We start from the raw sequence: 144,179 nt of genomic DNA on the forward strand, positions 1-144,179 counted from the left end.
TAGCACACTCCCCTGGTCTCCACCTCCTGGATGTGCAAGAGGCAAGCAAGCTGCTTCTTTTTAAAGGGGAAAATGTTTCTGTGGACGACTAAAAACGCAGGGAAAAGAGGAAACAGAAGCAAACGCTTCTATGAGACAAATCTCCAGGGTAATCTTCATAAAGCCTTGGGTGTTTACAAACCAGCTGGGGCTTAAGGGTCCTTTCGACCTGGAGACTGTCTACTTAAACCAACTTATTGGGGAAGGCAGGAACAGGTCTTCACGGGACTGTTTCTGTTGCTATTGAGTGAAAAGTACCATCTAGCATTGCCCTTTGTAATGGTTAAAGTGCTTTTCCGTTTTCAAGTTCGCCTGAACATCCAAAGCTAGGCAGGAATTGTAATACAACTCTGTTGAGGAAAACGAAATTCCAAAGTAACAACTGATACTGGGACCCGAGCCCAGGTCTGCTGATTCACAGGCAAATGCTTTTGGACCTAAGGCTGCCTCTACCTAAAGAGAGACCCACTGTTTGAGCCTCAGCTCTGGGGTCCTGGGGGTGATCTTCCTCTGCAAATAGCACTTTTATCATTTCCCCCCTCTGCTGTGGGTTGTGTTGAGGGAGGCTGCGCGGTGCAGGCACTGTGCAGGGGTAGAAAGTGCAAGAGGCGCTAGGGATAAGAGGAGCTTCAAGGGGGGATTTACAGGACAGGGAAGAACAGAGAACACGTGTAGGAGCAGAGGAGGGGGGGCAGGTGACAACTATCTAAGACTGAGGAGTCGTTCAGGAGCAATAAAGAGCCATTCCAAAGTTCATCATCAACTTTTCTTGAAGGAAGGGATGATGTAGGCACGTGGTGATTTAGGAAGGTTTGGGTTACGTGTTGGATAGACTGGCGATGGGAGAGGTGGGAGGGATGCAGAGAGAACCACCGAGAAACCTAAGTGTATGCAATGCGTCTGAGGAAAAGAGGGAATAGACTAGGATAGTAAGAGTGAAAAAAATAAAGACCATCAAAAAGAGCACCTGGAACCAAGGAAGAATTATTTATAGCAAGAATAGGAAAGGTGGTAGGCCGCAATTCAACAAGACATCATCTACTTCTGGATCTGATGGCTATTTGTGTATAGAGTGAAGAACATTTTAAAAAAATTGTTTTAGACTCTACACCCAATGTGGGGCTTGAACTCACGACCAAGAGTCACTCTACTGACAGCCTGTCAGGCACCCCAGGTGAAGACTTAATTAGTGATCCCTAAATGGCTGAAGGACTAAATTAAATGTACATGAAGCTATATATTAATATGTAGTATAAAGTGCAAAATAAGGCAAAAAGGTGGTTGGTAGACTGTCCTGCTTATGTCTTGTTTTTCAGTTTTGTTGTGAAATAGTGGCTTCCATAAAGGGGAAGGAAAGCGAATCATGGTCTTGGGCAACATTAAGCAGAGAAGGATTGAGAATAAACTAGATGATATAATTATTAGTCAAATAGAGGCTAGGACAATAGTTAAAAATAGATAGACGTAAGTAAACTCACTTTAGGACCCAAAACTAGTAACAAAAGCACCAGGAGAGGCAAGTAGCTGCTATAAAATATGTGAGAAAAACACAGGACTGATTGACCGTGAGAGGCAGGATGGGAAAGGAGTGTTCTAGAGTCAGACAAACCATCCCCTGAATCCTGGTTCTGAGAAAAATGCAAAGGTCTAGAGCAAATGCAATGAAGAATGGCCCTGAAGAGCAGGAGAGACCAACTAAAGGTTGGTTTGGACAGCAGCGAGGAAAGTCAGGAAATCATGTGAAGCTTGGTCACCAGTAGGTTGTGAGCACACTCTGAAACAGAGGACAGGTAGGTCAAAGGTGATTCAGATTTAGGTCCCCAGGTAGTGAAACGTCAAGGAGGCCAAGCCATCAGCGACAGAGCAGACGTGAGGGAGCCAGCTCGAGTGCTTTGGGGAGGATGAAATCCTCCTGAAGGGTAGGAGGCCAAAGACTGGAGGGTGATGGAGGAAATCCGAGAGACTAGCAATCCTGCCTATTAATATGAAGAAGTTGGGAGGTGTAAAGAGCTTTTAAAAGAGCCAGCGATAATCCTGGAGACCGAACAGCTGAGAAATGGGCATCTTTTATCTGTGACCATGTTGCTGAGTGACAGAGCAAAAAGCAGAGGCGACTGTGATCCACGTGGGAAACTGCATAGAGCCTAAAGCAAATCAGAGTAGGCGGGTTCCTCAGGTTGACTATGGAAATGACGCTAGTCTTGTGTCATCTCAAAGAGCGGGACATACAAGCATAAAGCTAAATGGATGAAGTGGTCCGTGGGCTCCTTAGAAAAGGGCTACCAAAAAAAAAAAAAAAAAAAAAAAAAAGCAGAAAGAACTAAATTGGAACAAAATGAGTCTGAAAAGGTTAGCTTCCTAACTGGTTTCCTAACTACCAATCTCTCTCCCCCCGGAGCAGCCAATGATCCCTTCCGAGGTCAGATTATGTTGTTGCCCTGCTCAGGTCCTCCGGTGGCTTCCCGTTTCACTCAGCATAAAAGCCAGAATTGGGCAAGGTTTCCCAGGAGGTCTCTAAGCTGGTCTCCTTCCACTCTCCCGCGGGTTCACGGTCCTGCAGCTCGTGGCCTCCTCGAGTCCCTCAAACTTGCTAATAAGCAGGATTTACTGGAACCTCTCTCTGGAAGGCTCTTCCAGACAAGCAAGCAGCTGGTTCCTGCACTGCTTTCAGGTCTCTGCTGCCACGTCACCTTCTCTAACAGAATCTCCCTGACCACACGGACACAGCATCGTCCCCTATACCAGGTGGCCTTGGTCTTTATCCTACGAGAACATGAACTCCCTGAGACGAAGGACCTCGCTTGGTTCTCCCGAGTCCAGGACAGTATGAATTCCCCAGGCCGGGTTCCAAGTATTTGTTGACTGAAGAAATGGAGAACAGGAGATGGGAGATAAAAAGCAGGAAAGCAGCTGGCAGTTAGGTCATTTGGGGGGCAGATCAAAGGACCGGCAGTGGGGCAGCGTTCGAAGGAGCCCCCGAATCCAGAAATGTGGTGTGGCTGCACTTGTTCCCGTACCGCCTGCCTCCTCCCCATCACACTTGAGATGTCGAGAACTACACCAGCCTGAGTCTACAGCATCGAGAAAGCGAAAGATTAACAGACACATTCCCCCTCCTCAGAGGGTTTGAAGCTAAATGAAAAGAGCAGACTATGGTCAGAAGATTTCTAATACTAGATAAATTAGAAGCATCCTTATTTGAATTGCTAACCTCAGATACCACGGGTCTCCCTAAGGTCTCATTCTTACTTTTTTATGCTCATTCTCAAGCAATTCGTGAAGGTATGACTTAGACTAAATATTTATGATCTCAAAAGTGGCCTTACAGAAAGACTGCTTTAGTATCTCTTACCTTAAGATAAATGTTACCTTAGAGATTATACAAATCAGCGGGCATCTCCTTCTTAGACCATATAGGGGAGGCCAGCGGACTCTTCACAAACCATAAACATCGATGTGAAGTGGAACTAAAACAGTACTGAAATATCGGCTGCAGTTTTTACTTTAAACACTTGCACATTTCAAAAGGACCAGTTTTTCAAAAAGTGCAAAACAAGGTAGGTCTTATTCTTTCACAAATTTCAAGCAACACGCAGGCCATAGCCTCAATGTGATAAATTTATTTTCATTCCAAATTATTTAGGCAATAAAAGCAGTGACCCGTTAAATTCTTAGGTTATCGATGGAACTTAGAATAAACATACCTATCTTGGAAGTAATGAACCACAAAATTCTCTAGTCAGAGTACGCTAGGAAAAACCCCCTTCTGCTGCGTTTAACCTGGCCTCCTCAGTTACAGGCAGTCTAAGGAAAATGTGGGTTACCTAACTTAGTTGGGGACCCTGCATCTGTCTGAGCTCCTCCAGTAGATTCTTAAGATGATCTCTGAAGCATTTGATATGAGAAAAGTACAAAGGAAGACTGAAATTTAAGCACAGATTTTTAGGTATAGGGGCCTGACTCAGGTTAGCAAGGTGCTAGGACTGCAGAAAAGACCAGGAGCTCCCCGCCGGGGCTCGAGAGGCCTGCCTTAAGAGCGAATCCCCAGCTCGCCGTGTGACCCGGAGCAAGCTACTTCAACTCCGCAAGCCTGTTTCCCCGCATGTAAAATGGCAGCAGTAGTACACGGGGCTCTTCACATCATCTCGACTTAAATCAAGAGATTCTCGGGGTCCTTCCTGCATCGAACCCATACCCGGACTTGGGGTGCTGGTTCTGGAACCAGTCTTCCTAGGATATAGTGTCAAGAAAGCTGTGCCAAAGACCGATACTGTATAAGCCCATATGCAACATTTCTTACTTTAATTTCCAGTTTGGAATGTCCTGTAGTTCAATAAGGATACTCAGAATTCAGAGAATACAGATTACATATGCCTACATTTAGTATGACTTCTACAGGCTGAAGTGTTTTTCTAACAGAAAGTGAAAATGTTAAAGTAGTTAAGACAAAAAGCATAAAAGTAAACTCCCAATTGAGTTTAAGGGACAAAATTATCAGTCTGCTGAAAAGGAAATTACATTAGGAAGATAAAGACAATTTCCTTTTTGACATGTACTGATGAGAGAAGTACAGAAATACAGTGACAACTTCCCTTCCTGCATGAAACACTCTTTATTATTATGTTTATTCTTTAAACGATATTTTTTTCAAGAATGTTTCAAGGATTATTTTTAGTTTATAACTAATTATGGTAATAAAAGTATCCCCTTTTTCGGTCTATGAATGAGCACAACATCATAATTTGAAAACATGAAGGTTGATAAAGGATTCGGGCAACAGAGTCTGAGCAGGGGCAGAGGTTGGAAGGAAGAAGGCAGCTGCAATAGGACAATTCTCCAACACACAGGGAGGAAGACTCTCAATGAGCAAAGACGAACAGAAACTCTCCTTTCTTATTCAGCTGATTTTACAAAGGGAACGTAATTCAAAATTTAATCCTAATACATAATACATATATAAAATCTAACTTGATAAAATGGAAAACATCTCTCCTGCCATAAATGTGGTACTTACACAGACTCAATAATTTACTAATAATTTCTACTACTGGGAAAATATGGTATTCATAATCACTTAAAGTTCAGTCAGTATATCCACAAAGTTGCTAATTTATGTTAATAATTTATTACAAAAGCCAACTCAGGGTAATTTGATTAATTTTGTCACCACAGAGTTCAGATAATTGCTATTGACAAGTTTGGATCATTTAATGAAAAAAGAAGTTGTAACAGTTATTGTGAAAAACTCATCTTTTCTAAGACCGAAACATTACATGCTCGTTAAGACTGTAGTAGAAATGACCTAATATTGCTGTACAGATCAAAGAGTATGGGTAGGAGAGTAAGGACAAGATACCCACTTTTGGTCTAGGGGCAAGATCATGCGTGTTAGAACACTGATTCACTGTAACACAACCATAACATTTCAAGTACATTATAGAATTTTCATCAACCAGATTTTTAAAATTTCAAGTAGAAAAAAGTAATTCCAAAATATGATGTTCTGATCAATTTCAATATTCAAAAAGTTCAGTCCCCATTCAGAAACAGATAAACAGTATATTTATTAAATGAGTTAAGACAAATAAACTTTACAAATAGACAAATAATAAAAGGCTCAGTGGCTAAAATAGATGGTAAGCATCATTGAAAGAAATCAACACCGTCACGGTATCTCAGTTGGCTTACACGTGTAAAAAGAAATTTTCAAAGAGCAATTTCACAGAAATGAAGCCAGTTTTTTTTCTTATAAACAAATCACCATTTCTTGGTTCAAAACTGACATCTGTTATGAAAATTACCATATCACATATTTGTAAGATGACAAGGAGTAACTCATCTTCAAAGTGCAAGTAAGTCTATTTACAACCACAAAAAAGGCAATGATGAGGAGAAAAGGATTTTTAAAAAATATACAAAGATTAAAAACATTTGGGATGCAAAATTAAACAATTTTTTGGTTAGAGGATAAAAGAGAAAAAGTGATTGAATTACAGATGCTGATTTCAGCTATACATACTATATAATGGGATCCAAGATCTTTAACAGCTTGCTTGCATTTTTTTCTACTTACATAATGCTCTGGAAATTTCTGGTAGAAATTACAGTGTCTCAAAGAGAGAAATACACACTAAGCATGTCTTGCTACTACTTCATGGATGTCGTAAGACCCGTTTATGGATTAGAGTTGGTGTAAAAAGCCATTGCCTTGAGTTGAAAAATGAATACTGTAAAAGCTCAATACAAATCCTCCAAAGCACATGCACGTCTAAATCTTTTGGAAATTACATTCATATTTAAGCATAACCAAAATAAAAAAGAAAACTGAAAACATTTCCCTTTTCTCTATTCCCTATGCCTTGTAGGCTCTCCAGTTGCTAGGGTCAATTTTTAGAGTTGAAAGGGTTCTTCAAGATAGTCTAGTCCACCACCCTCATTTAGGGTAAATGATTTTCCCAAGGTCATGCAGCACGTTAATGGCAAAACCAAGACTAGAAACCAGTCGTGACTCCTAGCCTTGTATGCTTTCCAGCATATCATGCTACCTCTTTTTACAGTATGATTCGCTATAAATACCTGATGAATAAATGTACAATTACAAATGCTGACAGAGCCAATGTGTTTCTAAGACTTGCAGAGGATTACTGCAAAGGACTGATGGAGAGAAAAAGATTTTCCCCCACCCACCAAAAATATCAAGCACCATCGACTAAACGTTTCTTTGCTAGGTCAGCATGCTCAGATGTGGTAGTCCTCGTAAACTTAGTATCAGCCTGAGGATCGTATACCCGGTGAAATCTGGGCCCTAACACAATGCCAGTTCCTAAAAGGTAAAGACAGAGGCAAAAAGGGGGAGAAGTTCGACAAAAGAGAGAAACAAAGACTTCAATAACCCAATTGGCTTAGAGATGGGCATTCCAGCATATAGTTAATTATTTATATCTAAATATACACATTTTAGGACCTTTTCCACCTTTTCGTATAATCTCACTTTACCTAATTTATTTGGCCACTTACAAATGAAAATAAATGTACCAAAGATAATGGTGATCATTATTATTTTTTTTGAGACTGTGAGACAATTTTAGAAAAACCAAATTCTATGAAGAATATGTCAAATGGTGAAATTGCAATGATTTTCTTAACGTGATTCTATTAGATTTGCCACCGGGGGAATTAAAGCGGTATTTCATGGGGCTGTTACCATCTTGAAATTTATTCCAATTGTGGTTAAAGAGAACAGATTGATGCACGATATATGCAGAATTAAGTGAAGAAGCTGAAATTTCTTTTTTAAAAAAAACTTTGTCGTGTATTTATTTAATAAAAGGGCATATTTATGTTTACAAACAAGTTTCAAAAACAAAAGGAAAACATGTACGCTTCTACCTGTTAACCTTTTTCAAAATGCCAACAGCCCTCATGCTGTATGAAGATTTCTAAGGATTTATTAGAAAAATCAATACAGTTCACTCACAGTTCACCAAGACATCACTGAGCTAACATGTTTAGACAAAAACAAAAAGGACTAAGGTTCTCTTATAGTTGGATAGTTTGATTTAATTTGATTTGCCTGAAATAACAAAAGCATTTCAAGCATCTTTCATTATGTAGTTATGTCCCACATTAAACAGTCTACTAAATTCTGAACAAAGGTTATTAGCAAGTTTTCAAAAATTTTAAAAATTAAACAGTTGTTTCAAAACCATTAAGTAGTAAATGTATTTAAGAAACTAATTAGGACAGATGCCATAACTTCATTAAACACCACTGCTCATGTTTTTTTGTTTTGTTTTGTTTTTTTTTTTTGTTTTTTTTTTAAACAAAGCATTAGTGTTATCTATTTGGCTATTAGTATCAGCAATTTATCTACAATATTTAACAAGGTAAATTGTAGGCAAAAATTTAGTACAGTTTCAATAGAAACACCCCTTTTTGTTTTCCTGAAAATACAGCAGTATTTGAAGGACTAATTTTTCTCTGCATCAGTTATAAGGAAGCTTCCCATCTATGAACAGGAACAAAAAAAGTATCTACAAACCTTGTAAACAGATCTGTATCATTTATAAACATAAATAATCCAAATTATTAACAGCCAACAGCAGAAATTAAAGTATCAATTCAATGATCCAGGGCTCTTTGCTTGCTTGCCCAGCTGTACTCCTCCCCCTCTCCCATCAAGGATTGAGATAAACTAAAGCTCTGCTAATACACTGTTCAGGACCATTCTTAGGTACTACTGATGATCCACAGGTCAGCATATGCTGAGTTACTGTTTATCTGTCAGTTCATTTCTCCCACCCCCCAAAAAGCACCCTCAGTCTGGCAGAAAGCTTTGCTTTTTTTTTTTTTTAAAAAAATAAATCTACATTCGTACAAGTGTGTCTTCTGTTTGAAGTCCAAAGACAAGAATACGATCTTGTCCATCACAATATGTGAAAAGACCCAGTTTCAATTTGTTTCTTTACAATGCAGCTAGTGTGTTAACATTCAGCTTACAATCAGAGTGATGTTTCCAAACTATGTAGTGGGCTTCCTGGGGATGAAGAGGTAGCAGACTTGTTCATTTCTATTGTAAGGTGAATCCCGCTGTCAACAGCATTGTTATTTTTGTTGGGAGAGGGTGGAGGACTGGAGTTACGTTTTGTAGGAGCATCATCTTCAGCATCAGTGTCATCAATTAGGGGGATATGAGGCTCTGAATCTTCTATCCTAAACTCAGGATGTGTCATAAAGTTGTGAATCGAACTTCTTGATTCCGGTTTTTCTAACCCTTCATATAAAGAACTACGAAATGCATTCACCACTCGAATCTGTAAATATCAGAAAACACAGAAAGATGTCAGTATACTATTAGCTTAATTTAAAAAATGGTTCATTTATGAGTTTGAATCCACAAACAGCTAGGTATGAGTGAATCATATTTGCATGTAATGCAGTGGAACTTGCAATACACTGTAAAAAAAATGAATATTTTAGTAGGACACTACAGAACAACAAAACCACATACTCTAAGAATTGAGAGTTACAGAATTCAAAGTAATACTGAGAAAATCTCATTGTCACTGGCTAAAAATTTAATAGCCATTTTATAGGACTTTTTTTCCCTAAGAAAACAAAAACAAACAAACAAAGCAAAAACTTAATCATACACAAGCTTTAGCTGATTTTTAAAATAAAAAAATGTAATTTTTGAAAACAATTCAAGTAAGTTAAACAAAGTCAAGCACAGAGGGTTACTATTTATCATGCTAGGAATTAGGGTGTCACCAACTATGAAAAAAGCCAAGCAAATATAAGCTGAATGCCACAATGAACTCACATCTACCCCACTATTATTCCCGTAATTAAAAAAAATTAAAAAAAAGACAAAACCCAAATAAATATCTATAAAATGCCATTAAACAGCTATAAATATTTGAGTATATGCCATTTGTCTATAAAGCATTAGTGTTTTTCTCTATAACCATTAAAACTTAAATCACCTTATATACTACAGTTCACTGGGAAGAACAGATTTAAAACAGAGCAAAACCAAAACCCTCTGGGCTTCTTCTGTCAACAATTTTGCAAAAACACAAGGTTTTTTGGTATTTTTGCCCCCGTATAGCTCAACTAGCCCCCGTTCTTAGAAGTCTACTGTATACATACAAAGAGGTTAATTAATGGGTAATTAACTCAAAGACATGGCTGCACACATTTACTTTAGGTCTTATTAACCAGGTGTCATTACAGACTTTCAAAACAAAGAAGAGGGACAAAATCCAAATAGTTGAGCATCTACTCACTATCCCAACATAACGTTTGCTTTTGCATGGATTTTAATGAATCCTGTTTAGTAATGAAGACATCATTTACTCAGTGTTAAATCACTAATTATTTACGACATTCCAGGAAAAAAAAAAGTCACCAAAATCATCTCATAGAACAATAATGAAAACTTAATACATTTCTTCAAATGGACATTCGAATATATTTTTTTTTAAAAGGTAACATTTATTTATGCCCACTTTTTAAAGATCGTATACATCGAAGATGTACGGATTGATGACTGATATACCCCTATGCACTACGAGATAACCAGGACAGTCAAGCTAACTAACAGAATGCATCAGCACACATGGCCATCATTCGTGTGTGTGCGGAAAGAATGGTTAGGATTCCATCCTCTTAGCAAGTTTCAGGGACCAAAGTACTGTACTGTCACCTGAAGTCACCCTGCTTGCTACACATGGCGTCTCCAGAACTTACAGGTCTTGCATGAGCTAAAACCTCATGCCCAGGACGAATGCTCCCCCAGTTCTCCCCATCCTAACCATCAGTCCATGCTCCATTTCTAGGGGTTTGACTACTTCAGGCCCTCAAGTTCTGGGAATTTACCCAGAGGATTAAAATCAGGATCTTGATGCGGTACTTGCATTCCTTTATTCCTTGCAGCATTATAAACAGCCAAGATATAGAAACAACCTAAGTGTCCACTGACAGATGAACAGATAAAGAAAATGTGGTATATATACTGCAAGGAAATATCATTCAGCCTTAAGCAGGAGGCAGTTCTCCCATTTGCAACAACATATGCTCAGTTCTGATCAAAACATCGTCTCTCCTCAAAGCTGTCTTCCCGCATTTACCAAGCCCCGTCTGCTGTAGGCTGCTTTGCTTCTTGCTCACTTAGCTACAGCATGGTGAAGTGGGGAAGAGAGAGGTTAGAGGTCTGGGTGTGAATCCCAGCTCTGCCACCTGCTAGCTGAGGAATCGTAGACAAACAATTTCCTCAACTATAAAATGGGAAATAACAATAGCACCTTACAGGGTTGTTACGGGATATTCATTAGTTAGTTAATCCATGGACAAACTTAAAACAGTGTTAGTTTACAAGTAGCAATGTCATATCAGGGCTTGTCACACTTCAATGAGCATGCAAAGCACCTGGGGATCTTGTTAAACTGCAGATTCTGATTCAGGAGGGGCCATCAGTAGGTCTGATATTTAATGTAAAGTCTGGAACACAATTATACAGAAATATAGTAAAGATAGCATATCTAAGGTCATGTGACATCCTCCAAATGAACTCAATCATTCAAAATTTTGCTAAAATAATAAGAATGAATATATACCACCTATGAGATAAATTTGTCTAGAAAATTTAACACAAAGCTAATAATCCTAAGGAAACAAATAGATCCAGAATGTAGGATGAGACAATTGGCCTGGTTTCTTCAAATAAATAAATTAAATAAATAAACAGATAGATAGATAGATAGAAGATGGATCAAATATGCTATAATATAGGGACTGTATAGGACAGAACGATATCAATGTTAAATTTCTTGGATGTGATAACACAGTACGATTATATAGTTCTTTTTAGGAGGTATGTGCTTAAGTATTAAGAGGTCAAATGTCAGGGTATCTGTCACTTTTAAATGGCACAGAAAAAATGTATATACTAATATATGTGTATATATACACATACACACACAGATAAAGCAGGCATCATAAACTACTATGAAGTGGTAAATCCAGGTGAAGGGTATTCATGCATTCATCTTTCCACCTGGCTCTACTTTGAAATTTTTTAAATATAAAATTCTGAGGGAGTCTTTCAGGATGAAGTCTTGTTTTACCTCCCTCTTATGGGATATACAAGACACCTACGTACCCCACCTTCCACTTCAGTCTCCTCAACACCTGATACTACTTTTAGTACCTGTCACTGAGGCCTGCTTTCCTCAACTGGTAAGTTTCTATCAAAGATCAGCTCAGGAGTTCCTTCCTTCAGGTTACTTTTCCTGACTTCCCAGAGTCTTGGACTCTGTTATAATAGTCCATGCTTCATTACCATGTAGAAATTTGCAACTACTTGTTTGCTTCCTATACTAGACCCCAAAGTTTGGAGCTTCTAGCACAGCTTTGGCATCCGGCAGGTCTTCCACCAGTGTTTACAGATCACAACTAAAGAAACATTAATTAATAGCAGGGGATGAAAGGATGAGTGGTAATAAGCCCTCAAGAGCTAGGAATGACGTGAAATCCATAGATACAGGGAGGGAGGGACGGAGGGAACTGACATTAGCCGTCCTAGGCAGAATGCCAGGCAATTTACATACACCATTTCATTTAGGCAGGTGCAGAACCAGGGTGATTTTTAAGAGAAAGATTCCTATCTGTTCATGTATGTAAATTTAACATCCTGTCTAACCTAACAGAGTCGTTTTTGTCCTTAGAGGACTTGTCCACTCTTTTGCTCTACATCATGCTGCTTCTGCTTATTAGCCATGGGCAAGTCATTTCAACTTCAAGCCAGTTTTCGCACCTGCAAAATGGGATCATTCCTGTTCTGCCTGTTTTATAACACTGTCAAAAATGACAAATGGAAATTACTTAAGGAAACGGTAAACAGGCACTGAGTGAGCTGTCCTCCTTAATATAGGATTATTTTCTTCTTCAGTCCATTCTCTCCCCAATTTTCTCATGTTTCCTCATCCTTAAATTGGCAGGGGACCAAATGGCAAAGACAGGTCTCTGCCTAAATACAAGATTAAGCATAGCTATTTCAGCTAATTTGAGGGATGGGCTCAAGGATGGGGTGGGTTTAGATCTTTAGTGCCTCCAACATTCTGAGAACCCAGTTGAAGTAAAGACTATACTGCATAGTAAGGATGACAGAGTTGTTAAAAGGCTTTTGGGGAATGGCCATTTACCAAGAACCTGAAAGAAAATGTTATTATTCTAGTCAATTAACAGAAATGATGACATGTAATGGTTTAAGAATTAATCAATGGTACACTTTCCCTACTTCTTGGAAAACTTAACATTTCTTATGTAGGCTGCAATTTTTAAATTAAATTGATAATATAAATGAGAAAAACCCATAAACACCACAGAACTCTGAAGCTTACACAGGGACCCATTCTCAAAAATAAATAAGTAAATAAAATCTATAAATTCAAAGCAAGGCCACAAAGTCTAGGCTAAGAAGGCAAACAACTGGCTATATACTGAGATCTTTTCTTCACAGTACTAAGTTAACTTTTGCAAACGGAATAAGTCAAAATGTTAGATTCATTTTTAGCTTTAAAAATGTAATTTCTTGGTTCTGTTAAGTTTTTAAATCACATGCTTTTGGAAATCATGCAGTATGAACATGTTTAAAGGCATATACTCAAAAATTTATAGTAGTTTCACAAATTCTAAGCTACGATTCTACTCCCCATATTAACTGTCAGAGTTAGCATAGAGACAAGCTCACAGATTTCATATCTAATCTTTGGTTGCAATTGTTCCACCTGTTATCTAGCCCTCTAAGAAATAAAACAACAACAACGACAACACTTTGAGGTCTCAATCCACTTTACGAAAAGAAAGCTTTATGAAAAGCCTGAACAATGAATTTAAACATTAAGGAGAAAATGAGAAACGTTAGGTGTGTGAAGTAGGAAATGTTAATTTCATGCACTTAGGAACACACACTCACACCCCACAGTAGTAGAAGCAGTAGAAGAGGAAAACACTACATGTGTAGGGGTAGAAATATTTGTTACATCATGATGCTGGCTGGCGATGGAGGGTTGCCGCCTTAGAGCCCCCTGAATGGAACTTCCACTCTGGAAAGCATTCACTACATCCATCTGCAAGGAATCAGAGATTGTGACAGCTTGCTCAGCAAGAGAGAGAGAGAACAAGAGAAAGGACCATTCCATCTATCAACATATAAAAGTAAAGAAAAAGGCACTTTTTACAGAGCAGATAAATAGGCAAGAGTAGCATTTTGAGATGAAGGAGGGGGGAAAAAGCTAGGAAAAAAGGAGCTGAGGGGCATATAGACACATTCCTTCACCATCAGTTAAAACTTTCACTCATTCCAGGCACCAGTATTATTTCTCAAAAGAATAAGTTTTGTGGGTTGGGAAGGCTAGAAAGGAAGTTAAGGAGCGCATTCAAACCTCCTCCCCAGGTCCCAGAGCCTTTGCCCAACCCCCCCACCCCACCCCACCCCGACTCCCATCACCGCGCCTACCTCTCTACCAGACCCATACCTGAGTTTGGATTCTGTTCAGACCTCTAAACCATAAGATCTGGCCACGCCGCAGTTCCCTTTCAGCATGGTCAATCTCTTCCACATCCTCTGCGAGCTCCTCCTCTGGGATTTCTTCCTTTTGTGTTCCATGGCCAGCTTCTTTTAGGAATTTTAAACGGCTAGTTGGAATTGTTGAAATAAGCTACAACACAGGGGAAAGAACTTAGAAATAAATCAAAACCGAGCAAAATTAAACCAATCAACCGTAATACAAAAGGCATAAGAAGTTGCATGTGAGGCCAACTATCGTCACCGACAAAGCAATGAGATTCTGTCCGTCAGGCTTTCCTTCTTAGAACAAAAAATAGTATGTTCTTTTCTTAGCTACAGAAAAGATCTAAGCTGGAATGGTAAGAAGTTTTCCTGAGTGGAAATAACCTGATTACAACTTTCATATTTTAAGTAAAAATTTAAGACCGTAAAATATACAAACATGCTCTGAACTTAAACTCACATTAATTATACTGATTTCAAATAAAACAAAAATAGCAGGTGGTCTTACTGGATGCAAAACAAGTTCATTTTTCATTACTGCTGAAAGAGTTCAATGAGAAAAAAACATGCCAAAATCCAGAACATCTTATCTTCAAGGTTAAAATGAAAATAGTTTTTGCTTATTAAATGTATTTATTTTTATGAAATGAAACTCTTTAAAACTGGATTAATAGTGACCGCTAATGACACCAAACAGGAACAGGTGCCCCAGGAAACACAAAAGAGCACAAAAAGTAGTAATAATAAAGTAGTAATAAGTATGTATTAACTTTTAAGTGTTAACAGCCACTCCTTCAGGAAGTCAGGCTTCTTGGGAGGAAACAGGCACAGTCAGAATCAGATCTGCTTCAAGACCTTCTTTTTTTTTTTGCTTCAAGACCTTCTTGACCAACCACCTCATTTCAGAGGTGGAGCAGATTCAGACACACGAAACCTAAGGTTGCCTGACAATGAAAACCAGTGCTCCTTCTACTGTGGCACACATAAAATCAATAGACAATGTCAACCAAAGCCAGGAACTGATCCCCATTGGGTGTGCTGGCTGTACTCAATTTCTTCTCCCTGAAATTAGCCAGAGGTTTTTGGAGGTTGTGGGGTTCTGTTTTGCCTATGAGGGAATATTATGAAATAAACAGAATGGTCATCAATAAAGAAAGGCGGCCCAAGGATGGATCCTAATTCTTAAGAGAAGATCTCTACTAATGAGTAATGCAATAGAAATAAGAGAAACTTCAGAACTTAGAAACACCATTAAGAAAAAGGAGAGAAAGGCACGTAAAGATGAAGTTTCAGTAAAACCTGGATGTTTGCTTAGACTGACTTGCAAATGACAATACATCAGCTCACACCAGTTACACACTATAACATGTTAATTTTCATTTATGAAAATATCAGTACAGACTATCAGTTACTTTTACACTAATGGTAACAGACTTGAACGGTGCACATACCATCACCACTTATCTTTTTAAACTAATGACATGCCTTTGTAAGTCATTGGCCTTTACCAAACATGAAATACATCTCATTTTTCAGGCACTGTATTTTATACATCTATTGTCAAAGCCAATCAATCCAAAGAATTGAAAATGTCACTTTGTGGCTCATTTATCCAGATACCACAATTTTTATGGAAACATTCCTCTAAGTGAACTGAAACTCAAGCTTTTTCTCCTAGTTATATTTTGGATTAAATTACACAACAAAATGATGCAAAATCTTAAGTATATAATATTGTAATATTTTTGTAAAATTATTTACTTTGAGTACAAAAATAGGTCATAGAGCAAAAAAATACAGATACCAGCATCTTAACCAGTTATAAATGTATCCTCTTAATAACTGCTATAAAACTCGTTCAAAAAATCAAAATTAAAAACTATGTAGGAAATTTAAAGTGTTTTATTACATAGGTAGGCAGAACCATAACAAACAACAACATATGAAAACAAATATTACATTAAAAAAAACCTATATCCGTGAATGCCTTTTCTTGACTCAGAATGGCAACCACTTAAATTAAGTAACAGAATTAAGGAAAACACACACGGGAAACTTAAAAATAATTTTTAAAAAATCACTTTATAGGTTTGAACAAAAAATGATGAACTTTTTACCTGGCCCCAGAGTAACGTCCCCATTCCTAGGAATATTGACCATAGCCACTGTTCTATTGAAAGTTCTGAACAACTGAAAGGTTTTCCACCAAACTGCACAATTATTATCTGGAGGAATAATCAAGAGTAAATTTATTTAAATCTTTTAAACTTTACAACTCATACACTTCAAAAATTACCCAAATTTGTATCCTTTAAAACTCAAGCTGAATAACGATTATCCCGATGGTGACGTGTATTAACATATTCACAGCTGAAAATAAGACAAATGAAAAGAAATTGAAATCTCTGCTCAAAATTTTAAATGTACATTTGATGTTTAAATTAGGTTTATAAAAACTTAAAAAAATCTCCTGATCAGGAAGTTAATTTTATACTGTTTCCGATATGATCCAAGTAACTACATTCCCTTGTATTTAGTAGAATTCTTTGAATAATTTATGCCTTTCCCACAAGAGATTGCATACTTTTGTGGAAAAGACCATATATTATGAAAAGTGAACATAATATTCCATCTTCCTTGGTTTCCTCCTACACAGCTGTTCTTAGTTCACACTTAGATGTTAGGACAAATAGGAATCATTACAGAGGACAAGCAATTTGCAAAGTTCTATGAAATATGGTGCTTACTAAGGTGGTACACACCCTCAGAAATTTGCTCTCTCTTATAAATAGAAGTCCAATGATCTGCATAAATAAAATCATTAATATAGTGCTTACGTTTCTCTTATCTTCAAGGACCTAAAACCATATATAGGAATATTAAGAACTAAATATCAATATTCATCTTCTTGTGAGTCTGACAAGCTTCTCTTTGATATGGCAGTCAGTAGCTGCCTAATATTGAAGTTAAAGACAAGCAATTCGGTATTGACATCTAAAAATTCTTTGTTATGAACTCCATTCTGTGTAGCTGTACTAGATTTCAAATTCAAGTGGTATGTATTTGTCAATTCCACTGTTCTTCAAAGTCAAGATTGTATACTTGTTTAGGTAGATTCCCAACTGTTTTTTCAGTAGCCCAACTGGTCAATTATAACTAATTTGGCAGTCTTGCCCAGATTTTAAGATATTAACCTAAAATAATTTTCTTTGGTAAACCAAGAATATAAGCCTGAAATCTTTCACATTTATTTGTGTAAACATTTTCCTTTTCTTCTAATTTAATTTAAACTTTATCTTTTGGTAGAATAAGGATGTGAAAAGCCTATCAAGATGCTGGGCAAATAAACAATGATTAATATGACTGGACTGTTTCAGTTTTGTAAGAAATAATAATCTTTTCATTTTACAGTTGTAAGGAATAAAACTGTCTAATTACTTGTGGCATTTACTTCTGAGAACAAGAGACTAAGTTTCCACTTAGTTGTTAATATATACCTGACTCTTTAATATATACCTTAGATCAACAAGATACTACAGAATTGGATAACTGCACAGATGCATTTCTTAAATGTGTGCTGAGGGAGCCTTGAATTAGGTGCTATCTTCTAAACTTTAGAAGTAGCTGCATTAAACAGAGTTCAAAAAGTTTTCTAATTGCAGGATTGCCCAAAGCCTTTGAGTTGTAGAAAGAAAGAAAAGAAAAGAAAAGAAAAGAAAAGAAAAGAAAAGAAAAGAAAAGAAAGAAAGAAAGAAAGAAAAGAAAGAAAAGAAAGAAAAGAAAGAAAAGAAAGAAAAGAAAGAAAAGAAAGAAAGAAAGAAACAAACAAACAGAGAGAGAAGGGGGGTTGGGAAGCAGCTGGCATTTGAGTCTTTCCCTTCCACGGAGTAAGCTCAGAGCTTCATGTCCATGGTATGGTCTCTTTTAACGCTTCAGTAATTCTGCAATGTGACCTCATATTAGTATCCCCATTTCACAGATGAAGAAACTGCAGCCTGTCAAGGTCACAATTAATAAAAGACAATGATCTGACCCCAAGCTGACTGACTGACTCCTGAGCTTAAAGTTCTGTTATGTTATATTGCTTTAAGAAACCCCAAGTAGTGAAATAGGCAGTATCTCCTATACTTATCTGAGGATGTAAGAGCAACTGAAGGAATCAATGTTTCATGAAACACTATTTTGAAAAAACTTATTGTGTTAACTGCTACAAAGTAGAAGAGAGATAAAATATTTACAAAGAATGAAGGATTATTATGTACTTCGTGATCTGTCAAAAAAAAAAAAAAAGCTAAGAACAAAAATCAATCAGTAAATAAAAAGAAGCTAAATTTAATACAACTTATAAGGCAAAGCCCTTCAGGTACCTTTGTTCTACAATCAAGATTTTGGCTAGACAGTTCTAGAAACAAACAAAATGAGATATGTGTAAATCAAGGGCCATGTTTTCCTACCCAGCTGAAACTGTCTACAAAAGTGCTATTCAGAGTGTTGATCCATGATAAGAAGATAAGGAACAGGCACTAGAGTACAAATCGATGCACCATTTGCACAGCAGTACCACTGCTGCTACTACCACAGACAATCCCCCTGGCAACAATACAGAAAAACCCTCTGCTGAAATACTGTGTGATTAATGAAACAGCTGATTTATATTCTGACACATGCTCCTTATCTCACTGTGAACTGGTAATAAATGGACCAGTTGCTGGTCCACAGACCACACTTTGAGTAGTATTGGCTTATTTATAAGGCATTGAAGGATGATACTTCACATTAAACTGTTTGGGGTATATCAATCTTTGTTGGAAATCAAGTTACCAGATTTGCTTGATAGAGATAGGCAGTTAAATTTTCTGCAATCCTCATATATTAAAAAGATAAGATAAATCCAATTTTATAGCAAGTAAAAGCTAAAATTTTAGCTTGTCATGAACAATGATTTTTTATAAACCTGAATAAAATGCTTCCAGAAAATTCTTGTTACAAGTAAGCAACATTTCTCCTAAAGTTTATGGAAACTGAAAGCTAAAACAGGAACAATTATTACAGAACAATTAAGTCTAGGGTTTTGGCACCTAGAGTACACAAGCTGTGGCTGAATAAACTGTTTAAAATTCTTCAATCTTCATTTTGAAACAAGCTCCATCACTGTCTGATTCCTTCTTTGAAAAAGCTCACTGTTTAATTTTAAATCTTTTTTGTTTGGACGGTATAGGTGACCCGTGAACAATAGGGTTTTAATCCCACAGGTCCACTTATATAAATTTTTTTCAGTAAACACAGTACAGTACTGTAAATGTATTTTCTTCTTATGATTTCTCAGTAACATTTTTTTCTCTAGCTTACATTATTCTAAGAATACAATGTATATAACATATATAACATGCAAAATATGTGTTCACTATGTTATTGGTAAGGCTTCTGGTCAAGAGTAGGCTATTAGAGTTTTGGGGGAGTTCAAAAGTTATATTCAGATTTTCAATTATGTGGGTGGGCTGGGTAGGGAGAGGGGGTGTTTGGTGCCCCTATCCCGTGTTGTTCAAGAGTCAACTGTATAATAAAATCAAAAACTGGCACATACCAAATCAGGAAGCAGCATTCAGAATCATGTGAAATTCAGAATATTCATTTCAAGTACTATTAATTAATAAACTCAACCACAGACATACAATTACTATCAATTGCTAGAAGCAATTAAGTGATCACTCTAGCTAGACTAGAAACCAGGAAACAGTAAGATTTACCTTAAATAACATTAAAATTATAATAGTTTTGATAATGATATAGAATGATCAGTAATAGATTATGTGTAAAGTACCACAACCACAGAATCAGTAGTGCAGTTAACATAGTATTAGCTAATATGCTCTGCTCATGTGGAATTTCAGGATAGAGCATATTTCCACTTGAGGCAGGATATTTAAAACTATTTAGGCATCATTAAGACAATACAAAGAAGCCCCACACATACAGCAGTCAAGCAATTTCTGGAATAAGCTACCTGTTTATCTAATATTTCCTACATAATAATCAAATTTGAAACTATCTTTTCCAATTACCCACCTGTACCACAAAAGTGCCTAAAACAATTGTGCAGAAGATGGCATTATTAAAGATTCCTTCGAACACATTTCTTTCACCATGAATTTTCCGGGCATTTATTTCGTTGAAAAGTTGCATCAGCACAAAGGTATTAAAAACAATAGTATAATGTTCTGAAGGAGGAGCATGCAAAGGAGCATTTCTTCCACTATCAATATCGAAAAACTTTTCTCCTGAAAGAATGAAAAATTACTATTCTGTAGTTATCATACAAAATAATTTAACATTTTAAGAAAAGTATGCAATAATACAACCTGGCCAAACCTTTATTTGATCTCAAATGACAGCATAGGGAAAGTTGGAAGAAACCTGGGGTTATCTTGTACAACTCTCTTATTTTATAGATGTGGACACCAAAACCCCAAAATTATGATATCTAAGTTATGGCAGAGCCAGGACAAATAAAATAAAATAAAATCAGGCTCTCCTTATTTCCTCCCACTATTTATCATAGCTCTTCCCTAAGCATCATCCACTGACAAAGAGGATAAAGTAAAGATAAACGGGCAAACAGAACAACTTATGTTCCTGAAGAATTTGTAACATCAAAACATCTGGGATTATATTAGCTTGGAACAAAAACCACCGAAGCTTTATCAGGCATTGAATTCTTACCAGCAAATAAGAGTGTAAAGACTACTACAAGTTGATAGAATGCATGACCCAAAATATTCTTCATCATCGTGCGTGAGATGAGAGGCTTATTTCTACCATAAGGCTTCCGAAGCAAGAGAGATTCAGTGGGGGGTTCAGTTGCCAGAGCCAGGGAAGCGAGCGTATCCATTATGAGGTTTACCCACAGCATCTGCACAGCCTTAAGCGGTGAATCCTAGAAAAGATAGGTTTCCTAATAGACATTCACAACTATTCAGGGACTCAGCAATTCTCAGGAAGCCTTTTGTATTTAAAAACTAGAAGAACAGAACAGGATTACATTTTCATATTAATTAAACTACAATATTAATAAGCTTCAGGTTATTCAAATATTTAAGTACTTTAAAACAGAAGATTATACACACACTTTTGCTTTAAAAACAAGTATGTTTTAATAGAAAAACTGTGAACCTACTTGAGTAATACAGGCGCCCGTGAAAGCAACTATCACGGCTACCACGTTAACAGTGAGCTGGAACTGAAGAAATTTTGAGATGCTGTCATACACATTTCGTCCCCACATAACTGCCTTAACAATGCTTGTAAAGTTGTCGTCTGTGAGAATAATATCAGATGCTTCTTTAGCTACATCAGTTCCAGCAATACCCTATTAAAAAAAAATTCTGTGGATTAGAGTAAATATTTAAAACATAACTTTTAAACATCTGAAAGAGTGGTGTACAATAAACCAAAATTTACCCTTATACTTAACCAATGACTTATAATTTACTGTAAAAGAAGATAATATTCGAAGAGATCTCTAAGAAAAATATTTCATCTAAGCAAAAATCAAAGAATAAGGTACTGAAAATAAAGTTCAAACTGGGTTTAAAAAAGAAGGAATGAACACAGGCATCATCCCAAGTTCCTCCCAAATGTCACACAAGAAGTAAAAATTCAAAATCAGACTTAGTGGGAAAGGAGATACTGTAAGGAAATATTTTTTTAGGTTTTTTTAAAAAGATTATTTATTTATTTATTCATTTATTCATGAGAGACACACAGAGAGAGGCAGAGACATAGGCGGAGGGAGAAGCAGGCTCCGCATGAGGAGCCTGATGTGGGGACTCAATCCCAGGACCCCGGGATCACGCCCTGAGCGAAAGGCAGACACTCAACCGCTGAACCACCCAGGCGCACCCCTATCTTAAGAGGCTGGAAAGGAGATAACCAAATAGTAAGCAGGTTGCAGACCCCAGAGAGCTGAATCCTAAGCCAACAGTGGGGAAAGCAGAGAATTAACTTTTTTTTGTACAACAGAACTCTCCTGTGTAAGGCTCAGTACTTGGCAGCAGCACTGGAAGGAGGGTTGAAGGTGTGAATAAAAACAGAAGGATTTCTTTAAAGTCTACCAAAGACACTGAAAAAGAACCCCGAAGGTTCAAACTAAGAACTATGTCCACCTAGAATGGGATGCATTAATAAGTTGTGGATTGATAAAAAAACAAGTGAACTATGGCGACAGACAACACAGATGAACCTCATACGCATAATGATGAATAAAGGATGCTGAACTCAAACACGTAACACAAGATTTTTATGTTCACAGTTTGAGAAGAGACAAAAGTAATCTTCAGAACCCTAGTTATGTGTGCAGACAGACAGGGCAATGATTAGAAGACAGTGTGATCGAAGCATCTACGGGTACAGGTAATACTCTATTACTTGCCTTGCACTGAACAGGTCTGCTCACTTGTGATAATCCATTTAGCTGTGCATTTATGACTTAGTCACTTTTCTGTACATGTGTGATATGTTAATAACAAATTTAAAAGAAACGGCAAGTAGATCAAGGCCTCTTCCCAAGTCCATGCAACCAAGTGGCAATTTGCTATGCCCTCTGGCCTGTCAGAAGACTGCCTGCTAACCTATCTGAGAGGGTATGATATGACAAAGAAGGTCCGGGCAGGAGGTACCAAGCCCCGCTGAGTATAGGGGGTTGAGAGCAACTGTTTGAGTGTTGAGACCACCACCCTCTTTTCTCTACTTGTTCCTCAGAACATCGGTATTCAGGAGTGTCCTCCACGTAGCAGATTTGAAGATTCTTTTCTGGAAAATCTGATCATCCGAAGAGAAACAACCTAAAAATACTGCTACTCAAGGTACACTAAAGGAACTAAAACAGCCAAGCCAGATCACTTTACTGAGAAGCTTCTGGTTAACAAATCCTACCCACAGGCCCAAGGCTTTCCAGCTTCCTGCCGCTAAATAAGCATAGACAACCAAGAATCAATCACCTGACATCTGAAGAAAGGCTAACCTTAAAGACAGACTAAACCAAAAGGCAAATAGAAACATGGACTCTGCAGAGACAAAAACTTATTTAAAAAAGTCAAATCCTTAAAAGAGGTAAAAGATACATCAATGAAACATGAATAGGATGCTAAAACAAGAACAAAAAACAGATCCAAAAATAACTCTTGGAAATTTAAAACAATTTCACAAAGTTGAATATGAGTTTATTTCACAGTAGAAAGTTGTTCTGCAAGAAACCATCATTACATTTCAGAAGACTGGGGACTAAGGAGAGACGTATATATCTCCAAAAACAGAGAGGTTCAAAATTCAGAATGGTATGTGACAATAAGGGAGGAATGAATTCAAAATTCTGAGCGAAAAAATGATTTTCAAACTAGACTTTTATATCAAGTCAGATTAAGAATCAAGAGTGAGAAAAGGGGAGAGAGTTCAGTCATAAAAGTTATGAAAAAGTTTAACTCTCATGACTTTTTTTCTCAGGAAGCTACTGGAGAAAATAGTGTTACTCCATGAGGGAGTAAATCAAAACAGACGATGACATCGAGTCCAGGAAATACCAGGTCCGACATGAGAGAGAAAAAGGAAATCCTCAGGTACAGAGGAAAAAAACAAGACAGCTGGTAGCAGGCCTAGCAAAGAATCCACATTCAAACATGTTGGAAGATCTGGGAGAGGTATATCCAAGAAGGTAAAAATTTTAAAAGTGCCAGGTGATTCTAACATAAAGAATGGAGGATTTGGTGATGAGTCACAGGAGAACTAAGCACAAAAGTGAACGAATTTATTTTTATTTTTTTTAAAGTGAACAAATTTAAAAAAGCACAACGGATTTAAAACTAAAACAAAACAGATTTAAAACATGAATGAAAAAGAATTTATAGAGACTATTTCAAGGAAGTAAGAGTCATGGCAGACTATACGGTTCAGCTGAGAACAGCATCTACAGTCACAATAAGGACTGTATACTGGTCTATCCGAAAACACGATCGAATTCGGGTGGAGGAGGACAGGATAGGTGGTGTGCAAGTGCACATTAGGGAGGTGACAGTGGTGTGTGCCCAGTGTGCCCACAGAAGTGCTAAATCCTTATCTTCTTTAGTGAGAAGTCAATAGCAAGTGCTTTGTATTAAACAAATAAAAAAAAGCACCATCATGTCATGTCGATATATAGGGGCAAATAATTAAGGGAAACAAACAGCTAAAACAGTTGGTTTCCTTTTGTCAAAAAAATGAACCGAGAGAAATAATATGTGGTAGGGGACTTAAGCAGTAAATCTTATAAAATGATTTGACTCTTTAAATGCATTTACTGTTTTGATAAACACCAAAACAGAGTTCAAATCAAGCTTTTTTTCAAAAATATTCAATGGGGGAACAATCTTAATTTAAAATTGTAGCCTCTAGCTTCTAATCGGAATATTTTACTTTTAATGTGCAACGTACTTGACACATCTAAGCCTCACAGGTTTTCCTGTCTCTAATCATTCCCTGTCTTTTTCAAATGCAAATCTCATCACTTCCTTGTTCAAAATCCTTCAAAATTTAAAAAGTAATTTTGAGATGTTAATTGGTGTCCAAATAAAAATGAGTTCCATTGTCAAGTAAGTTTGGGGAACTTCCATCAGAAAAAGTTAAATAGCTTTTTTTATGAGCTTCCCTGAGCTATGTGCTGCCATGTGAGTCTCTAAACTTCTTTTATTCCACCGGAAGCCTGCTCGGGAAGGGCTGCTCTATGGATGAAAGAACAAAGTCCTTATCTCAGTATTCGAGGCCCTTTGCAGGTGCCACTTGTCAATCTTCCCTGCTTCGTAGTCCATTCCCCTCCAAGAGCACACCCTCTTCTGGACAAGTTCAACTTCTTATAGGTCCCAAGGGTCTCTGGGCTGTACTTCTGCATCTCCTCTTCCCCATCCCTCAACCCAAATGGCACTTCTCTCATAAAACCTTTCCCAGTCTCTCCAGGCAGTCTTCCTCCTTGCTGCACTGAGGGTCTTGTTTGGCAGCACTGGCCTGCCACTACACTCTGATTATTTATTTCTCTGCATGCTGAGCCTTCAGAAGACAACTACTCACTTTTTTTTTTAAATTTTTATTTATTTATTTATTTATTTATTTATTTTTAATTTTTTTAAAATTTTTATTTATTTATGATAGTCACACAGAGAGAGAGAGAGAGAGAGAGAGAGAGAGAGGCAGAGACATAGGCAGAGGGAGAAGCAGGCTCCATGCACCGGGAGCCCGACGTGGGATTCGATCCCAGGTCTCCAGGATCGCGCCCTGGGCCAAAGGCAGGCACCAAACCGCTGTGCCACCCAGGGATCCCAACAACTACTCACTTCTATGTCTCTGGACCAGAATACTGAAAACAGCTTCTTAGTGTTTGGAGAATAAACAAACAAACCCTTTATTGATCCAAAATTTAAAAAGATAGTATTTTAATTACCTCAGGGAAGAGTTTACTACCAAAGATGTATTTGGTTATAGAAATCCATCATGGCATTTAGGCTTTGAAGACAGAAATATCTGCATGTTATGGTTTACTGAATTTTGATAAGAATAATGAAATACAATAATATAATCATATTTTAAATGTACCATAGAGGCTTGCAATTGAAAGGAATTTATGGAGAGTGGCTATATAGAGATAAAGCCAGAGCTCTTTGCAAGCTAGTAATGTACTTAACATTAGAGTCTTTTTGTAAATCTTAATTTTGTCATTCAGTTTTAGAATATGAAATTGAAAAACTGAATAAATACAGAGTAAACTCAAGCTTGACTGAACAAAAGTACTTTGAAGTTCAATTATTCTTTCTGTCTTTTAAAACAGATTGAGATTTTTGATGTGCTTAAAAAAAAAGGTGGTAAAATGGACTAAAACCTTAGGACTTAAAAATGAAACAAAGCAGGGACAGGCCCAGTGGCCCAGCAGTTTAGCGCTGCCTTTGGCCCAGGGTGTGGTCCTGGAGACCCGGGATCGAGTCCCACGTCAGGCTCCCTGCATGGAGCCTGCTTCTCCCTCTGCCTGTGTCTCTGCCTCTCTCTCTGTCTTTCATGAATAAATAAAATCTTAAAAAAAAAACAAAGCAGCCACTGTACTCTATTTGTAATACTGTATTAACCTGTATGTACTGAAAGCCCTTAGCATATGCCTTAAACACTGAAATTTTGGGAAGAAAGCTTTTTATTTTTAAAAATGTACTGTATGTAAATGCCTTCCTGGTCAGCTGTCCTGATGAAAGGGAGAGTCCTGCTAAATGCTCAAGAACTGTAGAGAGTGATTTTGTGTTCCTAAAGTGAACAATGATCCTATTTGCCCACAGCCAAAGGAACAGGACTTAAATATTCCTTTCTCCCTTCAGCTACTTTTCACAAGTCTTCAGAAGTTCAGACAAATGTGCTGCCAACCATAATGAGCCTGGAATAGGGTAGGGTGGGGATCTCTGGGTTCACAGCTATTGGCTGAGGGCAGTTCACCCACATAATTTCCTCTTTCCATCTCTCTCATGCCTGTTGAAAGCTGCCACCATGGTGATGGTTCTCCTAAACTCCTATTTTAGCAGTCACAATATCAGGGGGACAAATCATACAGATAAACACTGGTACACATAAATATTCTGGTCTCTGAAATCTGTGGGGCAGGACTACATTTCAGAATTCAAGTTTCCTATATTTTACAAAGATAATGAGGCACTTATCTTCCATCACAAGTTTTCCCAGAGGGGGTTAGTATCCCATAAAAACATATTATCTATATAATGGCTATGAATGTTTGTTAAGTGGGACAAATAACTTCCTCATATCTGTTCAGAATAAGTTTTGGAGTCAAATGAGTCTATCGCAAATTTAGAAAGAAATTTCAGTTTTCAGATTTTTAGATTTGAAAATTGTGATTACGGACTTGTAGTTTCAAAAACTTGAAGAGAATACTTAAATTTCCTATGGCGCTGAAAGTACAAAGATTCATTCCAACACTGAAAAGCTTCAGGAAATCGATTCAGAGATATAAAACAACCTAATTTCAATCATTAAATATTTACGTAGCATATGTATTTCATGTTATAAATTTTAAATACTTCACCCATACTATGGTTAGAGTATAAAAATATAATAATGAAATGCTGAAATTTTCTAGCACTTTAAATAATCAAATATAAATTGAAGAATCTGGGGGGCGGGAAGCAGATTTTTTCCAATCCAAATAGGATTAGAGCTATTATATATGAAATAATGACATCCAGTTACTCTTAACAGATGTTTGCAGTTGAAGGGAAGATTCTCAATTATATTTTTAACTTACACACACATACACACACAAAGACAAATACTTTCTAATTGTTCAAAGCCTGTCTCCTGCTTAAGAAGACCACTGTGTAAGGTTCAGATCAGACGACAGATACTTAAATATTTTGCAGAGTACAAGGCAAATGATGATGCTATAGTTCTTTCAGAGTCATCTTCTAGCCAGATTTCACTGACAAAATGAACGTGGTTACAAGCTACTCAGACTTATAAGCCAGTTTAGGCGCAGATATTTTCACTCAAATCTTGAGGGACAGTGTATACAAGGGCGCCTGGGTGCCTCAGTCAGTTAAAGTGCCTCACTTTGGCCCTGGTCATGATCTCAGGGTCCTTGGATCAAGCCTCTGTGTCAGGCTCCACCCTCAGTGGGAGTCTGCTTTTCCCTCTCTCTCTCCCTTTGCCCCATCCCCACTCATGCTCTCTCCATCAAGCTCAAAAATAAATAAATAAATAAAAACTAAAAAAAAAAAAAAAAATCAATAGCAATCTAGCAACAAACAACTCAGCCAGAAAATTACAGCTGAATACTTAAAAATGTTAGTTAGGTTCCTACCATTGCAAATCCAACATCAGCTTTCTTTAGGGCTGGGCCATCATTTGTACCATCACCAGTTACAGCTACAACCTGGCGTTGTTCTGACACAGTGCTGTCAATTATACCTGAAACAAAAGTAAATATTTGTGCTGTAAAAAATATCACCTGTAATTAATAAGGTGATTCTGCAGAGTACCTTGACCAGCCAGTTTTACAGACTTGAGGTTAAAAACAAACAAACAAATATAGAGAAATGAAAACTGCTGAGATGTTGGACAAGGACCCAGTCCAGAAACTAAGGTTACATTAGGAGCAATATCCTGTTTTAATGAAGATAATCACAGTTCACTGAAGGTGTCAAAAGGAAATGTATTTCGGTTTTATTGGAAAAGATAATATCCAAGATTCAATCTATTATTCTCAATCTATTACCGCTTTAGGAAACAGAACACATTTCTGTATCAACAGATTGTGAGGTAACTGGAAAATCTACTCACCTTTAACCAGTGTATGTTTGTCAGTAGGAGATGATCTTGCAAGTACTCGAAGCTTTGGCCAAATCTTGTCTATCCGCTCTTGCTCAATCTATAAATGTTTGTGAAAGTTATAATGTACCCAAACCTAGTTTTATAATTCCCAAATTAGCTATCTGGCATATGTATCAGCAGTTCTCAACAGCGTGGTTAACAGACCAGCACCATCAGCAACTTGAGAGAACTTGTCAGAAATGCAAATTTTTTATAGCAAGGCCCCAAGCCTATCATCTTCTCAAATCCTTTGGGTTGGGGACCTAGCAATCAATGTTTCTAAAAGGCTCTCTAGGTTACTTTAATGCATACTCAAGGTTGAATACCACTACTGTATATACATATCATTATAAGATCAAATTTTAAAAATCTTACCACTGCCTATGAAAATAAAAACTCCTTAACATAGTATAAAAAGTGCAGCATTTGAGTGCCCTAAAATATGTTCTATCTATCAGCCTTTTCAAACTCTTCCTCTCATAGTTATTTGTATTATACTTCTGAAATTGACCTAGACTGGGGCGGGGGGGGGGGGGGGGGGAGGAGTGCTCACTCCCTTTAGGATAAATTTATCACTAGTCTCTTTCACTTCCTAAAACGTTAGTGTTTTTGCTTCTTAGATGCAGGCCACATTTCTCCACGTGTGATGCCTAACATAGTGCATATTTAATGCTATTTGTTGAGTGAAATTCCTAATACATGAAACATATAGCAACATAAAACCTAGAGAAACCCTTACCTCTCCTTTTTCATTTCGTATTCTTCGGTTGAAATCTTTACCTTCTAGGCATAGAAAATCTTCCCCGGGATGTAAAATACCACATTTGGTAGCAATCGCCCGTGCAGTATTAATATTATCACCGGTGACCATCCGCACAGTAATTCCAGCCCTCTGACATTTCTTTATTGCATCTGGTACCTGGTTTATAAAAAAAAAAAAAAAAAATCATATTATAAAGAAAATTAGTACTTCCAAAGGAAAGAAAAATCCCATTGAACAAGTAATGCATGACTTGCATAGTCCCACACATAATGACTATTTTAATTTCATCTCAAGATACTCAGTATTTCTTGAATTACTCCCAATAATCTCTTCTTTTCTTTTTTACTGCCACAGTCCTAGTCCAGGCTTCATTTTCAGTTGTGATCCCATTTAATTTGTTTGCATTATTTATTTGTAGAGGGCTTCTTAAAGTGTCCCCCTCCCCAAACATCATGCAATTCTTTTCTGGCTGGCTTTCTACCTTTCTGGTTTTACTGCCCAGACCACACCACAGTAAAATGTTGGTGTGTTCTTTAGGGTTGTGAGTGGCTCACTTAACCCTCCTCTCCCCTCTTCCACTGACGTCTTATCTTCTAAGGATGTCTTTTCTTATTCTTGTACCTTTAAATGTCATGTATGTGCTAATAATGTTCAAAACTACATTTTGTCCCACCTCACTGCGATGCTGCATTCCTAATTCCATCAGAGAAGTGGATAGTGGAATCTGGGTGTCCAAAAAGGACGATGTTTTTGAAAACCTAACAGAAACCTAAGGGTTACCTGACCTCATTCATCTCTCTTACCCTATTCATCTTTAAAGGACAAGGAGTCCCGTGGATTCTACCTCAAACCTACCCTGTGCCTTGTCTCCCCTGCTGGTTGTTTGTACAGAAATGTCTTTGTAAGTGGTATCCCTGTCCTAATGTGTGTTCCTCCTGTAAAACATCTGATGTATTTAATGACAGAATTATTTTTCTAATAGGTTTTCTTAAAAATACATGATTCCTCTACTGTTACACTATAAACTGCAAAGTTCTTAGTATAATAGAGTATCACACTTGAACCTCAGAATAGTTTTCTAGATTTATCTAAAAATTTTCTCTACTACACAATTGATGGATGAATCATCTATATACTGTTTGTGTCTCCGCTTCTCATGATTCCCTTTGCCTAGAAAATACTTCCGATTCTTCCCTAACCAGGAACTCCATACTGATTCCTTTTGAGCAGAAGATTCAAATGCAAATTCCTATAACATAAATGAGAGAAACACTGACAGTTACAAACCCAAGACTAATGCCTAATGAGAGCTATTTGGCTTTAGCCTTTATTTTATGGTAGAACAGACATCCAATGTTGACAGAACCTACCACTTGAAGAGAAAGCAGAAACCTACATTTGTGTACACTCTCTCAATATATAATGCTTTAAACACACATACACACACACACACACCCCCACATGGTCCAAGGAAAATCTGACTGAAGGCTAAATTTGGCTTTGCAGGTGGATGGTTTATGACTTCTACTGTAAATACAGTTTAACTGTAATGTCTCTGCAAGCAGCTTTCATGGCCTATCTAGACAAAACTGTGTTTTCACATAGCACATACTTCTATTACTTAAAAAGAAAAATCCGTATTCAATTTTGAAAACATCAGTTTGCTGTATAAATGTAATATATGCTCTGTTACCTCATGAGATAAAAAGTAACCCAAAATTGTTCACCCAAGCACTCACTGATTGGGTGGTATATCCTGAGATCATGTGGAAAAGGGGGACAATGAATAATTGGGAGAAACTGGTCTCAGGTTAAAACCATGTGACAAGTAATATTTAAGGGCAAATCAACATTTATTAATGGCTCACTAACCATACCAAATACCACACAAAGCTCACAAACCACTTCCATTTTTACAGATAAGAAATTGAAGAGAAGCCAATTATTTGTTCAAGTACCTATGCATATGCAATAAAGCTGGATTTACTCTAGATATCTAATTAATCAAAATCCTCTATATCAGAAATGCATAGTCCAGAATACCCACTCAGAGAAAGCTGCTTTATATTACACTGCCTACTTTAGTTTCAAAATACCCATCTCATTTTGTGATACTAAAAAAAAAATTAAGTGCCACTTTCATGTTTAAAAAAAGATGAAACTCTCCATCAACCTCAATGATAACAGCAATCTATTTTCCAAAGGACAAAGTTGTAGACACCCTGATTTAATACCACATTTAGGTAGGAGTTAAGCCATAAATCAATGTATAAAACTTTGGTTTCCCTTTGACCAAAAGTTGGTAAACATTACCCACCTGGATATTTCATCATTTCTAAATAGGCTTCTGATTCTTATTCCATTGGTAATGCCATCTACCACTCACCCAGTGATGCAAGGAGACTGACTGTGCCTCCTCTATAAGACATCTAATTGTGGAGCTCTACTTTCCTCAGGAAATCTCCCAGAAACCCTCATGTGACTATTCCAGCCTAGGCCACTTTCAGGCTACTAGGTCCAAATGCCTACATGACATACATTTGGATGTTTCAGACACCTCAACAATGTCAAAATAGTAAATTCCAACCCAACAGGTTCATTCCTATTGGTTCTACCTCCATTTATTTTGAAATTATCCCTTTCTTTTCATCTTCCCTGTCACACTAAGTGTAGTGATATGTCATGATCATCTCTTGCTTGGAATCACTGCAATAATCTCCTGGCTTCCCTGCTTTATTTCCTCTATTTCTTACACAGTATCCAAAAGAGTATTTTAACACAAATTATGTCACTTCCCAGTCTGAATTTTTTTAATTACTTCCCAGTGAGTTTTAGAATAAAATTCAGAACTTTCCTTGTCTTTTAAGACCAAAGGTAATCTTATCTGCCCCTTCTTGTCTAGGCTTATGGCCATACTGGCTTCCGTTCTATCTTTGAAATAGCTAATATTTCCTCATACTTGGCCCTTTCTCTGCATTTTCTTTTCCATTTGCCTGGAATATTCTTCTTGCAACTGTTAATATGGCGGGCTCCCTTTTAGCCATCAGATCTCAGTTCAAATGTCATATCCTCAGAGATTTCCTGATGTGGTCTCTCTCAAGTTAACTAATTTCACCCCCTTTAAGCACATCCTTTATAGCCTTTTCATGCTTGGAACTGTCATCTGATATTACCCTCCCAATCCCTTCATAGGCCAGCAACAATATAAAGCCCCTGAGGGCAGGGACCAAGTCTTATTCCTTACAGAATATATTTTCACTTGGCATATTATCCAAGTACTTATCATTTTGTCTGTTTGGTTGTCTTACTTCTCCAGAAGACAAACTTCATCAGTATTTTGTTCACTGCACTATTTCCAGTTCCTAAAAATATACCTGGTACTACACATTGGATGTTGAATCAACTAGCTGAGAGTCACTGAACAAAAAAGCTGTTATTGCCTTTGTGCTTTTACTCATGTTACTTCTTTGCTCAGAATGAACTTACAACTGTCCCTTGTGGTCCAGTTAACACTGCATCCATTAAGACTCAGATCAGGTAATTAACCTCTCAGAAGTCTTACATGACCCCTTGAGTGGGTAACAGAGCCAGCGGTCTTTTCAGTACACATGTTTTAGACAAAGACAGGATTTGAACAGACTAGTTTAGTTCTGTGGTCCAGAGCTAATGTCTACATACCTCAATTTTTTTTTTCATCTGTTAATTGAGTAGTAAGTCACAGAGGTGAACATTAAATGAAATAACACACGTAAAGCAGGTGGCATAGTATCTAGCACACAGTAAGAATTCAATAAAAAGATGCTATTGCTTTAAACAAAGTTGGGAACTCATGTTCTGTGCCTATATGACATGCTCTAAATAAATCTAACGATGTACTAACATCATGGGTTATATTTACATGTTTGTCCATTCTCACCCAAGTGTGACTTCTTTGAGGCCAGGGAATAGATTTCAAAAATCTTTATGTCTATGGTACCCTAGTATAATGCCTGGCACATAGCAGACATAGTTGCTCAATACATTTTAAAATAAATGATTTAACAAAGAAAAGAAAAGTCCAGAGATGCATACTGTCAAATACGACAACAGGATGTTTATATTTAAAATAATAAAATTCAAAAATTCCATTTTCCAGTTGTACTAGCCACAAAAACTCAGTATTCACATGTGGTGAGGAGCTACCATAGTAAACAACATATAGAAAACTTCTATCACTGTAAGAAAATTCTACTGAACAGGGCTGGTTAGAAACTGAAAACAAGTAAGTTATTGCATCTATTATTTAATATAAATATCAATTGAAAGGGAAGCCTGGGTGGCTCAGTGGTTGGGTATCTGCCTTTGGCTCAGGGCATGATCCTGGGGTCCTGGGATCGAGTCCCACATCGGGCTCCCCACAGGGAGCCTGCTTCTCCCTCTATGTTCCTGCCTCTGTGTGTCTCTCATGAATAAATAAATAAAATCTTTAAAAACAAAATAAAGATGTAAAGGACTTAAAAATAAAAAAATAAGTGAATAAATATCAACTGAAAAACCCACCCAGTTCAAGGCGTTGTGCTAGGTTATGGTACTATCAGTACATAAGATCCCAAAGAGAAGTGGTCTAATTAAAAACTGTCAATAAGTAGCATATACATCACTAGCACTATTTTTTCATCTGTTTTGGATTCACCCAGGAAAAGAGTAAAATCACAAACACCAAGAATGTACTAGAAAGCTGGTTCCAGTCAGTGCCTGGATCCCCTAGGGTTAAGAGATTCTGCACATGCAGAGCACAGAACGTTTCACCACCTCAGGTCTCACAGGGTCTTCAATCCCCACAACAGCAATGCACGTAAGGCCGGTGACAATATCATTTTCATTATCCCACTCTGGTTCAGGTTCTCCTGCTGGGAAATCTCTGAATGCAAGACATATGGTTCTCAAGCCTTCTGATGCCATCGGTTCAATCACTGTTTTTACAATATCATCACGGTCCCTTGGTCTGAATACTTTTGCCTCACCATTAGCACTCAAGATTTTGAAACACCTAAAAGGAAATGTTGAATCCAAACATCAATAATTAACAAAATTAATGGTTAATGCCATTTAAGTGAATTGGAAGGGCTAGAAATCATGGGATGTGACATCTGGAATTTAGAGAATTGTGTATGTTGCATTTCTACAGACTTAAATCACATTTGCTTTTTACCCTCCCCTTTACACAACAGTTCTAATCTTTATGGTTCTCATTTGACAGTTCTCCACTTTATCAGTTACTCTAGATATTCTCTAAACCTTTTCTTTTGGAAATGCTATGCTTTTAAATTTTCACAAATAATCTGGTTTCCTCTAGTGGCAGAGGAGAATAAACTACACACCTGCCCACCTTGGTACAGAATTCAGCATTAACTTTAACACAAAATTCACAAGTATTTTTCTTTTAAAGTAAAAAGTCAAGTTCAATCAACCCCTTACCTGAGATGTTGTTTCATCACCTATATTGTTTTATATAACCATGAAAGAAAAAAATAACTTATTGTTAAAATAAGCATTCTACTGGAATGAGAGAGATAATGACAAAAGTTTTATTTTCAGTGACACTAACTACAAACTTTTAATTATGTAGTAAATTGAAGTCACACTATGTACACTTCCCTATTTAAAGTTTATTTTTCATGACTCCTTTCTCTGAGGCTCTCCCTTGGTGATGCCACCTCCTCCTGCTTCTAGGTGGGGGACTGCCAAATCCAAATCTTCTGTTTTATTTTCCAAAGCTCTCCATCACTTTGAGGACCTCCATTTGGATGCTGTATCAACACCTTAAACCTACTGCATGCAAGACTAAACACTGCCTCAACATTAACATTCACATTAGCCCCAATAATTTCAACGTAAATCTAAATCTAAAGTGTTTACCTGAACACTTCCTTTTGCCACATCCACTATATAGCATCAGCTCCTAAGTCCCATTGTATTTGTTTTCTTAATGGTCTCCTAAACGTTGCCTCTCCTTTCTGTTTCCACTGCTACTGCATCCTTCTGGCTCTTACTTCAAGCTAGAGCCACTGTAATAGCTTCTTAATTAATATCTGTCTCCTGTCCATCCTTTCTTTCACCCCAACCCACCTTACTTCCTGATATAAGAATTGTCTTCAATCACAGATTTGATCCTTCAACTACCTGATAAAAATACTCCAGTTACATCCTCTGGCCCACTTAATTTGTCCTGCTTATTAGCCTAATGTGTAAGAGCCCCTACGACAAAATATAAGTATTACTGTGGGACTATTTTCTATCAGACTCCAAGCTAGATGTTTCAATATGCATTATTTTATTTCATTGTTGCAGTGTTGGTGGCCAAAAAGTTTGATTGGTTTTGATTCAGAATCTCTGTACCACCTATCTGCTGTTCAGCAAGACACGGATGAGACAGATTTCGAACCTTTCACACTGACATCAGATAACCAAGTGTACAGTAAAGGGAAGAAGGCTCTCTGTGGCCTGTGTGTCACAAAAGCCCATTACTACCCAGCTGAACTGTGCGACTAGCCACCTCCCCAATATGGCCTGTGTACTCTCACCTCCTTTCCCTTACGTGGCTTCCTTTACCCTGATGTTCCTACTTCATACCAAAACCTATCTAAAGTGCCACAGCTTTTATATGACAATGATCTCATCTTAAAACTCTGCAACCATCTGTCATATGCTGCCTTTTCAGTAATTTATTTATAGACCTGTTTCGTAAACCTGTTAGAATATAATCTGACAAGTGTTCATCAAGATAACACTGGATTATAATCTACACAGAAGCAAATTAAAAATAAAGATATTTTAAATGTTATAATTTCAAATGAGCTCTAATTCTCCAAGGCTGCTCTCAAACTGTGTTTTTAAATTCTCTACTTCTCCAGTGGATTTAAAGAAACCAAAATAATTTTAACACCTATAATAACATGCAAACATTAGGGAAATTACACATCAATATGTAATGTCAAAATTGAAACTACTCGTCTATAAAAGGACAGTAAAAGAGAAAGATGGTCATTCAAAATGACAGAAGATATTTAAATATGACAATGCAGCAGCATAAACATAAAACCTCACTCTGATATAAAAGAATTCTTAAGATCTAGTGTTCACGCTTTGCTATTCTAAACACTTATCTATAATTCATCACATATTTTGAGCTCACTATCTACAATGTGGTGTTGAAGATCTAGACTTGAGTTTTTCTTCCCAGGCAGCCTTTATTTTTCATGATCCTCTATAACAACGGAATCCACATGTCTCAAAACAAAGATCAAGGTTTACTTCATTACGTCTACCCAATTGAATGTAATGGAATATTTTCCCTACAGCAAAATACTATGAGATAAAAGGAACCTAAGTACCAAAATGGCAGAGTAGCATGGGCAAGTATCTAGATAGCATTAAAAAATACTGAAAAGCTCTGAAGTCCTATCAAATGCCTGATGTGCACAAAAAAGGAAATAGCAACAGTAATAACATGTAGGTAATTCCATAAAGCAACTACGAGCAATTTATTCATCTAAGCATTTTACTCTTACTTTTTCAGAATTATCTCAGATGCACCCTTGCTGAATATTCGATAACTTCCATCTGAATTTTTCAGGACAGTACTCATGGACTTCCTAACAGAATTGAAGGTGTAGACTTTGTACAGTGCTTCTTCTGGTATTTCATTTCTAACATCCTGATAATCTCGTTTTAAATCCAAAAGAAGTCCCAACAAGGCACATTCAGTTTTATTACCAACATGACGAGGTAATCCACCCTCTTTCTCTGGTGGCTATAAGAGAAAAAGGTTTAGAAGCTAGTATCATCTTGTTTCTCTATGACAGTTTAATTTATAATGTAAAATAGAATGAGACATTCTAAAACAAAACTATATAGGAAATTTCTAGTAATATCAGCATTTCAAAGAGGGACATAAAAAGGTACAGTAGGAAGGATCTCTGGGGCGAGAATGACATGGATTCCAATCTCAGCCATGCCAGTTACTAGCTACGTGAATTTTACCCCACTGCTGTGGTCCTTGGCTTCAGCATCTGGAAAACAGTTGCACTTATGACCCAAGAATTGTGTGAGATAAAGGCATGTAAAGTTTAAAGCTGGCTCCTAACACACAGAGAGATTTAATAAATTTTAATTCTTTTCCTTTTTCTCTTCCTGTTTTCATTGAACATTTATGTTGAATAATTCAAAATTAAGTCTACTATACAAGTTTTTAAACTTAAAAGAATATGCATTAAAATAAAGCACTGTTGCTTTAAATATATATAAAAGCTTTATTTCCTTCATAGAATCTTCACAAGTAATTGAATTATCACTACAGTTATAAGGCCAGATGTGATCATCTTTACTTAACAATTGAAGACAATAAAGCTCAGGCTTTCAGCTAGTAAAAGGCAAAGCTAGATCTAGAACCAGGATCTGGTAACTTTTCAATCTAATAATCCAATTCATGCATATTTTTGCTAGACAACTTGTATTAATTCTGTTCATGGTCTTCATCCATAAATCACTAGAACACATACCAAACTCCAGCAATTCCATACTTTATGTTGCAAATAAGACTTTTAACTTGCAAAGTTAAAAATATTTTATTCTAAGGCAGCACAAAGTCTAAAATTACTTTATTGAGTTAGTTTCAAAAGGTCTAAAGATGAGCCCATTGGTAAGATCTACTAAGAAACCAAACAGAGAATATAGCAAGCATATATAAAAACATATTCATTTAAGTTAAAGTCTGGCTTCAAAATTTTCTTGAGAAAATTGAGTTTACTTTCTATATAGTAAGATAGTCTGGTCTTTCACAAAATAAGCTAAGAATTTAAAATTAAGAACTTGTTCTAGTTATAAGGCTTGAGAGTTTCTGAACAGGGGAAATTCACAATAAAGGAGGAGGAAAACACAAGTAAACCAAGTTTAAGCTGATCAACAGGTTTTACTCGTAACATAAATGGTATAACTATATGACTTTTAAAACCTTAACACATTCAGCTCTCCAATTTATATATAATAAGGGTAGGTCTGAAGAGCTACATATAATCTATTATTACACATTTTAAAACTAATTTTCATACGTAAATTATTAAAGAAACCTTACCAATATTTTTGATGTATAAGCACAATTCACAGAAATTCCTGTTACAAGATAGGACAAAATATTTGGTGGAATAGCTTCTGGTTCAGGAATCTTTTTATAGTGTTTTTCATTTATGTAAGCTTGAACAACAGTCATTCTGTTCATTGTCAATGTCCCTGTTTTATCTGAGCAAATAGCTGTAGCATTTCCCATGGTTTCACAAGCGTCCAGATGCCTTACTAAGTTATTATCTTTCATCATTTTCTATGGCGACAAAAAAGAAAAATCACACACATACACACAACAACAACAAAAAAACACTAGTTAAGCTATATATAAAACCAATCATCTCATTACATAAAATTGTAAAGTCCTTTAAATTAAGAACTAAAACTCTCAGCTATATACAGGTATACAGTATAAAGCACCAATTTAATACTGGAAGAATTTTACTATATTTGACCTACTTAAATAAGCTAAAGAGCATACTGCCTTTCTGTAGTCTCAATTTTTTTTTTTTTTTTACCAGTGCCTAACCTAATCTAGTAAGTGAATACAGACACCTGCACTCATATGCAAATCATGTTGACTCTAAGCCTCCCACAGCCTCTGTGAAGTGTCTTCACATTATATAAGAGCAATGACAATCTGTCCTCCAAGTACAGTGGTACTTGAAGCATTGTAAAAGCATATGACATTTAAGGATTAAGTCTCCTTATAAAGTGGAAAACAAATCACCACGGAAAAAGTAGCTTTTATCAGTTAAAATACAGATTTGTGGGTATACGGCTGCCTGATTTTTTTTTTTTTTCACTCTAACAGACTGAGATAACATATCAAAACCAGAGTGGGTCATTTTTATCTTTTCCATATGCCAGTATACCTGGTATTCTCATCCTTATGATAATCTTTTCCTCTTATTTACAAGAACAAAATAGTTTCTAAAAAACCAAGAGTTTTCACAGTAGCCCCAAAAGGCATTTAAATGAAAATGCTTGATAATTCATTTTCAAAAATGTAGAATGGGTTAAAAACTACATAGAGCTATTTTACAAAGTATGTTCTGTGACTACTAATATGTAGGATACTGCAAAATAGGTTCCTTGAAGAAATAAATATAGGGAAGAAAGGTGTACCTCCCAAATTACTTGTGATTTGCATGAATGTTCAAGATTAAAAGAATGAAGTCCTACAGTGAAAAAAAGGTGCTCAAAAAAGAAAAAAAAGGTGCTCAATTTTGCACAGTACTAATAAAGGATGGAGAAAAAGAACAGTAATTAATAACATATGGGCTAAACATTTAATAAAAACTTAAAGAACAGTAGTTAAAATGCTCTTTATTCATTTTCTATTAAAGAAATATAAATTAATTCTGCCTATATCTTTTTGATCCACTGAAAAATTAATGTTATTAATGACTACTCAAAATGAACTGACAGAACTGATAAAATGAACAGTATCTAAAACTTGTCTACCCTAATTATTTCTAATTATTTCAAAACATCAAAAAAAGACAAATAGGTGATTACACTATATTTCATCACACTGAAACATTTACCATTTGAAAATGAAAGATATACTTAAAGAAAATAAACTCAAACAGTAAGCAAACCATATTCATATCATAATAGGTTTATTATAAAAATGTATTGGAATACTGAGGATCAGAGTGCTAAAGCAGAAACTAGGACTATTAATATTTCTCATCACCACAGCAATACTACTTAAGAATAGCAAATTTAACATCAGAAAATTAACAAGAGTAGCATTCTTCTTCCCCATTAAGTATAATTTTATCTGCAAAGCCATTTTAAGAGATCAAAATTGCCCTAGCTAAACCTTTTTAAAGATCTAATTCACCTTTTCCACATAAGATATAAAATTAATTGAAGTATTAGTAATCATCAACCAGATTACAACTTCAGGTAAACAGTAGTGAGCAAAGGAGTCAAAGCTCATTTTTAGCATTCTACTTGGAAAACAAGAGCTGAGCTACCACGGGTAACACTGGAAGAGACTTGAATAAAGAGCGGGTAATTCACAGGAAGGAACAAGTAGGCCCCAGATTCTGTGACACATGTCAGTGAGGCTGAAGAGTGTGACCAGAGGGAGACAGGTACAAGATGAAGCCCGAGAGGTCAGGAGGGCCACTCCGGGTAGGATTTTTTCTAAGTGTTTTATGCTTAGGAAATAATATAGCTGAATTATATTTTAGGAACCGGAGTCTGTCTACTGTGTGGAAGCTCAGCTGTGTTATGATGAGGACAGGAGAGCAGAAACAAGGAGGCTCATGAACTTTGGACTGGAGAGAAGCCTCTTCACTGTTTTCCCCACAGGTCAATGACAAGCATTCTTACTTTAACTATAGAGATGGGGGATAAGGAGGTGATGTGACTTGCAATGGAACTACCATACAGTGAAAATTAAACTAGAACTTTGCCTCGCAGTGTTGTGCTTGGTTTTGTGTCAAGAATGCCCTGTGAGGAAGTGTATACATCTTGATGTATATAGACTTTCAACTTGGGGGCAGGGGCGGGGAGCAGCGAGGATGAGGAGACCCGTGATAGCATTTATAAAGGGAATTATAAATTTATGGAAAACTTCTACTTTCAGAACCAGAAAGAAAAGAGTAACCAGAGATGTGAATTTTCTCCACCAAGGAAAGTTTTAAACTTAGTAAATCCACTTAACCCTTTCCTGCTTACCTTGACTGAATACGCCAGCGAGATAGTGACCGCAAGGGGAAGACCTTCTGGTACCGCAACCACTAGAACTGTAACTCCAATAATGAAGAACTTCACAAAATATTGTATGTAAATTGGTGTGCACTCAGCAAGCCATGGTCTCTTCTGAACCCAGAATGTATCAATTACAAAATATAATACCAGAATGATAACTGTGATGGCAGACATCAACAAACCTTTCAGTATATTAAAAAAAAAAAAGAAGAAGAAGAAAAATAAGAAGAAGAAGAAAAAAGATGCCATTATTTCAGTAGTCAGACACTATTCATTGTCAGGTACATATTAGCCACTGGAAGAAATTACCACTGGTTTGATGATACTTACTTAAATTTCTCTGAGAAACTGTTAACTTTTTTTTTTTTTTTTTGGCACCTAACTCATCATTTGGCATTGTCAGATTTAAATTTCTGCTTCCAAGTATAGCCCTTGTCCCCAGGAGCGCTGGTAGAAAGTGTGATTCCTAGACTTAACTGTATCTTCAGCCTTCTACTAAAGCTAAGACAAAATAATAGGCAACGACAAGGAAATACCAAAAGCTTAGAGTAAGCAGGTACTTTATATGCTGGCAACTGCTTAATGTTGAAATAGAAGCTGGTAAAAATCTTACCAATGGGGAGACTTGGAATTAAATACTCAATCCTATGTTTTTTATTAATAAATTCTCAATTGTTATTTTTTCATCTATCCTTAGTGCTTCATGTTTTATAAGCCATTTACCTATTTTGTGGACTATTTAGCCTTTTACAAATGTTTACTAAAAAATAAGACAAATCTACATATTTGCACCTAATAATCCAACCATTTTCCCATTCCCCCAAACAATCCACCCTTTTCCCCAACACTGAGGCAGGATTACTATTTGGCTATATATTACAAAAAGCAAATATTGGCTATTGGATAAACTTAAGAACAGAAACAAAAGCCTCACTTTTTCAATATACTTTTAATAAAAGATGCTGATTCCTCCACTTGTTCTTTCACATAGATGATACTGGAGGGCATGCTCTGTTTTTAGCTAAGAGCTCTGCTTCTGCTCTTTGCCCCCCATAAAAAGTGGTTGTATTAACAGGTGTTTTATAGTGAGGATAGCAATTTGGAAACTGGTCTCACCAGGATGGTGCTCTAACTAATCAATTCAATTTAAGTAATTTTAAGAAAAAAAAATTTTTCATCTTCAGTAAAAAGATGAGCAAAATGTGTGGTGAAATTTCTTATTAAAATATAGTCATGGGGTACCTGGGTAGCTTAGTTGATCAAGTGCTTGGCTCTTGACTTTGGCTCAAGTCATGATCTCAGGGTCCTGAGACTGAGCTCTTTATTAGGCTCTGTGCTCAGTAGGGAGTCTGCTTAAGGATTCTCTGCCCCCTTCCTCTCCTTCTGTCCCTCCCCTTCACTCATACACATGTACTCTCTTTCTCTCCAATCAATCTTTCGAAAAAATAAAACACAGTTGAGTAATCTGTTCTGAGAAACTACACTACTAGCATTCTGTCTACTGCTCTCAGTTATCATGAGAAATTCACAGATAAGAAAGAGTATGGGCTTGTGAACTGGGCAGTCTTCATTCATCCTAACCTGACCACTTATTATGAGTTCCTGCCACATAAAATGGGGATAAGAGTCCCTAAGCTACAGTGATATTATCAGGATCTGTAATAACTCAAAGACCTGGTATATAATATAATGGATAAAACTGAAAATATTTTTAACCCCCTCTCCACCCACAGAGCAACAATTTGCAGCCTTAAGTGGGTCAAAAGATCATTTTCAAGCAGGTTAGCATATTTTAAAAGCAAAACACCTTATTTTCTTCTGTACATCATACCTGCTTTGCCAATCTGAACAGCCAGCTTTGTAAGTTTCCCTTGTAAGACAGATTTTTCCTTTTTTGGCAAATTTGCTTTCTTTTTGTCTTTTTCATCACCATCTCCACCTTCTTCACTCTTCAAAGGCTGCATTTCCATGGCTGCACCATCCTGGGCTTTTGCTAGATTTAAGAACAAATAAAACCTCACTACATTTTTAAAGGCACACAAAACTATTAGCATTTTGAAATGATTTCTGAAACCAATCAGTTTCTTACAGAAGCTGAAAAGATTTAAACATTCAGCTTTGTGTGTGCATAGGTATATGTCTAGCCAGAGAAAATAAGACAAGAGTGACACTACTAGGCTGTGAATCTTCATACCAGATTTGAGTATGTTGTGTCAGGTAATAGGGATGAGGAAGAGGAAGAAACATGGGATCCTTAAACTAAGAACTAAATACCAAATCATTTCTCTTCCCCCCTGTTGTGTTTGATGAGATTTACCCCAAACACTATAAATCCCTTCCACATGTGACCATAATGTAGAACATTATATGTAAACCATATAAATAGAAAAATGTACATGTTTACAGACCTAAACAAATGCAAAAAAAAATCTAAGTTGTTTCTTACACATTTTTCTTAGCAATACTACAGTAACCGATATTAAAAAACCTGAAGTGTTCAAGTTGAAAGTTACCTACATCTGGATTTTTCTTAGCATAATACCACAAATCACAGTTAAAATCTTACTGCCATTGTAAAGGCAGCCTGAGTAAGGCAGTGGCAGGAAGAGAAGTTAACTCAAGTTAACATCAACTGTTTACTTCCCCTGGTACCTGTATCCTACTTTTGGATGAATACAGTACATAGTAGATATACTTTTGGATACAATGAAAACAAGCTAACTGTACTTTCAGCCTTGTGAACTTACCTTTATTGCGATTCTCAATAGCTCCATCTTGTTTCTTATCTGTAGGAACAAAATGGGAATTAAAGCTTTCCAAAAGAAATGAAGACAGTCATGCTAAATTATGCAGAGGTAGTTCACATTTCTATAACAGAACTGTTACACGATGGTGTGCGCTCTTATAGATTAGAAAGCATTTGGCTTGTAATGATCTTCCTGCGTCAATCACTCCCTAGGTCTTAACCAGGGGAAATACTCCAAAATGATTTGGGGCATCTGTACTTGTTTGTTTTCTCCATAAGACTTTACTCTTTTAGATGCTGTAATGAACCCAAATATGGTATAAGAGGGCCTCAAACTAAATACACATGCAATTCTAAGAAAAGAAGAAAAGGGCAGGAATAGGGAAGGAAGGAGAAATGTCATAAAGACAAGAGGCACATGAGAAGGCTGTGATGAGAATGAGAGCCCAAACTATGTAGATAGGAGGCATAAGTAAGTAAAATTCGAGTATGAGGGTAAAGAATAGGCCAATAAGACTACCAGTTAAGGTATTCCCCAAATTACTTTAAATTTGGAGAAAAAAGATGGGAACATCTGAAGCAATAAAAGTAATCAAGGAAGGAATAAGTCTATTGTTTGGAGAAGGCAGTATAATACTGAAAATAACAAAGAGGAGGCATTCAGCCAATTTTTCTTCCAATTTCTCTATCTAGAAGACCATCTTCAAACTGGGAAACATGGAACAGAGTCAAGAAGGAACAGATGCTCAAGATAGACGAGGAGATAGTAAGAGAGTATCTAGCTACTTTCAACAAGCTGAGTTCAGAGAGGGACCAGACAGCTACATTCTAGACTAGGCAGAAAACAAGAAAGATTACCCTGAACTGCTTCTGAGTAACAGCCAAAGCAGTTAAGGGAATGAGAGAAGGACTGAAATCCACAGATGGAAACATGGCCCATTCTATGAAGAAAAACAACACACCAAACAGAAACACAGTCCCGACAATCAAAAATGAGAAGATGCAACTTAGATGTTCATTCCTGGGAACATTTTTGACTGGATTAATGAAAACAGAAGTTTAAGATCTTAGAAAAAAAAAAAACCCAAAACCGTGCTTGTTAGAAAAGATATTGTGGGGGTCAGCAAGAAAGCTGCAAGCTTCCCTTCCTTTTTAAACAGGGTCCATTGACCTTCGACTCCTATAAGTCAGGATGCAGCACCATGTATGGTTAAGAGCACAGACTCTTGAGTCAGACAAGCAGGTCTGATCTGTCACTTACTAGATCTCTGACCTGGAGCAAGTACATAACTTCTGTAACCAGCAGGTTACTCATCTTTAGGTCGTTGTATGGTTTTAAGGATTAAGGAGATAATGCACATAGCATTCAGTAAATGGTCATTATTACTGGTTTTCAAATTGCCTTCCACTCCACCTTAAGAAACCTAAGGAAGCACAGGGAGGGCTACGTGAGGACTGGGGCAGGAGAACTTAGAATGGGGGTCTTGCTACTTTCTCTTCCAGTCAGAACTTTTCAAGTATGTTTTTGTTTGAACGAAAAATCCTGCAACTGAAGACAAAACCCAAAGAACAAAGCATCCAAATATTAAAAGCATGGCTGTAGTTACAGCAAACCAAAATTTTAGCAAGGTTTTTGTTTTAGAAGATCTCAAAATATTTATGTTTAAGAAGGAAATATGGGCTTACTATCCTAAGTAAAATTAAATAAATCCAAGTGGTTAAACCACAGTAAACTGCTGTCAGCCTAAAGAGAAATAACTGTGGAGGAGCAATCCTGAGTGGGAGAAAGGGGTGGTAAAGTAGATACTTAGAAACAGGGTGGGGAGAGCTTTTTAAAAAAAGTAACACGCTTGAAGCACCTGGGTGGCTCAGTCAGTGAAGCATCTGCCTGTGGCTCAGGTCATGATCCTGAGATCCTGGAATCCTGTCCTGCATCTGGCTCCCTGCTCAGCAAGGAACTTCCTTTTCCCTCTCCCTCTGCTCTCTCTCTCTCTCGAATAAATAAATAAAATCGAAAGAGAAAGAAAGAAAGAAAGAAAGAAAGAAAGAAAGAAAGAAAGAAAGAAAGAGAGAGACATAGAGAAGAGAGAAAGAGAAGATAGAGAGAGAGAGAAGGAGAGAGAGAAGGAAATGACGAAGGAAAGGAAGAAATGAAGGTAAAGGACATTCAAAAAAACCAGGAAAAGGACGGAAAGGGAAAGGGAAAGGGTAAATTTCGAAGTGGGAAATCTGTCTATGTCTCTGTCGAAGGGGTTTCCACCTGCCCACTTCACCCGAAAAGGAAAAGGAAAAGGAAAAAGGAAAAAGGAAAAGAAACATGCTTCCAGCAAAGTAATTTTGAGCAGTCACCCAACCTTCTTGTATGATCCTTGTGTATAAGCTATGCTTATAAATTTTTGTTGAGGATAGAACTCTTGTAGGGATAGCAGATACAATGGGACAATATCAAATTTCTAAAACTTTGATATCAAATATTTTGGGCTAAATGCAATAAACATAATAGGAGTCAGAGTAACGTTTTCACCTATTTAAGTATAGAGTGGGAAATGTGAATAGTAGAAAACTTGAAATAGATGAAAAACTCAATGAGACCAAAATGTGATATGGTTGACAAAGCTATGAATTAAGAAGCAAAAAACATAAGCAAATAGGAAGTGAGAGTTTACATGTTGCTCGTAAAGTAATAGAAAGATGCTAAAACTAAAGAATAAACAGAATAAATAAAGCCAATGAAAGTGTTCAAGATGCTGAACTTGTATGGCTATGGTAAAGGAGATTAATGTGTTCACTAAAGGCTCTTTATGGACTACAGTGTCTACAAGGAAAATTGGGAAATGGAAGGGACTCCATTAATTCTACCACTTAAAAGTACTATATCGAGTAACTTTTTGTAGATCATTTCCTATAAGAACCTCATAAAAGAAGTACATTTTTCTGTGTCCTTTCTTATGACCAGCTGCCATATTTCCAAATACCAATTCTTACAGAAAACTGCCAATCTTACTTTTCTTTTCCTTTTTCTTTTCATCCTTCTTTTCTTCCTCTTCACCTCCAGCTCCAAGTAAGGTAAAGATAATTCCAGTTTGAGAATTAACACCTACAGCAGTAACGACCATTCTTCCAGAGCCTTCCATTACATGAGTACCTACAGCAACAGAAAATTTTTTTTTAATTGCTATGGCTTTTTTCCTCTTACCCTCAAATTTCAAACTTTACTCAGAATTGTCTTTGATATCCGGTATTTAATAAGATAAACTCAGTAAGACATTAAGTAAAACCCAAATTCTTACACTTAAGGTTTTAACTCTGTAATCCATCTCATCTGAATTCAAAGCTCCCTGCACACTCATGTATCATGGGATGCTGGGCAAATTCTAACATCTCAACTATTCACCCATAAAATGAGGATAATAGTACCTGCTGTTTATAAAAATAATGAGGTTCAAATAAACCTACAAATGTAAAGTGCCTTTGCACACTGTCTGAAATTTGTGGGTGTTCAAGGAATACATATTAATTTTAATTGTAAAATTACCTTCACCATTACTGACATTTCTGAGAAACACATTGCTTAAAAAAGAAATATGCTTATAAGCGAAAGGATTCTGCAGCAACAAATGTCCCATTTACCACACCAAAGCCCAAATCTGTGCCTAAACCAGCTTTCATCTCAGTCAGCCTAGATTATTGCAACAGCCTCCTAGCTAGTCTGTCTTTCCAGTTTGCCTGACATCAGTTTTAATCTTCCTAAGATATGAATTTTCTCAGAAGTGTCTCATGGCTCAAAACCATCGGATTCTAAACTGCATACTGGATTAAGTCCAAAGTCTTCTCCCTGAGATCAGCTAACCTCTCAAACTTTTTATCTACTACTCTAACATAATATTCCATTACAGAGAGCTTTGGAACAGAAATGGGAACACTGATTGTATTTTAACTGTTCCTTACAACAATCCTGCAAGTTGGTAAGCATTATTTTTCTTATTTTCTAGAAATTTGCCCAAGGTTATACAACAATTACAGGTCAAGACAAAGATTCAATCCAGCTCAGTCGGGGGTAAAGGGCATATTCTTATCATACAATACCAGTAAGTTTGCTTTGCGTTCTCCAACGTGTACATCCACATCTCTACACCTTTCCTCACTAATTAAAAGGCTCCCCATCTCTCTATTGTAATATTTTTGTGAATTTTAAGTAGCTTTCAAAAGCAATTCTTTTTCTAAGCTCTCAATATAGTCTTCTTTACAGTTATCGTATTTGATCTCTGGGTTTACAACCATATGGGGGCACCATCTTATATACCAAGTCAATTAATGCACAAAGGTTATTTGCTAAATAAAATCATAAAGCATATGGACTTATTCCAGTAGTTAAAAACGTAAATATATTTATTAATTATTGGTGAACTTATCCAATGTGAATTTTTTTAGGCCTCTGACTTTCTTGCTTTTATTCTTTGTTTTATTGTTAAGTAGGCCCCAGCCCCAGCGTGGACCCCAATGTTAAGCTTGAGCTCAGACCTGAGTTGAGCTCAAGAATCAGATGCTCAACCAACTGAACCACCCAGGTGCCTCTGATTTTCCTGCCTTTTAAAATTTATATTCTGAATATTTCCTAATTACCAGCTTGTCAGTGAAAAAGCAAAGAAAACAAACGAAATTCAGGACAGTTTTTACTGAGCAACTTCTACATTTAAAAGGCAATTTCTTTCTTTTAACAATTCTGGCTTTTAGAAGATTTCTATTTTTTTATGTTCTATTCCTCCTTAACACAGGTAACCAGATGCTGGTGGTTAATGTGCTCAGGCAAAGTAAACAGTTTTTGTTCTGGTCATATCCCCACTGCTAACTGAATAACTGCTTTTAAAAATCTAAATTTAAAAAGCCAAGAACAGCAGTGAGAGATGGCATCATGAGAATAAATTTAAAAATAAATGCATTTTATGTTTTTTAGTACATTTTTGGAATAGGGAAATAAATGCAGAAAAACTTTCCCACCCACATTACGATAAGGGACTCTGCAAAGTTATTTCAGTCTTTTCTTAACCATGGAAAATTTACAGCGTTCTTGTGGGGTACACTTGGTGTGTTCGGAACCTGAGTCTACATAAAGCTTACTAGCAAGCTGTTAAAATAAAAAAGGACCAAAGTTCAGTTAAAGGACACCAATCTGAAGAGCTAAACACTTTGTAGTAAGCTAGATGTACATAAAGGTCCATGCAGTGCATATGGCAAAAAGTCAAAAGAGTACCACCTCAGTTTGCCAAATTCTGTGGCTCACGCAGTCTATGGTATTAAGGTATGATCAAATTGCTTTCCCTTCCTTGGAAAGACTATATATATAGACTTTACCGGCTAACAAATACAATTTCTCAGAAGTATGGCACGGAGTAAGCTAAATAAGTATAAGTTGTACTTATATATGCAAGATATATGTATTTGGAATGAATTACAAATACAGCCACGTAAAGAAAAAACCAAACAGGATGTTCCTGGTAGTGTAGGATTTTGAAGGTATACAAATCCTAAGATGTTTCTGGATAGGCCTCTATTATAACTGAGACCTCTACCCTTTAATAACGGTGTTTATAAATGCATACATATGTAATTACTCTGATTTTTAGTAGTGGGATATTTTATAATAAGCTTTTTAGGCACATATTTGCAATCTTAAGAATGAAAAATTGCAGGTGCCAAGTTATTACATAGTTAAATCAGCAAACATCTCCTTATGATGTATAAAATGTTGGCATTCCATTAACACCTGAAAATGGTAATAGAAGATAAATAGGCAACACTCTGCTTGTTCTGGTATAATTCAGTCTAACAAACATATGTAAACAACTGTCTTATAGACAATTTTGTAAATTCTATAAGGAATACTAAAAAATTAAAAGAGTAAAAAACTGGAAATCAAATGTGAAAGAACTGGCATGCTTTTGGAGTCAAGTTGTGATACTCTGGTTTCCTCTCATTCAGCATTTTTAAAGGCCAGTTTTCCCATCATTCCTTCATTCCTTCCCTTTCATTTCCAATTAACCTCAGGTCAAGCTACCAGTTACTGCTAGAAAAGCCTCCCAGTTAGACACCCAACTGCCCATTTCAAACAGTACCCTCATCTGTAAAAATCGTACTCTTTATTCTCAGAACATCTCTTACCTATGTGCAAATTCAATCCTCCCTAGTAGATGTGGTGTTACTGCTACATCTACTGTTGATTAGTCATGTAATCTTTGATAAATTTTAAGGATTTTATCAGTTCTTAAAAAAAGTCTTTTGTAGATCACCATCGAGAATTCGTTAATTTGCTTTAAAAACAATCATTCTTTAATTTTATACATCAATAGGCCTTAAGAATAAATGTAAGATAGAAAAAGAGAAAAGTAGAAATCATCAGGCTTATGTTTTAGTTTTATCATTACACTAACATGAACAATGACTCTCAAAATCACTTTTTTTTTTTGGACTCAAGCTCCTCATTTGTAAAATATGGCTCTGGATTCAAAAATCTCTAATATCTCTGCAAACTTACCAAAAAAAAAAAAAGTCCCTAAGGAATATAAGGGTGGAATCTAATATAAAATACAGAATTGGGGTAGCCCGGGTGGCTCAGTGGCTTAGTGCCACCTTTGGCCCAGGGTGTGATCCTGGAGACCCGGGATCGAGTCCCACGTCAGGCTCCCTGCACGGAGCCTGCTTCTCCCTCTGCCTCTCTCTCTATGTGTGTCTCATGAATAAATAAATAAAATCTTAAAAAAAAATAAAATACAGAATCTTTCACATCGTCGACTCTTAGGGAAACTGTGTTCAATGACAAATGGCATATAGTTGTGGAAGACAAAAAAGTTCAAAGATACAAAAGAAATTCATACCTGATAGAAGTAAGGGATCCTTATCTAAAGACTTCTTAACATGATCAGATTCACCAGTCAATGAGCTTTCATCAATTTTAAGATCATTGCCCTGAATCAATATGCCATCGGCTGGAAGAAGATCACCTAAAACAAAAAGCAATGGTATGCTAAATTATAAACAAAATTACAGTAACTTTACCTGTAGCGTTAAGAAGTATTGGTCGTTTTTTACTTACCATATTTCACCTGAGCAATATCTCCAACAGTAATGTCAGCTACAGGTATCTGAATGACCTGACCACCCCTGATGACTGTGAACTTCTGTTCTTGTTCAATTCGACTCTGCAAACCTCTAAACTGTTTTTCCTTACTCCAGTCATTGAAAGCTGTTACTAATACCACACACACTACTGACAAGAGGATTGCAGCTCCTTCAATCCAACCAGTTTCACCTTCACCTTCTTCCTCTCCAACAGAAACTTCTCCACAAACTATATGGAAAGAAAGAAAATGCTGATCAAAAACAAAACAAAACAAGATTCTGAACTGATGACAACAGACATGCAATAAGTTAATTATGATGTTTACATACCTTGTTAATTTTACTCTAAATACCCTACTGAACCCAAAGCATTCCACAATGATAAGAATGCTTACTATGTCAAGTTCCCTGCCACTGAAGAATTCTCACCCTAAGGATAGGGAGGCAGTCGAGGGTACTAGTTAAGAGTGGGGACACTGGGGAAGATGAAATCTTCCAGAAGGCAAGCTACTGATTTTTGAGACTCAAGTTTCTTCAAATTACGATATCACCTTCTCCAGAGATGTAAGAATTAAATGAGAGAACACTTTAAAGTAGGTAGAGCAATGGTTGAGAATTCCTTTGCACTTGACCCATGGTTAACGCTATTATTACATGTGTTAGACAAGATGTACATGAAAACTTAAGAATTATGTGCTACCCATGAATCATGTTTTATTTACTGTACAATTTTACAGGAGTACAAGAAAAACTTAGTTTCCATAACATGAAAAGGTAAGCCAGATGCTACTCATTAATCCAACTATATGGGCACCTACTCTAGGTGCCAGACACTACTTTAGGAGCTGGGGATATAGCAGTAAATAAAGCACAAAGCTCCCTCTCCACATGAAACCCATATTCAGATTGGTATGTGCAGATGGTATACGAAGAATTCAGGTCATAAAACACAAATAATTTCAGATATCGTAAATGCCATAAAGAAACTAAAGGATGGTAATGTGCTATCAAGTGAAGACCGAGGACTGCGGTTTGTGTGAACACAGAAGGCCCCTCTGAGGTGTCCCTGACATTTGAGCTAGGAGTCAAATGATAAAAGGGAACTAGCCATATAGTTGCTTTAGAGCATTCCAGGAAGAACATTCCAGGGAAAGATTAAAGAAAGAGCATTCCAGGGAAAGATTAAAATCAGTACAAAGGCTCTATGGCGCAAAAAAGTTCACATAAAAACGGGGGGTGGGGGGGGAAGAACCCCCAAAACCTCAAATTTAAGGTCAACAATGTTGAAAAAAGAACAATTAAATAGCACTGTTTAGACTTTCAGCTTTAATCTATTTGTGAGTCTAAAATCAATTCAGTGGCTCATGATCCAGCATTTTAAAAAATAAAACACAACAAAATAAAAGGGATATACATGTAGTAATGGTAAGCATTGTTTCTTAAAAGTTTACCACTTTGGTTACTTATAAATTTACATGAAGGAAAATGTTCTTTTGCATTCTTATATAGAAGTTCTTTCTTACTGAGGGTTGAGCTGAAAAGCCTGAAAAATTAATAGTTCTCTTAGGACAGGTAAAGCAGGAAAAAAGATCATTCAAAGAAAAGAATGAGTAAATGAATGATACCAGATATGATTAAAGCATATTTCAGAATAGAGAGCATGAACCAAAGAAAATGATCTGAAGTATAAAGATGCTGGATAAAGATTAATCCAGGAGGGGTATATGGGAGATGAAGAGAGAGAATACAGAGACTGGAATAAAATTAACTGGTGGTGAATTTGAAGGGATGATATAAATTAATAATAATTAATAATAATAATAATAATAATAATAATAAATCCTGAGGCCCATCAGCAGGATTCAACCATCAATGGGTACAAAAGCAAGTTCCCCAAAAGAGATGGCAAGACAACCCGTTGAGAGCAAATATTAAAACTTCTCTCTGAATTACATTTGAGCTAAAGAAATGACCACGTATTATTGTACACAATAACCAGTTAAATGAATTTATGGTTTACAATGTTCTAAATGGCAGGAATGATAGGACAGTTTCTCTTCCACGTTCCCCTTGCCCAAAAGATAGATTAGCTCTCTGCATTAGGTAAAGCAACTCTGGACTCAGGGACAGATGAAAGTTGAAATACTATGTTGACCACTTTCACCAACTTGAAATGCAGCTGAAGTATTATCTTCCAAATGAAGCATTTCAATGGGTTTTGATCTTACTGGTTAAAAATTTAAAAATGCAGTACTTGTAACAATGTGCAAGAACAACAGATTGAGAGAAGATGCAATTTACCAGTCATATGTCAAACAAAAAGGTTTGTGTAACTGGTAGATGGGAGTGAAAATAAGAATCATTAGTGAGTAGACTTCTTGCCATTTGGATTTATATAATGTTTTAAAAGTTTCTTTTCAGCTATAAGAAACATTAAAACCAAGTTCTGAAATAAATTAAACTCAGACCTAAATCAAGGTTAAATCAAAACTATAAAATATAATAATGTGTATTCAATCATGTTATCAATAATGACATTTTACAGTTATTAAACATCAAAATTTTAAACCTCACTGCATCTTGTAATTATCTCAATTTATATTTTTGCATATGTTTAAAACTATGCACATTATAAAAATACTGTATACACATTATGTAGATGACTTTAAGTATATATAATTCATGAATGGATCGTTTGGAGATACATGCTCAGATTTCTTCCTGATTAGGCATATATATAATCAAAAAAGCTTAAAAATCAATGCAACAGAGATTAGAGGGGAAGGAATTATGAGACAATTATATCATTCCCAGCTTTAAATCTCACATGCATATTTAGAGGACTATTCCAAAAGAGAAAATGAAACAAATTGGTGTCGTATTTCCATTTCATATATAGTTCTACTTTAGATTATACAGATAAAGTTAGAATGAGTTTGAAACAGATGGTAGTAAAATACTTATAGAAATATTTCCTACTGATGATCATTACAAATTTTCAGAGTAGCTGCAACAAAAAATAATTGCAAAGGCCAAGTTACAAAAGGATTGTAGTTCCAGTTTTATATCTATTTGTATTTTAATAATGCTTTCAGTAAAGTCCAAGCACAAATATTATAATAAAAAAATCTATTTCACCACAGGGTTCTCTGTAAACATAGTCACCTAAGAGAAATGCACAATCTAAATTCAGTCTATGCTCTCTACTGTTTAGCAAATATTCCTTTCTTAAAAATCACCACTGGAGCTACTTCGTGGATGGTGCATTATGTGTGTACATTAACAGTATATAAAAAGTAGTTCTGAAAAAGTATTGTCCAGGAACCCCAGGAGGATCTCTCAAGGTCAAAACTGTCTGTAATAAGACTAAGATGTAATTTGCCTTATATTTTAGGAATGTGTAGAATTTTCCAAAGCCATGGATACACAACACACTAAATGCAGAAGCAGATGAGAATCCAGTTATCTTCAATTATGCCAGACATTAAAGAGATACAAGGAAATGAAGAACACCATTACTACTCTTTTCGTTATTTCATTTAAAATTTCATTAATAATAATTATAGTAATTATAACAGCACAGCACTTAGTTATAATTTTTAATGCAATGATAAAATGCTTTTAAATTCCTTGATTTTAATTAAAAATACAGTAAATATCTACAATATAAAGTTATATAATCAAAAGTTCTTTTGAATTTTTAACTTTGAATGTAAAGGTGTCCTGAGACTAAAAATCTGAGAATCATTGGTAGTGACTAAAGACTAAAGACTCCTTTACAGAGGGTTTTAGTGCTTATTTTCACACGAAACAGCACTAGAAGAAATTTTGAGAATTTACATTTCTAGGACTACAGATTTACAATTAATGGGTTTCCTTTTCAAACAAGTTACTACTTAGTGTTAAGACATAATGTGATAAAAAGATACAAGTACACTAATAGATATTTAAAAAATGCAAACACTAACATTTCATCACCCTCTAGATTTTTGACTCTTTTTAAAGTGTCCTATGACAGACACTGACAACTCTAGTGTATCTTTCCAGTTGGATATCTAATGCCAGTATTTTCCATAAGCAAATTTGGGAAAGGGCTTGTCACTATATTCTACAACTGAAAGCAGTGCAAGTTCCAAAAAGATTTGTCCTTGTAACAAAATCCACTCCCACTGAAAATAGTTTTTGTTAATCCTCTTAGGATATTGGGGGGAAAAGCTTAAAAAGTTAAAAAAAATTAATAATCTTCCAACTCACTAAATTCTAGAATACCAATTCCCAATATTCTATCATGAGAGTTGGGTAAGTTGAACACTACAGAACTTAGCTGTATGTTGCTGAATATGGTATGACCTTTCTGTCATATAACAAGATAAACACCTTTCGGCCTACTCATGTGTGCACACATAAACCTACCTGAGTCAACTACAGACACACAAAACAAACTTTAAAAATCTGTGAGAATACAATAAAAAATGGTATATAGCAGTAATCCCTAAGAAGTGAGATTCTGGGTGAATATTATTTCCTTCGAATTGTCATTTTTCCCTCCCATCTTCCTATGGCAAAAAAAGTATTTAATACAAATATGTACAAGGTTCAAAAATAATTTGGTTTAATGTTATAAGAATATTGCCTAAATTTCTTATTTAGATCAGAGATTCTCAGCCACCGGCAATTTTGCCCCCTATGAGAAACACAACAATAACTGAAGACATTTTGGTTGCCTCAACTGGTACGTGGTACAATGCACGACAACAAAGAATGTTCTGGGGCAAAATGTAAACAGTGCTACTGCTGAAATACCCCAATATATACACTGATCTCATGTAAACTGACCTACTCTGTGGCCAACTTTCTCCAACAAAAAAAATACCCAAAACCCAACTCTCACATGAGCTCCAGGCATACCTTTAATGGAATTACTTTAAATCACTGCCTAAGCCAACTTTTAGAGTTAGCAAATATTTATCAAAGTCTTCATAACTTGAAAAGGCTAAGTTTTCACAAACATATTGGTGCATCACTCTTCTGATATATAAAATATTAGTGGTTTACTCTATAGTTATTTAAATATAGTCACCAAAATCCAAGCTAGATTTCTCAGCAGTTATAGAATATATTGTCAAAGAATATTCATTTTAAATAAACTTATTAAAAAGAGTAAGAAATTTAAAAGAGAAAAGAAGAACAAAGAAAAGTGGGAAACAAAACCATTTGTAGCTACAAGTTAAAGTAAATATACCATCAAATAATGTATTTTTCCATTGGTCAAGACACTTTGTAGTACAAACATTTCTAGAATGGCAAGGCAATAATACCCCAATCATGCATATAGCAACACAATTTAAGAACTTAAAAAATAATGAATTAGGGAAGAGAATAGAATTTTGCTTTCATAATTATTTCCAAGATCAAATAAAAATCAAAACTATTTCAATATAGTGTTCAAAGACCTTAAAAACTGATGGCACAAATCACATCATCTGTATGGCTTAGCTCCTTGCCAACACATGGTATGCACATTTTGGCAGGTCTTTTAACCTCCATATTTCACTTGGAGATGACATTATCTCATAGGATTACCATAAAATGATCTGAGATGGTATATTTAAAGAACTATTAAAAGTACTACTAGAATGGTATTTAGCATGGTCAATGAATGCTGATCTGCTATTGTCATTACATTTAAGTAAGCAAATGAACTGAATTTATTAACATCACACATAAAAATCTTTTTCCCCCCCTTCCCCAATTTACTTACGTGCATTATCCCCTTCTGGAGGTTGATAAAAAGAAAGGCCCAATGATACTATGGCTGCAATTTCTAGTATAATTAAAGTGACATCTTGTAATGCTTCCCATACTAATTGAAGAAAGGTTTTTGGCTTTTTAGGAGGTATAAAATTCTTTCCAAACACCGCTTCTCTTCTCTCTATATCTGCAGGGTTTCCACTTAAACCTAGTGAAAAGAAACAAATTTCAGTGAAAAGTTTCACTATTTACAAATGAAAATACCTATTTAAGACATATTCATTATACTTTAGATTCCAATTCATAAAACCCTATCAAAAAGATTTTAATGTATTACACCAAATGTACAGAATTTGAATCACTGAAAAAAATGTGTACAGTACTTTAAAAAGACATTTGAGGTAGCTCAAGACTAGATTAAGAATTCTCACTTTTCCAAACTGCTTACTTTTTTTGTACTATCTTATACCATCTTTTAGACTGCCAGAGACCAGAACTGGGATGACAGTTGGATTTTATATTGTAATTAAACACTTCTTTGACCTTTACTTAGGATTTTTTCCATCCAAAAGTGGGTAATTATGTATTTATTTGATTGACTTAACAGCATCTTGGTTATTAACTCAATCAGTGAAAATTTTAGATTTTTACTCTCATTTACTAAAGAACAATGAGAAGTTAATTTATCACAAACCCTAAAAATTTCTCTACTAAAAATGGCTGTCATACTTGGACTGATAAGAGATTTGCACGTCACAAAGAACCAGGAAACTTGGGATCCCTGGGTGGCGCAGCGGTTTGGCGCCTGCCTTTGGCCCAGGGCGCGATCCTGGAGACCCGGGATCGAATCCCACGTCGGGCTCCCGGTGCATGGAGCCTGCTTCTCCCTCTGCCTGTGTCTCTGCCTCTCTCTCTCTCTCTCTGTGACTATCATGAATAAATAAAATCTTAAAAAAAAAAAAAAAAAAAAAAAAGAACCAGGAAACTTGGGCTGACTTTTCTTTTGAATTTTATATTTGGGATTTATTTCCGGCTTAAGAAATATGTAGTGCTACTGACTGCACCCACTGTCACTGCAAGGGAAAAGGTGCATTACAGGACATGTATTTATTACCTGAAGTGTGGAATTGAAAGCTACGAGGGAAGAGGTTAAGAGCTGGCTGGATGAACATCAATTTTGCCTTTCCTTCACCCTATCTAGCAGGTCCTCCTATAATTTAACCCTGCTGATCCTATCAAACCTAGATATATTCCCATTCACTAACGCAATGTATACATTTACCTTTTTGTTGGGGATAGGTATGAAAAGACGGGCAGCAGTGTCTTATGACTTGTTTCCTTAGTCTGTTTAAAAATATCAAAGAAGGAGGCAAAGGTACCAGAATGATACACCTTTCAATTTATTGTCATAAATTTAAAGGCATTAATTTAGTTAACTAATCTCTCTCTCTCCCTCTCTCGGCGGGGAAGGGAAAGAACAGCAAAGGAGGAAGACAGAAAACAGTAGATAATGGAAGGCTCTTGGTTTTAAGCGTTTCAGCTAGTAATCCCAATGTAGAGGCAGGCAAAGAGTACAAGAGAGAACAAAGAAAGTATACTGTTAGAATAAAAAGTAAGAAATGAATATAAACATTTTAAGGTAATTATTTACGTTGTTAAAGGTATCAAGAAGATTCCAGATGTTTTCTTTAGCAACTGTAACAAGGTCAATCCATTCTGGGCATTCGAAAGCATTTTAGATTTCTGATGACAAAAGACATCATCTAAAAGTTTCCCCGGAGCTCCAGGCTTTGAGACAGAGTTCAACAGGAGAAAGGAATCAAAGGATTGTACTAATTGTGACTGGGGGAAAGACAGTATGAGAGAAGAAACTGGCAAATTATAATTTAAGATCCACACAGTTTCTTCAGACTAGAGCAATGCCCTCTAATCACACCTGGCTGCAACCAGTTAGCACTGGTCCATGGTTTAATTGAGGGATAGGACAATGTAGTAACATTTTCCACAAAACAAAATTTGTTTTAAAGTTTAAATATTGTAATGTTCTGAGATTATGTGCTTGTTGCTTTTTGAATTAAGTGTCTTTTTTTTTCATAAAAAGATATTAAATAGTTTGTTTTGCCTTATGTTTTAATGATTTTTAAAGATTGATTATTTATTTATTTATTTATTTATTTATTTATTTATTTATTTATGACACAGAAAGAGGCAGAGAGGCAGAAGCAGGCTCCATGCAGGAAGCCCGACATGGGACTCGATCTCGGGTCTCCAGGATCACGCCCTGGACTGAAGACAGCGTTAAACCGCTGAGCCACCCAGGCTGCCCATATTTTAATGATCTTACTAGCAAAAATGAAAGACTGCATTCCTCTCCCGTGTCTCCAATTTTTTTCCTAAGGAATCTGTCTGAAGATACTGGTTTTAGCAGTTTAACTCACGCTTAATAGAGCCGATCATTAATTATCTGTATCTGACACCTAGTAGTTTTAAATGTCAGCATTATAACCATAAAAATAACTGACCAAAACTTACATTGGTTAAATAGAGGGCAATATTTTATGTTAATGTGGATAAAAACAGCCAAAGATTGTTTAAAAATGTAACTGGAGGGAATCTGGAAAATGAAAAAGCAGCTGGTCCTAAAGGTTACTGTCATTCTTCTACACCACTGACACACATATGAACACACACCTAGGACATGACATCAATAAAGTCATCTGGTTTAGGGGATCCCTGGGTGGCTCAGCAGTTTAGCGCCTGCCTGAGTCCCAGGATCGAGTCCCGCATGGGGCTCCCGGCATGGAGACTTTCCCTCCTCCTGGGTCTCTGTCTCTCTCTCTATCATAAATAAATAAATAAATAAATAAATAAATAAATAAATAAATAAATAAATAAATAAATAAATAAATAAATAAATCTTTAAAAAAAAGTTATCTGGTTTAGGAACCATCAGATTTCAGTTCACCTACTGAAATTTTGCCTATGTGACTTAACTTCTGTGGTAGTTGGGGGACAGGCATTAATATTTGTTGGTGTAACTTAACAAAGTTATTTAGAAGGGCCTAAGAAGGCATAAAGCATCAAGTTATAAACTATAGTGTAATAGCTATTAAGCTAAATTAAGGGGATGATAAGTTACAAGTTGAACACTACAGGTTTTAATTGCACTGGGGGCAGGCAATATATTTCTATTAATATAAAATAAACATATAATCTAAATATAATGAAATTAAGACTTTTACAACAATAGTCTGTTATCCAGTAGATATTTACCTAACATCTACTACTTTCAAGGATTATTCTATGTCCTGAGGAATCACTGTGAACAAGACAAGTCATAATACATTCACCAAGCTTATATCATACTGGAGGGAAACAAATAGACAACTAAAGTAACACAGAGAAGACTAGTATTTATTCTAAGTGTAACAGAAACCTTTCTAAAACAGAAGGGTTTTTTTTTTTTTTTTTAAAGATTTTATTTGTTTACTTGATGGAGAGAGACAGCACAAGCAGGTGGAGCAACAAGCAGAAGGGGAGGGAGAAGCAGGCTCCCCACTAAGCAGAGAGCAGAGAGTGGAGCTTGAACCTGGAACCCTGGGATCATGACCTGAGCCAAAGGCAGACATTTAACCGACTGAGCCACCCAGGTGCTCCAAAAGGGTTTTAAAGTACCACAGTAATAATTGATCTCATTTAAATTGTTGTGTGAAGTATGAATTGAAGAGTTCGAGAGCACAGGGGAAAAAACCAGTCCGGTAGCTATGGCAGTGCAGTGAGAGATGATGGTGGCTTGTATATGAGTTTTTAACTGGATCTGCCAATTATCTTATAAAAAGATTAGACAAAACTTGCTAAACAATTCGACACGAATGAAAGAGAAAGAAGAAAGAATGTCTAGGTTGGGGGGGGGTCTACACATTTATATGAATGGATAATAAAGACATTTACCAAAAAATAAATAAATAAATAAAGACATTTACCAAGACAGAGCAGGCTTTGGGAACTGCAGAATTAAGTGGGAAAAGAGAAGCAAGTGCTAATGGTTTTCGTTTTATAGATTTACACATGAGATGCCCAATAAATAATCAGGTAGAAATGCCTGTAGACTGCTTGCTAGCCATATTTGGAACTCAGCAAGAGGTCTAAATGTCTAAATCAGGGAATCATTAATGCATAGTTGATTCTGGAGCCATGGGCCCAATGAGAACTGCCAGACAAGGGAGGAGGGCTGAGGACAGAGCCTTGGAACTCTCTCAACATTTGAAGGTCAGATAGGGGAAGAAAAGCCAAGGCAACCCAAAGAAATGGGTGGGGGTAAGGAGGGGCTCACAAACAGGCTCATTTATATGAAAACAGGCTCATTTATATGGAAGCCTAGAAAAGTAAGGTTGTTTTTTTTTTTTTAAAAGATGACGATGATGTGGATGACTATACAAAGGAGTAGCATGAAGACAGAGCATGGATAATTGCCTTTCACTAGACGGAGGCTGATAACCTTGAAAAAGCTTAGTGTTGTGAAGAAACTGATTAGAAAGAACTGAAGATAAAATTAAGAATTAGAAAGTGAGTGGAAACTATGATTATGGAACATCCAGGAGTATGATGCAGTAGAGAAAAAATAAAGCAGTAAAAGTGAATTAAAGTAGGTAAATAAAACCCATAAAAAAAGCCCATTGGGTTTTTTTCCAAATGAGTGATAAGATATTAAGGCAAGTAATTTGCCAGTGGAAATAATTAAATAGAGAAGATAACACAAGATGCACAGGCTAACACCAGAGCAAAGCCTTTGAAGAAGGGAAACAGAATCCAGGATATGTTAGCCTGCTTGCTCTAAGTTCTAGAAGAGGCTTCTGCTGTTAGGAAACAGAAAACAACAGTCCTTGGGGGAAGGGGATGGCTAAGTGGGTGAAACTGGTAATGAGACTACATGGTCCTAGTTTTAAAAATAAAGTGGATATAACATGAAATCATTAAGTATAGCTTATGAATAAAGGTAACGACAAATCTTCCACCCAGTCCCATTGGCTCAGTTGATTGTAGTGTAGTGGTAACGAGGTGAAAGGGATGTGTGGCACTCATCTCCTTAGGCCCAGTCAGCTTCACAAACAAAGTATATTTTTAAAAACCATCAAGCAGCTGTAAGAATGAATAAAGAAAACCTGATTTAAAACAGAGTTGGGGGGCATCTGAGTGGCTCAATGGTTGAGTGTCTGCCTTTGGCTCAGGTCATGATCCCGGTCCTGGGATTGAGTCCTGCATCAGGCTCCCTGCAGGGAGCCTGCTTTTCCCTCTGCCTATGTCTCTGCCTCTCCCTGTGTCTCTCATGAATAAATAAATAAAATCTTTTTTAAAAAATCAATGTTAATAAATAAAAAGGAGTTGGGGAGCCATAAAGGGAGAATTCTCATACATGTAGCACTCATGTCAACTTAAAGGACCAGCAGGAAGGAGGAAGATTTCCACATGCCTCAGTAAAAACAAACTGCCCACCATTCCTAGTCAATGAGAAAATGCCACAACCCCGAGCTCTTGCTCTTCTCCAATGAAGTTATGTTCAAAATAACTCTCCCCATCTCCTCTAGAACCTAATAAAAGCTAGCCTCCCCTGTCTCTTCAGACTTGCCTCTGGTTCACCATAGTCTGCTTCTCCTTAATTGCAATGCCACTATTACTCTTAAATAAACTCATCTTTAATTAAATTACCATTTGTTTCATTTAAGGTAGACATTACCTGGTGTCAGAAGGGGGATGAGAAGGCGCTGAACCTCTACTGAACTAATGACACTCAGAACTGTTTTGTGGGTCTCACTTGAGTCCCTTGAGCTCTTCATTTCTGTGAGTTGTCTCCTTCGTTTCAGTTCAGTGAGTCTCCTATTCGGATTCAAGCTCCCTCCTTTTGGTTCAGCTCTCCAATTTTATCTGGGGTCTACTTTTGTGAAGGCATTACCCTTCTTGGTGAGTATTCTTTTGTTTTCTGTACTTTTATTTTGAATAATGGGATCGATCTTCAAGTTCAAAAAGTTAGGCAAGCCACCTTCTGACATACCTGCCTATTTTATGTCTAAAAACTATGGTTCCAGAAGCTGTGAATATCTGTAAAAAATGGTAAAATCTTACTAAAGACAACCTAGAACCACAATGGCTATTATGAGAAATGTTCCAGTTCAGTAAGATCATTTAAGTAGTGAACTTGAAAGCAAGGACTATCAAATTATAAAGAACGGGATACTTTTATTTTTATTGGCATGCAGAAGCCTCCAAACTTCAAAATTCCAAAATAGCTTCACTGAAAGACTTTTTGTAAAAGGCTAATAAAAAAGTGAAGATATAAGAGGTACCTAAAACAAAAGGCTCTAAGATTGACATAATACTCATACTGCCTGCCTCCCTCTTTCTTCGAGTACTCATTCTAGTAATATTCCACCTGAATTGCCTCTCTACTACTCTGATGAGACTATTAAACAATTTACCCTTTTAAATAAGACCACTTGATGCTACAGGCAAATTCTCTTCAGGTATCTTTCACTTCTTGGTCAAAGGCCACACTAAGGACTTAGTTAAATAATTTCTTAATTTCTTAAACAGAGAAAATCTAACACTTTAATAATTGGATTAACTCCAGAGATAAGTGGATACATAAAAAGGCAGAAAATAAAATTGGGGGCAACTGAGTGGTTCAGTCGGGTAAGTGTCTGCCTTTGGCTCAGGTCATGATCCCCAGGTGCTGGGATGGCATCCCACATTGGGCTTCCTGCTCAGTGGGGAGCCTTCTCCTCCCTGCTTGCTCGCTCGCTCGTTCTCTCTCTCTCTCTCTCTCTCTCGTTATTCCTGTCTCTCTCAAATAAATAGAATCTTAAAAAAGAAAAAAGGGAAAGAAGAGTGGAGGTACTGGTCAGTGCCTGATATGTTTGTTAAGGCACTCTCCCCTATGCTAATTGAGGATTACATTATCCTGGATGGGTCATCAACCTATGACATCACTTCAGATACAACCCAATTCTTTGAGGAATTGAGAGCAACTATCCTTATCTTAACAAATCTCTGTAAAATTAGAAATGCAACTCTATAGAGGCAATTCAAAGTTTGCCCATTTCTTTTTACCAATCCCCAAACCTCCCCTATTAGTCTTTAAAGGCTTGTAACTTTGCATTCCTCCTTGTGTCTCTGAGGTGTGAATGCTAAAGTACAAACTCCAGGGAAGTAATTCTTATCAGAAGAAAAACAAAAGGGGGAAAGGTCATTTAAAACTTAGCTTTAGCCATCTGAGTAGGTTGCCTTAACTTATTCCATCTACCAGAACACTTAGGTCCAACTTTTATACATGAGTAAAGTGGAAACCACGAGGTCTCTGTTTATGTCTATATTTAAGCATGTCTGTATGTGTGTTGTATACATGTATTTTCATGTTGTATATATGTAGCATTTTCTACCTTCAGTAGTATTACAATTAATTTGTAGAAGTTCTACTTAATGGACTCAAATGTGAATTAAGTGTTCTTAGAAATTCTCAAAAATGTATAGAAAGTAACTCAAATGTTTTTCAGGTTCGAATGATTTGGGATAATCTGTGGCAAATAAAAGCTAGCTAAGCTTAAGCGTGGTTCCACTACAACAGGCACATCTTCAGAGTTACCAGCATTAAATGTAGAGATACAACTTCTACCAGTTTTACTAATCAAATAAATTCATGTTATATCTGATATAAAAGTTGTCAACATGAGTAATAGCTTGGAAAAAATGGTTGACTTTGTCTAATGTCTCATGAAGCTTTTGTGGGTGATCTAAACATAACTGTTAAGAATGAATAAACTAAATAGATGTAAGCAGGATAAAAAGGTTTTTAAGTGAACTTTTCAAATAATTTCCCCCTATTTTTTGGTAACCTGAAACCTTAAAGTTTTGTTAAAGTAAGTGATGAGTTAAGCTAAATTCATTAAAGATACAGATCATTTCCAAATAAGATAAAACACTGAAACATATATTACTGAACATAATATTTTGCTTCATTTTACAGAATTAAAGATAGGAGTCTAATAAACATGTTTAGCTATGCTTAAAAATACTCTGAAACAAATGTTTCTAACAATCATAAAAAAGTGTAAGCCTGCCAATTCACAGAATGGTAATGTAAAGGGCAGTTCACAACTGTTTACTTCTTATTTAGGTTGCTAAGGGTTAAGAATTCTAATTAATATGTGTGCTTAAAGCTACTAGAAATAATAAAGGAAACACCTCCAGATGAAAACAAAATTTGGATGTGGGCTTTTGGTAAAGAAGGTATAAAGAAATAGACCTGCACTTTTGTCAAGGGAAAATTTGTTATAAAGTGAGGCTGGTTATTTAAAAAGAGAAAAGAGGTGGTTATTTGAAAAGAGGAAAAGTATAAAATCTGAATGTAAAAAAGTTGTAGGTTTTTGGAAAAGGAATCTTTGAATGGAGATTTTGATGTGTAGTCAAGCTGGTTAAGATTAAAGTAAATTAATTTAAAATCAGTTTTAGGGTGGCTCAGTTGGTTAAGCATCTGCCTTCAGCTCAAGTCATGATCTAACAGTCCTAAGATAGAGCCCCACATGGGGTTCTCTGCTCAGCAGATAGTCTATTTCTCCCCTCACTCCCTCTCTATGCTCCCTCATCTCTCTCAAATAAATAAAATCTTAAAAAAAAAAAAAAGGTTTAGTATGGGGCACCTAGGTGGCTCAGTGAGTTAAGCATCTGACTTTGACACACAGGTCATGACCGCAGGGTCCTGGGATTGAGGCCTACATGTCATCACCTTCCCCCCACCCCAATTCATCACAGAATCTGCTTATCTCTCTCCCTCTGCTCCTCCCCTCCGCTTGTGCTGGCTCTCTCTCAAATCTTTTTTTTTTAAATGAGCTTTATTATCAAAAGTACAGCGGTATAAAATTAGAATTTGTTTTTTTTCTGATAAAAGAACAATGTTTTCTTACATTATTGATCTGCTCTTAATAAGATATTGTAAAAAAAAAAAAAAAAAGTTTTTCTTTACTTTTAATGTAATCTGCCTAGAAAAAAAAATGACTGTGTTTTGCCCTCATCGGGTCTTCGATTAAATCAGCTAAGGCTTTTTTTTTTTTTTTTTTTAAGATTTATTTATTCATGAGAGAGAGACACAGGAAGAGAGACAGAGACATAGGCAAAGGAAGAAGCAGGCTCCCCAAGGGGAACCCAGTGCGGGACTCCATCCTGGGACTCTGGGATCATCCCCTGAACTGAAGGCAAAAGCTCAATGCTAAGCCACCCAGGCATCCTGAAGCTAAGGCTTTTTACAACTATTTACCCTTTCTGTATTTTCCTGCAAAGTCTTTGTCACTCTGGTTAAATCAATACCTAAGTATTGTTTCAGAGTGACCTATCAACCTAAGTGTTCAAACCTTTCGATATCTTTGACAAACTTCCCAAAAATCAATTCTAAAAGAAGTATGTTGGCCACTTTGCACTAACTTTTTTACAAAGGGCCCCTGGAATATATCAAAGGATTTGTTCTCCTTATAAAGAGGGAGATGTGGGATACCTGGGTGGCACAGCGGTTTAGCACCTGCCTTTGGCCCAGGGAGCGATCCTGGAGACCCGGGATCAAATCCCACGTCGGGCTCCCGGTGCATGGAGCCTGCTTCTCCCTCTGCCTATGTCTCTGCCTCTCTCTCTCTCTGTGACTATCCTAAATAAATAAAAATTTTAAAAAAATTTTTTAAAAAAGAGGGAGATGTGAAACTAATTAGACTTATTTGGTATGTTAAATTATATGGGAAGTATTGTCAAATAGGTGATGTTAAAGCTTCTTAGAATATATTTGTGTGGAAATATGTTATTAATGTAAGCAAAAATAACATGAAATGTCTAAAGACCTCATATGTCCTTATATCACGTCAACACTTAAAATTCTAGCTACTACCTTAAAGCGTATGTCACAAAAATAACCAAATTTCCTTGTCGATTGCCTTATAATGAACCCCCAACAGGTCGTTAGCCATGGCCATTTTTAAATCTTTTAGTCATTTACAGACATTTACTGTTCTACTCTGAGGCTTTTACAAGTGTTCCTGCAACAGTACTTCACCTTCAAAGAGATTCAGAAAGGGAAAGTTCTCTGATAAGTTTATGATAATAAAACTGAACTGGGTAAGAATTTTCAGAACTTCTCAGAATTCTGAATTTTCAGAATTCAGTGGCAAACTGAATTCAAGCAGAACAAGAATTAAAAACATGAGACTGAATGAACTGACGATGATGATCATAATTTTTATGACTTCTTGTTTAAAACATTATTGGTTCTCTAATGTTTTCCTTCTTCGAATTTTAGGAAATCTTTTCTCTCTTAAGCTATCAACAATTTGGTAATGTGCATCTTTGTCAATAAATATAAAATACCTGCTTTTTTTCTCTCCAAATTATCCCTCCAGAATTCGGAAACTCTTAGTTGAGTATTTTTATCTTCATGCCAACTATCTGCATAAATTCAGTAAGAATCTGTTCTCCTTGTATCAGGACTGAAAAACATTGGTCATATTACCAAAGCTTTGACTGGAACATCATATTCGAGAAATATGCATAGATTCAGATAAAGTCAGAGAGTTTTAGGAACGAAGTTTGACTTTAGAGAGCCAATAAAGTTCTTTGAAAGAAAAGTCAATCTGGTACTTTGCTTACAAAATTCCAGCAAAGTCATCTTAAAAAGAGCTTAGATGGCTAATCACTATTTTTGCTGCACTAATGTAAATAATCAGGCAAAGTTTAATGCAAAGAAATAGTTTTATTATAAAAAGGGGGTACTTGCACAGAGAAGAAATTATGTTTACTTTTTTGTCTATATTAAATTCTAATCCTGTTAATTGTCATTGAGTTTCTTTTACATACTTGTAAAATGGACTGGATTCCGAATTCTAGTTTCTTCAAAAACCTGGATACAACTTTCCAAAGTAACATTTCCAATTTTCTCTCACACTTTTGATTTGCAATCAGAGTATGAACAAAGACTGTCCATGAATATACGTGGAAGAGACTATATTATACCAGGTCCTCCTCACTACCCAGATAGCGGCCAAACTCCAGAGAGTTAAACCTTGAATATGTATCTCACAAATGAAGAAGGTTCTATCTGATCCCACACAGACACTGGAGACCTCTAAATCAAACTGATTAGAAAAAGAAGTAGCTAGGGGATTCCTGGGTGGTTCAGTGGTTTAGTGCCTGCCTTCGGCCCAGAGCATGACCCTGGAGACCCAGGATGGAGTCCCACATCAGGCTCCCTGCGTGGAGCCTGCTTCTCCCTTTGCCTGAGTCTCTGCCTCTCTCTCTCTATCACAAATAAATAAATAAATCTTTAAAAAAAAAAAAAAAAGGAAAGAAAAAGAAGTAGCTGACATAAAAAGGTTGACCACTTACTCCCCTGATGCCGAAGAATCAAGACTTCAAACTTTCATCTATTTCTCCAAGGCCACTGCTAAGGAAGGGTTCACCTTTCACACTGTTGGATTTATCGTGAAAAACTCTTCACTATTAATCATTATCAACTATGATGCCACCTTCATGAGAGTGGTCTGTGCTGGTTATCATTCTCTCTGGGCCTATAAATGCTTCAATAACTGGTGCATAGCAAGGTGAAGTCCTCTTAAGTTATCTGACCACACTCCTAATTTTCCACAAACCAACCAAGGCACCATCTTTGATCAAATTCCCAGTATTTACACCATCAAGTTAGAAGGACCTAGCAGGAGGCTTTCAGGATTCAGGATTCAGAATTCAGAATTCATTTCCTTTAGCAAGGCCATAGTTGCCTGGTTAGGAGTAAATGTAAACAATATGATTAGAAATCTCTCTGTAACTCTTGGAGATATTGCAGAATCAGTAGCCAAGAAAATAGCTTCTCAGAACAGAACCTTAAGAGTCTCTGGATAAAGTTGATAATAGGACAGTCTTTGATTATCTTTTAGCTGAGCAAGGAGGGGTCTGCTCTGTGGCCAATACCACCTGCTGCACCTGGATTATCACTTCTGGGGAAGTTAAAACTCAGTTACATAAGATCATTGAGCAACCCACTTGGCTTAAAAAGCAAGATGACCAGCCAACCTGGAATTTCCTAGTCAGCACTAGGAGATTTGGTGGCGACAGCAGGACCAAAGGAGATTTCCAAGCTCTGGCGACAATGAGAAATATATGAGACAATGACAAATGAGAACTTTCTGAGTTCAGTCTTTCCTGCTATTTCTGAAGGCCATGAAAATAATGTGGCAAAAAGAATGCTAGCACAAGTCTTTGAGATGATCCAATGTTTACAAACTTGACAAGATATGAATTTATGAATGGGAAATGCCTGAGAGCCTCTCCTTCTATCTTCCCCGTTACTCAAACGTGGCCTCCATGGTTTCCATTTGCTACTGAAGTCCCCACTCGCCCATCCCTATATGGGACACGACTCCTGGGAAAGATCCTTCCAAGCACCAAAAGACACAAATAGACAAAAATACTGCAATCAAAAAGAACAACTTGATACTTAATCAGCGATGCTTTCTGAGAAAGATCTTAATCAAATGCGGGAAACATGAAAATGAATCAAGGAAATCTAATTTAAAATGTCGTCCGGAAGCCATGAAGGGAGAGTTCTCATGCACGTAGCACTCTTCTCAACTTACATGACCAGCAGGAAGGAGGAAGATTTCCACATGCCTCAGTAACAACAAACTGTCCACCACTTCGAGCCAGTGAGAAATCACCACAACCTCGAACTCCTGTTCTTCTCTGAAGAAGTTATGTTTAAAACAATCCTTCTCAATTTTCTCCCAGAACTTAATAACGCTACCCTCCCCTACTCTGCCTCCTCAGACTTGTCCGATGGTTTGCTATAGTTTGTTTTTTCTGAGTTGCAATTCCCCTGCTACTCTCAAATAGACTTATCTTTGTTTAACTAAATTACCATTTATTTAAAAGGTTGGCAGTCTCCGAATTATGTGCTTTTGGGGTCTGGATTCACCATTGTGCTAAGTAAGGGGGGAAATAGGCAGGGAGCCTATTTTCATTCTATGAATAGATAATGGCTCAAGAGTATTGTCTATAATATTTGAAAAAGACATAAAATTCAAAATTTTATCAATAGCTTGACGTTTTCTAAGAAAACGTAGCACAACTGCTGTGACTAATAAAATAATGTCTCAATTTGGGAAATGAAGAGGGGAAAATACTGGAATGTTGGAAGGAGAGCTCAACTGAAAATCATGGCTACTACACAGCAAATACTACAGCCTTATCCAGTTCCGTACATATGTCTGCGTGTGTGTGTGTGTGTGTGTGTGTGTGTGTGAGAGAGAGAGAGAGAGAGAAAGAGAGAGGTGGTGGTAGCAGCCACTCTGACTTCCCTCAATGAAGGCTTCAGGAAAACTTATAGACCTAGAAAGCATGTGAAAATTTATATTTATGTGCATTCTTATTGGGAAAAAAACTATAGTCTCAATTTCAAAGGAGATTCCCCCCACACCCCAATTTATGAACCATTGGTCTAAAGTCAAACTTTCACATTCATTTCCATGGCTCAGGAGCTGTGATGGGCACTAAGTAAGCATACAAAGGGAAATGAGTCAGTGTGCCTTTCTCTGGCCCTTGCCCTCAAGAAACTCATAGTTTAGTGGGGCAAGCTGACAAGTAACCAGTTAATCATGGCTCGGTGTGCTAAGTATTATGATGGGGGTGATGAGATATTATGAGAATATACAAATGGAACTGGAATCCAAAATTTGGGAGATGGGAGTAGATGAGGAAATTCTAAGGTATCTAACTTGAGATCTTAAGAATGATTATGAGATAGGGTGCCTGGTTGGCTCAGTTGGTAGAGCATGAGACTCGATTTCACGGTCATGAGTTCAAGCCCCACACTGGGTGCAGAGCTACTTAAAAAAATTATAATAAATAAAAATAAGTAAGTGGAGCACCAAGAACCCCACTCGGCTACTCTGCACCTTTGTTCCTAATTTTAAAAAAGTGATTAAGAGATACAGAGTCATAGGAAGGATGAAGTACAGTACCTTAGATGAAGAGATAATAAGAGACTCAAAACAAGAGTGACCTTGGCACAATCATATTTAAGAAAACTGAAAATCCTGCTATGCCTCAAACACTGAAGAGAAGAGTGGGAAAGAAACAAGAGATGCAAGCAGGGATGAGATCCCCAGAAGATTTGTTAACCTAAGTGAGAGGTCAGAATTTCATTTTAAGGCTAATGATAAACCACTGCCAGCTTTAAGTAGGAAAGTGACAGGCAACATACAGGGAGATAGGGAAAAACAGGACAGTTTAAAAGGGAACATACAGGTGGCTTGGCGGGCTCAGTCAGAAGAGTATGCAACTCTTGATCTTGGGGTCATGAGTTTGAACCCCACTTTGAGTGTAGAGATTACTAAAATAAACTTAAAAAAAATAAAAAGGAAATGGGGGCACCTGGGTGATTCAGTGGTTGAGCATCTGCCTTTGGCTCAGGTCATGATCCTGGGGGTCCTGGGATCGAGTCCTACATCAGGCTCCCCACGGGGAACCTGCTTCTCCCTCTGCCTCTCTCTGTCTCTCTCATGAATAAATAAGATCTTTAAAAATAAATAAATAAATAAATAATAATAAAATAAAAAGGAAATATATCTATTGTATTTAAAAAACAAACTAAAAACTCTAAGGTACAGTGCTCCTGGGTGGCTCAGTGGTTGAGCGTCTGTCTCCGGCTCAGGGCATGATCCCAGGGTCCTGGGATCAAGTCCCACATCAGGTTCCCTGGGGGAGCCTGATTCTCCCTCTGCCTATGTCTCTGCCTCTGTGTGTCTCTCATGAGTAAATAAATAAAATTTGAAAAAAAAAAAAAAAAAAGGAAAAAACTCTAAATGCTATGCTACTTCAGACTCTATCATCAGGTACAAGTTTAAGAAATAATATGTAAACAACAAAGTTAGAAGAAGTAGTGTTGCAACTATCTTCAAAAATTTTATAAGCAATGAAAACTAGTAACCTGAACAGGTATTAAATTAAGTGTATAATTCTCTATTACAGCAGCAATAAATCTCTAGGACAAGGTCATGCAGGATTCTCAATAGAAGACTCTCGTTGGTAACTCTATACAAATATTAAAATATACATGGCTGCATATCATTGCGATGGGATTCCTTGCTGAGTGCCTGAAAGCGCTGTGCCAATTTGTATAACCAAGCATACCCATCCGGGTATCAGAGGATTCTTGTGGTAGGCTATAAGTCAACAATGATTCATGCCAGGCAAAGGGCTGACTTTTTTTTTTTTTTTAACACAGTTAAAATTTATTTCCATGTGTGAATGTTAGTTTTATTATATTACATCATGAAGACCTGGTTAAAGCACACCATTACTAACAGTGTTACTTCAAGGAGTGCAAATATAAACTGCCATCTGAAACATTATGGAGACATTAGTCAGCCAGGGACAATTACTGTTAACTTTACCCTGTTTCCTACTACATAACTCTTTTGTTTCTTTCTACCAGTTTCCTTTTCTTATTCCCTTTGCTTTTTTTCCTCTTACACCTAATTTTAGCAACTACCACTTAAAAGCCTAGAGTCTTACTTATTTTCCTGCCCCTTTACAAGACCATGAAGCCATCCACACTCTTACAGAGAATATCACTCGGTACCTGTCTTCAATTGGCATGCATTCGTTGTCATTCTTTATTTCGTGGATTACTACTGAATGATAAACAGGACAGTATAGAGATATGCATTCTAGAAATCTCATTATTAGACAGTCTTTTCTACCACCCAATATAAAATATAGATACCGACCAAAAGCTAGTTTAAAAATAAAAGGATCAAGAAATAGGATTTATGCTAGGAATGAATAAGGAAGTCAATATAGGAAAACAATGAAGGAAAAAAAAAAAAAAGGAAAACAATGAAGATAATGGGGGGGAAAAACCACAGGGATAATTGCATACATTTAGGATGTTGCAAGTAAGTAATTCTGTCGTAAAAGTATACTTTCAGATTCTGAGGATTCTAAGATAGGTGCTTGCTCTAATAGATAAAGATGAAACATGAAATGATAAGTCTTGATTTCAGTTAACCTCAAAATTTATACTTCCAATTCTTTTAAGAGTAAAAGATGGAAAAGTTTTTAATATGAAAATCATATCTGGCTCAAAATACTTCTATTCATCAGGAGATATAAAGTAGCCTTCAAATCCAGTTAAAGGGCTACTCTGCTGGAAGACAAGCAGTGAATTAGCAGGCCAAATGGGGAAGCTCACAAATACCATTTCCAGAACAGGGCATATTTTATCTTCTATTTCACTTTTATTTTTTTAAAGATTTTATTTATTTATTCATGATAGACAGGGAGAGAGAGGCAGAGACACAGGCAGAGGGAGAAGCAGGCTCCATGGGCGCTAAACTGCTGAGCCACCCAGGGATCCCCAAGGGCATGTTTTAAAAAGACTAATAGATCATTTCTTTTCACCATGAAATTCCTGCCAACAAGCAATACTATCTGTGAAGACAGAACACAGGTACCTCTCTTTCCATATTCTCAGTTGCATGAACTGAACTTTTGTTAACAGGCAGTGCAACATGGGGGTTAAAAGCATGTTCTCTGTAGCTAGAATGTGAAGGTTTGAATCCCTACTCAGGCACTTAAGAGCTGTGAGACTCTGGGTAAGCCGATTAACCTTTTTGTGTTGTGGATTCCTTGGCTGCAAAAAAGGGGAAGGTTGTTGTGAGGATAAAAGGAGTTAACATTTGTAAGTGCCAGCAACAACAAATCTGGATATGGATACAAGCTTCCTCAAGATTATGCCACCTTAGAAAAATTAATTGCCTACCATTAAAACAATTAAGAATTCAAATACAATTATATATATAAGCAAGTTAAAGAATTTTTAATGTGATTTTAAAAACTGTAACAATTTTGGAAATAACTTTTTGTTATTATTTTAAATTTTATCAGAAGTAGTATGGCATGGCATGAGATGTTCCAAAAAAAAAAAAAAAAAAAAACTAAAACATTTTTGGGGGCACCAAGCTTGCTTAGTCAGAAGAGAATGTGACTATTGATCGTGGGGTTGTAGGTTCAAGCCCCACATTGGGTGGAGATTACTTAAAAACAAATAAACTTAAAACAAAAAAGGAAAGAAAGTCATTTCTGCATAATTTCTCTGGAACTCGCTTTGGAATATGTACTAATATACTTTAACTTTTAACAGTAATGATTTCCCATCCTTACTAAAATCACCATTCATCATCATGTATCCTCCTCCCTCCTTTGCAATTTGCAAAAGCCTTTCTGAAACCTCCTAACCGTAATTTTCTATTCAACATGATGAATGTATAAAAGGTCATCTATCTCAAACCATTTCAAAGACCATAATGCAATGAAGTTATAATGACTTTTTCTTTTCTCAAAAAGAAACTTACTGCAAATTGAGAATTATGAAACCAAAGACTTCTTTGAACACAGGGAAATTGAACATAATTCTGAGGCTGAAAATTAGTTTTAATCAAAGGAAATGTCTGCTAGGTATAAAAAAAATGGCATCTAATTTACTCCATTTGCTTTAGGACCTTCTGAACTCATTATTAAAGTTTAGGTTAAAAACAACTTGGTGATCCACTGGCTGTGACAACTATTTCAAACTACCTTATAAAATGAAGGATAAGTGAGCAGGGTTTAATTTCCACTGAATCCCCGGGGGGCTACCTAGCTTGGCTCCATCTTCTATAGTTCCAGTGGAAAAGCAATCTTGTTATTGTAAACAAGCAGCAACAATATGTACAACAATACAAAATACTTCCTCCCACCAACCTAAAATATAAGTATTAATTTGTAATATTATTTCCTGATCTAAAGTTACTTTAATTGAACCAATCTGATAGCTAATCCATTTTAATATCACTAAAATTATGACATAATCATATACTAACCAAGACAATATACACAGGTTTATGGTTTATTCATGAGCCAAATTTATAATACTCTCCATAACAAAGAACTAAAAACAAACATAACACAACCTACCTTCATTGGGAGATGTTTTCAACCTGCTGCAAATTCCAGAGACGTCTCCATAGCTTTCTTGTATTTTTCGTAATGCATCTGTAGACCTGAGCTCCATGAGAGCCCGCAGCTCTGCGAGCGTGATTCCAAAGTCTCCGTCATGATTAGCTTCCTTCAAAGAGTTTTTTACTCCACTATATGCAAGTGAGTTGTTTGCCATGTCGCCCATTACAAGTATAATTTATTAAGAGGAAAATGTTTCCCAAAGACTCTAATTTTCACTTGATGTATTTCCAAGATGAAAATCTTTTAAATATGAAATTCTTTCTTAAACCAAACACTCATTGTATGACTTTGTAGAGCAGCATCAACAGCATTTCCCAGAGAAGTATCTTGACCTTTGGCCCATGACTAGTTTCTTCGGATCAATCATGAGATGTACACATCTGTAAGAAAATATTTAAAAGTTAGTAAAATCCCTCTCATAGTATTATGCATGCAAGCATATTTTCTAAGTATCATCTGGTAGCTAATCAAAGTACATCACTTAACTATAAAAATATTTTTAACTGTAGTCTCATGCCTTAGTGTTTTGCATGACAAAAGATCAAAGTATAACTCCTAAATAAAATTGTATTTCAAGATGTTACATCTTACCATTATTAAATGAAACAGCATTTCACATGACTGAATTTTATGTTCCATTCAGTGTCACTGTTATTAATAGTTATCACTCAGCACTTACATTCCAAGCACTATTTCTTTAAATTCATTCTCATTTAATCATCACAATGTAATCCCATGAGATGTTATTACTCCTTACTCTACTGAGAATAAGCTTTAGAGAAAGTGAGGAGTTTCTGCAGAGCTTACAAGTGCCTTTTAAAAAAAAAAAGGATGAGCTGGGATGTCTCCAAACCCACGTTCCTTCTAATACATGGACCCTTGTCTCCAAACCTTTCATACAATATAGACCCTCAAAGGTCAAAAAACCACAATGAACAATATGCCTGCCTGCAATTCTCCTTGACCACCTGTAACACTAACCTCTTGGCTTTCTAAAACTATCTTCCACCATGATTTCTGTCCTGTATCACCTCAGATCTTCCCTAGACCAGCTATCCCAAGAAATTCTCTACCCCTTATCCCTCTTTATCATTACTCTCTCTTTGCTGGCCTTTAGTATTACCTAAAATTACCCTGTTCCCTTATTTGTCAGGTTTGCCCATTCGTATATCCTGGGAATCTAGAACCATGGCAGACATTTGGTATTTAACCAATAAATGGATGCATTAATTTAATTTTCCCTATAATTCTTTCAAGTTCTCTTTGTACTCTAAGTCACCTAAAGATGAGTGTTCAACTCGTCTCCATCTATGTCCTTTAATCCCCCCCAATGTTAACATGCCCAACACTGGATTCATCTTATTCCCTAAACAGGGAATTCCCTTCCTCAATCACCACTATTCTAATCACCTGGGCTTGAAACCATCAGTTATCTTTGATTCCATCCACTTTAGCTTCAGTCAGTTACTGAGTTAATTCTTCCTTTGAAAAGTTCCTTTTAGGCACCCATGTGGCTCAGTCAGTTGGGCGGTAGTAGTCTTCAGCCCAGATCCTGATCCTGTAGTCTGGGATCCAGGGAGTCTGCTACTCCCACGGCCTTTCACCCCACTCGTGCTCTCTCTCTCTCAAATAAAAAGTTAGATTTTAAAAAGTCCCTTTTATATAACCTGTCTTTCTGATCTTCCAATGCCTCCTCCACAAATTATAATCACTACCCCCCAATGTTCTTTCTCATTCTAATTTCTGCTTTATCCAAAGGTGTGCATTTTGCTGCTACATATAGTTTTTGAAACAGGCATCATGCCACTATACCTAAACTTAGAGGGTGAAAATACAGTCCTACTGCTCACACCTATTTATTAGCACTTAAGCCCAAACTCTACCTATTCAATCTCTCTTCTTCCCCAAATACCTCTCTCCCCCATATTTAATAAAATATTCAATGATTGGGAACTAGTAAAGAATACTGCCAAGTGCAATTAATCTTCATGTATTAAATTGTTATGAGGATTTTGCAAATCATGGTATGTGGTTCTCATACTTCAATATGCATCAAAATCACCTCCAGGGTTTAGATTCAGGAGGATTAGGATGTACTCCATCATTTACTTTTCTAACAAATTCCCAGGTGAGACATGGGCTATCAGTCCAGAGAGCACACTGTGAGAACCAGTGGATAGGAAAATGGGCTAAAAACTCCGAATTCATACCAGGTGGTTGAGGAAAAATTCCTTGCCTTGGGGTTAAATATGCACGGACGGATATGATAGCTACAGATTCCAGGAGACATTTTTTTTTTTCATAGCCTTTTTCCTCCCACTTCACAAATCCTTCTTGCCTGCCCAATTATTACCAATTTTATTCATCTCCGAGGCAAAGTGGGTTCCCTCCTACTCACACATCAATTATTATAATAACCCAACTCCAAAGACTAGAGAGGGTGATTATTTGATTATCTCCTTGAGTTTCCACACTCAAAATTTGCTGGCATCTGAATATCACACCAACCTTAAAATAAGTTATTTGTTGAAGAGATAAAATAAGATTCCTAACTAAATCTGTGTGTTGAGGGCATGCATGTTATCAGTCTCTGGTTTCTTCCAAAAAGAGGACCTTCCTCAGTGGTAGCTTCCTATCCCATCAATTACCACTGAGGTAAAATAAGTTACCTGGCAGATTTTCCAAGAACTGACATATGTAATCTCTTCATCTTTGTGCCTTCTTTTGGGAGCCAGATTTCTGCAAAAACTCATACATTCTGGTCTGAGTTATTAGGGTAGGGGCAGATCCCCAGGTTAAAAAAAAACCTGCTACTGTTCAAAGCATCTGGGTGGGGTAAATAACTGATGTGTTTTAGGTTTGAGTGCAGAGCTTCATTTTTGTTGCACAAAAATCAAATCCTCCATTTCAGCTTCTGTCAATATTAAAACTAATATTTTTATTCTTCTCTGCCAATCGTTGTCTTTTCTCCAGACAGAATGCAAGCAGGAGAAATGGGTGTTCCTGGGTTCTCTTTTTCTCGACAATATGGATACAAAAATAGAGCTAGGATCTGAATTTCTATTTGTGACTCAAAAGCCATGCCTCTACTTTGTCTTCATGTTTTCCTGGGTTCAAAGAGAAACTGTCACAGGTCAAAAAACAGTCAAATAATACCAAATGTACCAATTTATATAATAAAGCAGACTTCAGACATTACAGTGGATATCTGTTATCTGCCAGTGCAGTAGCCTTTCCCCCACTTTTCAGGACTAGTCCCCACTTTTCCTTCAGGGATCTGCCCTTCCCTGACTCTCAATGTAGTCCCTATGAGGTTCCCTCCCACATCCAAACATTCGGGCCACGATGAACCCCGATTGAAGAATGAAGAATGCACGGCCACGATGAACCCGAGCTCCCCCCACCCCCCCCCACCCCCCGCCCCCGGGTTGAATGAATGCGCGTATGACCCAACAGGGGCAAAGGGCAGGAAGGAGGCTTCTGCTGTGACTCTGGGGCAGAGACTTGCCTCTTCTTACTGAATTTAAATCTGAGATGTGGAAAGCCTCTGCGAATGGATCCAAAAGGGAAGGAGAGACAGAGGGAGGAAAGGAGAGGCAAGAAATGTGCCTGTCACTGCTGGATCACTTGAGCCTGCTGGTCAGTGTCAAGTCTGTCCTTTCTTTGATTTTCTTGGTAATTTATCAATAAATTCCCTTCTGGGGTTGAGGTTTCTACCACTTTGCAACAGCTTTTTAAGTACATGATTATCAATTATGTCCAGTTCTCCCACTGTTTAAAGAAAGAGAAATCAAAGCAAAAGCACCAAATGCAAACGAGCCACTTTCCAAAAGTGGACTAGTTGAATTTACAATTACGTACAAGTTATACAGCAGGCTGGTTCTGTATTTCTAGATTGTCTATAGCCTCTTTTACAAGTTTCCTTTCTACTTTCACCCCTCCATCCACTGAAGTAGCAAATTCACAAAAATGCTTAGGACTTTAAAAAAGTTTTGTTTTTTGTTTGTTTGTTACAAAATGACAATCAAGATGGGGACACACTATTTGGAACTGAGATATAACAGAAAGTAGAAGATCTGTTTTTGCTTCTTTGTGTTGCCTAACAGATTCTGATCTTCCATTTGAAAAGTTAAAGAAGAAACTACTATGAGGATGCAGAGGCCCCCAAAGCAGAGGCTGGGAGAGGGGGTATTTTAAAGAAAACACATTGCTACTCTATGGAGGCCTCCTGGTCTACAGAACTTATCCCTGAATCCCTAGATGGCATCTCTGGCCAAGCCACTACTAGTCTTTGGGGGATTACAAAAAAAAAGAAAGAGGTAGTTTAAGACTGGAGTTGGGCAAAAAGTTACATTCTTCAAAAAGGAGGGTAAAATGGATTTCAACTGACACATAAGCTTTACTATGAATGAGCAGGGCCCTTTGAAGAAGACCAAAAAAACCTGTGAGGTCCTACTAAGTAATGAGTGAAGCTCACAAGGAGACAGCTTTGTTAATGACAATTTCAAATCCTTCTTTCAAAAGAAACACTTGTAGATCATGAAATGATTATCTACACTCAACAATGATAACCACAAAAAGCTGCATTATCAGAAAAACTCAAAGAAATACAGGGCAATAGTTAAGTTATGGGATGAAATATGAAGCTGGATGAAACTGAGCACTCTAAAAATATTATATAGTAACATGAGATTCTTGCAGACAAGATACAAAATATATGCCTCCATAACTAAGTGTACTATAACAAAGAGGAACAACCTGCAAGACATTACTAGGTTCCTAATTCTTGACTTCTAAACCATTGTTGGTGATTTACAAACAGAGAAGTGATGTTTCTCTACTCCGCAGACAGCTTGAAGGTAAGTAAGCCAGCAAATGTTAGATGACAGAATTGGGATCCAGATAGGTAGGAATGAGAGGACACATGAATTGTTACAAAATACACTAACTTAATGTTAGTTAACATGATCTAAGTGCTTTCCACTGGGCCCCCGAAGAGAGTATGTTCTTAGGCAACAATGACAGGAGCCTAACACCTATAAAGATGGGTAACAGACTACTCTGCTTCACCTTGGACAAACACACCAGTAATACTGCCGGCTCATTCATAAAATACAGAAACAAATACAGTGCTCACCTCTTTAAATGTGTTAATATATGTAAAACTATTTGAACTTAGCTTGGCACACAGTTAATCATAAACATGTCAGCGATTTCTATTGTTAAGAATATTTGCAGACAATAATCCTGTTCTCAGATGAGGACTGCCCAGCCATTTCAGATAAGGAATGTTTAAAAAAACTAAGATTTCCGGACGCCTGAGTGGCTCAGCGGTTGGGCTCCTGCCTTCAGTTCAGGGCTTACAGCATGATTCTGGGGTCAGGGATCCAATCCCAAGTTGGGCTCCCAGTAAGGAGCCTGATTCTCCCTCTGCCTATGTCTCTGCCTCTCTCTCTATGTGTCTCTCATGAATAAATAAATTTTTAAAACTTAAATAAAGATTTCTAAACCTAGAGGAAAAGAGGATTCTGATGATAGTCTAATATAAAAGAAGCTCTGCTATACAGATAAAACATGATGACTTAATCTAGCAAAAAGATGGATAAATGAATGAAAGGTACCAACTTTTATTTGTATTACACATAACAGGCCCACTAGGCTCTGCATTGGTCTGGTATGAACACCATGAACTGCATACTGTAAAAGAGTTAATAATAAAGAGAATGTTAGGAGTCAGGAAACCAGTACATTGAAGAAATAGAGAAAATTTAGTCCAGGGGAGGAATGTGATAGCAAACTTCAAACATTTGAAGTTTTATAGTGTAGAAAAGGGACCAGATGTATTCATGGCCTCTTGAAGACAGAAATAGAATGAAATGAAATGAAGAAAGCTACAGAGAGGTAGTTTTTGGCTACCAACGTCAAACTCTATAACAAGTCATCAAAAATTGGAATAGGTCTGTAACAGTTAATTTTAAGGAAACAAGACTGGTCACAGGGTACTCAGATACCTGGTTAAACATTATTTCTGTGTGTACCTGGGAGGGTGTTTCTGAAAGAGATTAGCATTTGAATAGGTAGACTAGTAAAGCAGACTGCCTTCCCAGGGTGGGTGGGCTTTGCCCAATCCATACGGGGTCTGAACAGAACAAAATAGGAATGGGAATTCATATCAAGGCGGGCCCACAGAATGAAAATGAGACCACTGGCTTTCTAGCGTCTTTAATTTGCAAAAGGCAGATAGTGGGACCGCTCAGCCTCCATAAATGTCTGAGAAAACTCCTCATAATAAAGCAAGCACTGTTTGTATATATTTCTGATTGGTTCTGGTTCTCTGGAGAACCCTGACTACTAAAGGGCCCCTGGGTTAAGTGAGAACTCCCTAGCCTTGGAGCTGACCAAGCAAGATACTAAAAGAATTATATGGAAGGATGCTCAATACCTGGAAACAACCCGTACCCTTTGTGTGACAACTCTAATCTTTAAAAATCCATTCTTAATTTAGAAGGTAACTCCACAGGCTAATGCAGTAAGCATGCTTTATACATATACACAACTGACGTCCTGTTCTGCACTCCATTCACCATGGATTCCATTTATCTTTTAAAAATAAAGACTCCTTTTAGGCAGGATTACTTCAAACACAACAAACCCCAGGGGAAAAAATATTTCTTGTGTGTAAAGTATGAAAGATACCATCTAATTTGAAGATCTGCTAATTGCAGTCATAAGTTTAAGGAAAGTCATGTGGATTAATTTCAAGCCTAAATTTAAACAAATTAGTTATAAATCAAAAGTAATGTGTTAGAAGCCAATCCTTTCGCTTAAACTTTCATTAATCTAAAATTTTTTTATATTTTATTTATTTATTTATTTATGATAGTCATAGAGAGAGAGAGAGAGAGAGAGAGAGAGAGAGAGAGAGAAGCAGAGACACAGGCAGAGGGAGCCTGACGTGGGATTCGATCCCGGGTCTCCAGGATCGCACCCTGGGCCAAAGGCAGGCGCCCAACCGCTGCGCCACCCAGGGATCCCAATCTAAAATATTTTTAAAAGATTGTATTTATTATTTACTTGACAGAGAGGGGGGGGGGGAGTGAATGCGCACAAGTAGACAGAGTGGTAGGGAGAGGGAGAAGCAGGCCCCCAGGCTGAGCAGAGAGCCCTAGAGGGAGCTCAATCCCAGGACCTGGGATCATGACCTGAGCCAAAGGCAGATGCTTAACCTACTGAGCCACCCAGGCTCCCTTAAAATATCCTTTGAATCAACTAGCTACAGGTCCACAAGTAAGCTTAATTGTTTTCAAATCCTTCCCAATGCAGAATGAAGTTTCAAAACATGAAAAAGTTGTAGTACTAAATCTTACTCTTCAATTTTCTAAACTTACATATTTTGTATTTGTAATTACTTCAGAATATGAAGTTAATTTTTATTTCATATATTCTTTCAAAAATTTTTGAACAGTTTTCTTAAGGTATCCACACTGAAAGAGCTCAACAAAATGTCTGGGTTTTCATTTGATATACTACAATAACTTCAGCATGAACTCAAATTTCTATTTACTAACTCTAATAGGTCTCAATACATTTTTAAAAATTAATATTTACAAAGGTTCTTAACTGATTTTATAGGAACACAAATTATGGATCTGAGGTTAAAAAAAAGCTAAAGACGTTATTTTTTTTTCACTTAATAAGAGAATTGTTTAAGCTTCTAAGTCAAATACTGATCATAAACAAGTCTTAAAGCCAACATTCTGTTAAAAAATGGTTACAAAGGAAGAACCATAGAATTTAATGGCCAAAAGTGATGTTGATCAAATCCAATTGCTCATTTTATAGCCACTGAAACCAAACACACATAATCATCTACTTCCAAAAAGAATAAAGATACTTATAATAAAAGAGAGCAAATAAATACTCCCCAGAATCACTAAAAATAGGAGTAAAAAAACAAAACTTAAGTCAAGGGGTAAATCATCACAATATACAGGCTGTAAAGAGGCCACTACCACCTAAATAGCTGGCATTGTACTTCAAAGTGGATCGCCACACCCTAGTTGTTAGGCACAACATCTGACTGACAAAAAGCTAAAAACTTGCTTTTGACTGCAACCTTTCAAAAAAAGAACACTCAATCTCCATTTTCTTAGTTTCTTTTAGCATAAAGATTAATCCAATTTCTTTTGCAGACAAGTAGTTGTGAGGAGAGGGATAACTAAGCTTTTATAGCTGTTTCTCACTGTGGCTGATTAGCATTTTATTGTCAGCACTATCTTAAATGAAGAAATCTAGCCCAGCACACCCTGCCCCACCCCACCCCATTAGATAATAGCAGTGACCTTCAGACCTCAGGCAGGACAACCTAAAACTCACCACCTTAAATGTCCCTGCAAGGTTCAGCAGTATTAACTACTATAGAAGTAAGCCTAAATTTAGGCCCACTAAACTTAAATTTATTTAAACGCAAAAACCAATGCCTTATTCATCTTTGATCTCCATATCTTACCATGATCATTCAAAATATAGACACTTTCTACAGAAAAAAAAAATTACCCTGATTCACACCCTACAAATGTAAAGTCTTCCAACAATTAAAACAATTTTTAATAGAAGTGATAAAAATGTACTGTAACCTACTAAATATAAAAGCAATGATGTGTAATATCAGATTAATGGCAGAAAGAAGGGATGGCCTACCATCAAGAGGCTGCATATCAAAGAGAAGATACCTCAAGATCATGGAGTCATGTTTCTTTTACAAAATTTTGTTATGCTCAAGTTATATCATTAAAGCACTCCAAAGAACCAAGGGATAACTCAATTTTAACATTCTTAACTCACTTTTTTATTTTTTAAGAGGCTTAAAGAAAGCATACACACTGCACAAAGGAACATAAAGACTATAAAGCCTGTTGAGAAAAGTAATTTATATCAGGTGAATAAAGAATGATACATAAACAGGATTAAATTCACCAAACATGATTTCGGTTTTATAGAACTGATAACACACAGAAAATAAACATTGTCTACAATGTCTGATTTATTAGTCTCACAGGATTCATAAATACCGTCGCTATGTCTGAGATGACTAAAATTAGTCTCACTCCCCTCAGTAAATTACTTACCATCTACCCAGAATCTTCAAGAGGCAGAGACTAAGTACACCACTTGAAGGGCAAGCTACAGCTGCTGCCAGTGATAAATTCAGCACCATCACTTTGGCAAATCTCTCAGGGTGGGCAACAAGTAGATTAGAATAGTGGAGGCACTAATTTGTTCCTCTATTATAGCTTTTATTGCACAGCAGCAATGATTTGTTTACCTCTCTTGTCTTCCCCAATGAACTGTGAACTCAAGGCAGGATTTGTGGTATTTTAATTTTAACCCCTCACACTGTATGGAATACAGTAGGTGCTTAGTGTCTATATTTGATCCTGAAGCTAAAAATCAATTTGAAAAACAGGTTTTATAACAGTAAGCAAGGACAATTTAAATAGAGCAAAACAAAACCTCATAACCCTATGTTTAAAATAATATGCTATGTACGCAGGATTAGTCAAAAGAAAGTCACAGTATTTGAGGAATTTCCAAACCACCTTGATATGTAACACATACAAAAGGTAACTTTTCTTTTCAATCCTTTCAGACAATATTAGTTAAACGTATTTAAGATTTTTCAAATGAGCTATATACAATGACTGCTACGGAGCAATGGCTTTTAACCAGGGTCTTAGATCCTTGAAGCTATGAAAAGTAATAATGCTGAGTTTCAATATTTCAGAAAGGCTGGAGTAAATGATACAGTTGCTTGAGAAATAGTTTGCTAGGATTACACTAAATTAAAGTTATACCAAATCAATACGGTAATAAGGTTAACAATTACATATAAATAATACATAAAAATCTTACCTAGTTAGGGCCACTGGATAAGACTCAGAATCTACCATCTTTTCTGAAATTTACTATTTCTACTTCATCTTCAACTCAAAGATCAACCCACTTCACTCTAGCTTCTTCCGTGCTGCAACTGAAACTACTCTTCAAGGTGACCACTGACTGGTCTTGTTCTAAATCGAAGGGACAAATGTAGTCCTTCTTATCTAACCTACTGACCTTTGCCACTGCTAACCACTCCCTCGCTCTTGAAATGTCCTGCTGCCTTAATTTCTCCGATGCTCCATTTTTGTTCCCACCACGCTGCCATCTCTGGCCGCTTGTTTTCATTTTCCACTGCTTGTTCCTATTCTTGAACAACTGTCAAGGGAGTGGGGGGGGGGGGGGGGCGGTGGCACTGTAAGCCTGACCATAATTGTTTTCATCTGTTTTTAGTGTGCGCATGAGATCAGTTTATAGATAATAGTTAAAATTTATTTGCATGTGCATTTAGAAGTTTTATTTTTTCTGTCTCATATTTTAGAATTTCACAATTAAAATGGTAAAACCGCACTATAGCCGTCTGGCTCAGTACAAGTGTGAATAAAATCACCTCGTTTCCTTTTCCTAGCCTGAAACACAGCTCCTATTCCCCACAGCCTTGAGTTTATAAAGAAATATGTCAGCCCAAAGCAGAAGAAACTCAATAAATTGATGATTCATCCCCTTCCCTGGGGCTATAAGACAATTACTCTTGCTTTTGATAGTACAGATTATCTGTTTATGCCAACAAAGTACTTAATTAAACAGAGTATGTGATAAAATTTTAATGTGAATGATCCCAAACACAGATACCTTGAAGTTCACAATTGGTGTTTTTGCTTTATGGTCAAATCAGTTGGAATCATCTTATCCCAAACTCTGATGATAACCTGTATCTCTTAAAAGGCTGTTCTAGCTTTGCAAAGTTGTACAGATACAGACCGAAACCACGATCTTCTGAATGTACCCCCAGGATAAACTGAAAAGTGCTGGGTCAGTCACATACTGGATTATCAAAATCATTTATATACTAATTCCATATACCTCAGATCAGTGGTTCTCCAACTTCAGCAGGCATCAGATGATGTCAAAGACTCCTTTAACCGGTGGCTAGACTCCACCAGCAGTGGTTCAATTCGATAGTAGATCAGGAGTAGGGTGCAAGAATTTACATTTCTAATAGCTTCTCAAGCGATAAGGATACTGAGGCCACTGCCACTGGTAGGGAGAACCACTGCTGTAGATCTATGTGCCCTGAACTTTGGCTAAGGAACAAACTGTTGGATTACCACCTTCATCCAGAATTCCCTGTCAATTATATAAGCCAATTACTCATGGCTCCTCATTATGTTATTCTCAATTTGCATGAGTAATTGAAAGCAGACGATACTCTAAAAATATTCTGTGAGCTGTTACTTTAAATTACTTTGGTTTTTAATTCCAAGTATACTGATAGACAAACACTGAAAATAATTTCTTTCATTGAAAGAAATATGGAGCCTCATTATTTCATTTTGAACATGTGAAATGATTTTAAACACCTAAAACAATATTAAATTGTAAGAACTTTAACAGAGAACTGTAATTTATATACCTACCTTTTCCTGCTGTCCCCCCAAGCTATATCCTTTTTTGAGACATTTCAGGAACTCTCATCCTTAACACTGAGTTTCCTAGTAAAGGGTAATAAGCCTTTGAAAAGCTCAAAATTAAGGAAAGTTAATTTTATATAATTCTGTAAAGCTTACCACCAAATGTAAGAACATATTATATCTCCAATTACATATGAGAACGAAATGTTCTATCATTTTCTAGTTTCACTGGTTTTGAGAATTTGAGCTATAGTCAAGGAAGAGATTTCTAAATTAAAACACTGTTGTTTTTTTCCCCCCCTTCTGTTCAGGAGCAAGAAGGCAATATGAACACTTGAATGTCACACCAGCTGCTGTAGCAGCCTACTCAGTCCTTAAGAGAATCTATCCTGTCAGTTCACAAGAACCTACACTTAAATGCTTAAGGAAACAGGATGCTCATTATGTCACTGAACGAGCGCACAAAAATAAAGTTGGCAATATTCAGTGAGGCAGAACTCTTATCTGTAAATTTAACATGAGCTTTCTGTTTTCTTAATTAAAGACTGTAAATTTCAAGGATTTTTTATCCCAATATTTAAACAACTGAATGCAGAAATAGGGAGAGACAACACTCCCATTTCTTTAACTTCTTTCTCTGTATTTACATGATTTGATAGCCGATGGTCTTTTGCAATTTCCAGCTGTAGTTACTAAAGAATAGCACAGTAAATCAATACCCACTTTAGCAGCACAAAGACTCTGAAAAATAAGGTAACCAATATTTTAAGAGGATGTTAGGCAAGAATCTTAGAGTGCAAAGCATAATGGGAGATCAGGGAATGTGTTCAACCATAACCACTCCAACCCAGCAAGCTGATGATCCTTCACAAACTGGTTTCACAAAGTTTCTGACCTTCATTCCAAGACTTTGGAGTTTTGTTTTTTTTTTTAAGATTTTACTTATTTATTCATAAGAGACACAAAAAGACAGGCAGAAACACAGGCAGAGGGAGAAGCAGGCTCCCTGCAAGGAGCCAGATGTGGGACTCAATCCCAGGACCCCGGATCACGACCTGAGCCAAAGGCAGATGCTCCACCACCGAGCCCCAGGCACCCCTCGTTCCAAGACTTTGATTTGTACTCTGTGACTACTCTTTGAGGGTAGAGCCACATATTAAAAATCATCATTTGGAATTGTTCTATTTTCAAGATTCTTCTCTAATACAACTAACTTATCTCTATTTCTTTTCATTTACACAGAACCTTCTGTACACATTCTGACCTCCAGACTCAAAGGCAGTTCAGACCCCTTCTGATCATACTTGCCTCCCTAAAAAAGCTAAGTTCCCAATGGTAGTGACTCCAGTTTTGCTCTTATGTCTCACTAGTTCTTTTATCCTCCCACTTCGCCCATTCAGTTAATTAGGTGCCCCTGAAGAGCATACTGTCTGGCTGAGCAATGCTGGTTAAAATTTTAAAAACGGAGTTCCTTAGTTCCATCAGAAACTTACTGTTCTCAGACACCTGCTATTCACCGACACATCTCCGTCTTCCTAGTACGTTCCTCTTTCTATTCCAAGTCTCCTCAATTACTCCCGCTCTTGTGTCTATCCAGGCTACAAAAAGTCTCCTCCAACACTTTATTTCCTTGACTGTCATGGCAAGCCACTGCCACCACTTGGCACTGGTTCCTTCACTTAGCCTAGCCAATATTCAGATACATTCTTACCACAAAAAAGGCTCCTCCCTCCTCATCTCCCCAAATAAGCCTCTCCTGGATTGTTAACCAAGCAAGTTATCCTCCTCCCCCACCCCCTTGCCACACTTCTTGATAAGGTCCATCCTTACTGCTTCCTGGTTACCCTCTCACCTTAAACCCTGGCAAACTGGATCCAACCTCACAGTCCGAAGCTGGCTGCCTATGGTGACTCGATCTCTGGCTTCTTCTCAGTCATCATCCTCCTATACACCTTTGTACCATTTGCTAGTACTCTTCACATTTGTCCCCTCTGTTGCTAACAGTTCTCCAAGGCCTCCCAGAAATCATCCTCCATCCACATTCTGTGGTGGTGGTGGTGGTGGTGGTGGTGGTGGTTTTAATGACTGACTAGTCTTTTCTATGCAGAAAATTTAGGCCAGATCTCTTCATCTGCTGCTGGCTCAAATCTGGCCACAAAGGCCAGTGCCATCAGATGGGGCCATGATGGCAGGCTGATGTTTTGGGATACAGGAGGCTCAAACCACGGCAATTTGGGAGAGAGAACTCCTCCCTGAGACCAGTCTTATCTGACAAGGATGAGAGTAGAGCACTCACTGAACCATGGAAGCTCATCCAGTCCACAACATGTGACAGTTACCAGGAGGTGACTCCTCCCAGCAGGAACTGGGTGGGCACTTTTTCCTTCTGGATGCTCAGCACCCCAAACAGAGCCTGGCACGATGACACACCCAGTGAATGACTACAGACCAGAACTGCACAAAACCTGGGAGTCAAACTCTCAGAGACTATGTGTGGTTAGGTGACCGGTTGAGAAGAAAAAGTCCATTCCTGCTGCCATGACAAATTACTACAGACTGGGTGGCTTTAGCAACAGAAATTGATTTCTCAAAGTTCTGGAGTCTGGGGAGTCTAAGATCAAGGTGCCAGCAATTTGGTTCCTGATGGTGGACCCTCCTCCTGGCTTGTGGACAGCTGTCTTCTTCCTGTGTGTCCTCAATGGTCTCTTCTGAGTCTCCGGTCAAGGGCTAGGCTTGCTTTTAGGGACTCCTTTTGCTGCAACTTGTTGTGATTGGGTGGGTGGGCAGGCGTGGGGGGAACCAGACATATAACCTCTTTCTGTGCGCCTCAGTTTCCTTTCCTCTCTTTTCATTGCTTCTCATTGTTGTTCCTTGACCTCTTTCTCTGCACTTAAATCGGGGTGCTCTGGGCCTTCTGGACTGAAGGTCAGCTGGGAGCCACACCTGCCTCAGGTGGTTAAGGGAGAGACCTGCACAGAGGTGAAGACCAGATTCTCTCACTTTCTGGGGGAGTTTTCTGACTGTGAGTGCAGGATGAGGGGTCATGCTCCCCATTAAGCCAGCTGCCCTGTGTTCCCACCAGTCCCTTGTCCCAAAACAAAGGTCCCATTGGGGCTGCCCCCAGATGCCCCTCCTTAGCTTTTTAAAATCACTACTATGCCCTAAGTGAGGTTATCATGCAGGGATCTATCTGCAGACCTCTCTTCACTCTTGGCAGCTGATTCCACATCATGACCTAAATCTAAGGCCTTGATCAAGCTCTGGGCCTATGTTTTCAACTGTTAACAGACATCTCTATCTGAATATCTTATAGCAGCACAAACTCAACCACCAATATTAAACTTATCACAGACCCAAAGCCGTTGTTTTTCCCTGTGGAGTTCCTATCGGTCCCAAACATGTCCGAGTAAGCCCTATGTCCAAGGCTCTTCAAGGAGTTTACGGACTACATGAGGGAAAAAGTATAAAAGCAAATACAATTAACTATTATAGACAACATCATAGAAAATTTGGTGGATAAAATGTTAAATGGGTATGTGGCTTCAAGAAAGGTTTCACTGTCTAGGACATCTCCAAATTGAGGCCGAATGGGGCCAGGGTGGGAAGAGGATGGAAACACAGAGATGTGACTGACAGCTAAGAGAACTGAGCACAGGACAAGGAGGCAGCACAGGTGTGTGCTGATCCTGTGATTTAAAAAAACAGTATTTAGGGGCACCGGGGCGGCTCAATCAGTTAAGTGTCTGGCTTCGGCTCAGGTCATGGTCCTAGGGACCTGGAATGGGACTCAGGCCCTGTCACTGGGCTCCCTGCTCAGTGGGGAGCCTTTCTCCCTCTCCTTCTGCCCCACCCCTCTGCTCATGCTCTCCCGTGCTTAATCTCTCAAGTGAAGAAATAAAAAATCTTTTAAAAAACTGAAATAAAATCAACAGGCACAGATGTAAAAAAAATAACCAAAATTTCAGGTTAATATAGTACTGAGAGGGAGAAAACACACAGTTTTCAAAAACTCCTGACTTCCTAATTCTTTCTGATAACTGCTGAAAATACGATTTAAATCATCTTATAGGGCAGTGTGGGTGGCTCAGCAGTTTAGCACCACCTTTAGCCCAGGGCGTGATCCTGGAGACCCGGCATCGGGCTCCCTGCATGGAGCCTGCTTCTCCCTCTGCCTGTGTCTCTGCCTCTCTCTGTGTGTCTCTCATGAATAAATAAATAAAATCTTTTTAAAAATAAATAATAAATAAATAATCTTACAAAATTAATAAGAAACTTGCATCATCTTTTAAGACCATCAGAACTTAATTTCCTTTTGTAGCAATTGCAGAAAGTAAAAGGAAGGAGTAAGGGAGGAGACTGGAAGGAGTACTCTGAGGGATCCCAGGCAACAGCAGCGTCTAGCTGCAGAGGTCTTCAGCAGAGGCAGCAGCGTGCACAAGGACAGGTGCAGCCTGGCAGTCACGTGCCAAATCTGCAAACTTCCTCTTACCCATTTGTTGCAGCCCTGCTCTCAGACTCGCCACGTCCTTTCTTCTTGGACAAGTTTCAAATAGCAGTCTCTTACTGTCAGTTTCCCTAATGAATTTTCCCTAATAAAAGCTGGCCTCTTTACTTTAACTTTCTATGAACTTCTCCATCAAGAACAGTTAAAATGCTCTCTCTGCTCTGATCCTATGACGTGAAATTAGTCTATTTCTCTCGGCATCTGTCGTCTTTTTCAGATACGATGACATTCCATATGTACTTGCACAATTACTTGGTGTGCATAGCTTTCCTTCTGACTAAACTGTAACCTCTGAAGGCAGGACGGTTTTGCTCATTTCTCTATCTCCTGATGACCACTATAGCAACAGCACCTTGCCATGGAAACTGCTCACACAGGATAATTGAACTGAACTGGAGCACATGTGGCAATTCACTGAAGCTACGGGTCCAACAGCGAGGCACATTTGGGTGCCAGCAAATGAGCATGTCCATTCTTGAGAAGCAGAGATCTGTCAGCACTCAAGTGTATGCCTAGCCCACCACCAAACAGTAACTACTGGGCAGCCCAGGTGGCTCAGCAGTTTAACACCACCTTCAGCCCAGGGTGTGATCCTGGAATCCTGGGATCGAGTCCCATGTCAGGCTACCTGCATGGAGCCTGCTTCTCCCTCTGCCTGTGTCTCTGCCTCTCTCTCTCTCTCATGAATGAATAAATAAAATCTAAAAACAAAACAAAAAGCCAGTAACTATTCAGCAGGTCCATAATGTCTTTAAATTTTTCATTCCAGCACTTTTCTGTACTTGCTGACTAGGCAATTTACCCAGTGTTTCAGCTTCCTCATTTGTAAAATGGAGATAGCACCATCTAACCTCCTAATTTTATAGGAGGTTTAAATGAATTGATACATGAAATATCTTAGAATCATCCCTATGTCTTAGTGCCTGGCACTTAATAGTGAACACTCAATAAACGACAACTATTTGTTATAATTAGCAGCAAAAGATTTTAAATTAATTTCCAATAAACTGTCATATTCAGCACACATTCTACAGTACCTAAGTTAGCCTACCAATACAGAAGACACTTAATAGATATTTATTAAATGAACAAAGACATTTAATTCAATATTTCAATGTGATGGGGACGCCTGGGTGGCTCAGTTGAGCATCTGCCTTTGGCTCAGGGAGTGATCCCAGGATCCAGGATAAGGCCCCCATGGGGCTCTCCACAGGGAGCCTGCTTCTCCCTCGGCCTGTGTCTCTACCTCTCTTTCTCGGTCTTTCATGAATAGATAAATCTTTTAAAAAAAATTTCAATGTGATGTCCATATATATAATGACATCTAATAGTATTTAGAAATTAAAAAGCAAGAGGGGCTGTATCACACAACCAGAATTTTATAACAGCTGATCTATAAACTAGATGGGTCTACTTTTAAAAAGAACAGGAGAAGGACACTCCAGAGAGAAAAAGACTTTCTTCTTACAATTAAAATTAGATGATTAACTATTGAAGATTCTTAGAGACTTAAAGATAACAATTAAGAAAATTAAACAGCAACCTGGAAAACTCTTTGTGACACGATACTCATGGAGAAACACAGAAATACACATCTATCCAATTATTATAACCATGCAGAATTCACATAGTATAAATAGACACAAACCAGAAAATAAAGAAGATGAGTTAATTTGTCAGAGTAAGCTACAGATTAATTTCTTTCCTAAATGCTTTGGGTGTTATTTAAGAATATAAAACCAAAGAATTTCTCTTCAATTGTTAGGCATTGACTTTGATCTATCTCCATTTTATTAAAATTGCAGTGCAACAAAAGAATTTGCCAACTCTGATACTGACCTACAATATCCCTATCAAAACTAGGAACAGTTCTTAAAGTTGTTAATACCTATGATCTAGGTTATACTACGCATAGAATGTATACTGAGCATCATTCACTGGCTTAATAATCTTTAGTTTAAAAATGCACTAGAAACTATCAAGTACAAATGATCATTCTCATATCTTCAGTGCTGGCCTGAGCAAAAAAAAAAAAAAAAAATAAGAGAACAAATGTAAAGAGAAGAAAAATGGCACGCTACACAAAAGACACAAGCACACATAACAATGATACAACTTTCTCAGAACTTGATCACCAGAAAAGGAGCAAAATGGTACAGCCCTTTGCATGGAAAGGAAAAGCTTCACGCACTGTCAACAGACTTACTCTCTCATAATAGGAACTGTTGGGACCATCTGGGAGGAATTAAATGTTAAAACTAGTATATTAGATTAAGCCATATGAGACTGCTATTTTTATAGATGAAAACCAGTACAGTATCAGCAGTTTCATATGGCTGAACCTAATACAATTGATTGAGCTGAGCATCCAGATTAAGTATCCTAAAAAAGAGCAAAATGGAACCCAGGACTCAAGATCCAACATTAGCTAGACAGAATGAGTCAATTTAACTTAATGGAGGAAAAAAAATAAAAATGCCTCACAATCAGAAATGGACTAGTCAACCAGGAAAGCCCAGGCAAAGGACAATCATTAGAACAGAAAAAGAAAATGTGGCCTTTCTCATTAAGCACTGTTTAGGAGAGAGTATTCTAAACCACAATGAAATTCCAATAGTATTTGTATCCTGTAAAGAATTATAACACTGATATTAAGATTTTTTTTCTTTTGAGTTATCAGAATTAAGAGCAGAACATTTATGGTTTAACTCTACCTAATGCTCCCAAAACACTCTGAACAATGCGTTATTATTGCTCCCAAGTCCTAGGTGAAGTAACCAGGTCTGTGAGAGGTTAAGAACAGCCTGACTACGTTAAACGTTCCAAACATACTCTACTACTTGTGCTGCCTATATACTCACTCAGCAACCTTCTAATTATAATGTGGCTTCCCAATGTGGCAAATCTATAGGGAAGGGAATGTGCTAGCCAAGACCTGAGAGTCTGTTTGCAGAGGCAGGTTTTGTTTTGTTTTACTGTAAATTAAATAACTTGACATTGTGATTTTTATATCCATCTCATGAGCTTTGATAATATGAGCCTGACCAAAAAAATCAATTATTAGAGTTTAGATGAACTGGGTTTCAAAGCCTGAAAATCTCAGACACTCTGCCATGGTAAATCTACTAAGGGATACAACTCCCATCCTGGGAGGGCCCTTTGGGGGGATAGTCAATCTTCATTCTCCCAGGAGAAGAAGAGATGTCTCAACATCATCATTAGCAATCTCTTCCTTTCTAAAGTCTCTATAGAGTACAGAAGAGGCAATAAGGAAGGGACAAGATCCTAATCCTGACTCTACGTACTAATATTTAATCCTAAGCAAATCATTTCTCTTATTCCTTGAGCTCACTTTTCTTATGTATAAATAGTTGTTATTATCTTAAACCTTTCTTATCTAACACCTATGGCTCCCTATCAATTTCTAGTCCCCCTCACCCTACTCTCTGAGCATTCCTTCTTCTCTGCCATCTACTTTCTGCTTCTGCACCCATCCCAGCAAAGTCTGGGGTCCTCTACTCTTATCAGTACTCAAAGTTAGGACTGTAGATCTGTAATTATAAACACTGCCTAGTCCTCATTATCTGACTACTATGGATTATATAGAATCTAGCATAATGGAACGCCTGGGTGGCTCAGTGGCTAAGCGTCTGCCTTCCAGCTCAGGGCGTGGGGATCGAGTCCCACATCAGGGTCCCTGCATGGAGCCTGCTTCTCCCTCAGCCTAGTATGATATTTGTATATACGTGATATATTGAAAAGCTATGCCTTTATCTGAAAGACCTACATGGAATGCAACTGTCTTAGGGTCAGGGTTTTAACAGGTTACAAGTGTTTTCTTTTCCAAGTTTTGTCTCCTGCTTCCATTCAGTGTGCCTATGAATCTATACTTTCAAGTCTCATTTCTCTCTCATCTCCAAAACCTTGATGGTAATTTAATTTTTAGTTCTAACCTCAAGTTCAAACCTCAAAACTCCATTCCTATTACCAAAAGCCAAATTCCTCTAGACCAGCCTTTTCCAAACTGGTGTCTTAGGGAAGGCTAATTTATAGCATGGTAATAGCTATGATGTGAAAAGGTCAGCACAGTACATAGGTTTCTTTAGTTAAACTTTTCATAGCCTTGCACATTTGTGAATTTACAAGAGGGAAATATTATATGTAGCATTTCCTGAACTTATTTTTAACCACTCTTTTTTTCCATGGAGCACCTATTAATATCTCCTGGAACCAGTGTTTCACAGAATACTTTAGGAAACACTGTTCTATTCTTTCCTGTTTCTAAGTGTCAACCACTTAAGCTCAAAAACACCTCTGATTCTCACTCTCCCCCCAATATCCAGTGAGTAGCTCAATTCCTTTTCCTTCCAAATCTTGTATTTATCCATTCTATTCTCTCTATAACATGGGTTTTCAGACTCTGTCATATGTAAGAGTTATAGATCAAGTCTAGAAATAAATATTAGAATTGTTGCTATCAACTCCTTAAAGGCTGCCATAGGATGAAAAAAGAATGAATGTAATATCCTTAACATGCCTCTCATAAGCATCCAACATTACTCCTTTATTACTCCTTTATTAAAATTTTAATTTTGGGGATCCCTGGGTGGCGCAGTGGTTTGGCGCCTGCCTTTGGCCCAGGGCACGATCCTGGAGACCCGGGATCGAATCCCACATCAGGCTCCCGGTGCATGGAGCCTGCTTCTCCCTCTGCCTGTGTCTCTGCCTCTCTCTCTCTCTCTGTGACTATCATAAATAAATAAAATAAAATAAAATAAATTAAAATTTTAATTTTAATTCAAAGCTTAAGGAGAGCCATCCTCATGATAAGGGCAACTGGGCTTATATGTACCATCCATGATTGGAAACTTTTTCTTTCAGTTTTTATTTAAATTCCAATTAACGGGATCCCTGGGTGGCGCAGCGGTTTGGCGCCTGCCTTTGGCGCAGGGCATGATCCTGGAGACCCGGGATCAAATCCCACGTCGGGCTCCCGGTGCATGGAGCCTGCTTCTCCCTCTGCCTGTGTCTCTGCCTCTCTCTCTCTCTCTGTGACTATCATAAATAAATAAAAATTAAAAAAAAAAAAAGAAATCCAGTGTGTGTTAAAAAAATAAATAAATAAAAAAAATAAATTCCAATTAACATACAGTGTAATTTTAGTTTCAGATATACAATATAATGATTATTTAACACTTCCACACAACACCTGGTGTTCATCACAACAAGTGCACTCCTTAATCCCCATCACCTATATCACCCATACCCCCCCAACACACACCCTCCCATCTGGTAACCAACAGTTTGTTCTCTATAGTTAAGTCTGTTTCTTAGTTTGCCTCTTCTTCCCATTTGCTCATTTGTTTCTTAAATTTCACATATGAATTAAATCATATGGTATTTATCTTTCTGACTTATTTCACTTAGCACAACTGATTAGAAACTTTTAAATGACACACATTAAGAAATGCAAATAATATGAGTATAGCATGAGTACAAACAGTGGCACATACCTAGCATTGGGTACAAACAGTGGGTGTCATACCTAGCATTGGGTCACCATGCCCTTCAGATTATACTCAGGCAGTAAAGAATCAGTAACAGCCTATACCTCATTTCTCATTTATTCAAGGTCGTAAAGTTGCATTTTTCTAACTCAATCTATAAACTGCATACCTCCCTCAATGAGCCTAGTTACAGAAGAAGTAAAGACCAACATTCAAGTACATTCATTTGTGATCCCTTACTAAGACTAGCATGAAAAGACAGAGATATTCAAACACTTTCCTCATTCAAGGTGTATCTGAGGGATAGGTTGAGGACACAGTAGAGAACAAGATAATCATCCCTTTCTGTACAGAATACATTCTTCTGGAAGGGATATATGTGAAACTATAATTGTATCATTATTTAATTGTAATTGTAGTAAATATAAGTCATTTGATTCTTTTAATAATTTGGAGGGAAGGAGGAAAAAAAAGTGGGCATTAAGTTCATACAGGGTTCAAGACTGTCTCACTAGAAATTTTCAGAACTAGCCAGAAAATGCAAAATAACAAGTATTTGGGCCAATACAAGGATGGACAGTTAAGGGTGGGAAGGAACCTTTGGCCACAAGGTAGCATTAAAAGCAAATTCTTTGAAAGTGTATCTGAGAGCAAAAACACTTCAAAGTACCTCTTTGGTTTGTTGCCAAATGTAAAAGAAAAACCACCCAATTTTGGATATTTACTATATAGAAAACACTGTGCTATCAATTTTACGGGAAGCTGAATGATTATCATGAAGACACCAACAATACCAACTAACAGTTCCATAGTGTTTTAATTTACCATGTGGTCCTACGAGATTGGTACCATTACTTTCCATTTTAGTAAGTAATTTGTACAACAAAGCTGGAACTCACCCCCAGCCAGTGTGGTTTGCTTCTCACCACTCTACCCTATTTTTGCATGTACATTCACAGAGGCATGGTACCTGACTTCCCTGAGATGTTCACCCACTCAAAACTTCAGCACAATTATCTGTCACTAAAATTTTCTGGGAGTTTTAATTCTGAAGGATCCTATGTTGAACAGATCAGGAAATTTCATTACAATCAATATTTGCTGAAGCTCATTAGATGAAAAGCATTATATGTTATAAACATAAAAACATATAAAAAAACAGGCTAAAAAAGGGAAAAGGTAATGTCGAGCTTACATACCAAGAAGAGAATTCTTCAAAAAAAGACTAGAAAACCTCAATTTGTTCCAGCAATTAGGCTTATGCTCTCGCTTTTCACAATTAAAAGTGTGCAGTCTGGCACAAGGTAGGCACTTAAATTTTCACTACATGAACTGAGTACTATTTAACTTTATTTTCTAATGCTAGAAAAAGTATGCAAATATTCAATTTATACCCTTCCCAACCACTGTTAGAGAATTCACAACTGAAGCAATGAAGTATTTTTTACTACATTCCAGAAAAGTGGCCACAACTCAAGTTCATGATCATCAAAATATTTCACGTGATCCAACCACTGGTTACCAATATTAGAAACATGAAGGAAAAGAGTCCTTTCTAGGTTGCCCATGCTCCATTACGATTCTAGTGGTTAGGTACGCTATTTATCTTCTGGGAGAGGATACTACTTTTACCTCAGAGTCCTAACTAGTCAGGACTCACTTTTATGTATAATTATTTCAAAAACAAATGATAAAAGGTTCTGAGAAAATAATGTTACTTAAAGAATACTTAAATCTATATAGGTCAAAAGATTTATTTTTACAACCTCAGAGATTTACTGTCATCAAAATGTTTTTCACTGCAGGAAAGGGGTTAATTAATAGAAAGGTGTTGACTTTTCCGGCAGCTAATCCATTGCTTGTGAGTGCCTATGATGTAAACAGAATCCAAGCTGTAGATGGGTAGTGGGGATAGAGAACCTCCTGATCTCCCCTCTCTCACTGCAGGAGCTCTTGACGTCCCAGAAAGTACAGAATAAAAGGCTAAAACCAAAAGTTTTCCATTTACTCTCAACAATAAATATTTCCTGAATTCACCTGGGATACCCAGAACCACAGCAAGCACTGTAGGAAAAAAAAAAAAAAATACAGACACAGTTTACACAACTTATGGTTGCAGAATTACTGGTGATATATTTTGTTAGACTGTGTGTGTCAGTATCTGATATAACCGCATGACTTGGGATGCTCATTTAAAAATTATGTTCTACAAAAGATCTGAAAAATAAACATTTACTACAATTTTTAATGAGAGGAGTGTTTCTACTTTGCTGTTTTTGTAGATATCATTTACAATAAAAGAGTAACAAAGTGGGGATCCCTGGGTGGCGCAGCGGTTTGGCGCCTGCCTTTGGCCCAGGGCGCGATCCTGGAGACCCGGGATCGAATCCCACATCAGGCTCCCGGTGCATGGAGCCTGCTTCTCCCTCTGCCTGTGTCTCTGCCTCTCTCTCTCTCTCTCTCTGTGACTATCATAAATAAAATTTAAAAAAAAATTTTAAAAAAGAGTAACAAAGTGATACATATGCAAAGTCTGGGGAACACAAAGTCTTCTCTAAGGCACCACTTTTATTTTGCCAAAGGTACAGAAGTTGCAAATAGATGGAGCTTATTAGTTGTAGACCTGCTGCCACATTCACATAAAACAAAATTTTCTCTCTCCCACATTCTTAAGGTAATTACCCTTCTAAATTCACATAAAACAATTATAATTCCCAGATTTACAAAGCAGTCATTTTTAGTTATTATTATTACAGAACAAAAAACAAAAATAAAGTGTTTTTTGGTTTTCTAGGGGTTTAACAACTTTGAGTCACAAGTTCTCCTTAGAAGAAAACTCCATAGGAACCAGTCTCCATTATGAATCAAAAAAATATTCAGAACCCTCCCAAAACCAAAAACCACTACCACCACCATCACCACAAAACCAAATCAAAATAACAAAAAACCCAATCACAGAGCCAGTCTAAAAAGTATTTCACCATTTTGAATAGTAACAAGTACTTCATATACCCAATAGTGCCAGGAAAGCAATAAAGAACCAACAGATAGCTTTCTTTATCACTGCCAAATGATACTGAATACAGACCCTGCAGGACATTAAACACCTTGTATTTTTCATGGATTCAGGGCCCAGTTTTTGAGGTACTCCTATGCAGAGCCCAGCTGTTTTGAGTGATTTATCCACAGGAGTTTAATTTCGATTGTGTGCTGGGAAGTGGGAGGCAGTGATTATACCCTCCCCAAATCTTTCTAGCACACTAATGAACATTTTAAGAAAGTTTCCAACTGAGATTAATTTGTCTTTCAAATATTCTCCTCCTAACTCACTAATGGCAATATCTGATTCACCATACCTTAAATGGAAGAACACAGGACCAAGCTTATAATGACACTTTACTCATTTTAGGGCTGAAAATGCCACAGAACAAATCTACTTCCTCTACTATCTTCACAGGAAAACTGCACTGGCGGAAATACTACTTACACTTCCTTGAAAATACATGAAGCGGTTCCTTCCATTCTTTTTGTCCTTGCTTATTTCTCCTGGTACTAAATGGCACCAGTGTTCATTTCTTCTCTATAGTATCAGAAAATCAGATGTGGCTATTCATAATTTCACCAGGAGTAGACTATCAATTAAATTATACGTTCATCCTGTCCACTGTCTTTCCGTCAAAAACCTAAATGAAAACATGGAAGACACACAATTTTCAGATGCCACAACTAGGGGAGATCTCCTAGATTGGTGGCAGACTGCATGTTCGATGTGCGAGACAAAAAGGGAAGTAAGGTGAAATCGTATAAATGTTAAATTCTGCACTTAGATTTCTTTAGAGGGGGGAAAAAGCCATATGTAAGTACAGAATAGCGAAATCTGGGGAAAAACAAAACAAAACACAAACCTAAAAGGTTTCAGTTCACTGTAAATTCAACCTAACCCTGTCTGGTTACCATTACAATAAATAGGTAAGGAAGACAGCAGTGGATCTTCAAGTTTCCTAGAGAAACTAATTGAGGAAAAGAATGATTTGCCCGAATAGGTCCTTTGATACTGAGGAAATAGCCAGTTTTAGAGCACGTGATTATATATTCAGGGGACTCTAGGGGTTCCATGCAAGACTGAAACGCCAGAAGAACTCCCTCTGTGTGGGGGGCAACAGTCAAGGAAACTTCATGGTGAAGTCATTTCTAAAGAAATCTCAACGCAGTCGTTCTTATGAGAAAGCACACAAAGCATGCTCCTGTTAAAAACGAGAAACAAAAGCCATCTTCACGTTTCCTGGTAATCAAACAAAAGTCTCGGTAAATGCAATTCCTCATTACCTAATTCATAGGACTAAATATTAAACATTCTAAAAAGGTAACTGAATAGAAAACAACATTCTTAGTTATAGTTAGAGAGAGAGAGAGACACTATTAGGTTTATCCTTAACGCTGAAATGTTCCTTCTTTTAAAAAAAAAAGGGTTACTGGTACAACTCACGGATCAGAGATCAGATAGGTAAGAGGTGCCACCAGGTACATTCATTCCCAAGCTCAGCTGAATAAACTAGCCCTTGATTAACACTGAGGGAAGCGGAGTGGAGTTAGAGGAGTTACACTACTGTTCTTATCAATAATGAAAGAGATTATCATTGAAATAAAAATTATATAGACTGGCAAAAACTTTCCTTCATTCCTCCACATGAGTGTTTACTGAGTGCCAGGCAGTATTTTAGGAACCCGGAACTCAGTGGTGTAGATGACGGTGTTCTGGCCCTAATGAACCTTGAATTCTAGCAATTATCTGTCTCTTCTGTCTTCTAACAGTGACAAATACCTGAAAGAAAGTGTGCAAGGAACGGGCACTATTTTAGCATGGGGTAACAAACAGCAATTGAGAGTGTCCTCAATAAAGACAAGGAAGCAGCTAGAATTCACTGTGGGGGAAGAACTTCCCTGGGGAAGGTCCTGAGGTGGGAACGAGACTGAAATGTCCCAAAGAGACAGAGGGAAGGCCAACGCGGCTCGTGCACAGAGTCCGGAGCAAAGACCCACGGCGGGTAAGCTGGGAGAGTTGGAGAGGGCCAGATTCGGAGTGAGGGCCCTGTGGGATGTGGCAAAGCATTTGATAATTTTTTTTTTTTTTGCGTTTGATAATTAATTACAACGTGCTATGGTCTGATCTGTGTTCTGAGATCACTCTTGCATCTATGAAAAATGGACCCTGGTGCAGGAAGAGGGAATGAAACTGTTAACTAGTTGTGTCCCCTTTTCTTGTTAGGTAAGGAAATGAAAATCATAACATCTTTAAAATAGTGGAGGAGTCAAGGACATTGCATCAGGCAAAATTACAAACCTACTAACTACCCCGCCTCCCCACACAAACTAAGAGTTTATGTGAAAGACTTTTTTTTTTTTTTAATTTTTTACTTATTTACTTATGATAGTCACAGAGAGAGAGAGAGAGGCAGAGACACAGGCAGAGGGAGAAGCAGGCTCCATGCACCGGGAGCCCGATATGGGATTCGATCCCGGGTCTCCAGGATCGCGCCCTGGGCCAAAGGCAGGCACCAAACCGCTGCGCCACCCAGGGATCCCGTGAAAGACTTTTAAATGCTGACTTCATCAGTGAATAATGTAGATAAATAGGGTGACTTGTGACCAAAAATAAAGGTGACTGAGAGAGTACTTTTTTTTTTTAACCCTATGTTTCAAACCAAAGTGATTCTACAATTGGGCAGCCCGGGTGGCTCAGCGGTTTAGCACCGCCTTCAGCCCAGGGGGTGATCCTGGAGACCTGGGATCGAGTCCCAGGTTGGGCTCCCTGTGAGGAGCCTGCTTCTCCCTCTGCCCCTCTGTGTGTCTTTCATAATAAATAAAATCATAATAAATAGAATCACTTGTTTTAAGTGATTCTACAATGGAAACCAATCCTTTCATGGAATACAGAAGGATTAAATGATGTGACTCTAGAGTTTAATAAAGGCATTTTTAAAAAAGTGGCCATTTGACCTCTATTTCATGTTTTCTTTTGGAGGGCGGAAAGAGAATCTGTCAGTGACTGACATTCAGAAATGGCTCAATGAGTAATGAGCCTGCTAATTAAGCCTTACTCCTCCTCACCTCCATGCTGTTATTCATACTTACCCTTCCAGAATGATCTCTTTGCTCCTTAAGTGAGTCTTACACAGTAAAGCCTGTTTAAAAGTAACTGCTGGGGAATCAGAAGTGGTAGAGATAGCCATACAGTTAAGATTTCATGCACCTTCTCCAATACATTTAGACAATATGGTAACAGCCTTAAGACTAAAAACATGCCCTCTGGTCATGGGAATAGGAAGCTATTTTGCGTCTGTCTTACACAAATCAATAATTGCCTTAAGAAGCAACTGAACCTGTATACTGCCAGAGAAGCTCAATATCAGCAGTGCAAAAAGTCAAAAAAAATTGGTATAAATTCTTAAAATTTAAATAACTCTGGAAAGATATCTGCAGTTTACATATCCTCCAAAAGCTCCTCATTCATGTACTGACACACAGTGTGGTGGTCAATATACTCGGCACCTATCAAAATGCAGTATTCTGTCAAATCAGGTGTTTTACAGGGATTATATAAAGTTCTTTTGTTGTTGAAGCAGCTACTCAGTAACATCTACATTTACACTTGCCATTGCATATTGCTACTTCCACCTGAAGGCCTGCACTGGAACCCCTATCTTGGTTTACACTAGTGAGTAGATCCAAAGTTGCTTACAGCATAAAAAAAAAAAATTAAAAAAAAAATACTTTTAGGCGCTCAGAAAAAAGTAAACATTACATGAACTCTCAAGCCAAGTTCGGAAAGAGACATTTGAAGATGTTCTTAAACTGGAGTTAACCAAAATTGCCCGCAGCCTGTTTTTGCAAGGCCTAAGGCTAAGAATGATATTTTTTAAAAAATAGTTTTAAGGGTTTTTAAAAAAAGGAAGGATATGCCATAAAGACTAGTCATGCGCTCAAAAGCCTAACAGCTGACTCTTCATAGAACAGGTTTGTTGATCCCTGGTCCAAGGCAAGCAGTTCCCAAAACTAGCTGTGTAACCAAACCATCTAAAGAGCTTCAAAATAAATACAGAGTCCTAGGTCTCTGAGTCTCTTGGTCTCATACCAAGAGAAGCAGTCCTTAGGACTAAGAATCTGAATTTTAAAACGCTCCTCTAGAATTTCTCACTCAAGAGGGTAATGGTAGCAGCCTTAATACCAATCTCTCCCTCTCTTTCTTCCTCTCAAAAATACGAAAATCAGAGCGCAAATAAAACTACACATGACCCCACCCCCCCATCCTCAGCATTACCGGGAGACTGAATACCACAAATTTCAAATTACCTGCAAAGTAAACAAATAAATATCTAATCCAACAGAGAGCTCCCACTGCCTCGCAAACCTATAGCTACACTGCACAGGAGAGGAGAAACTTAAGAGACTCCATGGAAAAGAGAAGGGACCAGAGGACACAGAAAAAAAAAAAAAAATCACCCACAGTCCAAATCAAGTGACAAAATACTGAACACTGGAATTTGGTAGTTCCCATCAGCAGCAACACAGAAGGGGACTGAAGGGGACCAGCGATGGAAATGCAGGCTCAAGCAAGCAGTGCTTCTGAGGATGAAGTAGATGAAGAGAAGAGAGGTGCATTGTGGAGATGTGGCAGGAAAGGAAAAGATATGGCAGGAGATATGGCAAGTGAAAGAAAAGAAGGGAAAATTAAGGATCCTGAAGAAACCAGAAAGACATACGTATTCCCACCTAATTCCTTCACTACTACCATCATCCATTATAAATAAATAAATAAATAAATAAATAAATAAATAAATAAATAAATAAATAAATAAATGGACTGAAGGCATTTATGAACGAAGAACCTGTCCACAAAATGCCTAGGAATAGGGAGGAGGGAAAAAAAAACAAAAAAACAATTCTATACAAAGCTATAGGAGAAGGACAACAAAATGCAAATCACAACATTTCAGCTGAGGAACATTCTCCCCACAAAACTGACAACACACACTAAAAACCATGAAACCTTAGAAAACTGTAAAGTAGTATCTCAAATTGAGTTAAATATCCTCAAGCAAGTATTTGGAAATACTAAAAACAAATATTAACTAGAACCAAAAGTACAAAAATGGCACAAAAATCCAGTAGGAAAGGCAATGAGAATTGATCAATCCAGAGAAGAGGTAAGAGAAAAAAAGACAAATTTCTGAAATTAAGCACAAATTACAAAATGTTCAAGGAAGAATGGATCTGAATGAAAATCTAACAACAGACATTGAAGAAAAGCAGGAAAATAAGAGAATGAAAATGAGATAAAGGAGCAAAAAGAGTCAAAACAAGAGTGTCTGAAACATAACTCATGCAAGAGATCCAACATTGTATAACTGGAGCCATTTATGAAAACAATGGAGCAAAATTAATATTTAAAATAATTCAAAAAAATCTTTCTAGAAATTTTTTTTAAAGAATCTAAATCTGCATACAGAAAGCATTCAATGTATACCTGGGAAATCTGACCCAGAAAAATCTACTTTCAAGACATGACTTGGTAAAAATACTCAAGTTTAAGGGCAATGGAAAAAAATCCTTAGGGGGGGGGGAAATCAAATTACTTTAAAAAGTAATAAAATTAGACTTCAAAAATAATGTACAAAAAATATTAAAATGGAGAAATATTTTCAAGAAATTTAACAATGTACGAGCCAAGCTTTCCTTCAAAATTAAGTCTACTGATAGAAAAAAATAAATTTAAATGTAGAAGAACTCAGGAATACTCTATACACCTTACTAAAGAATTTACTAGGAGATGGAACTTCATCCAAGAGATAACTGGAGGAACTTTAGCAAAAGAACAAATGAGCATTCAACAGATTTAACTGCAGAACAAAGGTAAGAACATAGTTAAAATAATAGAATATATGTGTTATACATGCTGACAAAGTGGATAGAATGCACATATATATTGAATAAAATGACAAAAAAGGAAACTGTGCAGACAAAATTTCAAAAAAATAGTCTGAGGATCTCTATGTAAATAAATCTTAAAACCTAGATGAAATGGATACTTTAAGATAACACTGCTTACCAAAACTGACCACAGCAGACATAAAGAAACAGAAAGTTACCAAAAAAGACTTGCCCAAACAGCACCAGGTCCAGAGGGTTTTCAGAGTAACCCTGCTAATAAACTTCTGGAGATCAGCATCCCAATACTACATAAATTGTTTCAGAAAATAGAAAATAAAAATTTCAAGTTTCTTATGAAGTATAACACTGATTATCTAAACCTAATAAAGACAGAATGAAACCACACACTAATATCACTTACAGAAATCGATTCTAGTTTTTTAAAAGATTTTATTTATTTATTTGAGAGAGAAAGCAGAAGCAGGGGGAGCAGCAGAGGGAGAAGCAGGCTCTCTGCCAAGCTGAGAGCCCAATGCGAGGCTCTATCCCAGGACCCTGGAATCATGACCTGAGCTGAAAGCAGATGCTTAACCAACTGAGCCACCAGGCACCCCTCTAGTTTTATTTTATTTTATTTTTTTTTTTTTTGAGAAAGAGAGAGTGGGCATGTGCAGGGTGGGTGGAGGCAAATAGAGAGAATCTTAAGCAGGTTTCCTGCACTGTGAGGAGCCCAATTCAGGGCTCTATGTCACAATCATGAGAAGAAATCAAGTCAGACGCTTAACAGACTGAAGCCCCAGACGCCCCTGATTCTAATATTTTATTAAGGACTTCTTCAAACAGACTCCAACACCACGTTAAGTGAAAAAATACACCACGGTAAAATGATATTTATACCAGGAATGCAAGAAGAGTCTAATATTAGAAAAGCTAATAGTAAATAGAAACAAATGTATACTTAACATGGTATTGGTCAGTTAATTGATGGTGAGAAACCAGAGTCATTCAATATATAGTCAGAAACAAACTCCCACACATCCATTACTATTTAACATTATTTTGAAAGTATGAGCCAATGAATTAGACAAAATAACCAAAGAACTAGAAAAGAAAAATAAAACAATCTCTATAGATAATGTTATAAATATATCTGAAAGCCCTAAACTCCAGAACTAAGGATCAATGAAAACTAACTTAACAATGAAATAAATAAGGTATAAGGGTTAAAATCAGTGCCCTCCATGTACATAACTAATAACCAAGTAGAAGACCTAATGCAAACCGCATTACAATAGCAACCAAAAAAGACTGAAATACCTACAAATAAACTTAAATGTTCAAAATCTACATTAAAAAAAAAAAAATCCTGTAGAAACACTCCTGAAAGACAACAGTGTAAACCTAAACTGGAGAGATATTCCTTATTCACGATTAGGATGATTAGGACATCTCAACGTCATCAAGATGTCAGCTTTCCTAAATCAATTTGTAAATGTAATGTGATCCAAATAACAACAGCAAGCTTTTTTCTGGAACTAGATAAATTGATGCTAAAGTTTATACAGAAAAATAAACACAAAACGAGTCAGGAAACCACAGCAAAGGAAGAACTATGATGGAGACATTAGCTCTACCAGACATTAAAATGTACTGCAAAGCCTCTATGAATGAAACAGTGTGGTATTGATACATGAAAAGCCCAAAGGACTAGAATAGAAAGTCCAGAAACCGGTCTAACTACACACTGAAATTAGTATATAATAATGATAGTAACTCAGATTACTTGACGGGGTGGGGAAGCCAAAATAAGCTATTTCATAGATTGTGTGGGGATGGCTGGACAGTTATGTAGACAAAGGTAAAATCAGATCTAGCCAGCCCCCATACCATATAAAAAAAACTCCAAATGGATCAAAGACATAGTAACATACAAAGTAATTATAATATACAAAAACTAGAAGAAAATGTAAGCCAATCCCTTACTGGAATATAAGGAAAAATTTTCTATGACTTAAAAATACGAACACAAAATTAATCTGCTACATGGCAAAACACACTGTAAGCAAAGTCAAGACATAAATAATACGATGAAAGTACGTGCAACATCACAAAAAAGGGCAACTTCCCCTAATATATTAAAAGAAATGTTTTTAGTATTAGAAAAAAAATTCCTATAGAAAAATGAGTAAAAAGTCACAATTCCCAAAAATATAAAAACAGCCCATTAAAAACAGGGAAATGTCACTTATAAGAAAAATGCAAATGAAACCCTAGAGTGAAATACCATCTCTTATGAAACATGTTAACAAAAATTCAAAAGCTGAGGGATCCCTGGGTGGCTCAGTGGTTGAGCGTCTGCCTTCCACTCAGGGCATGATCCCAGGATCTGGGATCCGAGTCCCACATCAGGCTCCCTGAGAGGAGCCTGCTTCTCCCTCTGACTGTGTCTCTGCCTGTGTGTGTCTCATGAATATATAAATCTTTAAAAAAATTTCAAAATCTGGAGGCTTTGGGGAAACAATGAATTCACCAGCAATGTATGCAAAATGTCATGGGGCAGTTCCAAAATACAGTTGCAAATTTTTGACAGTAGTCCCACCAACAAGTGGGTCTAGGCTCCCACCCCTGAAGACAGTAGACTTTGGGGCTGCTTCCACCAGCAGAGTACCACCAAAGCAACACCACCGTACTCAAAGTTAGGTTATAAAAGTCTGTGTAGCTCCTGTGGCTGTCTGGGAAGGCTCACTCTCCTGACCCGCCCTCTGAGAACTCAGACTGCCAATTCTGTGAAGAACAGAGACCATGTGTACACATTCTGGATGACCGTCTGAACTGAGCCCAACCTCAGTCATCTCACTCCTGGCTGAGTGACGGTGCTGCCATATAACTGTAGACCCAGTGATGTGAGACACCCCCCTGCCACCCCCCACCCCCCCCCGAAGCTCTAGACACCATGGGCCAGATCTGGCCAAGAAACTCTGCTCTCCCCTGCCCAAACTCCTCATCTAGATTTTAGGAGTATAATAAAAGGACTGTTCTATACGATTAAGTTTGGTGTGGGCTTGTTAAAAAGGAACAAATAACCAGAACACAGCACATCTCTGTGGAAGGGAATCTGATAATAGCTAATAAAACTACTATTATTTACCCTCCATCTCTGCAATCTCGCCTCCAGGAATTTACTTTGAAGGTGTAACAATGGGAAAGTACATATGCACAAAACTATTCACTGTAGCATTATCTATAACGTCAAAATGCTGGAAACTACCTAAATGTTCAAACAGAGGAGAGCGGTTGCATAGAGAAGAGCACAAACAAACAGAATACAATGCAGCTATAAAAAAAGAATGGGGAAGATTTCTGCAAGCCAGTATTGGAGGGCTCTGCAAGATATTATCAAGCAGGGGGAAAAAGCAGAGGGTAAATAAAACATACATCACGTTTTGCATTAAGAAGAAGTAAAACATAAATAATTCAGCTTATTTGGGAGAAAAGACACAAAGAATATACCAGAAAATAAGAAAATTAGTTACTTGCAAAAAAAGCAAGGGTAGGAGGGCTGAAAGGAAAAAAAGAATGGACAATTTTGAGTATATATTTTTTTTAAGATCTTATTTTTTTAACTGAGAGAGAGAGTGAGAAAGAGAGCTCCAGCAAGGGGAGGAGCAGCGGGAGGGAGAAGCAGACTCCTTGCTGAATGGGGAGCCTGCCACGGACTCCATCCCAGGACCCCAGATCATGGCCTGAGCCGAAGGCAGCCGCCTAACTGACTAAGCAACCCAGCCGCACCTTGAGTACACATTTTTTATGTGTAGTTTTGACTTTTGGAAGCATACTCATGTTCTGCATCTTTAAAACAAAATTGAAACAAAATGGTTGGGGGAGGAGCTAAAACTAGAAACCTAGGTAAAGGAGCACCCAATTGTATCCCAAATGAATAAAGGGGCCACTCTGAAGGGGATGGGGGGAACCCCGATGCAAATAACTTTTAGACAGTTTTATTTTTACGGTCCAGCCTTAGAGTCTGAGGACAAAATGGAGTATGAACAAATCTCAAACTTCTCTCCTACCTGTTTCTCATAGTGGCACGAATATAGAAGCTCTTAAACTGTATTATGCATACAACAGGACTGAGCAATGTGTTAATGTTGAAAGCTACAGTTCTCACTGTGCAGAGAGACCAAAAAAATGGAATGAGGGAGGGCAGAGAAGAACAGTGTGGGCTAGACTGCAGGGGAGCAATCAGTACGAATTCACAATTTCACACACACAGGTTCATACAGATGAAACACACACATCGACGACGCCGTGTGCATGTTTATACATTTCCTAAAATACAAGAATCTTTAAGCATGAGAGAAATACTGGTCATTCACATAAGACTATTAAATGAATTAGGACTGTTTTAACATCCAGCAAAAACTGGCCACACGGGCAGCCCGGGTGGCTCAGCAGTTTAGCGCTGCCTTTCAGCCCAGCCCAGGGCCTGATCCTGGAGTCCCGGGATCGAGTCCCAAGTCAGGCTCCCTGAATGGAGCCTGCTTCTCCCCTTTGCCTGTGCCTCTGCCTCCCTCCCTCTCTCTCTCTTTTTCTCTCTCTCCCTCCCCCGGTGTCTCTCATGAATAAATAAAATCTTTAAAAAAAAATGGCCATACCACAAGAAAAGCACTTTTGAAAAGAAATGTTGGTAACTCTGTAGCACCTAATGACAGAACTTGTGTTCATTCTCTAATAGCTTAATTAATCTTCTCTTGGTCCATTTGAGACTGATGGGATAAGGAAACTTGGCACGGCTCCCCCTCTTTCCCTCTTGCCTGCTACCCTATATTAATGTAATGGGGACTCCCAGACCTCAGGCTAGAACTAGCAATTGAGCTTCATTTCAGAATTTTGTTGATCATGTTTGTAATCCCATTTCTATGGGAAAATTATTATTATTATTTTTTTTATTCATGAAAGACACAGAGAGAGGCAGAGACACAGGCAGAGTGAGAAGCAGGCTCCTCTCAGGGAGCCCAATGTGGGACTCTATCCCCGGACCTGCGATCAGGCCCTGAGCCGAAGGCAGACGCTTAACTGCTGAGCCACCCAGGCGTCCCTTAAGTTCTAAATAAACAAAAAATGAACTTTTGAAGGAATACCCAATTTTACTCATCGCCTACACTTTAACACAAAAATTTGTTTAAACTAAGTAAACATTAAATTCTGAGCTTCAGGCACCACTCTACCTAATTTAAGATTTTTCATTATAGCATCTGCCCTCTTCTCTTGGGATAGTCTTCAAATTTGTAGATACAATTTAATAGAATGGTAGGAAATACCTCATCAGGAGGAGAGGGAGACATTTCAGCAAAGATTTGAAGGAGATGATAAATATTCTGGGAATTTAATCTCTTACTAACAAAGTCTGAAAGTCAGTTTTCCTCCCATAACAGACAACAGAAATACTTGCTTTCAAACTCCAATCAAATACCATCTCTGTAACTCACTGAATTGAGAGTAACTAGAACAGGGAATAAGCAAAACCAACAATATTTCCTCAACATTCTATTTCCCACTGCAGCCCCATTCTCATCACTCCCATCTCCAAAGAGACTGCTCCTAAAAAAACAAAACAAAACAAAACAAAAAACAAAGAGACTGCTCCTTCTATCTTGGAGGCATTCTTCAGCAATTTCTCTCAATCCAAACAGGATATTGAGCATCAGAGATTCTCAAAGTTTGGTCCCCAGAGCAGCAGCATCAGCATCCCTAAGAATTTGTTACAAATACAAATTCTCAGACCCACTCCAGACCTATTAAATCAGAAATCCTGGGGGTAGGGCTCAGCAGTATGTTTTAGCAAGCTTTCTAGGTGATTCTGATGCATGCTAAAGTCTGACAACCATCTTTTCTCTTTAACTGTCAATTTGTGTTCCCCGTTATGGAGGAATCGTGCCTCCTCAAAATCCATTATGTTGAATCACTAACCCCCAGTGTGACACAGCCTTTGGAGACAGGGCTTTTAAAGAGGTAATTAAGATTAAATAAGGTCATAAAGGTGGGAATCTATTCCAATAGGACTGATGTCCTTATAAGGGGAATAGACATCAGGGATGTGAGCACAGAGAAAAAGCCACACGAGGACACAACAAGTCAACTAGCTACAAACTAAGAAAGGCCTCAGGAGAAAACCAAACCTGCTAACACCTTGATCTCGGACTTCCAGCATCCAGAACTTTGAGGGAAAGAAAAAAAATTCTGTTTTGTAAGTTATCTTGGCCTGTGGCATTTTGTTACAGCAGCCCTAGCAAACTAACATATTCCCTTTTTACTTCAAACGATATTTAATTTTAATGCTTTTTCTCTCTAGGTATGAAATGAAAACACTGGCTACTGTTAAAAGGAAATTCTCTGAAATTCCCTTAAGCATCTATAAAACTCGTTTTTCAACTCAATCATTCACCCTTTTTAGATGATAAGGATTTTATACCCAAACTCCCTTGAGAAAATAAACCAGAAGCATATACCAGCTTAAGTTGTTAGAAGTCTATTTCCGGGCAGCCTGGGTGGCTCAGCGGTTAAGCGCTGCCTTCAGCCCTGGGCCTGATCCTGGCGACCCTGGATCTAGTCCCACGCCAGGCTCCCTGCATGGATCCTGCTTCTCCTTCTGCCTGTGTCTCTGCCTCTCTCTGTCTCTCTCCATGTCTCTCATGAATAAATAAAATCTTTAAAAAATTAAAAATAAATTTAAAAAATAGAAGTCTAGGGGACGCCTGGGTGGCTCAGCGGTTTAGCACCTGCCTTTGGCCCAGGGCGCGATCCTGGAGTCCCAGGATCGAGTCCCACGTTGGGCTCCCGGCATGGAGCCTGCCTCTCCCTCTGCCTGTGTCTCTGCCTCTCTCTCTATGTCTATCATGAATAAATAAATAAAATCTTTAAAAAACAAAACAAAACAAAACAAAAAAACAGAAGTCTATTTCCAAGTACAAAATGGTGTGGCTTCCATCCATGCCAGTTGAACTTTGGTCTACTCTTTTACTAGACCCCGTTCTCTTGTTCCTTCTTCTACCCCTGAATGCCAGGTAACTAATACACTTTTGAGCACATTCACTTTTAGCTTGTAGTTAAGGGTATAAAAAAAAAAAAAAAACCACAACTGTATTTCCTCTTTTATCCAACGTAATGGAACACATAATTAAACCTTCCATATAATCTCCTAAAAGGATATGTTAGCAAAAATGGTGCTACATTGAGTACATTCTTTATTAAGAACTACTGACATGTAATAAAAGGAACATTAGCTAACCGATCACATTCATAAACAACCTAACCAGCCTAAGAACGAACACTCTACAGGAACAGGCCTTTTCCACGTGCTTTACTACACCTACATGGGTGCACAGCATATTTGTGTTCAATTCGAACACGGAACTACATGATTGGGAAGGATTTGGTGTTCCAAGTGTGTGATGTGTGAGTGCATAGATGCACATAGCGAATTTACATCAGCTAAACTGACAGTAAGTGCCACTATTGTGGCTGCATATATACTAAGAGAAAACAACTGGACATCCAAATAAAAACATACACCTGTCTCTACCATACAACCATGATTACTTTAACATTATATCTGTTGGGGTTACTTATGTTTTCTAGAAATACAAATTAGACTATTTGAACATACTGAGTAGTGGCCAAGGAAGTGGTCAATCTAATCACCCAGTCTCTTCTGAATACTAACATCATTTTCCTGAAAAGATACTACCACACAAAATACCTTTCTAAAATGAGATAAAACTCTCATTAATTAGAACTTAACCTGAATATTTATTTAATGAGATAATTTCTGCTCCAATTTAAAGAGGCAGTCAAGTTTATAAATGAGATCCCTTTTAAAAATATATTCCAAGTATTCTTGGGAAAGCATAAATTTAACTCAGTACATGATCTGATGAAGAATTGATGGTAAAAACTATGAAACTGGGGCACCTGAATAAAAGAAATGTTAAGTTTTATCCCACATACCCTATTTGCTAAGAGGAAAATATTAGCATTGGGGGGATAAATTTAAATAAGGGATTGAAAGAAAAGTTATCCAGCAATTTAATTTGCTAGATTTTATAAATTATAATACTTGCTTTTACAATGTTTAAACAAAAACATGCTTCACATATCTGGAATCCACTCAAAAGATGTCAAAATAAGAAGGCAAAACTCATATAGTGCATGCAAGATCATTCCATCAATTTAGTCACATGCAGAATACTAAGTCAGATGTGTTAAAAAACAAAAAGTCCAAAACATATAAGAACACTCTTCTTCTTCCAAATAAGTAAAGGAAAACAAGGACCATACTGCTGACCAATTGCAAAGCACCTATATAAGTACCCACCTCATTATACGTTAGACATCATTAGATCAAAATCTTTGGCAACAATCTAACCCAAGGAGAAGATGAGGCCCTCATACAAGGTCTTTTTTTGTCTGTTCCTTGTACCAGAGGAACTTCTAGCATTTTCTTTCCTTCAACCACTGAGGTCTCATTTTATGTTAGTCTTCATTACTGAGGATAACTGAGTGAACTATAAGGGAACAGTTAAAGCCTATTAGTTGCACAAATTTTTAAGGTTATAAAATATTCGGAGATTGACATGAGTTTCTGCCAACTGTTACAAACTGCAGAATAGGGAAGTGACCTACAAGGATCAGAAGTCAGAGGTCAAGCTCTGGACCACTCAAGTTCATGAAAGCATTTCATCCTAAATCTTGCTCATTTAGCATCACTATTTTCAATAAATACGTGGAGGAACAAGAAGTTTGCATATATACAGGGCAGAGGCTACCTGCCTTATCCAATATTGACCCCAGGACCCAGTGTAGTACTTGAAACTATGCTTAGCACAACATAATTTTAATCCTCACCTATTACTCTGCTATATTAGTACTTCAATTCATCTACCTTACTCAGCTTTTCATAAATCAGTTCAGGAGATACTTATTTTGAGTTGCATCTTCATCTCCTATCCTTTCTTATGCACAGTGTACACAGTATTATGCATACAGAAGCTAGGCAAATGTATTCTAAATATTAAATGCCATTATAGAATAGTATAAATACAGATGTTGTGATAGTCTGCACTGAATTTGAACTGATCCAATGACAAACAAGCCTGGAATTCACTTTTTGAATTAAATTCTTATTGACTACTTGACTTTCTATAGTGTAAGCATAAAATGGATAGAAATTCTAGTTATGAACTTTCTAAATACTTGGATTCTTTCTAGCAAGCATTTACTGGACATCTAATAAATCCAGACCCTGCCCTAGATGCTGCTTACTATTCAGTATGCCTATAAATTAATAACTGATATTATCAAACTACATATAACACATACTACTTATTTTTATACCAATACTTAATAGCCTTATCTCATCCTAATAAGGCTGCCAATGCTAAAAACATCTCGTACAGTCTTATTCTGAAATTTCCTTTAGAGCCTACGTCACTTTTCAAAGAAAATATCCTCAAAAGCAGCAAATAAAGATCTTTCATCAAGAATAATTTTGTAAATAAGTTTCATTAATAAGGTGGATGGCTCAAGGAAACTGTTGTATACTGAGGCAAGTGTCTGTGACAGATATTTTGTTAACATGGAATTTCCAGGATCAGTTCAGAATGTCAACATCCTAAGCCTAAATGGGTTGTTCACACTTGTGAGATAAATTCAATAGAATTATGCTTTTTTAAAAAATTAGTAAACATGTTTTTAAACAATTTATCACTTACAAGTTTTGACATCAGCAATTTCTTGGATCTTGAGTGTTAATGTTTTTTCTACTACACACCTTAACTTTCCCCCCTCAGATAGCATCTGAAATACCACATTTCATCAACAATTATTCTTTCCTCCTACTACTACTGCTGGAAGCATAAATTGTCCTATTAAGGTCAAGATGATATCATGACTTCATTGTTTGTCACTTTAAATGTGTGACACAACCTTTCCACAACCTAAGCAAACTAGACTTAACTTTGGCTTTTGCAGTCAATATTTAGAGTAAGAATATACCAAATCCCTAGGCTCTTATACATTTTTCATCAAACCTTAGGTAAATATATAAGCACTTCAAGATTCATCCAAGAACATTTTAATTCCAAGAAAAAAAAAATGTACCTCTTGACATCACTTTAAACTTCTAGTAACAAGTCAGAGGCCCAAGAGTGTATTATAGCAGAAAGGGGGAGGCCTAGGGAGATATGCAGGGCCCACATATCTTCCTGGCCATCAGCATCTGGCCAGGTAAATGGACTCATGTCTCTACCTACCATTACCTGACTCGGAGGGCTCCTACACAGACCGACTGCTACATGCTTCTGACATAATCTATCCTAACTATAAAAGAAAATCAGATGCTTTATGTTCATGGCCTCAAATATTAAGCCAGTAAGTCCATTTTCTTTAACTAAGGCAGTGGTCTGAAGTCCGTAACTGTTACTGGGTACTCACACACTTCACGTTAAAGCCCCTTATTTATGCAGCAATATCAGCTTTAAGATACTTGCCCTAAGCTGAAACTTAACCTTAGAAAGACAAAAAAAAACTTTAAATATTTTACATAAAAGCTTCCAACAACATACCACAAAATTATCTTGGACAACTCTACAGTCAAACATAATTAAACTAGCAAGTAATCACTGAGGAGTACTGCTCATTTTTTTTAAGACCTATAATGTGGCAGGTACTAGGTGTTGGGAATGAATCAATCTAGACCTCATTCCCTTGAAGAACTCTGTCTATGAACTTGCAAACAGATACAGATAATAAATAATATTTTAGAAATGCCATATTTTCCTGGCTCAAATATATTTCAGGAATCATTCTTTCCACTTCCCAGCATTTTTAGCCTATAAAAAAGATAATTCTACCCTTTTTTCCACATTGAATTGATGGGAATTTGAATCCCTAATTTTTGTTTTGAAAAAATATTTCAAATATCTGTAATTAAAAAGTAACACTGAAACCAAAAGCTAGTGTATACAGATTGCTTTTCACACACCAGGCAGGGCAATTAAAAGGATCAGAATTTGCCACCTCTCAGAAAAATCACACAGTTATCAAAGCAAAGGGTAATGTTTCTTTTTTTATGCATTAGCACTCCAAGTTACTACTACATGAAGAACCAAAAAATTTTTTAAAAACTTAAAGACCGTTATGAAATTGAGTTTAAACAATAGGAAATGCGAACAAAACCTATATACTTCACTAAGTTTCAAAGTTACAAGTCAACTGCAAGATGTCAAGGAGGCTAAGATCTCAGAACAGAGGTTATAAAAAGCAACATGTTACCATGTTATTTGTTTATTTATTAATTTTTAGAGAGAGAATATCATAAATAGGCTCCACACCCATCAAGGGACCCAACAGGCTCCATCTCACCACCCTAAGATCATGACTTGAGGGGAAACCAAGAGTCAGATGCTTAACTGACTGAGCCATCCAGGCGCCCCACCATGTTGTTTGTTATTCTTAAGCAATGGCTAAAACGATTTACATGACTTGTAACTCAGAAAAGGCTTGGACTCAAATTTTTCTTTATTGAAGAAAGTGGAATATTCCTATAATATGCTCACGTCAGTTAGTAAAAGAGTTTCTGTGTATTTTTCATTTTACTCCCCACAATTATTATTAAATCAATTTATTTCCTAACCCATGTTTCAGAATCAAGAAAATATTTACTTAAAACAAAGTAATGGCAACCAACATGGAAAGGACCTTGCCTAGGGAGGCTGGGGCAATGCTTCATCAAAGAATGAACTAAAGTGCCCTGAAGGAAGAGTAGTTATTTTGTAATGTGAGGAACTGAGGCAAGGCGAGCCCGATGTACAAAGTATGTCACAGAATAATGAGCAGACTGGGCGAGTGGGTAATATAGTAACAAGTGCTGTATGAGTATGACTGCTGGTGATTGTGGTGACAGCAACGATGGGGCAGCAGAGGGCTCACAGTCTCACTTGGACACCAGGGAATTCAGTAAGTGCCAGGAAAGCAGTAGCTAATTTTTTGGACAGGTTGGGAAGAATTCACAAAGGGTTTCGCGAGGAGTCCTAAAAGACAACTAGTCCGGGGGCGCCTGGGTGGCTCAGTCGGTTAAGTGTCTGCCTTCAGCTCAGGTCATGATCTCAGGGTCCTGGGATCGAGCCCTGCATTGGGCTCACTGCTCAGTGCGTCTGCTTCTCCCTCTTCCTGTGTGATCTCTCTCACGCTCACATAAATAAAATCTTAAAAAAATAAATAGTCCCGACGAGACGAGTAGCACAGAGCTATTGTTTTTGAACCAAATTCTCTATGACTGTTTTTTTCCTAAGTTTGGTGAATTGTTATCTTTGATCTTAAAAATCTCCTTATTTATTGTCAGAAGTCAATTTTCAATTCTTTCCTGTAATACTGGCAGCAGCCTGCCTCTGAACCATCTTTCCAGTTTCTCCAATTTTGCTCTCATCTTCAGTGTGCCAGGAAACCAGTTATCAAAATGTTACAGGAATAATTTAAAATGTTAAAGGACACACCTATTAAACACCTAGAAGTGAAGTGAGGCACTGAGAGTTTTGATGCATGGACTTCTGGCTTCTAAGAGGACTTTTCTGCCAATTTCCTGGTTCTCCACTTGTTTTACATGGTTCAGGAAGCCAGATAAATAATAGCCTTCAGGCTAGGAGGGAAATTACTCCACACCTCTCCCCATTCTTCTAGTCTCCTTCCTCTTTCATTCCTTCCCCTCTCAGAGGCATTCCAGATAGCAATTAGTCCAGTGATTTGCATTCCACAACAAGACTGCCATTATTCACCGACCTTGACATTATAAAATGCCAGGATATAGGTACTTTGGTACATTTTATCATTTTACACCTACCACTTTTTTAAGTAATTAAGAGGTAGTCCTGAAGAGAAAAAATAACACCTGCTTTTAATATTCAAATACATATATAGAAAGATGTATAGCTACTAAATGTTAAAAAGCTATAATCAACTAATCTGCCCTATTTTTCCTCCTCTATCACATCCCACTTCTGTAGCTATCATCTTAAAGTTCTCAAGGCCACCATAATCTAGCATCTTTTGAGGACTCCCAAATCCTTTCTGTACACATACAGCTTTCAGCTAAACTATAATCCCTAGCTAAACTATAATCTCTCTAGACCTCCCAAAACCACTCCAAATTTCTTCCTTTTTGACTCCTTTGGGCATCTGCCTCATGGGGTTACCAGGTGTTGAATACATTGGAGAGGCATGGCCAAAAAAAATCTCTTCAAAAAAGTTTTCCCTCTTCTCAGGACAAAGACCTTCACCAACACAGCCTCCCTTAGTAAAACATTTAATTTGAATCCACAGATATCCATCAGGAACAGAGACTGTAAGGGCAAGTCCAGGATTATGACACAACCCAAAACTGATAGCCTGGCTCTCTACCTTGGCCGTATGTGGAATTACAAGCAGAGCTCGGCACAACTCAAAAAAACCTCCAAAAATAATAGTGACAGAAGGACAGAGATCACTATCCAGAGTTCTAAAAATAGCTCACGGTGGTAGCAAAACTATGGAGTTCCAAAAACGTGACAGCTGACTCTAAAATGTCTTTCTTCTTTAAATAAGAATAACTGGAAACAATCTATCCCCATTCATTATAGGAAGAGATTAAAGACCACGAAGGGGACATGTGCACACACTTACATGGGTTCCTTGGAAGCACACAGCACCTGATGAATCACCACATAAAAAAAGAAACCAAGAAAGAACACTGGACATGGACTGAGGCCGATCTAAAGCTCTGCATAACGGTGTCTCTTCTTGACAGGTCACAGTTGGTACTATTTAGCACAGGGATCACAAAAATATGTTCTGAAAGAGTATATTCATCCAAAATCTTAAATTTTCCACTCAAAGTCTGAGAATTTAAAAAAAAAAAAAAAAGTTTAGCTACAATGTCATAACCAGAGCCTGTTAGGACACCTTCCCAAAACTCCAAGGTTTTATTTTATAAACACTACTACCAGAACTTCCACTGCTGGGTATTAACATACATTCCCACTTAAAACTTACTTATATAGTTTTCTCCTCTGCTTAAAAAAAGATACATTAATCGGTAAACAAGCATTTTAGAAAAATAGAAGTGACCTCTATTTCTATGGGCTTCTAAGTACTCTATTCCACTTAGTAAAATCTATCTACCCTACTCTTAACAGTAAGGATAGCAGAACCGTTACAGAAAGAATTAAATTTATATATAGTATGGTTATAACAGAGTATTTCTCATCATCAACAGTGTCATTCAGCTGACATATTATTTAGCCAAACTTAAAAGAAATAGTGTCTTGTGATAAATTCTTACCACAAGCACATTACAGTTTCTAAAGACAGACAAAAGAAGCATTTTACTGGAGCCCAACGTCAGTGGATTCAAGCTTAAGACTAGACACAAGATGTTCATTCAAGAGTCATTATGAACCTCACAGGTATAAGGCACTGTGCCAGGGGCGAGCGATAGGAAGATTAACAGTTCCCGCTCTCAAACTGAACATCACACAGAGGTGTTAAACAAGTAAACAACAAAATGTGAATTTTTAAAAGCACTATGAGAACTTCAAAACGTAAAGCAAAAACCTGGGAGTGAATGGCATAAACTGTATGTATAGCAAGAAAAGACAGAGAATCCCAAATACCTAACAACCAGCCTCACAGAAAGAAGGCTGGAAGAAAAATTTTAATGAAGAGATAACAAACTACCAAACTCCTTTAAACCCAGTAATTACAAAGGATATAATCATGGATGAAGATAAAGATGTTTACTGGAGAATTATTTAACATAAGAGAAAAATTTAAAACCCAGATATCTAATAACAAGGAAATTAGCCATACAATGGAGTATCACAGTCATTAAAATGATATGAATGGAAAAAATGACATGAGAAAATGATAGTTTTTTAAAAGCATACAACTATACCTACATTATCTCAAGCATGTTAATAGGTGTACAAATTTTTTAAAGGATCAAAAATAAACAGAGGTAGGATCATGAGTGATTCTGTTTCATTTTTACATTGGTCTATATTCCCCAGACATTATACCTCAGTGTTATTACATCTTTTTTTTTCCCTTAAAGATTTATTTATTTATTTATTTATTTATTTATTTATTTGAGAGAGAGAGAGAGAGAGAGAGGGGCAGAGACACAGAAGGAGGGAGAAGCAGGCTCCATGCCGGGAGCCCAACGTGGGACTCGATCCCGGGACTCCATGATCGCGCCCTGGGCCAAAGGCAGGCGCTAAACCGCTGAGCCACCCAGGGATCCCCTGTTATTATTACATCTTAAGTTGGTTAAAGTTATGTAAGTCACTGTATTTTATGTTTCCCTTTAAAACCATTAATAACCCTTTTCATTTTCAGGAGTGAATTATCTCATCCCAAAATTCCACAGAACCCATGCATTTAAACAGATTAATGCTTATAAATTGTGTAGAATACTTGGTGGGTAGAAAGCAATTAATTACACAGGTATTCACTTTATTCAATAATTGTAAATTCCCTTTATCTAAGTCAAAGTCACTACTGTGTTTTGGAGCTGGTCCTTGGGACCTTGGCAAAAGAATGTTAGTTTTTCCTCTCTGAATTCTAACATCTCTTAAGAAATGATTCCTATCTCTCCCCCAGATTCTACTTCCTTCACAGAAAGAGCAAAAGGAAAAAATACAGTCAAATATCAAGGAAGAAATTCAAATATCAAGTTCCTCAATGGGAAGACAGGAAATTAATTAAGGGAGTAAATTTTGAAATATGGTTCATTCTTAAGACACACCTACAAGAGTGTACTCCTTAACAGACTTATTAAAGTGTCTCTCACAAGTCAACATTCCAGGAGATTGTACTCTCAACACCAAGCAGAACATATATTTATCCAGATGAAGAAATGGAGAAATCACGTACCAGACTCTTATCAGGGAGAGCACTCTATAAAATTATTTGGGGAAAAATGTCTTTGTAGGTTTTTAGGAGTTGCTTGGGGTGTGTGTGGAAGAGTGGAGGTGCAGTAGTGGTGGTGGTGGTGGTGGTGTGGAGGATCTAAGGAAACTCAAGAAACCAAAGATGGCAACCACCTGTTAATAATAAAGGAATGAGGAACATAATAAAGGAATTTGAACTTGCAGAGGAAGACTTGCAGAAGAAATAAAGGCCCTTGTGTCATTGTGGACTGTTTTATTTTCAGTCAAGTCCACATTGTTCACTTACGTTTTTTTGTGAAAATTGATTCTTTTACCCAAAGTAATATTGAATTCTGCAACTAAGTTGCACAAGACCATAAACAGACACAAGAACTGAATTACAGGTGGCATACCTGGGCTATCCACACATACAAACTTAGTCCATAAATGTATTCACTTTCAGTCTTAACAAATGACTATGTGAATAACATTCATTTAGAAAAACAGTTCTAGGGATCCCTGGGTGGCGCAGTGGTTTAGCGCCTGCCTTTGGCCCAGGGCGCGATCCTGGAGACCCAGGATCGACTCCCACGTCAGGCTCCCGGTGCATGGAGCCTGCTTCTCCCTCTGCCTGTGTCTCTGCCTCTCTCTCTCTCTCTGTGACTATCATAAATAAATAAAAATTAAAAAAAAAAAATAGAAAAACAGTTCTATAAGGCTTTTTTTTTTTTTTTAAATATTAGCATCTCTTTTAGTTTCCCTACTCCATTCTCCACTGAGAGGGAATGGGGAATAGGTAGGTGTTGTTTGTTTTAGTCCCTAAGTCCATCTCCACGAATAATCCTGCCAGTGCTACAGCTCACTTTCAGGTGGTATCAGTGGCTATCTACACCATTCTTCCTCCCACTCCCAATACAAACAAAAGTGTTTCCCAAAGAACTTTATCTAGAACATAAAAAAACAGTAGTTTCTAGAACAAAGAATCTACAACTCAAGAAAGGCCAACAACCTAATCACAAAAAGTGAACAAAGATCTGAATGGACACTATATGTGACTGGAACCCAAAATGTCCATCAACAGGTAAATGGGTAAACATATTGTGGTATATCCATACAAGCAAATCCTTATCACCAATAACAGAAATTGAACTCTTAATATATGCAGCATTGGTGAATTTCAAGTAACTATGCCAAATTAAAACACCCCAAAATAGCACATACTGCATGATTTCCATGTACAAGAAAATTCTAGAAAATTCAAATTAATCTATGACAGAGGGCAGATGAGTGGTTGCCTGGTGAAACAAGGAAGGACATAGAAAAGGGGAAGGGAGGGAAGATTACAAAAGGGCACAAGAAAAATTTTAGGGGAATTTTAGGGTTAGGGAACCTAACCACAGTGATTATTTTTCACTGCAAAATACATATCAATTTTTAACTTTAAATATGAACATTTTACCATATGTCTATCACTCAATACAGCTGTATTTTTTTTTTTAACTATGAAAGAAACAAATAGGACTTTAAATAAACTAAATAGGAGTTCTCAACTTACATGTGGAACTTTCTATGGAGTTCACTATAGGGGATCAGACTGGGACCTTTTAAGATTTTTATTTATTTATTAATGAGAGAGACACACAGAGAGAGGCAGAGACACAGGCAGAGGGAGAAGCAAGCTCCACACAGGGAGCAGACCTCGATCCCGGGACTCCAGGATCAGGCCCTGGGCTGAAGGCGGCGCTAAACCGCTGAGCGACCTGGGTCACCCAGACTTTTTTTGGACAAACCACTCACACGCACAGAGAGCCAATTCCAGAATCTTCAGGTCCTTTCCCCTGAGCTGGTCAGAGTCCTCAGAGAAGAGACTTCAACTCTGGCCAAAAGCCTGAAAGCTAAGAGAGGGACGAAGGCTGGGAATCTTAACATTAATATGTAAACTCACACATTCTCACATTTTAGTATATTTTTGGTAGGGAGCAGAATTAAATGCAGTTAAATTCCACTTCTTTAAGTAGAAGTCTTAGAAATATATATATATATTGAAAAGCTAAACTATTTTCATGAATGAAACACAGTATACACAGATGAAACATCAAATGATGATAAGCTAGTTAAAAAATCATTAGAAGGCAAAGCTTAAAGAATAAAGAATTAAATGGCTGAAAATTCAGGGCAGAGTGGGGAGACACCTACTACAGTCGAAAAAAATGTTTTAAGTTGGGGCATCTCCGTGGCTCAGTGGTTGAGTGTCTGCCTTCAGCTCAGGGCATGATCCCAGGGTCCTGAGATCAAGTCCCACAACAGGCTCCCCGCAGGAAGAGTCTGCCTGTGTCTCTGCCTCTCTCTCTCTCTGTGTCTCCCATGAATAAATAAATAAAATCTTTTAAAAAAATTTTTAAGTCAAAACTTCCAAGAGAAACAGTTAATAAAACTCCTTGATCTTATATTTTGTACTTTTGGGGGAGGTAATAAGAACACCCAGTGATATATCCAAGGTCACTTGGCTTTTTACTGGTGAAGATAAAACTCAAATTTAAATCTGGAGAAATCTTAACATCACAGAGCAAAAACCCAAATCAGAAATTTTCACGTTCAGTCACACATACCACAACGACATAGGAGTATCATAACATAAAGACACACAGGCTCCAAGAAAGACGGGTAACCCAAGCAAAAGGAGTGAGGAAGCAAGAGGTCCAGAGGCAAAAGTGGATCAGGTAAGTTCCAGCATTCAATTACATATAGTGGAGTTTAAGCCAAAGGCAGGTGAATTGAAACTTTACCCTAAATCCACTCCGCACCCAGAGAAGGGTTGCCTGATTCATGTTTGTTTTTGATACCAGACATTCTGAGAGGTTGATGCTAGGGGATCTCCCTTTCCTAGACCTTGCCATCCTCTCCTCTTTCCCATGTCACTGTCTGACCTTCCCTGTATTTTGTCCTTTACTTGCACCGTCGCCCTTTCACTCTATAGTTCTCCACTATGGTGTTGTCAGGACTGTCAAAAGACCCTGGTTTGTGATTCACTTTTTAAACAAAGAGTACTTCAAACATCACTCACTTGATTTTAGGTGTAAGTGAGGAAGAAAGAATTATGGGAAAGAAACTGAAAATTACGCATAACTCTAGGTAGTAGCAGGGCAGCACGGAGTATGTGCCAATGTCATCCACGTGTCCCAGCAGAAAAAGATGATGCCCTTACACATTTCAACATTTACTAGTTTTTTTTTTTTTTTTAAGATTTATTTATTTTTTCATGAGCGACAAGACACAGAAAGAGGCAGAGACATAGGCAGAGGGAGAAGCAGGCCCCTCACAGGGAGCCCCATGCAGGACTCGATCCCAGATCCCAGGATCACGCCCTGAGCTGAAGGCAGATGCTCAACCACTCAGCCATTCAGATGTCCCTCAACATTTACTAGTTTCATTGATTTCTGCCTTCACAGATTTTTTTTTCCACTGTCAAAACCATTCCACGCTCCTCTTTTGATCAGCAATTTTAGTATTACTATCGCCATGTTAAAGTAGAAGCAAGTCTTATAATTCCTTCTAAAATACTAACTTTACCAACAATTAAGTCTAAACGGTTTACAAGGGCTAGAAGAACAATCACTGGAAAATGAATGAGCTCTGGAGAGCAACTTTTCTCAAGTGTTAATATAACAGCTTATATGCTACATCTATATAAATCATCAATTGCTTGAATGTTTGAAATTACAACTCAAGTATTACATGACCATTGAACATAAATGATGAAGTCAAGCACAGGCTTTCCTTTCTTGTCCTAAAGACAAAAAAATAACCACATTATACTATGCTTTAAACTTCAACAGAGACCATATACCTATGCTTCTTCCTGATGCCTACAATGATCCTGCACCAGGTCATAAGCAAAGAGTTCATTCTCAGTTCATGGAAAAGAACCTTCTCTTGGAAAAATTAGAACCTGCAGCAACACATTTAAGAACTTCACTCCCACGGTATTTCTTTAAAAAAAAAGAAAGAAAAAAAAAGATTTTTTTATTCATGAGAGACGGGGGGGGGGGGGGGGGGGGGGGGGGGCAGAGACATAGGCAGAGGGAGAAGCAGGCTCCCCGTGGGGACCCTGATGCGGGATTCCGTCCCCAGACTGGGGGATCATGACCTGAGCTGAAGGCGGATACTCAACCACTAAGTCACCCAGGCGCCCCTCCAACAGTATTTCTAATAAAGAGCAAAAATAAGAAAATCATAATTTAAATTTTAAACCATAATACATGCTTCAAATTATGGCATCTTACCTCATGCAATATGCTAATGAACTACAGATCAACAAACACATCTTAAGAACTTTCATCCTGATGAAAGATGTCACAGAACAGAAAAATGAAATTGGTCATTTTAAGATACAAATTTTAGGTAGTATAATGATTCATTACAGTAAGAATAAAACCTAAAAGAAAAATTAAATACTGAACTGAAATTAAGAAATGGAAGGCTGGGATGCCTGGGTGACTCAGTGGTTGAGCGTCTGCCTTCAGCTCAGGTCATGACCCTAGAGTCCCAGGATCGAGTCCCACATCGGGCTCCCCGTGGGGAGCCTGCTTCTCCCTCTATGTCCCTGCCTCTCTGTGTCTCCCATGAATAAATAAATAAAATCTTAAGGAAAGAAATGGAAGACTTCCTATATAGAAGCTAAATTCTACTGTTCTAGCAACATTCTGCGAAGTACAGCTGTCTTCCAAAAGTAAAACAGGTTATCCTAGGAGTCCATCTAGGTTAAAACTGCAAAGGTAAATAAAAAGACTTCAGAAATTCACACACACACAAAAATTCCTCATCCTTATCTGTTTCACCTTAACAAGGCAAGCCACGCAATATCTAAGTCCTAAATCAAAAATGCCAAAAAACACTGACTGGACATTTGCTAGAAAAGTCCTATATATCCTAAGGAACCCACGGTCTTATCTCAACTCCTCTATATTATCTCCAAATGAAATTAATGACAAAAAAGCAATTTATAATAAATGGAAGTGTATGACCCAGACTACAAATACAGAAAAATTCAAGACAGGAAGTTAATGAGTGATGACTGAGGAAGGTAGACTACTGCTGAGTTTTGAAGGATGGAAACACTTAGGCAAGAGCAAGGGTCTTATCAGGTGAGAGGAAAACCATAATGAAGTCACAGCAAAGGGAATGAGAAGAGCGTATACAGAAGACTACATAAGACTTTATGATTGTCACGCAGTGGGCAATCGCCAGCACTAAGTTACTGCAGCACTGCTCTCACCTCCAGGAAACAGGATTTATAGTTTGACCTATGTGAACAGCACCCCCTCCAGGGTGTGGTGAAACTGTTAAGTAATATAGAAAAGTAACAAGTGGGATGATCCACTAAAACGGATTGTGTGAAGGGAGCAAAGCATTAAACACATTTACATAGATTCTGTCCATATTAGCAGATTAAAGGATGGGAGAAGAACCGACCAGGAAAACTGCATAAACCAGCAATCTTGGGATTTTGGTTTGTCCCTCTTCCCCTAAAAGACTCCTTATTAACATTTCTTAAAAGTCAGTGTTCTAAGCACTTCGGAAAATAAGAACGACTTTATAAATGGCCTTCAGAGTAAAGCTGCATGTTGATAAAGAGAAAAATGAGGAGCCATTCAAAGTTTTACTGAAGAAATGACAGCAGGAAAGCTATTTAAAAACAAAAATAAAGTTCTGGCACAAATATGAAAGACAGATTAAAGCAGCAGATCTGAGGATTTTGAGAGTAAAAGACTGTTTAATATCCTTCTGGGACAAATTCACGGAGTTAGTACAATGAACAATAAATCCACACTGTTAATAATAACCAAGTTATTTAAAAAGCATCTTCTAAATAATAAAATCCTTTTGAAGATCTATTTTGCAGAAAATATAACTATTCCTTCTAAAGTTACCAGGTCTTTACAGTAGTCATACCAGTTTACAGTTAGGCAGTATAATCTCAGATTTCACAATGTAAGCAAGCACTGGTCCATTCAAAACTATCTTTATTCTTTCCCCCAGAGGCCCAGGTGACAGTAATATTATTACAAAGCAGCTATCCTAGAAGTTGAGATCCCATATTGTTGGAAGTTATTGCGCTTAGAAATACCAAATAATATTTTTGCCAAAGAATTAGCTAAAAACACTGCATATTGTTTAAAATAGTTAACAGTATCCCAGGAAAAATTTGATAAAAAATGTTCCGAAAGAATATGGTGAAAAGTTTACCCATAGTTTGTCTGGATCTCTCTCTGCCAAAAACTTTCATTAGTTTCGATTTCCATAGTCATTTGTAAATTATAACCCATGATTCCTAAATATATCCTAAAGCACAGCCAACAAGCCAAAGCTTTTGGAACAAACAACAAAAAAAATGTTCAACACAGTCTTGAAATGGGTTTACTTTGAAATTAATTTCATTATTAAAATGCATTTTAAATGCAGAAACAGGCTACTCACTGTTATAATGAAGCAAAAACTCCTATTTTAAGACTGGTCTTAAATAGAAAATAATTCATACGTGGTATATAGTATTAGATAAAAAGTTTAAAAAGTCAAACCAGTTTACGTCAGTCAACTGGACCTTATAGTTAATTGTCATACAAACTGTTATTTAGCTTGTTAGTAAAAATTAGTAACTTCTGTTTTAATGCATAGAATAGTAAATTATCAATTAGCCTTACATCATTAATATTATTGAAAAATCATTAGGCACTAATCTGCTGTTAACTGAAATTCGTAAGGACTACTACTTATCCACAAATTTATGTCCTTTTAGTTTGAAGAAACATCCAAAGCTTTTCCTCCTAACAAAAAATAAGAGCTAGACTAAAGCACAGATATTCAGCGCTGTACTAACATAATATGCATTATTTTTACCAAAATAAGTCCACATGTTCAAATCACTTGGAAATGGCAGACAGGAGGGCATGAAAACAAAAAGAGAAGAACATTCTTTGTCTAGGAGTTTACAATGCCTGATAAGTAACTTAATAAATAACCACAGATGGATCTTCTGAGAGAAAACAGTGAACACAGATAACAAAAATATTTTCAATTTATCAGGTTTACAACTGTCACAAAAACCACCAGGTCCACAAGTCAAACTTGGCTACAAGAGTCAAAACTACATGAAAGCACTAACTCTGCAATATTCAAAGTCAAATAAATCAACAATATTATTAAGGCATCTCTACTATATAACTTGACTCTGGTTATAAATTTAACATGTTTCTCAAAATGCAGACTGCTGGGCCCCGCCCCAAATCTGCTGAATCAGAACTGCAGGGGCAATGCCAGGGAATCTACACTTTCAGTAACTCCCCCAGGTGATCCTCAGGCACACTAATGGTGAAGTGAGATTTATAAAAGGCTTTTGAATTTCAGGAACTAAAATCTCCTCCTTTGGGACCTTTGTAAATTAAGTGTCATTACAAATTAACATTTCAAAAAGATTTATGTAATACATATGTTTGGCAGAAAAACAAGTGCATTTAAAAAAATTATAGCAGGAATTAAAAGAAGAAACTTTTAGTATAGGCCATCTTATTTTTGACACATGATTTAAGACACCCCCAACCATTTCAAAGACCAACAGGTCTTTGAAAACAAAATTCCTTACTTAAAAACAATCCAATCTACAATATTAAAAAAAAAAAAAATACAGTACTTCAAATATGTTCAAATTCATTTTACTCGGCTCTTAATAAGTAAATCAGGGTATGAACTGTTTACATTATGCCAAATATGAGCAGTAGATTATATTTACAAAGCTAAACCCAAATAAATCTGTTTATAGTCCAGTATTAAATTTACTCTGGTCAGAAACTGATTTTTCATAAACTTACATAACTTTCACAGACGTACATAAAAACATGTATTATGGAAAGAGCAATGGAGCAAAAACAAGAAGCCACCTAGAGTCCAGTTCTGGCTAATCCGGCTGCTAGCTCTGTGACCTTAGGGCCTAAACAAATCATTTTACCTATCTGGGATGAGTGGGGGAAGGCACAAGGCACAACTTCTCTATTTTACTCATCACACAGGACTATTTATTGTGAGACTCAAATGAGGTAGTATGTGACATATTCTGAAGTATTGTACAGCACTTTATAAACCAAAAGTATTATTACTAAGAGAGCAAAAGTTGAGAGACACGTATCTTTAGGAGCCTGCTGGAAAACAGACTATTACAGAAACAATGAAAAACATAAAAATTACCTTTCAGGTTCCATTAGATATTGGACATTGTTGTGTATTCTTGTAAATTACAAATAAAATACACATGAATTTCACTTCGGTTACCTGTGAAATGTCCCCGTTTCTAACAGATCTCATGCATAAAGATAGAAATGAAATCAGATGGGCCACCAATTGACAATTGTCAACACTAGTCAAGAAGTATTCTTTCTCATATTTGACAATTGCCATAATAGTCGTTTAACAAAACAATGCATTTATGTAAAACATTTGTAAAAGCTAAAAAATAAATCTTTTAAAAGTCTTTTCATCTTTAAAAAAGTTTTCCCGTAACTACTGAATCATCTGCCTTCAGTGTTACCACAGATTCTATACATCCCAAAGTAAGCTACTCACAAGTACCCTTTTATATATTAGGACACCTACTAGAAAATAATATTCCCCTCCAACTGGGCAAGTAAGGTCTTAACTAAGGTGCAAAAATTTAATTAAGTTTCTGCTTCCTGATCTTTACTTCTTTATTGTTTTGCTCATTCATTACAAAATTCAAGAATTATAAAGTGAAAACAACCAATTTCAACTGCATGTAGATGCAAAAAAAAAAAAAAAAAGAGGTAAATACTTCTTTGGTTGTACATAAAAGACTGATAGTTGTAATTGTCCTTTCCTCTTAAAACCTGTTGACCTATACAACTCAGTGCACATGGAAAGAGAATGCTTCATTCACAACGGATGTCTTTCAGAAAAGGCATTCAGTAAATTTAACCCCCAAATCAAAGATTCTATCAAATGATGCATAACAATGTATAATTACTCTGCATACATCACCCTAATTGCTCATATAATGTCCTAACATGGTGCCATATTACAGACTAAAAAAAGCCTAAGCTACTCTTCATCTCAAGTAAATGTTTTATTCAATTTTAATTTAATAAAGCACCTACAGCTTAATAGCTTATGCTTTACATCCAAAGAAATTTTATATATGAAGAAATTACAAGTGTTCAATTAAAACCTAAATGCATATAAATGGGCAATAATACCTTGTGAGCAGTAAACTAGTAACTTGGACACTTCATTCATCCATTCATTCATTCATTCATTCATTCATTCCTTGAGAGCTAAATCTTGGTTTCTTCATGTCACATCCACAGTCACAATTATCAAACAGTATCCTGTGCCTAAAGAGAGTATACCTTGAATTTTTGGTTTGGAAGAGAGAGGGACAGGAGTGAACAAGTGGGCAAGGAAGGAAATCTCACCAATTCAGCTGTCACTACAGCATTTATCTTCTAAGCATTAAAAACTCCATTTATTTTTGTATGAGATGCATTTGAGAGGAGCCATATATAGAAACCACTTTTCCCAACATGGTCTTTACTAAGTTCGAATAGAAGTACTCCTGCTGGAAGCCCCTCATTTGTGTCATTTAAAAACAAGTAATTGTAGAACTCACAGTAAAACCATAAAAGACAAGCTGTTGGAAGATGGAAAAAAAAAAAAAAAACCCTACTATATAACCTTACTCAAGGTTAATAATTTCACAGATTTTTTGCAGGCTTCCTGTAGAATCTGTCAATAGCACATAAGGTAAAAACAAACAAAGGGTAAAACTACTATCATGCTGGTAGGTACCTTGATTTAGTGGCTATAGCTGGATTTAAATATCTATTTATAATGCAGCTATTTCCTTATTTCTCTTCCTAAGTAGGTCCAGACTATTACTCCTATTATCATAAGCACAAATCAAAACTAGTTTCTCACCTCCTCTCAAAATCCTACATTAAATCTCAAGCTTCAATAAAAAAAACCAAGATTTCCCATATAATTGGAGGAATCCCCCATTAATACAGAAAAAGACCATTTCACTTTATACGTCCAAATGGGGATGTCATAGCGATAGCCGCTGTCATGAAAATCAGGAAGGCGTACACTGAATTTTTACATTTTAATAAAAAAAAAAAAAAATCACGAAATTTTTTAAATTAAAGGTGGCGCTCTGTCCTCAACTCACCCGCCGATTGTGACTCACTTTTGCAGACTATATGGTAGGAAATAACAGTTACTTTTCAAAGATCTTTGCAGTTACACCCAAACCAAAATCAGGACAGAGATCCACCCTTAATTACAGCAATTTAACTGTCTCATCCAACGCAAGGTAGAAACTAAAACGTCCCCCTGAAATCATGGCTGAATAAGCCCATTTCACACACTAGATTTTTTTTTTTTAATTTTTTTTAAGACTTCTTCTAAGAAAGACGTTTCTTAATCTACTTCAAATTTGAACTCACCGGGATGAAAAAGATAAAAAGGGAGGGGGAGTACCCAAATGAAACGCACAAGTACAAAAAGCAGATTCTCCTCCAATCCCTCTAATTCCCCCAATCCGCCTCTGCCACACACAAGGACAGGGAGCGCCTGGGGAAGGCAGGCTAGCGGCAGGGCAAGCGGTGAAGGCCCTCTCCTGACTCACGTGGGCCACCATCCAAAGGGTTACACACCCTCTGCTCCAGGACAGCCTCTCACAAAGCAGATCCTTAAAAGTACTTCTTATTATAAAATACACCCACGTTGAGCAAGAGCTTTATTTTAAAATAAGGCTGTCCTCAGGTGGGGGAGGTTAAAACACAACAAAGGCTTCCATGTTGAAAGACAGACAATCCGGACACATGCATATACCTACACACGTATGAAAAAAAAAAAAGGAAAAAAAACATCCGTATAACTAATTCATCGTGAACAGCAATCGATACCGACAAGAGCCATTAGATTATTAATAAACCCAGAAAAGTAGCATGCAGAACAGCCAGGGGTGATTGCTCGCTGCGCTCGAAGCCCAGGCAAAGGCAAAAAATAGGCGTGTGGCGTCGGGTCCAGCGCTCCTAGATTTAGAGCCCCCCGCCCGCCCCCGCGCCCTGCCCCCCGCGCCGCCCCGCCGCCCCGGGATGCGAGCACCCCCAGCGCCCGAGTCCCGCAGAAACTGGTGAATGAAACGCGCACGGAGCCCGGCCCGGCGGCCGCGGCGCCGAGGCAGGGTCGCTCACCAGCTCGGCCGCCAGGGCCGCCCGCAGGACCGGACCGAGGGAGCGCGCCCCCCGCCCCCGCAACCGGAATGCGGCTCTCTCCTCTCGACCCCGGCCAGGAGCGGGCGGAGGACGCACGGTGTTCCGTGGCGGCGGCGCTGCTCTTTCCTTTTAAACTAAGTCCAGAAATCCGAGTCGGAAGCAACCGTGCACATCCTGGGGGGCCAGGCAGGAGACGCCGGGGGCGGGGGGGGGGCAGGCGGCTCCCTAACTCCCGCGGAAGCACCGTCCGGGGTGACAACGCATCCATCCAGCAGCCGCGGCCAGGGGCCGCCCGGGGCCCCCGCCCGCAGCCCGCCGGGCGTCCGCGGGGCCGGAGCTGGGGATTAGAGGGTGACCCTCCCGGGGCGCGGGGACACAGCGCCGGGCACCGCTGCCCTCAAGGTCACCACGCGCCGGGGCGGGGGCGGCCGGCGGCACGATGGGCTCCGGCGCGGCCGAGACGGCCGGGGCACGCGGAGCAGCGGCGGGTGTAGACACGGAGCCCCGCGGCCGGACCGGCGCCGAGGAAGCCGCTCACCTTTCCGAGCGCCCGGGGCGGGCGCGGCGGGAGCCAACCTGCGGGAGGCGCCCCGAACGCCCCCGCCAACTTCTCCCGACCGCGCCGCAGTCCGCGGGGCACCCGGCGGTCAGGACCCCGGCCGCCGCGCCCCGGCCTCCCCCGCAGGTGACCCGACCCGCCGCCGCCGCGGGCGGCCGGCAGCCGCCACTCACCTCGCCCGGCAGCAGGAACCATTTTCCGAGGGGGGGAGGCAGGGGAGGCTGCAGGGGGGTCGGGGGGCCGGGCGGGAGCGCCGAGGGGCAGCGCGGAGCTCGGAGAACCGGGGCTCGGTCGTCCGCCCGCCCGCAGCCGCCTCGCGGGGCTCGGGGCGCCACGCGGAGGAGCGGCTGCACCTCGGGGACGGGGCGGCCGCGGAGCCCAGAGGCTCGGCGTCCACCAGCCGGGGCTCCCTACTCACGCTGCACCGCGAGGAGGCGGCGGCGGCGGCGGAGGAGGCGGCGCCCAGCCCGGCCCCCGCCCAGAGCCCGGCAGCCGCCGAGTGGCCGCCCGCGTCCCCGCAGGACCCGCCTCCTCGGCTCCGCAGAGCCGCACACAGGGCGCGCCGCGCTCAGCACGGGCAGCTCCGCCAGCCTCACGCCGCCGTCCGCAGCGGCAGCGGCGGCGGCAGCGGCGGGCGGGGTGCGGCGCCCTCCGAGAGCCCCGCGGCCACCCGCGAGCGCACGGCCGAGCACGAGGGGGGATGCGCAGAGCCCCGGGGCAGGGGCCCCCGTGTGCACCGGGCGGCCCGCAGGACGGCCGGGGCAGGCAGGGGGAGGTGAACGCTCACCCGTTCCGGTCTGGCGCTCCCTTCCTTCCACACCCACACGCCGCCCGCTCCACGCTGGCGGCGCAGCTGCTCCCGCTGCCACTGCCGCCGCCGCCGCCGCCGAAGCTCGCGCCGCCGCCGCTGCCGCCTTGGCTGGGCGCGGTCACGTGACGCAGCCCGCGGGGAGCCTGGGGGCGGGCAAGCGCGCGCGCGCCGAGGAAGCGCGGCTCGGCCGGGCGCTGGGAGCCGAGCGCCGCGGAGAGGGCGTTTAAGGGGAGGATCCGGCGAGCGCGGCCCCGGCTGGCGAGCGCGCGCCCGGCGAGGAGAACTTGCCGCGCGGTCGGGAAAGGGTGTCCGGAGCGAGGGGCGGGGGCCTCGCGCCCCCACGCGCCCCTCCCTCCCCTCCCTCCCTCCCTTCCTCCCGGGGAGCCGCGCCGCGCCGCTGCCCCCGCCCCCTCCCGCGCGCTCCTTTCCTCCTGCCGTGGCCCGCGATTGGCCGAGGGGCTCTGACGTCCGTGTTTCCATGACGTATCGCGGCGGGGGAGGGGCGGCGGGGGAGGCGGGGGCGGCCCGGCGCGGGGCGGGTACTGCGGCCGTCCCAGCTGCCGTCCGGGCGCGGGGCCGGCGGGCTGCGGGCGGGCGGACGCGGGCGCTCGTCGGCCGGCGCCCCTCGGGAGCCCGGGAGCCCGGGAGCCCGGGAGCCGGGCCGCCGCGCGAGGGCGAGGGCGAGGGCGAGGGCGAGGGCGAGCGCTCCCGGCCCGCGCGGGTCCCGGGCCGCCCGCTCGCCGCGTCCGCGCTCCGCGGTGCACCGGACTCGCCGGCCGGCGGCAGTGCCCCAGCTGCCTCCCTGCCCGGGTCCCGCCCGCGCCCCCGGGGAGCCCCGCTGCAGCGCCCGGAGGCTGAACGCGGGCGCGCCTCGGGATGGGCGCTTAGACTTGCCCCCGGGCTCGTGTAGGGCTTGCGCCGTCTCCCGCTACCCCAGCCGTTGGGTCCTTGGGTTCACCGGGCAGCATCCCGACCCCACACCTTTCTTTTCGCGTGGGTGAAAAGAAGAAACGGTAACACACGGAGGAGCGTGCGGGCTTGAGATGGTTAAAACGTAACCTGCTTTGCTCCAAACTTCGAGAGGTCTTGCAAGTTAATAGACACTACCCGTAGAGACATCTCCTTAAAACATAAAGTGCAAAGGAAAAAAATTCCTTCCTCCGCAAACGTGCACACACGTACGTAAAGATTCGGGTTCTGCCTAAGACACCGAGTTGCATCTTCTTCCTCCAGCCGCCTCTATTTGAACTAATCGTCGCCGCTCGTGCAGAGACCTTATCAGTGTTATTTTCAGCGTCACTTAATCAGAACAAGAAGATAAATTCTGGAGCCTCCTCCCTTCTCTTAACTCCAGGACTGGAAAGTGGAATATTTGCAACGTCTTCCTTAAAAGCCTACAGGCGATGCAAAACACTTTATTACGCGTGCTCACTCTCTGATAGCATTTGTTTTTGAAATATTTTTAAATTTTTAAAAGCTTAGGAACACAATAGTAAAAAGTTTCAAAACCAAAGACTTCCAAGTTAACCCTGTTAGAAAAAAATTTTTTTTGATTCATTTACAGATCTTACCAGGTTAGACATTACCTTTTGAGCTGTGCCTTTGAGGTGGAAAATTAGCACTTGGGCAAAATGACACAGTTTTCCCTCTTTAATCACTGTTAAGGAATTGGTTGGTGTGCTACAATAGCCATTCCTCACACTATTTCAGGACTTCTTAACAGAAGAACAGATTAACTTTTCAAAACGCTTAGAGAAATTTAAGAATCATTGGCTTTTATCCAACTTTTCCTCCAAGGAAGTCGCAATAGAATATTGAATTATTATCCTACTTTAATCAAGAATTTGACATTAAAGTAATATATGAATCATTGCTACAGTACACTGGCAAAATGGATAATAGATTAGAATCTGTTCACTTTGTGGATTTGTTGCAATTCCAAATAATAAAATACATGCTCTTAGAGCATTGTGGTCATGAAAAATTACTCAGCATCTTCATTTTAAGACATGATTTCAGTAGGGTTTTCATTTATGGAGATTATATACATATATATCCTAGAACATATTTATATGCATTTTAATGAAATGTGAGTCACATACACTGATATACTTTCACTGTCATAGTCAAGACGATTGTACTGTGTAGTTTGGTTTTTATATTTTCATTCTTCAAATAGCAAATAAAGCCTGAAAACAATATAGAAATAACGGCACACATTACATAAGGAAATTCAATTTTTTTTCTCCAAAAGGTTTATTACTGAAACTACCTTAATGACATAATTCTCAATGTAAAGATCAAGAAAATATTGTAATTAGCACTTCCTAAAAATGGAACTACTTGAATTCAAAGATGCTACTGTATAAAATATACCCATATTCTTTCATCTCAGACCTCACTTATCCCAGAGGTCTAATTGACCTGGACATATATTAGTGCATGTTAATAATAAAATAATGCAATTTTTGTTGAAATACTTTGAAACTGTTCTTTTAATATACTTTAAATACCTGAATATCTTTTTTTTTTTTTAATTAGCAAAATTTATAAAGGTCTTTAAATCCTATGACGTTACTATTTGGGATATTAACATTATTTAAAGATAGGCAGTGTATTCAAACTAGTGTATTTTGCAAACTACTAAAGTATGTTCCATTTAGTGGAGCAAATCCAAATTATCGACCATCTTCTGATAAGTCGATCGATTCAACATGAACTAATCGTGTATAATCCATGGAGATGGTTTTCTAAAATCCTCAATGTAATTAAGTGTAAGAGGCAGCGTTAAGATCTTTACCCCAAGAATTGTCACATGCATCTAGCAGTAGGACAAAATAAAGGCATACCAACAGCAACATATATTTGAAACCATATCATTTCCCCAATTTACACGTATGTGAATATATCAGTTCCGATCATTGGAGAACGCTGAAGAGAATTGACACATGTAAAGAGGCAGGAGAGGACAAATATTCAATGCTTCATAAAAAGTAGTATATATTCTCAAATTTCCATTAACCTGGATCACCAGAGAGAGATGTTGAGAGAAACATTACTTAGCTGAAAACCACAGAGAACTGTTATCTATTAGTAACAAATTAATTACATTTGCTGAATTAAATGAAGTATGATTTCCGGTAAGTCTAAAACGAAAATTAAGACACATAATGGAAAACTTTCATAGATGAAAAATGCAAAATGGTTAGTCGTCATCGTTTGACAGGAATTTATTTAACACACTGTACTCTTTTCTACCCCAAATGTTATATAAGCTGGGTCATAGAGTATGGTCCTAAATTTAAATTCCAGAGAATCAAAAGAGGGAAAGCTCATACGTAAATGTCTAGGAAGTTTTCCTAAAAGAGGATTTAGACTTGATATGTGCCACAAAATACATACAGGATTTAAATTAATGCAAAAGAAGATGGGCAGGAAAAATGTCCAGGAAAGTACCTGGCAATTAACAAAGTTCACCACATCCATTTTCCTATCCTTTCATTAGCCATGAAACATTTATTTACTACCTTTGATATTCTTCACCTCGATATGACGAATTCATTTATTTTTCAATTAATAGTGGTGAGTTATGGTGTATCATAGCGCTGTTGTGAGGTTTTGGTGAGATTTTTATACAAAGGTCTTAACGCTTAGTTAGGCATAGTCACTGCCCAATAAATGTTGTCATTATCACTCATAAGCATTCATTCTTTATATCTTCCTAACAAATAAATGTACTGTAAATTAAAATGTACATTTTCACTTTATTTTGGTGAATAGGGGTTTATTATTCTCTCATTAGAAGTCCAGAGGTAGGTGATGGTATGATTGATTCAACTGCCGAGCACAGCCATCAAGGATCCAGGCTCACAGCTTTCTGCTCCCCCATCCCTGGTGTATGCTTACTTGACTATCTTTTCATGCGAACAAGAGGAAAATCAGCTGGATTTTTTTCACAGTCAGGGAGAATCTTATATTTTTCAGATCTTTTTAGTGCTTATGTTTCTATAATTTTTCCCACCTTTTCTTGGACACTCTTATTTTTCATGACACTAGAATGTACAGAAGAGTCACCTGTATGAGCTTAACCATGCAGATTCCCAGGGCCATACTCACAGGGCTTCTGACTGAATATGTTCAGAGTGGATCCAGTGAAAACACAATTCGGACAGTCCCTCTATGTGGTTTTGAAGCACCTTATCATCTCTTTCTCTCCATTGTTAAAATGCTGTTTTGTTTTGTCCTTCATTAGTTCTTCCTTCTCTTGCCCTGGCTAGTTCCAATACTAAATTCTATGCTTGAGCATTTTTCTATATCCTAATTTCTATAGAGTTTACCTATTTTTGTGACGTCAGCCCCTTGAAGACAAGACTGTCACTTATACATGTATTCATTAGCCAATTGTTGATCCTGGCAAATGCCCTCTCAGCTTACTAAGGTAGGAAAACAAAGAAGATGTCTATTTAGAGGATATTAGCAACAAGGCGATGGTTCATCTATCCATTTGTACAAACAAACTAACAGAACCTGGCCCATAACAGGTGCTCAAAATAAAAATAGATTGACATGAACAAATGAACAAGTGAACTATCACCGTTCCAACGATGAATTCTAAGTTTATATCCACTGCCTTGCTCTTTTATTCCAGTGACCCGAGGGAACTTCTTTCAATGTCATTTTTTTTTCTTACCTATAGAAATGTTAGAAAGAAGCCAATTTACCAGTAATTGAAAACCAAGTCACTGAAAGTCAATCTTTTGACTTCTGTAATTTTGATGGCAGAGATGTGGGGGCAAGGGAGGTAAGATGAAAATGCTGAGGGGAGTGGGTGTAAAGGTCAGATGAAGGTAGGATCTAAATCAGATAGAGGGTGTTCACCTTAAAAAAAAAGAACATCCCTTTCTCTGGTGATGTAGAAGGACCAAAAAGAAAAAAAAAAGAAAAAGAAAAGAAGAAAAGTGTTAAAGAAAGGTAAAAACTGAAGGTTTTTTGTTTTGTTTTTTGTATATTTTTGTATTGGAGTTTGATTTGCAAAACTGATGTTTAGAGGAAGGATGACATAGGTGCATAAATGGCATCTTAATATTTCTTATATAATAGATGTTTCTGGTGATTAGCCAGAAATGAGTAAGGCTAAGGACTGGTTTGGGAGCTTAAAGAAACTAAAGGATGAGCAAAGGATAGAGAAAATGTTATCCCAGGCCCAAATAAATGTAGAGCATGATTTTACAGCAGTTGAGGTTTGCATGATATTCTCTGGTGACTCAGAGTTGGGGTTTCCCATTGCGGTTACAGTTGTTAAGAATTTAAGAGAGTCTGGCACCGAGCTTCTCAGTAGGGATGGACATGGCACTGATACCCACACTGTATTAGTCCTCAGGGGCTACCGTAACAAATACCACAGCCTGGCTGGCTTAAACAACACAAATTTATCCTCTCACTGTTCTGAGGGTCAGAAATCCAAGATCAAAGTGCTTTAAGGATTGGTTTCTGGTGAGGCCTCCCTTCGTGACTTGTACACAGCCACCTTCTTGCTGTTTTTACATAGCCCCTTTCTTCTGTGTGTATACATGGAGAAAAAGATCGTTGATAGTTTCATCCTTTTCTAATAGTGACTCTAGTCCTATGGGATTAGGACCCTACCCTTAATATCTCATTTAATTGTAATTACCTCCCTAAATGCCCTCTCCAAATCCAATCAGACTAGGGGTTAGGGCTTCAACAGAGGAATTAGGAGGGGACACAGGTCAGTTCATAACACAAACTCACCTGGTGAGAATTTTTCAGAATTCACACCTCAGGGTCCTTCCTCAAATCTACTGGATCAGATATTTTGTGTTACACAACCCCACTCCTCAAATGTGTATGTGTGTGTATGCATGGCAGGAGGTGATATAGCCAACAAATGCTGGAGGAAATACAGCCAAACAGTGTTACTATACAGTACAAAATAAGTACAAAAAATAAAAGAATACCAAAAAGCACAAAAAAGAAGAAATCTGCAGTGCTGGAAATAGAGAACTCAAAGGTAGAACAGCCATTATGCAATAAGCAGACGACAGCCCATGAGGACTACCCAACCTGGAAATAAGTCATCAGCGTTAGTGTACAGTTTTAATGATAGGAGATGTGGCTAGACCTGAATGAGGCAGGGAACTGGAATTGAACTCTGCGTAAAGCCAAAATCCTGCCTTCTAGACAGTGATGTGCTAGTACCAGTTCCTACCATTGGCCTTGCTGGGCTTTTCCAAAAACTCCCACATGTCCCTATAAGACAGTCAGTATTTGGATACCTGCCATGCTGAAGGCATCAGCTGCCAAAGAGGCTTGCAGTGGAGTCTAGCCAAGAAAAAAGATTTTGTCCTTTTCTTCTCCTCCTTCCTCCTTGTTCTCAACACTGAAAGAGCCATAACTTGGAGAAGGGAAGGCAGAGGGGAGTAAAAGAGCGCAGAGACGGAGGAGAAGGAAAATACCTTTGACTCAGATGGAGATTTGACTTTGTAAAAGTAGTAGGCTAAGTTTTTATAGTTGAAAGATCCCCCAAAAGTTTTTAAAATCTGCTTCAGGTATTATTAAGAAATAGGTATGGGGGATTCATTAGATCACGGTTGAATTTAGTTCAAGAAAAATACCTCACTGAGTTGAGTTGAGGCCATAACTTAGTGGGTAGGCAAATGTCATCAGAATAAGAATATACCAAGTGAGGGAGTTGAAAGAGAAAAAGCAATTTCAAATCATAGTTAAATAAAATGAAAAAATAGCTTCAGTGGTTTTCAAGATAGAGGCCTGAGGTGACAGGTAAAGAGTTCTTTTGGGGTAAGAGACAGGGAGGGGGCACCAACTCTAAAATTTTGTAGATAAAACTGCTGAATTATTATCACCATGAAAGCTTGGCAATAAGCCACATCTAGTCAGATGCATCTTGCTATTTCTATCTTCAGACCTAAAAATACTTAAGTCTTTATGAAATTTCTTTATGGTAATGATGGAGAAACTTCTGGAGACAACTTGTCATGGAATCAAATTGTTCTTTCTACTCTGTTTGCACGGTTATTGTGAGTTTCCTGGTTCCAGACTGCCAACCACGTGCAGAATGCCAATCATGTGCCTTGCCTTTCTCTTTTGGAACTCATGTTATCCAGGTTCTCACCCTTTGCTCCTGAACTCTAGTAACTGTGTCCTCTGAATCTGCTGCTTGCCTACCAATTTCTGACCCAATGATTAGACTTACTTCTCACATCTATATATACTCACTTCTGCTTGCTTATTACTTAGTTTCTGACCTCACCGACTCATCTTGAACTTTAATTATGCCTGTTTGGGGGGGGCGGGGAGGGGAGGGTGGAGTCCCAATGGCTGATTCCCTTGTCTTGTCAAGATTCTCAATTCCTCTGCAATTTTGGCCTTCTTCAGTTCCAAATCCTAACCCCATTATTTCTCTGCTTCTGTCATACACCATCCCAACATTTAGAGTTCAGTGGCTTTGTCCACTATCATTTTAGTGCTTATTTTATTCACTTAATTTCGTGTTTACGTTTCTCAAATGCCTTGTTTCAATGTAAACTATGTGAGTTCACGTCACTACTGAACAAAAAGTTTATCGGAGCAAAATTGTTTTTCCCACGTAATACTACCTTGTTTATAGGACTACAAAAATATGTGTACACTAAATCTGCTAAAAAAAGGATAAAGATTTAGTCATTCTGATTTGGTCATGTTAAAGTCTCTCTGAGCTACCCTATTCTACTGATAAAATAGCATGCATATGTAACTTATATTCATGATGCTATTTTTGGGGGTAGTTCTCATGTTACTACAGATTGTATTGTTTTTGGCTCTCCTAATTTCTTAAATATGCTGTGTCTTCATTTCCCATCATTACATTAATGCCTGTTTTCCATACATTTTGCTATCCTTTTCGGTGATACATACTCTCACTATCCTTTATAATTCCTAATCATGCCTCTAAAAATAAAAGGCTAGGTATTTAATAGCTTCATATAGTCTTCCTGTCTTGAGGCTTAGTCATCTTTTTCCAGGTATTTGGGACCTTAACCATTACTATTATAAACAGAGAAATAATTAACCTGCTTCTCCCATTTAACTCTTTCTAATCTGCAAGAATTCAAATAGAAAACCAGATGTTGTGCCATATAAATGTGTATATTCTTTGTATTTTTTGCCTAATATCTTTGGCATTGGATATTTATCATTAGATATTTCCAATACTAGGCATAGATAATTATCTACATATTTCTTTTTTCCTTTCCTTCTCTTTCTCTTTTTCAATTTTATTTATTTATTTATTTATTCACGAGAGACACAGAGAGAGAGGTGAGACATAGGCAGAGGGAGAAGCAGGCTCCCTGCAGGGAGCCTGAAGTGGGACTTGATCCCAGGACCCTGGAATCACAACTTGACCTGAAGGCAGATGCTCAACCACTGCCCTCTTTCTCTCTTTGTTGTAAAGTAGGCTCCATGGGGGCACCTGGGTGGTTCAGTATGTTAGGCTGAATCAAATAAATAAGTAAAATAACAATCTTAAAAAATAACAATAATAAAGTAGGCTCCATGCCCAGCATGGAGCCCAACGTGGGGCTTGAACTCACAATCTTGAGATTAAGACTTGAGCTAAGATCGAGTTGGACACTGTTAAACTGACTGAGCCACCCAAGCACCCCTGTATATTTCTTTCTAATTCAAACAAAAGGATAAGTATAGTATAAAAAGTGAAAGAGAGGCACCTGGATGGCTCAGTCAGTTAAGCGTCTGCCTCCATCTCAGGTCATGATCCCAGAGCCCCACGATGGAGCCCTACATTGAGGAGCCCTACTTAGAGGAGAGCCTGCTTCTCCCTCTCCCTTTGGCCCTCCCCCACACCTGTGCACACTCTAACTCTCTCTTTCAAACAAATAAATAAAAACTTAAAAAAAAAAAAAGTGAGAGATATCATACCCCAACATAACGAGTGTAAAAAGTTGTATAATTTGTCCAGAGTGGTTCTTGCTATGAGGGCATAAAAAGACGTAGAGGATATAGTGCCTGGACTTAGGAAATACAGACATGTAGTAGCCTTAACAAGTTATGAAATAGCAAGAAAAATAATTCCAAAGACATATATAAATATGTGATGGTTTAGTACACACTGCATAAATTCGTGCCGAGGGAATTAAAATTCACTGGAAAGGTTATTATAGGAAAGATGAATCTTAGACTTGGCTTTGAGGAGGAGGTAAAGTAACATTTAGAAAAAGCCCAAGCTTTGATGTAAGGCAGGCCTGGATTCAAACCCTTGTTCTGAATTTTATCAGCTATGTGATCTTGGGAAGTTCCTTAACTGCTCTGATTCTTTAGTTTTCCCCTTACGTAAAGTGGGGACATCTTTTAGTGTTGGTATGAAGATGAAATTAGATCATGTAGTTTTTGATAGTATTCACTCAAAGAATAGGTGTTTAATATTCTCCATTGTCCCACATAATCTGCTACACCTTCTATTAAGTCTTCATACTCTCTAGTGTATGCAAAAATACCATTTCCTAGAAAATGTAGAAAATACAGTTAAAATGTATACAGCTTCAAAAGAAATTTTTAAATGTTATAACCCATATGATCATTAAAAAGGAGATTTTAAAAATGTAAAGGATTTTGAAATGGTAAAGCAGTTGAGATTTAGGTCTTATTTGTATGACTTATATGCTAGTGAAACAAATAACTCAGATGATTTTGGGAATCATACACAATCCCTCCATGCCTAGAAGATTGCCACCATTTGTTATGTTAAGGCCAAATCAATGGCTGTATAGTCATGGCAAGAACACTGGTAAATGTTACTGGGTAATGATTAAGCAAAGACATATGGTCTCTCCCTGAAAACAAAGACAAGCAATTCTTTAAGAAAGCTTAAAATGACCACTGAACTCTGAACCAGAGCCCAAATAATGAATACCAAGCTACCTCCTCAACAAGAAATGTTATCCCAGCAGTGCAGCTGCGAGCTAATTAAAAAGCCCAGACCGCTGTGCTGAACTTTAGTACTGCATTTACAGAATTAATTCAGAGGACATGTTATTAAAGTCTGGGGTTTATCAGAAGAAGGCAGCCTCTTTTTTGGAGCAGCATTTAAAAAATTAACATACTGGATAAGCTGCTTATTATAGATGGAACCTATGAGATCCTTCATATAGATGCAAAATCTAAGCCACAAATTTCTAAGCAAAATAATGAGGCTATTGCACTCTGACATTAAATCCAAAAATAGCACAGGAGATATCCTGAGAGCACTTTCAAAAATAAATTTATATTCTATATGATGATTTCTAAGATTCTAAAAGACAGATTGAT

At 37.9% G+C, this 144,179-nt stretch overlaps 1 protein-coding gene across 1 annotated transcript; it reads right to left on the minus strand.

Moving 5' to 3' along the window:
• Window positions 1-5,584: 5,584 nt before the first annotated feature.
• ATP2B1 (ATPase plasma membrane Ca2+ transporting 1) lies at window positions 5,585-75,155 on the minus strand. Its single transcript, NM_001197084.2, is given in 20 exon segments — window positions 5,585-8,852; window positions 14,079-14,261; window positions 16,231-16,338; window positions 20,180-20,391; window positions 20,834-21,047; window positions 21,288-21,479; window positions 27,984-28,090; window positions 28,463-28,550; window positions 29,232-29,411; window positions 34,047-34,284; window positions 36,806-37,047; window positions 38,368-38,610; window positions 41,052-41,266; window positions 42,916-43,077; window positions 43,832-43,870; window positions 46,835-46,975; window positions 50,703-50,828; window positions 50,921-51,175; window positions 56,708-56,905; window positions 74,734-75,155. Coding segments are annotated over 20 exon segments (3,663 nt in total). The 5' UTR covers window positions 74,942-75,155; the 3' UTR covers window positions 5,585-8,540.
• Window positions 75,156-144,179: the final 69,024 nt, after the last annotated feature.

The sequence above is a fragment of the Canis lupus genome, chromosome 15 (assembly GCF_011100685.1).
Source record: "Canis lupus familiaris isolate Mischka breed German Shepherd chromosome 15, alternate assembly UU_Cfam_GSD_1.0, whole genome shotgun sequence".
Taxonomy (NCBI): domain Eukaryota; kingdom Metazoa; phylum Chordata; class Mammalia; order Carnivora; family Canidae; genus Canis; species Canis lupus.